General features: G+C 53.0%; 1 protein-coding gene across 2 annotated transcripts; it reads right to left on the reverse strand.

Annotated features, from left to right (window-relative positions):
- Positions 1-2,782: 2,782 nt before the first annotated feature.
- Positions 2,783-85,484, reverse strand: FBLN1 (fibulin 1). Of its 2 annotated transcripts, XM_045872343.3 has the most exons (17): positions 85,297-85,483; positions 67,631-67,736; positions 62,518-62,653; positions 60,357-60,528; positions 56,192-56,251; positions 54,690-54,791; positions 53,962-54,099; positions 52,684-52,821; positions 48,438-48,581; positions 47,497-47,625; positions 46,647-46,772; positions 43,923-44,042; positions 43,000-43,131; positions 41,168-41,291; positions 25,479-25,621; positions 23,387-23,518; positions 2,783-3,586 (listed from the first exon to the last, which is right to left on the reverse strand). In XM_045872343.3, the coding sequence occupies exons 1-17, from the start codon at positions 85,370-85,372 to the stop codon at positions 3,447-3,449; spliced, it is 2,118 nt and encodes a 705-aa protein (XP_045728299.1). In that variant the 5' UTR covers positions 85,373-85,483; the 3' UTR covers positions 2,783-3,446. The 2 variants fall into 2 exon arrangements, with proteins under 2 accessions (XP_045728299.1, XP_045728300.1); XM_045872344.3 differs by lacking the exons at positions 2,783-3,586; positions 23,387-23,518; positions 25,479-25,621 and adding an exon at positions 33,431-33,878 and having other exon boundaries at positions 85,297-85,484.
- Between the last annotated feature and the right edge of the window lie 42,277 nt (positions 85,485-127,761).

Here is a 127,761-nt window from a genome sequence, read left to right on the forward strand (position 1 = left end):
GCCTGCAAAACCCACAGAGCTTTTTTTTTTAATGTGAAATTTAATATCATCAAATCATATTTCTTTGAAATGCAAACTGATCTTGTAAAATGTTAATGGTAGGATCTAGGTGGTGGGTACCCTGGCCTTCACTGTTGAATTCTTTCACCTCTGCTGTATGTTTGGAAATTTTCATGATAAAATATTGGTAACGAGAAAATGTAGCATGATTTCCAGGTGTTTTTTTTCACCTGAACGAACTTGAGGACCTTGATGGGACTTAGGAAAGCTAACCTCCTTGGGCTCTAGGTGACCGGGTGGTCACCACCTTAACACTGGTCCCTCCAGGACGCCAGGTGCCCTAGGCCCTCCTGCCACCATGCTGCATTGCTCCTCTGAACATTAGTGTAGGTTCCCTTCATTCAAAACAGACACAGCTTTCCGGCAGAACATGACAACAAAGACCTTCTGGAACCTTCCCTCCAACTTTCTTCTGCTACCAAATCAGCAAAGAGAGTTTGGTCTAATGTCTGTGTGCCTTTGCCTTCTCATCCTGCTTATAAACTTGCTTTCCCTTTAGTGACTCCCCTCGATTATTTTGTCCTAAGGCTGCAATTAAAAAGAGATCACTGTGGTCTGGGGCCCAGAGGCCCTGCTGGTTCCCATTAGCTGGGCCCCTAATGTAGCCGAAGCTGGGCCCTGGTAGTAATTACTTGGCAAGAATAATGGGACACTTATTGCTCCATCCGGTGCCCAACCCAGGGCATGATATCAAATATGCAAAGTTGGGCTCTTGTGTAATCTACACAACTGTCTCCCCAGTCTCTCACGGGTGGCTAAGAAAAGGAAATGCAGAGCGCACTGGTGTGGCCTGATTGACAGAGGCCACCACTATCATCCTCCTCCTCCTCCTCCTCCTCCTCCTCCCCCTCCCCCTCCCCCTCCCCCTCCCCCTCCCCCTCCCCCTCCCCCTCCCCCTCCCCCTCCCCCTCCCCCTCCCCCTCCCCCTCCCCCTCCCCCTCCTCCTCCTCCTCCTCCTCCTCCTCCACTTTGAACTATGAGTGCATTAAGATCGGGCACAGGTACGCAGCACTTGAAGATGCAGAGCCCTTCTGTGCTCCTCGTCTCCGGCGCGGCGGGCTGCCATCGAGGGCGGGGCGGCCGGGCAGGGATCACCGCCTCCACTTTGCAGGTGCAGAAACCGAGGCTGGGTGGGTGGCGGTGGCCCGCGCTGCTGGCCCCTGCCGAGGTGAGGTCTGACTCGGCCTCTCTGGCTCTCTGAGTCACGCGGGGCAAGGGCCCGGCTCACTCTCTTCCCCTCTGCTTTTCCTCCTGGCAGCTCCCTGCCCTCTGCGCTTTCCCTCTGCCCGCTCCCACGCCCCCCGCCCACCCTCAGGAAGGTTGATTGGCCAACGTGGGTCACATGTTCTCCCGAGAGCCAATCAAAGACAGGAGGCGTGGCTCTGCCCGCCAATGGCAGCTCCCACCCTAACCCCTATAAAGAGAGTGGGAAGGCCTTTTCCAGGGGTCCTTGCTTCTGTCCTCCCACTCTGCCCCACCCAGGAATCCCGGAGCAGGAGAAACCTCCCTCTCAAGGCGTGGGCCCCAACTGTCTGGCTCTTGCCGACTTGTCCCCCAAATTGCAGGCAGGAAACCAGAACCCCAAGTGGCCTTCTCACTTCCTGCCCATCACCCTGAGGCTTCCATTCCTGTGATCGGACCCCAGGTCCCCCCTTCCCTGCCAAGACCCCAATTCACTGGCGTTCAGAGCTTCTCGGATGGCTCCTTGGATTGTTCCCGTTCTTCCCCTTCCCACTACTTCAAGATGCCCAGGCCCCGCAGGTCTTGTGCCTGGCTGGCCCTGGCCTGGCTTTGACAGACCAATGCCCAGAATGAGTGACCTCAAAAACACAGGGAGTTCCCAAAGGCGGCTAGAGACTACATTCTGCAGTTGGAGTAGTGCTCATTTCAAAGACCAGAACACCAGCCACGTTGAAATCCCAAGGGTGACATCCCATGTGGGGTTGAGCTCTCAGCCAGTGCCAGGGTCCAGTCTGCTGAGGTGAGCTGGAACATGGGAGAAGAGAGGCTCTGAGCCACAAGTGGGGTCCCTGCCCAAGAAGATGGGATAAACCCGGGGAGGATCCAGAGAAGAGGCATGTGTGGAAGCGAGGGGCCCTGGTGCTGAATCCCTGTGGGTCCCAGGGTGCTGCGGAGCTTAGGCTGGGGGTGTTGGGACACCCTATAAACCCAGTCTATCCACCTCTCTTCTGACCCAGGGCTTCACAGAGGGATGGAGTTTGGCACCTGATAAACTGAATTTGAATCCCGTGTCCCTGAAAAGCTGTGTGACTTGGGCCGTGGAGTTCCTCTCTCTGAGTCCTCTTTGCTCATCTTGAAATTGTGTCTGATCATGCACACCTTGCCGGGTTCTGGGAGCAATGAATGAAGCACCACAGGCCAAGTGCATGGGAACTCACTGCACCCCGGTGGTCTCTCCTTCCTGCTGAAGGGAATCGTTATTTCTCCCCGGTGATTTCTAGAAGGGACCAGGATCCCATAGGGAATACTATCTTGCCTAGCAGGGCTGGACGTGGGGCACGGAGTGGGCTTGAACTACACTTGTCAGAGGGCAGCGTGGTATCAGAAACGACATGGGTGGAAAGCTATTCCTATACACGGGCCGGGTCCCACCCCAGAGCCTCCCAGGGGGCAGAGGGTCTCTAAGAAGGCGTGAAGGGGCATTCCCAGGTGCTTTGCTAGAGGAAAGCCCCCTTCTTGAAAGACTCTCATGCACAGGCCATCAGGAGGATCACAAAACTGTTTATTTCCCCCCTCTGATAAGAAAAGATGGATGCAGGGTGCAGAGAAAACCCAGCCACTCCCTTGCTGACCACACAGGGTCCACACACAAACCTAACAGGCTCTGTCTTTCTTTCCCGAAGAATTTTTCCTGCTTTAGCAGAACCATAATGCACCTTCTAAGTGCTCCCCGAGGCATCACGTCATGCTGCTTCTGGGCAGAACGGGTCGTACCTGCTACTCGACAGCAACCGTGTCATTGGACATACAGCATCCAATTGGCAAAAAATGTACCAAATGTCAAATTTCATATGATCAGTGCAAGAACTGGTTTTCTCTTGGCATCTAGACTGGCTGCCCCCTGAAAAATGTCTTTCTTTCCTTGGTCCTTAGCAATGCTTAGCCCCCGGGCAGAGAAAGGGAGCAAACTTTAACCTTTGCGTTCAAAAATAAGCAAGGTTTTCAACAAACAGTTGAGTAATTGGACTCATTATTTAAATACCGAAATACATCAGATGAACTTATTCATCTGGCCCAGCTTAATACATGTTGGCCTAACACTAAAACAAATACATCAGTTTAAGAAATGTCACGAGGGATAGGCATGGTTGGTGTGGCAATGACTTGGCCTGGAGGCACAGACATGCTGCGCCATGGACAGGCCCTCAGAACCAGTACTCAGAGACAAAGATGTGCACGTTGACCACGTTTCGGTGGGACACCACACCCCCGACCACGTAGTTCATCTCCAGCTTCAGGACGGCATGGAATGGGCCCACAATGGGCCGCACCTGGCGCACGACACCTGGAGAGAAACAGAAGGCGTCTTAGACCCCCTCAAGTCCCATGCTGAGCCAGATAAAGTTTGAGTCCCCTGTCTAGCATCCACCTCCCAGTGGTCACCCCTGGGCTCTGCTTCCACCTCCAGGGGACAAATGACAGTGAGCTCACTCTGGCCATCTACCCGACAGAGGATTTGAAAGAGCCTAGAAGCAGGCCTGGTGTGGAGTGGATGCCCAATAGACGCTTGTCCCCCTCCTTCCTACCCACCGTGCCCAGTTCTGACCCTGGGGAAGAAGCAAAGCAGATGTGATCCTGTCTCCTGTGATACTGAAGATCACAGCGGGGTCCCGGAAACCCTTTATCCAAGCAGAGCTGTCTCCACGGGACATGCCCCTGGACCCCTCGCTGTCCATGCCTCTGTGGAGGGTGATACCTGAGCTCACCAATGTTGCTGGTAACCGATGAGCAAGAGGCAGCTCTGCCAACAGAGCCTCAGAGCAGGTCCAGCCTGAGCAGCGGATCTTGGCCAGGGCCATCAGCAGGAGGACAGGTGGTGGAGGGACCACACAAAGGCCATGACTGGCGGCCTCCTCCGCCGGGGCTCAGAGTACAGGGCACAGACAAAGCTCAGCTCGGAAGAGGGAACAACTCGAGGCAGATTTGCAGGGGAGCAGGACTGGGGGGAAAGAGTGGATTCCATAACTCTCTCCAAACCCGTGCCTGGCCATCTCCCTGTCTCCAGGCCAGGCTTTGCTAGCCCAACCTTGCCTCCGCAGGACACCCAGAGGCTCAGAGCGAACTCTCCTGCCCTCTCGGATGAGATGGATGGGGCTAGGGTGGGCGTTACCCTGGCCGGACTGTGGAGACGCTGCTGCCCTTTCTGGGCCTCGGCTTTTTCAGTGAACAAATGATACCATGTGACCCTGTGTTTCTGCAGCGCACGATCCAGATGACCCAGCACAGCAACTGCCCAAAGGATGAGCTGCGGGTGTGCAGGGCCGCCTCCCCGCCAGACTGAGGGCTCAACCTTCACCTCCACCTGCATCCATACCTTCCTCCATAGGCCCCCGGAGCCGTTCTCAGTGACACATAGAAAATAACAGAATCCTGGTTTCAAAGCCCATGAAGGATCTAAGTTAAGTGCCGTGTTCTAATAGAAGTCCAGCAGAGGAGAATGGAGGAGACGGAGTCTGACGGAGTCAGGGAAGGCTTCTTGGAGGAGGGGCTCCCCCCTGCGGAGGAAGCAACACAAGCAAAGTCTGCAGGTTGATGGATTCCCGGTGCTTGCGGCCGACCAGGTGCCACCAGAGCTGTTGACATTTAGGGATGAATGACGTCCGAAGTCCTTTCTCCGTCCCGCCTGCTCTGATATTAGGACCTGCCCCGAGGGGTGGCTCTCCCGCTGGACTGTACAATCTCCGTGGCTGATTTTAAGCCGCGGAGGCGAGGTCACTGAGGGCGGGGGTGGGAAGCGTGGACGGGCGCCCCTCAGCCGGCCGTCGAGGTGCACCAGAGCAGCGGGCGGGCAGGGGGCAAGCTCGGCCCGGCGGCTCCACAACCACGTGCTGAGCAATCGCCGCTGATTCTTTGCTGCTCCGCACTGCTGACTCCCTGCCACAGACCCGGGACCCAAGCACGGGGCAGCGTCGTCAGGCCCCGGGGCCGCCCCTGCCCGCGTCAAAGGCTTGGGGGGCACTGAAGGCTGGCGAAGGCCTTCTGCGGTGGCGCCAAGTTCATGCTCAGAAGGGGAATTTTGGCGTGCCATCCCCCCTTTCAGTCTCTGGGCTTATGTCTCAAAAGTGAAATGCCCAGCAGCCGGGGTGGAATTCCAGGCTATTCTAAGTAAACAAGGGCTTTCGCTCTGATGGAGAGAGATTCTGCAGGCTGTCAGCACCCTTTCTCTGGCCCTGCCCGACGGTGACATTGTAGCTTTGTCCCGGGTGAATGCCCGTGAACATCTTCAGCTCGCTGCTAAAGACGCGGGCTTGTCAGCAGCCCTCCGTTTGCCAGTGGCCCCTGACGACCCGGCCGCTCCCACCCACGAACCCCCCCCACAGAATCTGGGCCGGGTCGGTGGGGGCTCCCCAGTGGGCCCCCGTCCATGTCAGCTTCTCCTCTCCCCAGGCCTGAGGCCCACGGTGCTGCCCACCAGACTCAGTGGTCCGGGTTACCTCCTGACTTCACCCACCCTCGGGGCAGAAGTTACTACTCTGCTTCCAGTGCTCAGAGAAGTTTCCGGGTCTTCAAGGAAGAGGTGAGAGGCTGGGGGAGCCTGAGAACTATTTTGGGACAGAGGAGCAGTGGAGTGGAGAGTACATTTCTTTTTTTTTTTTTTAAGAGTTTATTTATTTGACAGAGAGCAGGAGAGACAGCGAGAGAGAGAGCACAAGCAGGGGGAGCAGCAGAAGCAGAGGGAGAAGCAGACTCCCCGCTGAGCAGGGAGCCCGATGTGGGACTCGATCCCAGGACCCCGGGATCATGACCTGAGCTGAAGGCAGACGCTCAACGACTGAGCCACCCAGGCACCCCTGGAGAGTACATTTCTGCAAACTACGATCGGATATGTATTTATTTCTATTTATCATTATTCTCTTTATATAGCATATAATTAATGTGATATAGATTATAAATAATTTAAATTATGTTATTATTATAATGCCAATGTATAACTAGATACTATGAAATATGTAAATATACTTATTTAAATATATATTAAAATCTTATATATAAATATGAATATAAAAATGTATAATTATATATTTTAAATGTATGTAAACTTTTATATATATATTTTAAATGTATGTAAACTTTTATATATATTTATATATATAAATGTGTTTATATAATTTATGAATATTGTATAAAAATATAAAATGTGCTTATACATTTATATGTAAAATATAAATATTATAAAATTATTATACACACACATTTGAATAGCATGAACGGTTTAGAGCCACAGAAGTTTCTGGGCATTGTGTATGTGTGCCAAGCACTGTACTAAGTAAGTACATAAAGGCAATGTTGGGCTGTCCTCGCGGCTCAGCATGGGGACAGGGAAGAGCAGTATGACCCCAGAAGAGTTTGTTAACCTTCCTGCATTTTAATTTGCTCTTCTGTGAAACGGGGATTAAAAATAGCAACCTTCAAAATCAGAAACAAAACAAGCACGAGGACATCCTCCTCCTTCACCCTCAGAAATGACTACTGGACAGCAAAAAAAGCATTTTGCAATTCCAAATTAAATGTGATCTGATTTTCAAAGTATGGCTGAATTCTTGGATGATGGAAAAACAGAGCAAGTGTTGAGTATTTTTACGGGATTGATTTTAAAATTGTACTAAAAGGAAAGCCCCGAATGTGTAGAAAGCGTTTGCATCTAAATCCATCATGTTGGGCACTTTTCGAGGTTTGGTCTCTGCCATGCGATGGCTTATTGTTTGGCTGCAGCTGAGTGTTGAGACAAAAGAGGCGTGGAAGGAAGCCAGGGGCTGCATTAGTGAAAGGGGAACTGGGAAGGGCCAGGGGGGAGGTGGGCCTGACTTCTGATGCAGGTCACACTCAGAGCTGAGATTTCTGCAGGGTATTTGCATTTAACAAGAAAAATGACTAAGGCAGGACAAATATGCGTGCTGCAATTGTGAAACAAGAAATCATGAGTGCACATAGCAAAGCTCAGAAGTGTGTCCCCTGCCTGCCCCCCTGCTCCCCCCCCAACCTCACCAGAAGGAGCTTCTCTACCCCTTCCCTCTGACCTGAAGTCAGCACTGAATCCCCACCTCTAACCATAATCCCAGCTAACCCAGGGCTCCCTTTCCAGGCCACACCCATTCTGTGGACCTGACCACTACTTCTTCTGCTTAGTCACACTTCCCCTGGAGCTCTGGTTTGGGTGAACATGTTCCCTCCTTTCCCAGGATAGTCTGAGCTTGAGTTCCACCTCCTAGTCCTCCCTTTGACCAAGCCCAGGCTTTCTCCTGATATCACTTCTTTCTTTACAGCTTTTCTACCCATCCATCCACCAATCCATCCATCCACCCAATCATCTATCCACTCATCAATCCATCTACCCACCCATCCATCCATTTATCCATCCACCCACCCACCTATCCATCCATCCATCCATCCACCTACCTACCTATCCATCCATCCATCCATCCATCCATCCATCCATCCACCTACCGAGCTATCCATCCATCCATCCACCCACCCATCTATACATCTACTACCCACCTATCTATCCATCCAGCCAGCCATCCACCCATCCATCCATCCATCCACCTGCCGAGATATCCATCCATCCATCCATCCATCCACCCATCCATCCATTAGAGGACATTCTACACAGGGGCAGGTTTAATGAAGATTCTACAGACATTTAAATTGGATTTTGAAGAATAATTATGAACCTAGGAAGCAGGAAGGACTTGGGCAAATCCCCAAAGTATGATGGTTCAGGCCAGTTCTCAGAATAGTGTCAATCCTGGGAAGAGAAAGGCAGATGAGGCTGAGGAGGTGGTCACAGCCTGCTCCCAGGACCTCACACCTCGTCAGTCTCACAGAACCAGGAGTCTAGGTCTGCAGTCTCCTGGCTTCTTCCCCACCATGGATTCTAGACCAGTGTTCATTCAGAACCACTACCAACCTTCCTACAGCAGGGAAACAGGGGAGGGAGGAAGAGAGACACGTGCTGCCCATCTGTGGCACCACAGAGATCGAAAAGTCTCCCCCGGCGGCCCAACTCTCCCCTCAACTTGATTCTACAGATATGATATTGGCATTTGTTGTGTGCTAGGCATTGGGGACCAGCTGGACCGCTTAGGTCCTCTTTCGTGAAGCCTCCCCAGCCCTGGGGTACCTGATACCTCATCCCCCTCAGCTCTAACGCTGCACCTGCCCATGGCTGGGAAGTGACAGTTGGCTCCCCCTTCGAGGGGCACCATCTGCAACTCATGCATCCCACTGTCCCCAGCACAGAGCACCATCATGATGACTGAGTGGGATAAGGCGGAGGAAGAAAGAAGGCAAGAGGAAAGAAGGGACAGGAGTCCTTGAGGCCCCCCACAATCTAGGAAGGAAGACAAAACTCTGTCCTGTAGGAAAGAGGAGCCACGGAAGACTCTGAAGGACACTAGTTAATGACCAGTCTAGCAGCAAAATACAGGCCCAAGGGAGAGGTGCATTTCCATCAAGCCTGGCGTGTCCATCTGACCTGCTGGGGTGTTTACCTCCTCAGCTTTCCAGAGCCCCAGAAATTAAAAAAAAAAAACCACCATGGTGCCGAGTTCAACTGTGTTAATCTTCCAAATCCTCGTCCTTGGCATTTCTGCTTCGGGTCTCAGACGCTGCTAGTATTCCTTGGCGTGTCGACGTGTCTGTGCCTCTTAAAGATATAATTAAGCCTTTTTTTTCCCTTTGAAAAATGTAGGCCCCTCGGGCACTTCACCTTCACATCTCGTCTCTGCTCTGTAAATTGCAGCTGATGTGCTGGGATCCAGGAGCCCGACATGAAGCACAGAGGTCCAACGGGGATCTTGGTCATCCCGTGGGGTCTGTGGTCGGTCCTCCTGGCCCTTGAATCCACCCCCCAGCATCTGCTGCTTGGCGTGGCACCCAAGTGTCCGTCTGTTGTTTGGAAGGATGGAAAGCAGCCGTGGCACTCTCTGCACGGGTCTTGTCTCTGACACGAGACGCTGATCTATAAAGAGACCCGTGATCACAGACTTGGGTTCCGGCCCTGGCTCCACAGGGACCAGAGGTGTGACCTTGTGCAAGTCACCATGCGTTCTCAAGGTCAGCCTTCAACCCAGAAGTCCTGTGATTCTAAATGACAAAGTATAATGCGTGAACGGGGTTGTCAGAGAGGATTTTAACAAGCCAGGTGATGCATCAAGAGACTTCGTGTTGATCTCATGTCAGTGGAAATTAACCGTGCTTTTAAGAGAGATCCGGCTTAGGAAAGACAGAGGTAAGAAAGTCACGTGCCGGCATAATAAAAAGAGGGAGAAGCTATCCCTCCGTGAAACCCGGTTATAGAACCACTTGCTCTCTTGGGAGTCATCAGTCTCCCCGTGGCTGTGTAATTCCGGGGGCCAACGGCACCGTCTTTCCGGCCACTCTTGTGTCTCTGGCATGCGTCACAGAGCAGGTTCTTCGTCCTGCTTTGCACTTGACACACAGGAGGTCCTCAGCCCACATTTGCTGAATGAATGAGTGAACGAACTGAACATCAAACATTAAGCACAGTTTACAAAGCGGAAAATTATCACCCGGAAAGGAGAGCATGGGGAGAGGGAGAATGCACAGTTGTCGAAGGTCGTTGAGTTTCCTGGCTTAGGTGGAAAGGGGACGAGGAAGAGCAAGTCCTCACTATCTGGCCTCAGTGGCCACCACGCAGGGCCACAGGCAAGGAGGAAGGCGGAGTGCCGGCCGAGGTGCTGGGACCCAGGTGCTGGGACCGAGAACCGGGAGGTCAGAGGAGACCCGCGTGGTCACGACAAACACAGACATGACGGGCAATCGGGAAGGGGCACATCATCACCCACATCTCAGTGAAGTCTCCTTGGTACAAATAATGAACCCTGCAGACGAGGATTAAGAGCACAGATCAACGGCAAAGAGGAAAACCCAAGAAAATGAAGATACACTGTGGGTACATATAAAGAGATGGGGCGCCCAGCTCAGTCAGGAGCATGCGACTCTTGCTCTTGGGGTCGTGAGTTTGAGCCCCACATCGGGCTTAGATATTACTTAAAACAAAACAAAACAAAACAAAACTAGAGCATGGATGGGCTCAGGGAGGGACACACAGCAGGCGAAGGGGAAGGGAAACAGGTGGACCTCACGGGCCGGTGGCTTCTTCGGTCCTCACCACAGTGCTATCGGGAACAGACCGTCCCCTCCCTTCCCTGGGGGAGTAGAGTGGCCTTGGAGGGCCGGATGCCCCGGGTCCCACAGCGCACAGCTCCGGATGCCATCCAGCTGGGACTGACCCCAAAGCCCAGCTCTTCCCAACCCCCTGCGTCTCCTCCCTCTTCACAGTGCCACGTGACATGGAGGAAACTTCCAGAATGTGCTGCCCTTGGCTGAGTCATACATATAGGGCAAGCATGGCAGAAAGGAACCAGGAAGCAATCACATCTGTAATTGGCAGTGGAGGAACTGAGCTCCCGAAACCCCGTCTTCTCTTCTCCCCCTGAGAAACACCCAGGCAGGAGCTTGGAAGGAAGGGGGACAGGAGTCTGGCTGCATATTTAAAATACCAAATGGCACTCAACATGTCTTCACAGAACTCGCCATCCACACTTCTCGATTGTTCTAAGTGTGCTCCCCCCGCCAGCCTCCCGGGAGCTAAAGCAACCTGGACGGGACAGCTGCAGGCGCGAGAGGCAGCCCCCGGAGACCACCCTTCCCCTCTGGGAGAAATGTGGAAAGCTAGACCTTTCAGCCTTCCTCCCTGATGTGGAAGCTGAGTTTCTACCGTGCTTTGTCCTTGGGAAGCCCACTCCCGTCTACTGTCTGGTCCTCCTCCTGTCAACAGCATTGTCTGTGCTCCTGGAAGAGGAACCGGCTCAGTGCGGGGAAGTGAGCATCAGGGAGCCCACCCTGGGCCACGCCCCTTCCACCGAGCAGTGTGGCTCACCAGAGGAAGAGGAGGCCGGGCACTTTTCTGGAAGGGATTCACCATCTAAGGCACCGACTTCAACGGAGTTAGTTAGCCAAAAATGTGCCCATGAGGAGGAGGATAAGAAATCATTTGCTGCCCCCACCCCTGCCTGCTGGGGTCCTTCCGCTCAGATCTCCCCAGATGCTCCCTTCCCCCAAACCCACTGCTCTTCTGCAGTCTCCAGAGAACTTGGACCCATCCTCCCATCCTCAGCAGGCCGCCTGGCTTCCATCCCTCCCACTCCGTCACCACGGACGCAGAGGAATTCCATCGGCAAGAGTGTCCACACCCTCCTGTCTGCTCTGGCCCCAACCCCGCCTCAGGTCAGGCCTGACCTTACAACACCTTCCTCCTCACCCCCAACGCGCTGCCCCCACTGCGGCCACAGCCAGCCTTCTAGAACACAGGTCGGATCCTGGGGATGAGGTGTGGCTCAGCCAAAAATCGCATCTCCCCCACCCCAGCCCCCAGCTCACAGCAGATGGAGCTCACCTTGCTCAGGTCCCCCGCGTTCTCAGCACTCTGTCCCCGCCGCACTGAACCCCTCACAGTCCCCCCAGGATGTGCAAAGACCACAGAAAGGCAGGTGTGCACAGTCTTGCCAACTGGACTTAGAATTAGAGACTTGGGAGTACCAGAGTGAGCCAAGTCCTGACCTCTGCGACATTACCTCCTTCTTCAGAGGCAACCAAGGCCCTGAGGAATTAAGACGCCGGCCCGGTGTGCAGCTGCTGAGTGCAGAGTAGGGACCCCGAGCCCCCACTTCTGGTTGCAACACAGCGCCCTCTCTTCTCTTTCCTTTGGCAAGCACGGAGCCCGTGTTCTGGGCACGCACTGTGCTGGATGCCATGGGTATAAACACTGCCCAGCGCTGGTGAGGGTCCTCATGGAGCTCTCGGCCCCCTGGGGGAGTCAGACGTAGATGGCGGGGCCGCAGAGCCTGGGAAAGTGAGGAAAGAGGCTTCGGGGGAGCTCAGGAGAAGTGCTCACCCCAGACCGGGCCCTGGCAGCCCATGGAAGCTTCGCCAAGGAATTAGTCTCAGCTGAACTTTGAAGGACAAGTCGGCCTGGCAAGAACAGTCTGGGGGCGGGGGGGGTATGCTCGGAAATGCAGATGCAGAGGAATTTCAGGACTGGGCTGGACCCCGAAGAGTCAGACTTCACCCTGCCCAAGGTCGCCCTGGAAGGTCATGGCCCAGGAACCCCACATGGAGTCCCGACACCCCGTGTGCTCTCCTGACTCACGCTCCCTGAGCCCGAACATGCTGTGTGCCTCAGTTTCCCCGTCTGCAGATGGGGAGGAAAGTGAGTAGCATCTCCACCATGCTGGAAGAGTGGCTGGCACACAGCAAGGTCCCCAGGGGGTTAGCTATTAGTCTGATGACAGTGATAACTAGGACGCTACTTGGGGTCCCCAGTCTCAGCCACGGAGCAGATGTTCCTCGCAGAGTCCGTCCAGAAACGCCCTGCCCCTCGTAGGTCCTTGCCTCCAGGAATTCATAATTGTTGGAAGAGCAAGACCAGCAAGAACTCATGGGGCCGTGAGCACCGCGCCCCTGCCGCGGGCGCGGGCATTTCTGTGCTCCCATTCCAGAAGGATTCTCCAGTGATCCTGCCCCGAGCGTCTCCCCTCCACCCTGTGCACCGGGAGGGCCTCGCCAAGGTCACCAGTGGCCTGGGCGTCACCTAATCCAATGGGTGTGCCCTCCGGGAAATGCCTTCCCCTCTTCCAGGACATCTCGGCTCTACGCTCGCTGGCTCACCCCGACCTTGAGCACGAGGGCTGCGGCGCCCCATCTTGGCCTCTTCTCTGTGTCTACACTCGCTCCCTCGGGGAGCTCATGGGGTCACGGGCTCTGATCACCATCCCCACGCTAACATCTCCCAAGCTCATCTGTTTCAGTGCTCACCACCATGGGGCCATGGCGTCTTGATCCTAATGTCCAAACTGAACTTCCGGCCTCCCCAAAGCTGCAGTGTCTCGGCCTTCTCGTCTCAGCAGACGGCAATGCCAGTCTTCCCGTTTTCGGGCCAAAATCTGTGGGGTTATCCAGCCTACATCCAACTCATAGCAAAATGTGGCACTCCCTTCTAAGGACACCCTGAATCTGTCTCCCTCTCATGCCTTCTGCTGGACCCGCATGGGGGGGTCCCACCATCGCCTCAGCCCAGCCGGCTGTGGGAGCCTCGGCCCCGCACCCAGAGTCAGCCTTTAAAGCCTTAGGTCATCTCACTCCCCGCCTCAAGACCCTCACATGGCTCCTACCTCACTCAGTGGAAAAGCCAGTGGCCTCACAACAGCCTCAAGACCCCGCCTCACCAGCCACCAGCTCATGCCTCTGCTCAGCCACATTGGCCTCCTTGCTGCGGTTCAAAGACACCAGGCTTGCCTCTGTCTGCCTCAGGGACTTTGCACGTGCCATTCCCTCTGCCTCAGGGACTTTGCATGTGCTCTGTTCCTCACATCTCCGTGTGCCTCATTGCCTCAGCTCCTCAGGTTAGACAACTGTCTCTGACTACCAGATTTAAAGTTGTTCCTCTGCCCCACCCACACCTTCCCCCTCCTCCTCTCCAGCCCTCTGCATCGCACTCACCACCCCCTGACCGTGAACATATTCTACTTGTTTCTTGTCTGCTCCCACCCTCTGGAATAAAATGAATATGTGGCAGGGATGCATGTCTGTCTGTCTTGGTTGCTGCTGTGTCCCCTGGACCAGGACCTGCCTCTGCAGGGCATAGACAGTGTTTGCTGGAAGAAGGGATATGGGAAGAGTCCCAAAAGAGGCCCATCCAGGCTGCTGTGGAACACAGGGGAGCAGCCGAATACTCCAGCCTGTGGGGGTGCAGAGGGTGGGCAAGAGGAGAATTTGACACTGACCTGGGCTTTGAGGGATGGATAGGAGTTTACCCAGAGGAGGAAGAGGGGCATGTCCTAGCTAATGTCCAGAAGAGGGGAGAGGCCACGGATGTCTGGGGTCTGAGGCATGGGCTGGGGGGCTGGAGAACAGTGGACAGAGAGAAGGGACAAGAGTGCTGAGTGCCGAGGAGGACAAGGACAGGCCTAGGCGGAGGATGTCTCTCTGGCTGGGCAGCAGGGGTTTAAAAGCTGGCAGTCCCGGCAGCAGCTGGTTGTGGTGGTGTAAGGGGAGCCACTGAGGGGGTGTAGAGGGTCCCTGGCTCCTGGCTTTAGGAACCGAGGGGCTAGGGCACATTTTGCCGTGACACGGATGCACATTGCTGAGACAGGAGGCATGCGTTGGCCAGGCTCAGCGGGTCCAGCTCGGGCCACTGGGGCAGTCTGGGCAGGAGCAGGGTTCCCTGCATGCCTCACTCGGGGGGACTCCAAAGCCCTGAGCCCCACCGAGCCCTCGGAGGGTCCAGCACAAGCCTGGGGGGGCTGCCTGGGGGCATCGTCAGCTGTGTGAGGGGTGACCTCTGAGAGTCTGTGTCGGTGAAACTGGCGGCCGAGAGCCCTCCTTTGAGGGTTTTGGGGGCATAAAACTGACATTTGAGCACGGTTATGAGGTCAGGTGCAGCACTGGGCCCCATGCCCTCCACCCCATCTCTGCTCCACGGGATCCCAGCACAGGGGGCACAAGAAGTGTTTGTCCCTCTCATCTCCATCCCATCCCCTTCAAGAGACCCTCCCACATACACTCCACCTCCCACCACCCTCAGTGACGCTGCCAGCCTCAGGGTGAAGACGGGCCACGGCCCATCCTGGGCCCCGAGGCTGCTGGGCCATCACCCCAGGAAACACGCTGGCTGCTGGCCAGGGTGTGGCCCGGGGTGACGGGCAGGCTGCGTCTCCGGGAGCAGAGAGAGCGCCTAATCCCTGGGATTTGCCGTGAAAGCCGGGACAGGGCCAATCACTCGTCACCCGGCAGGGACAGCCGCACTGTTGTTTTTAGGTGGAATTTCTGAATGTCATCTGTAATGTGTACTGATCCCGGGCCAAGCTTTCTGAATCAGGCTGCAGGACAGGGTCAGCAGCACACGTTTAACCCCTTGGGGTAATGATTTTAAAGAGGTGATCTGCGCCCCGCTGGCTGGGACAGCCGAAGGTGCCCTGAAGCCAGATAGTTGGGCAAGCAAGCGCTTTGCTCTGAAAGAGGCTTCCCTCGGCGGGGGGCGGAGGTGCCGTGAGCTTGGGATCTTCGCTCACGAGCTCTTGTAACAGGTTTGCTGTGTACTAGCCCGTATGTTGTGCACTGCACACGGAAGAGGCTGAAAACCCTGGGGTTTTGCAGTACACAACATATTCAGCTGGACGGGGCAGCCCTGCCACACCCCACTTCTCTTTCCCTCTGAGACATTAACAGGTACGGGGCCTACAGGAGCTCAGATGGCAGGATACTAGGGAAGCGAGGAGGCAGCTTCATGAAAGAAAGCTCTGTGGCTTGGGTGTAAGTTTGCTGCCCAGCACCCAGCCCGGGGCTTGGCCTAGAGTAGGAACCCGGGATGTTCTTGTTGAGTGAGCAAGATAATTCAAGGATGCCAGAACTTGGACGGCACGGCCTCCACCATCTTGCTTCTGGCTGGGCCTGCCTCGCCCACCCAGGCCACAAGGATGGCTCCCGGGCAGCTGGAGCTGCTTTGGGGTGAACACTCTCAGCCCTGTCGTCCCCTCAAGGGCACCAAGCTCTCACCCACTACAGCTCCAAACGGCTCCTCACCTCAGCTCATTTATCCCCTAACAACCCACCCAGCTGTGTTCGAATGCGCACATCCAGTCCTCCCAGCAGGCGGTTATCAACCCAGCAAGGCAAGTATTATGGCAATTTGGCTGAGATGAAAACTGAGACTCAGAGAGGTTATGCAAACTGCCTGAGGTCACACACCTAGAAACAGGGAAGCAAGAATCAAGCCCGGAATGTCTTACCCCGAGTCCAGTGCTCAGACTGTGGCCACAGAGACTCAATCACGTTTTGCCCCAGAAGGGCCACCCCAACTACGATCATTTTCAGACAGTCAACTTGCAATAGGGTAATAACCCCTAGACTCACAGATGAAATTCAGAATGCTATTTCAAAGTGAAGATGTTTTTAGTTTGCTTCAAGAGGAATACTGTCCGAGGGTGCCCGCGCCCCGGTCGGCACACATCACGCTTCGGCAGACAGCGGGGCAAGTGGGGACTGTCGACCCCTTTCCATGGAGAAGGCTCAGGTCCCACTAGGACTGACTTTCTGCACACTCATTGCGTGCCAGGCACTGCTAGGAGCTTTCACATAATCATTTCATCTAATTGCATTAATGGGCGTCTATAATTAGGGCATATCCCTTCTACACCTAACATTGGGAACCATCTCTGAGGTGAGTGGGACAATCACATGATCCTCCATTCATTCTGACTTTATCGAGCACAGGACTAGCTGCCACGGTGCCAGGGGCAAGAACAGGAGCCCATCAGTTTCTCGGGGGGACCCAGGGGCCCTCAGAGCCGCCCAGGAGGCTAGGGAGCTCGGGGCAGACCGAGCACGGAGCGGGCACGCGGCAGACAAGCTTTCCAGCTGCAGCTCTGCCTCACCTGCTGCAGGACCCAGGGCCGGCCCTTCAGTCTTTTCTTATAGAAACAGCGACGCCAGCCCACAAGGCAGCACGAGGAGTGTTTTGCTCGCAAGTGCTGAGCGTGTAAAGGGTTCTGCGCACGGGAATGAGTGAACGTACACAGGGGCACCAGGTGACCTCTCCACTCCCAGGCAAAACCGTGAGCAAAACCTCCAGATCCTGGCCCTGGGCCCAGGGTGGCTTTGCACTGGGGACATGAGGCTGAGCCTTGGTATTATCGGGTCACCCTTCTCCAAGCCCGCAAGTATCACACATCTCAGAAATCAAACCCTGTGTGCATACACACGCTCATCTGCATCCTCCTACAGACCTAGACACTTAGCCACACCCAAGCCTACACACATCCATATACACTCACCCGTAAACTCACACCCACCCACACACGCACCACACACACACACACACACACACACAGTCAGACCAGAGGGCTTTTCCAGAAACAAAGGCACAAATAGAGTGGGATCTGAATTTCTCTCCAGGTTTGTAGGTTATAATTAAAGCATGTTTCCAGCCAGAGTCCTGCCCAGCCTACAAACAATCCCCCTAAGTTGCAAGTACCCATAGGGGGTGTGGCTTGGCCCAGGCTGAGCAGCTCCCCACTGCAGCCCTGGAACCCCCTACCAGCCTCCTGCGGGCAGATGGGGAAGAGGCAGGCCCGAGGGTCCCAAGCAGCAGCCCCCCCACACACACACACCACCATGGCCACCTGTGGGAACAAGAATGAGTTCGCACTGGTCAGGTGAAGAATCAGAGAAGGCTGTTCCAGGACCCTGCTCCCTCCCCAGCATGGTGGTGTTTAAACCTCATCTCTTGACCATGTGGGCTTGGAGGGGCTCTTTATTCACAAAGGGGTAGCCTGAGACCCAAGACCCCATGGCTGGGAGCACTGTGGCTACTCGAAAGGAAATGCTTCACTACCTATCCCCTCTGACTGCTGCTGACAGATAGATGCCAGTGGTATAGATGTCAGCCGGTGTAGATCAGAAGAAAACAGGGTGCACCACGAGGGCCATGGGGGTGGGAGGCTCTGGAGACAGGTGGCCCAGGTCCAACTTCCATCCTCAAATGCTCCCCAGCTGAGAGGCCCTGGCAAGCAGCTTAGTTCCCCTGGCCTCAGTCTTTTGATCTGCGAAGTGGGGACGACCACCACCTCAGGCTGCAGGAGGCTGCAGGAGGCTGCAGAAGGATCTAGAAGCACCCTGGGCAGTGCAGGCCTCCCAAGGAGCGTCACGGACCTCCAGTGGCTCCCTGTGGGCCGCGGAAGTCTACAGAGGCCCGGCCCTGTGACCCCTCCCAGCCTCTCTTCTCGCCCTTGCTCTGGTAGTACCAAACTGCGTGGGGTGCCTTCCCACCCACTGCCTCTCGTCATGCCGCCCCTGGGCCAGGAATAGTGCCTCCTTCAAATTGATATGGTCAAGATGTTCAAAACACCACCACGCTGAGGGCGGGGGGGAACGAGGTCCGGGAACAGCCTTGTCTGATTCTTCACCTGGCCAGGGCGGAGCCATCCAGGCACCGCCTCCTCCTGGCAGCACGCGACGACAGTTTGCCCAGGCAGGGGCGACCGGACTCTGCACCCACAGCACCGCGGTGCTCTCCTGTCCCACTCCGGCGACTGTCAGCCTCCCTACAGGCAGAGACTGCATGCTCCTCACCCAGCACAGGAAGCTCTGTGGCATGCGCAAGCCGGTTAACCGATCAGTCCTGGTGGCCCCGACGCCCACTGCCAACTGCCCACGGGGGACCAGGGAGCTGCGTTAGCGCGGCCACCATTGGATCCTTGCAGACCGCCACGATTTAATCAGAACGCGAAGGGGGAGCGGCTGCTCGGAGGGACATGGGGGCAGCTCAGGGGAGCAGCCTGCCCCGGAAGCTACGATTCATACCCGCGTGAAACCTCTACGCAATAGTTTATTTCCAGGATCTCTGCAGCCGGAACGCGGGGACGGTCACATCAGAGTTCAAGTGGAAAGACTAGTGCAGATCTCACGAGGCCCAAGGCTAACAGCGCAGGTGATGCTGACACTGATCTGTTCTTTTGTGTTCCTGCTCGTTTTAGTAAAATTAGAGCCCTCCCAGTAATTATGCAAAGACTGAAAAAACAGAACTCCCCACTCCACCAGGCAAGAACAATTAGCAAGTCCATCTCTTTTATTTCAGCCCATTTTGGGGCTGGGAGAGCTCACTAACTAGTAGTTTTAGGGCTGTTCTTACCTTAATTATTGTCATTATTTATAAGGGACGTCCGCGAATACAGTCAAATTTTATGAACCTCACCTCACACACCAGGGGCCAGGCGTGAAGGATTCCACTAAAAACAGGAAACGTGAGCTGTAGTCACGGCTCCATCCCAGTCCGGTGGCCCTTTCTTGCCAGGGTGGGGGGAGTGCCTCGGGAGGCTGTGACCCTTGGAGGCTGTGTGAGCCGGGGCGCTCCTGTCCCTCCAGCGTGGCCTTGGGTAAATATTCGATCGCCTACTGTATGTCCATGCCTGATGGGGAACCAGGGTCCCGACCTGCATAGAGCTCACGCCCCACGTGGCTGACGTACTGTCCCGAGGCTCCCCGAGCACCCTCCAGCTCACGAAACGGGTATGTGGCAGGAGGGGCTGACTGGCAAAAAGCCACTAAATCTCCCATCCACGTGCCCACTGGCCAAGGATCGGGGCGGGCCTATACAAAATCGAAAGGTGGGTCTAAAAAGCCACTCAAGCTACGAACTGTCTAGCTCCTCTTGGCTTTGGGGAGGTTTTCACAGAAATGTTGGCAAAGCTGACCCTCAGGATAGACCGATTTTATTCTCCTGTCCTTGGAAAGAGAGTTGAAAAGAAGCAGGGAGGAGGGAGGGTGGCGGGGAGGGCTGAGGCTAGCTGGGGCCCAGCGGCCCGGGGAGGGGGCGGCCCCCCGCGGCAGGGGGGCTGACAGGACTCAGCCCCCGCAAGTCCCCCATCCCGAGCTAGTACCAGAAGGACCCCCTTCTTGGTACAGCCCTTGACCGCAGCCGATAGCCCGAAGAGCTGGGTGAGGAAGGCTTTGTCGTGGCCCGAGAATACCTCAGGCATTAAGAGGGCATTTTTGCAGAGGCTAAAAATGCTTTCTTCATTTTTCACTGACAGCTGGTTAAGGAGGAATGCAACAGAATGTCTGCTCAGGCTTTGGGCCGACAGCAGGCTCAGCCCTGCTGCAGAGCCGCCTTTATCCCCGCTAAGAACGGGCTTTTAAAGGATACATTAGGGGAAGGCCTGGCCCTTTCAGGTTCTGAGTGGACTTGGGGCACTTTCTTCTTCTGTTATTTGGGGGAAGAAGGAGCTCCGTGGCCTCAGGGTCCTGGCAGCTTATACAAGCGTATTTCTCTGGGACCCAAACCCTCAGTCACTTTGCCCCAGTCGGCCCCAGCCATCAGTGGGCTCCAGCCCCGGGTGTTTGGGGAGCACCGGGCTCTTGCTCTCTCTGGCCCTTGCTGCCTCACCTGGGAATAACGATAGTCCCACCATGTCACAGGGGTGTGGCGAGGAGGAAACGCCTGCTCCTGGTACTCACTAGGTGTCAGTCACTCCTTCACATGTGTGGAGACTCAGCTCAGACCTCACCTCCTCCAGGAAGCCTTCCAGACCCCGGTGTCCAGTGTCCGAACAGGGCATGGCCTAAAGCGGGCAGGTGTTCAGCCAACACCTGTGAGCAGGTCAGTGTCTCTTCCAGGAGCTACAGGCGGCTGGGGCTGCACACTGGTTCTCATTGGGCCCAGCTAGGAGCCCCCCCACATCCCGCTGGATCCTGCAGACAGGAGGCATGAGTGGCCCCAGAAAACAATTTCTTCCTTTCCACTGACATACAGGGTTTCTAAGACATTGCTTGAAATGAGAACTGCGCCCCTAAAAACAAGTTTGCAAACACCAAGGCCCCATAGGGTTTCAGATGCCCTGTCCCAGGTGGTTATTTAACTCAGTTCCCTCCTTTGCCCGAGGGAGACGATCACACCCGTCCCTGAAGGTGTTTGTGAGAACCGAGCTGGGTGCGGGGTAGACAAGCTTGGCTGCGACTTGCGGGCGGCTCAGGCTTGGGCTCAGGTCCAGCAGCAAACCATCCACCGCAGGTGGACAGGCCTGGAGCTGCAGCGTTGTGCCCGTGTCCAGGGCCAGCACGCACCAGCATGGCCACCCCCGGAGGCCCAGAGCTCCCGGGGTGCACAGGAGTTATTTGGGATAGAGGGGGAGAGGGGAAGAGGTGGGGTTAAGGAAGTCCAGGGAAGAGACCCAAGCAGAGAAATAAGGCAGCGACGGATGGGCATAGAGATGAGGGTCCAACCCGACATACAGTCCAGGTCCTACCCCAGTGGGACCTTGCCATCTGGACTCCCCTGGCCTCAGTCCTCTACCCAGGAGATGACACTGGCATGAGGACCCCGGCACGGGGTCCTGGCCAGATGGATGCCCTGCAATCAGAGCGAGGAGCAGAGGAGGCCGGGCCCACCGGAAGCAGGACGAATTTTCCGAGGCCAGCCTGGGCCCTCCTCCACGCAGCCCCAGCCCGGATTCCAAAGACCAGGGCACGCGTGACCGAGCGCAGTGAGGGACAGCCGCTCTTTCTTTGTGACCTGATCCACATTCCATTCCCAGGGGCTCCGTTCTGTTCCCCACTCTGCCCTGAGGCACTGTGAGAAGGCTGGCACACCCTCACGCCTCTCTGGGCCTCGGTTTCCCCCTCTACAAAGGAGTTGGAAAGAGATGGTCTCCAGGAGCCTCCAGGCTTCGACACGCCAAGATTTTCTGCCCCAGTGGATGGGAAGCCGAGAAACAGAGGCTCCCAGGTCGATTTTGTCTGGCGTACAGATGCGGCTAGAAAAATGCGCTGGTGGGCACTGGATCCGGGCCCAGCCGCTGCCCAACCCCCGGGCGCAGGTCACCCAGGAGGGATTTAGCTGGGAACGCAAGGCGAAAACGCAGCAAGGAGCCACCCCCAAGAGGTTTCTCTTGGGGCCATGGAGGCTTGTCAGTCTCTGGAGTGTCAGATTTTGATGATCTGCTTGTGGGGCCATCTCTCTTCCCCACTGGATGGCAAAGGCCCCGACGGCAGGGTCTGCATGGTGTTTATTCACCTGTCCCTGCAGTGTCCAGCCCAGGGCCCGGTACAGATGAGGGCTCGGGAAAGGAGCAGAAGGGCAAGAGTAACTGAGTGAAGCTGAAGGCTCTCAGTCCAGTTCCTATGGTTCCGAAGCTGTGACTTCCCCCGCGAGGCCGAGATTTACCCCCGCGAGGCCGAGATTTACCCCCACGAGGCCATGTTGCGTGGCGCCCGCCGGCCTAGCATCAAGCACGGGGCTGCTAGGAGGGGGGCTTCTGGACGCCAGTGTCTCGAAGAGCTCACCACCACCCCACCCAAGCGGGACGAAGCCTGACCCTCCCTCCTCCCGTCTGCCCTCATCCCTGGGGCCCTGCAGGGCTTCGTCATCTAACATGGGGGAAACTGAGGCCCAGGGTGGGCAGTGACTCAAGGGCAAGCAGCAAGTTTTATGACTGCTGACAGCCAAACTGCATGCCCTCCCCTTGGGATCCCAGCTAGGACTAATGTACCATTAATTGTAATTAACTAATTATTCCTGCTGCCAACTAGCGGAGGAGGCGGCTGGGAGTGGGGAGCCCCTAAATGACTCAGTCATGTTTACAACATGCAAACCCATTTAAGAGCTTGTAAAGTCGCTATAAATGGCTCTTTGGCAACAGGGGAATAACGATCCCCTGTCTCCAGCTGCCAGTTTAACAACGGTTGGGGTTGGCAGCGGGTGTCCGGGCGCAGGGACCAGGGTTCTGAGATCCAACAGCGCCACCTAGAGACCTTGTTCCAAAACTCGGCTGAAGGGCCACCCGCTCGGACGCTCCTTCTGGTCAACACCTCACAGAATCCACGACCCAGGACACCACAAAGCCCGTGCCCCCCCCCCCATTCGCAATGGAGAAACTGAGGCCGACGCGAGGACAGGGCCTGGCCTTCGGCTACTCATCTGCTTTGAATATACTCAGAGTCTAAATCTAAGTCCAAAATGGTAGCTGGGATGGTTTCCATTCCCCACAAACTTGAGGTCTCTAAAACTCAACAGTGCAGGAGAGGTTTACGAGCCAGTTCCCCAGACTCACCTGCTTCCCGCCTCCGCTGGCATCCCTCCCCTCCCTGTCCACCCCCCAGCCCTCCTCCGTGCTCCCGAGGCGCTGAACCTCGGTGGAAGGCGCCAGCAGGCTCCTCGATCAAGGGCTGTGCGCGTGACCTGCCGGGCGGGACACCGCCTGGACGCACGGCAAGGCAAGTGGTCTGGGGCCGAGGCCAGAGCACGGGCTCAGACCCCCCGTTTGCTATTCCTTCTGTCGTCGCCCCCGGAGACCTGGAGCCCAGCCAGGAGCAGAGCCCACTCCTTGCCTGTGACTGCCTTGGGAGGGGGCAGGAGGGGGTTCCAGCTGGCCCTGAAGAATAGGAGGGATTTAGGAGGGGGACTCAGATGGGACATCGGCTGGTCCAGAGAGGTTTTCCCAGCAGCCTGGCACCACGGGCCTCCACGAGGCCGCTGGCTGGGAGAACCTGAACGTCTCCAGCCACTCACCCACAGTCATGCCATCCATGTAGCGCTTGATGATATCAAAGGAGTCCCGCAGGTTCCCTTCGGTGATGTCGAAGATGATGTCGGCGTGGTTGGCAGGATACACGGGCATGATGGCCCGGAGAAAGATGATCTCTGCGGGAGGGAAGCACATCATGGAGCCCCCGGAGATGCACCCTCGGGTCCCAAGAACCCAGGGCCGGCGAGCCCTGCACCGAGAAGGCGGAGGAGGGGTCCTGAGGGCTCACAGGTCATCGCCTCTCCCCCTTGTGATCAGCGGGGAAACTGAGGCCTGGAGAAGCTTTGGATCTTCCCTGAGGTCCTGCGGCTAATGGGCAGCAGTGGCAGGGCTGAGGGGCACTTGGTAATTAGTTGTAAATCTTCATGAAGTTGGGAAGAAGGGGAAGGGCGGTGGACGCGGGGACAAATGGAGAGAGGTCAGCAAGGGCAAGAGAGCAGGCTGGTCTCCTGCCCTGTGGTGACGTGGGCCAAAAAAGCCACTTCTCAGGGTGGGCTGGGCATTTTGGTGGTTGTGTCCATCTCCTCGGCCGCCCCGTGTAACGCGGGGCCAACCACCCTGGGTTGGGGGCACAAGGCCCCAATTCTACCCTGGCTCTGGGTGATCTAGAGGCGTCTTCCCTCTGGGCCTCCGTTTCGTCATCTGTAGAGTGAAGGAGGCAGACCGCCAGTGCCCACTGAGGGTCCTTTCAGCACTAAAGGTCACGGTCAGGATTTCCTGGGCCCCAGATGTTAATAGGCATCTCCAGCCACGCTCAACTCCCTATAGAATCAACTTCCAGACCAGCGCTGCTCAAGAGGCCACAAAACCAGCCGTTAGGGGTTTGGGAAGGATTTGTATGTGGTTTGGTGGAACCGGTCATTTGGCACAAGGCAAACACCAGTCAGTGGATTTTCTCCAATCCAAGTCCATGCCATCCTGCAGAGATTCTGTGCCTCTCCTTTTCTAGAATAACGAGTCAGTGGGGAGGGGAGCAGGGGGCCACCCGCTCTTTCAGGTGACCATGTCCTTGGGGAGCATCTCCTGCCCTCGTCACCCCCACGCCCCCCACAACCAGGTGTTATGTTCTGGCATGTGCCCCTGTGTCACCCCGTGGGATGCTATCACAGTGTGTAAACGTGGGCTTTAGTCCCACTGGCTCAACTCCAGGCACATCTCCCCTCGGAGGTTCAGGGAGCTGTTCCTTACCGTTGCGCCCCAGAGCCTGGCCCTGGGCCTGACACCTAGGAGGCTCCATAAATGTTTGCTGCGTGAATCAATCACGCGGCAAGGCCAGGGATGAAGACCCCACAGAGGAAGGGGTGGCCTCAGCATGGGGGCTGCACACCCAGAAGCAAGGTGTACAGCTGCCAGGAGGGTGGGGTGCCCCAGGTCCCACCCCAGCGGAAGGGGTGCTATGACGGCAGGTCTATACAGCAGGCCAGGAGCCGCCTGGGCCCCTACTTCACTCCTGGGCCCCCTGGATCCAGTCTAGGCCCTCGGTCTCCAGGGTGACATTTCTGTACGCAAATAGTACCAGGCACAGCCCTGTGATGGCTCCCAAAAGCCTTGCAGTGGAAGCCCCAACCCCAAGTCAAGGCTTATCTTCCCAGCCTGTCTCTTGCCAAGCCTCTCCCACTCCAGCCAGAAAAGCTTGGCTTCATTCCTCAAATACCCACCGCCCCCTAAACTTACCTCCAGACCTTCCAGATGAGTTCTGCTCCACTTGGCACCCTCCTCTCTCCCTGTTCCCCACTTTTACTACTTACCTCCTACTGACCATCTGGGCCCCAGCGTGGCAGTCACTTCCTCCCAGAAGCCCTCCCTGACGCCCCAGCGCTTGGCCCAGAGCCAACGCTCACCACCCAGAAGAAGCATCCTCCTGAGCTGAGAGCCAGGAACGGGCCGGCATGGTGCTGTGCGCTCTGGGCACACTGGGAGACGCAGAGGCAAATCCACGTCTTTCCCAGGGAGTAGCTCCTTGGGGCCAAGCTCTCGGCTCAAGCGCTGGGAAGCCCCAGAGGAGGCCGCCTCGCAGGGGCGTTTCTCTAGCCCCGGGGCCCCGCGCCCATTCCAGCCGTGGGAGTCGCCACTCACCTTCAGGGCGGGTGAACTCTCGGAAGGTGGGCAGTGACACGACAGTGTGGGAGATGGTGTGCACTGGGTCCAACATGCAGGTGACGTCGTTGGGGCGGCAGGACCTGATGCAGCGGACGGTGTCCGTCTTCTCCTGGCGGAGCCTGAGGGGAACCACAGCACAAGAGGAGGATGGGAAGGTCGGAACTGCCACTCCCACAGAGACCCAGGTTCCAGGAGGAGCCGCAGGTGGCCCGGCGGGGAGCGCCTGTCCCAGGGACGCCCCGCCAGAGAAGCGCAGCGGCCTCCACAGCCGAGCTGCTCGCCTGGGACGCCGCGTAGCCCTTCCTGCCAACCGGACCAGGACCCACACTCCGGTCCCCATCTGCCCTGGCTGTGGATAAGCGAAGCTTTGCTATTTGCCAAACTGTATGGACTGAGCTCCGGCTTCCACAACTGCAGGCGGATTCACCCGCTTGACAAGTGTGTTTTGAAGGCCTGCTGGGTTCGAGGCACCAGGGACGCCGAAGCAAACATGGGAGACATGGTCCCGCCTCCCCGGAGCCCCCCGGGCAGGTGGGTCGCAGGGGTAGTGAGAGACCGCATAGGTAGCGCCCAGCTCGGTGCCCAGCACAAAGAGGTCAAACCCACAGTGTCATGCGACAGACCGGGAGGGGAGAGACGAGGGGGGAGCTTGTTTGCTAGCCATATTTTAAATCCTCTTTATTGTAAAATAAAACACAGATGCAAAACCTACCCGGAACAAAGATGTAGTTTAATGAGTAGTATAATCACCGCTGAGGTCAAGAAAGAGATCCTTCATCTGCCATCTGAGGCCCCTTCGTGTGCCCACACCAATCTCAGTGCCTGCCTGCCCGCCCTACCCCTCCCAGGACCCCTGTCCTGATGGCCCCAGCATCGCCTACCTGGGTTTCTTTATAGTTCCTATCACACGGTGCATGCCTCAAGACAGTCATGAGAAAAACGTGCTGTGTCTCAAGTCCTTTCTAATCTACAGGTTTCCTCTCTATCCCTTCATTTCCCAGACAGTTGATCTGTTAAGGAACTGGAAGCCTCTGAACCATAGAGCTTCCTACATGTGGGCTCGCTGATTGCATCCTCGTGGTGCGATGCCGGCTGTCGATCTGTCCTCTGCATTTCTGGCACACTGGCCGCTGGATCCAGATCTGATCAGATGCAGGCCCAGTGCCTTTGGCAAGATGACAGTTGGTGGTGTCTCTTCCATTGGGGGGCACTTGGTGTCTGGTTGTCTCTCTCTCTGTGATGTCAGCAGCTGTTGATGCTCAGGGCCTAGATCCACTGATCCATCGGGGATTGCAACATGCTGGTAGTCCGATTCTATCATTTCTTTTTAGTGTGTTAGTTGGAATACTTCTGTAAAGAGCGCTGCCCCTCATACGCTATCTGGTTACCAGGAGGTATTATTCATAGAAGAAAAGCAAGATCAATGCCTGATTCTTGCCTTATTTTCATAGGTTTTCAGGATCATGAACTTGCTCTCTCTCCATCATCACCAGACGTTACCAGTTGATTTTTTAAAATATTAGTATGAACTCATGGATTTAAACCATTTGATGGATTTCAATCCATTGCAATTATTATCCTTTGTTGGAACTCAAGCTTTCCCATCTTTGGTCAGAGGGAAGATCAGAGTGGCTCCAGGAATCTTCAGTAGGTCTCTTACTCTGTGGTCCAACAGGGTGGTCCAGCCTCATCTTGTACTTTTCCTGCCCCAGCTACTTCTCCAAGAAGTCTTGGTTTTTTGTGTTTGTTTGTTTTGGTTTTTAGTGGAAAATGGTATTTCAAGACCACACCCTAGATACCAGGTATGATGGGTGCTTCTAGGTTGGCCATTGCTTCCAGGCCTCTTCAGTGGATTTTTAAAGGGAAAATATATCATGAGTTCCTACTGATATTTCTGATTCAAAGCAAGAATGACACAGACTTTTAATCTCTTCTATATTACAAAGGAATCTCTTTTCTTCCATAACAGAATCCTGGTTCTTAGGAACACAGGAGATGTTAGAATATCCCATAATTATTGATGTAGTTATTCTATATTCTGACACGGTAGTCTCAGAAGAGCAATACCTAAAATTACCACCACTGACACAAGGACTTAAAATAATGTTTATTTGGATATGTTCTCCCTATTCCACCTATTTTAATGGATGTGCTATATCTACATTGTTTGAACATATAGCAATTCATAGTATACCATTTCCTTATAACACTCACTTAGTTGTAGCTGGAAGAGTAACTATGCCTAATGCCAGCACATTGATACTTTTTCGTGTTGGTAATACTTTGTGTCCTTTGTCCACACAGGTCTGTTTTGTTGGGTATATAATCCTTGGCCTATGTTTTCTTGAGGATCCTAAGTATTCACCTTCTTCTAGCATAAGTGTTGCTGTGAACAAGTCTGATGACAATATAATTTTTCCCCTTCAAAGTCGTTGCTGGTTTTGCCTAGATGCCCTCTAGATGTTTGTCTTTTCTTCAAAGTCTGATAATTTTACGAGGCTATGTCTTCATATTTGCTGCTCTGAATAGGTATGTTCAGGTATGCTGTGTGTTCTCTCAATGTGGATTTTCAAATCCTTTTTTTTAATTTCTGGAAACTTCTTTGAGTTACCATTTTTAATACTTCTTTCTTTCCTTTGTTGTGGGTTCGTTCCTCAGAGATTTCTATTATCTGTATGTTGGGTCTTCTTTGCGTGTCTTCAATGTCTGTTACTTTCTCTTCAAGCTTTTTCATCTCTTCTATTTCTTTTTTGATTTATAAAATTTGTCTTCTTCTTGGTCCCTCCTTCTCTCAAATATTTATTTCTGCAGTTGCTTTTTGCTTTAATTTTATATTATTTCCTGGGTTCTGTCACTGTATTTCTCAATTTTTCCTAATTCTGACTTACAGTTTTCATCCATTTTTTAGCATTTTCTTAATGCTTTTACTTTGTTTTGATACAGGTTACAGTTTTGATCTGGATTCTGAGTATATCTTTCTGGTGTGTTTTCATTGTGCAGAGGGATGTCATTCTGTTCCTTATTATCCTTTCTCTTACATAATTTTGTATGAGATTCAATGTTGATTCTTTTTGGTTGGTCATTTTCAAGTGTTATTAATTTTCCTGAAATTTTAGAAAAGGGCATATTCACAGCAGTTTTCCTGACTTCACAGAGCTCCCTTACCTGTCATTTGGGGCAGTGTGCTTTCTGAGATTCCTCTACATTTACCTGGACTTTCTTTATCCAGAGTCTATTGTCTCTTTCCTACTTAACTCTGCATTTCTCTTCCAGCAGCTTCTTCATAGTGTGAGATCCTGATCTTAAGGCAAGCCCTGCTGGCTCAGTTCCAAGAGTTCCTAGGGGCTAGATGGCTCCATTCCCTCAACGCTTCCGTGAGCTCCTTGCACACACTGGAATGGAATGAGTAAAATGTCTCCCAGTCTCAGCTGCTGCTCCAAACTTTTTCTACTGTATCTTCCAGGGAATACCTGTTGACTATTCTGGAGTCTCCCACTGCTTTCTTCTGCACAGGTGCCAAGACCATGCAGGTGGACATAAACTGTTATCTTGGGGCTTGTAGGGATATCATGTCATCTTGTTTAGTTGGGCATATTTTTCTGTGGATTTTCAAATTTTTTGCCCAGCCATCTTGGGTTGGGTTGGGATCTTGGCTTTGGATCCAGAGAGCTTCAAACACTATGCTGCTGCATCTTCCCAGATTCTCTGTGCTTAGAGAGTTTGCACAAATTATCTCATTTAATCTCCACAGCTCTTCCCTCTATACCACATTGCCTCCCTCTTTAGCTAATAAAACGTCCAATTCTATACCTGGGAATTATAGAATAGGGCTCATATCCATTATTTAGGAAAAGGGGCCAGAATAACAATCCGACCAGCACTGACTAATCCCAGCAATCCTGCCCTCTTCACAACATTCAAGGCAGCAGGGGGCAGGGTTTCAGGGAAGACTCCAGAGCCAGGCTGCCTGGGTTTGAATCTCAGCCCCACCTGATACCAGCTGTGAGACTTTGGGCAGGTTACTTATCTGCTCTATGTCTCCAAGGCTTCCATGTGAAATGGGGATCTTAACAGTATTTTCCTCACAAGGCTGTTGGGAGGGTTAATTGAGTTAAATGCTTGGAGCAGTGCCTGGGCCTCAGTAAACAGTACACGTGTTAGCTATCATAGCTATGATTATTATCATTATAATAATGACAATCATGATTATTATCATTTGCCCTTGGGAGCTAAGGTTAGTACAGTGATCGAGTCAGAAGAGCAGAGGCCTAGGAGTTAGTCAGAAGTGATGGCAGTGACCTTGGACACATCCAAACCCTCTGAACCTTCATTCCCCATTTAACTCAAGATCCAAATGAACACTACTGTTCCTTCCAATGAATGAAGAAACCAACACTTATTGACTGCCTACTATATATACCAGATAATGCCTCATCTGCAATTGCATGTAATCTTCAAAATAATCCATGAGGGGGCCATGAAAGCTCTGAAAGGCAAATGACTTATCTATGACTTTGGATAAGTCATAAAACTAGTAAATGTCAAGGAGGACCTTCAAACTCTTGTAACTTTTGTTATGTTTCTGCCCTGCATGATCTCCACAGCATGATGTAGGACTATCACCATGTAGCCCCAAGGAACTGCCAGGCAGAGATGAGCCTTCAGGTAATGCAGATATGGCCTCACATGTGCACTCAGGCACACACAGAGACAGCAGAGATGTCCTGAAATGGAATGGGCCACCTTACGAGTTAAGGAGTTCCACAAACAAAGGAGAGTGCAAGCAAAGCTGGATGGTCAGTTGGTGGGAATGTTGTACAGGAGACTCTGGCAAACCCTGTAACATCACTGCATGGCCTCTAAAGCCCCTGAGAGTTCTCCCCCACTTGATACTCCTATGGACATGAAGGAAAAGTGCTTCTTCCAATCTGAATGATCTGGAGCATGATGAAAGAATAATTGAATACAATAACTAGATCCCTGCTGTAACTTGCTGACTTCACAGAAGAGATGATATTTGAACTAGCCTCGAAAATACCATCCATCCATCCATCATCCATCCATCCATCCATCCATCCATCCAACCATCCATCCATCATCCACCCACCCACCATCCATCCAACCATCCATCCATCCATCATCCACCCACCATCCATCCATTCATCCATCCATCCAACCATCATCCATCTATCATCCATCCAATCATCCATCCATCCATCCATCATCCACACACCATCCATCCATCCATCCATCATCCATCTATCATCCATCCATCTATCCATCCATCCATCCATCCATCCATATATTTATTCAGATGTTTACTGAACTCCTTCTACAGGCCAAACACTCTGAAATGATAGAGAATACAGACATAATCCCTGTCCTTAAAAAGGCCCCAGTGCAGGGGCTCCTGGGTGGCTCAGATGGTTAAGCATCTGCCCTCGGCTCAGGTCATGATCCCGGAGTCCTAGGATCGAGCCCTGTATCAGGCTCCCTGCTTGGCGGGGAGCCTGCTTCTCCCTCACCGTCCTACTGTTCCCCCAGCTTGTGCTCTCTTGCTCTCTCTGTCAAATAAATAAATAAAATCTTAAAAAAAAAAAAAAAGGCCCCAGTGCAGTACGGATAATAAAAAGTAACAACCGGGCGCCTGGGTGGCTCAATTGGTTAAGCGACTGCCTTTGGCTCAGGTCATGATCCTGGAGTCCCGGGATCGAGTCCTGCATCGGGCTCCCTGCTCAGCAGGGAGTCTGCTTCTCCCTCCGACCACCCCCCTCATGTGCTCTCTCTCTCTCAAATAAATAAATAAAATCTTAAAAAAAAAAAAAAAAGTAACAACCACAAGATAACAGGAAAAATGTTCGGATGGAGTATGTCCAGGGCTATGCGAGCTCAGAATAAGGAAAGGCTTCATGGAGGAGGTGACCTCTGAGCTCACGCTTCAAGGAGAATAGCAGTTTGCAGAAGGATAGCATGGCACATGCTAAAGCCAAGGGCAGGCACATTCAGGGAAGGGCAAGCAACTCTGTGTGGCTAGAACAAAGAGGATGAGCTAGGATGGAGCTGGAAAGGTGGGCAGAGCCTTGAATACCATTCAAGAGAGTTGGACTTCATCTGCTCGTAATAGAGAACCACAGAAGGTCTTAACGAGGGAGAAACATAACCAGACCGGCCCTTCAGAGGGGTCCTCTAGCTGCAGCTTGGAGAATGCATTAGAAGATAGGAGACTGGGTGCTGGTCCAGACCAGACATCATCAGATAGAGGTATGGGAGACCGATTGGAGGCTTGAGGTGACTGGCTAGAAGTGTGCATGGTTCCATGGCAACTTAACTGCTGCTTCTGTCAAAAGTGCAAAGCGTAGAGTTTATTTCCCTACCAGACAGCAAGGCCAGGACACCCTCCCCACCAACTTACATGTCATTGTAGAAAGGATCTTAGGATCCTGCAATATCCTTTACTTGATTCCTCTGTGGCATTCTGCCTTCCCCTCTTGTTTCTGCTCGGAAACAGCATCGGCAGTCACAGAAAATGCTACAGACATAAGCCAATGTTGACAGAGAGTCATCCACTCCCTCAACAGACATGGACAGAGCACTTAGTGTGTGTTACGCACCTCACCAGGAGCTAGGGACACGTCACTGAATGAGATGGAGCTGGTCTCTGCCATCACAGAGGCTTCTGGGTGGTGGAGAAGACAGATGTGAAACACAGACAAATGGGAAATGCAAACTGTGAGAAGCATAATGTTGAAGTGTTATGAGAAAGACTGACAGAGGAGACAACGCAATGGTGTTGAGGAAGGCCTCACTGAGAAAGGAACACTTAAGCTGAGCTTTAACCAACTTTCAAGCCAAGGGTACAAAGCATGTGCAAAGGGCCTGAGGCAGCAAAGAACTCAGCAGTGTGGCTCAAGGGAAGTGATCAAGGGGAGAATAATTCGAAGTCAGGCTGGAGATGCATGCAAGGACTAAATTATACAGGGCCTGAAAGGCACCCTAGGGACTTGTGATGATGGTTTGGCTGGAATCATGGTGGGGAAGATGAAGAGAGGTGGGTGGGTCAAGGCCAATGTTGAAGGTATTGTGATAGAAAGGAATAGTCAGAGTTGTGGAGGCAGCAAGCCAGGGTTCAAATACCAGCTGTGTGATCTTGGGCAAATCACTCGCCCTCTCTGAGTCTCTATGGGGATGAGACACCTGCCTTGCACCCCCTGGAGGTAAGGATCACAAAGGACCTGAAGCACCCTCAGTGGTTCCCATGAGCGGCACATTTATTGTGTCGTCCTTAACCGCCTCCCGGCATGGGGGCAAAATCCCCAGTAGAGGCAACCGCCCTCATTTAGGCAAGAGCTGCATCCAAGATTCTGCAGCTGTGTTCGGGGCTTTTCCCCACAAGTTCAGGCCTCTCATCAAGACAAACAGAACGAGAGGCTTGAATCTCAGGATAGAGTTTTTCTGACTCCATTAAATGCTCAGCTCCGTGCGACAGAGCAAGGAAACCAAGGAGAGCCAGAAGACCTGGTCCCATGGCCTGGCTTTGCCACACACGGGCCACAAAACTTTGGCCGAGCCCCTTCCCTTCTCCGGGCCTCGGTTTCCACATTTGTAAAATAAGAGAGGAAGGAGCTCAATAATCTTCCAATGATCGCCTCATCCTTTGGGCTCAACACAAAACGAAGAGATCCTTCATCTGAAATGATACACGCGAGCTTCCTTCTCCCCACCCCTGGGCTCCCTGGTGGGGTGTATGGTGACCTCCATCAACAGGGACCCCCAGATGCACGCTACTGTATGAAAAACACTTTGTCACCGCACGGGGGCGCCAGGCAGTGGCAGGTGCCTGCCCCCCTCCCCGCCCCCCCACCCCAAGGTGAGAGACAGCACAGAATCCCCACCATGCGAAATAAAACCAAGGCACGCGAGGCATGCTGTGTAGGGATCGCCTGCTAAAACTTTATTAAAATCCCGGAGGGGAGGGTTAGGAAAGCGACAAGGGGGAGCCCCCGGCGCCCCAAAGCAAGTGCTCAGAGCTCTGCGGACACAAAAATGAAAAGCTTGGCCACAAAGGAGCTGACGGTGCCGTGGCGGTAGAGGTCCATCTTGACGGTCAGGAGCAAGTCCCTGGGCTCAGGGATGGGCTTGGTGAGGGCCACCACCCCACTGTGGTGGCTCACCTTCCGGGTGGTGAAAAAGCCCTCCTCATTGCCGCCAGTGATGGCCAGCTGCATGCTGTACCCAGGGACGGCACTGGAGGGGCCCATGCGGAAAACCACCGCGGGCACTTGGATGTTGGTGGGGAAAGAGAGGTGGTAGTAGGTTATTCTCAGAGGCAGCTTGGGGCACTCCTGATTCTCATGGCAAGGCAAGCGCTCGCAGCGACTGCAAGAAAAGTGGACAGAGACACAAGAAGAGGGTTAGAGCCAATTCAGCAAGCGGAGGAACAACAGAGCACGAGGGAAAGCGGGGGGCTCGCTGTGCGGGGCCTCCCGCCCCCCCCCCCCCGGCCAGGTCAGCCGACAGGAAGAGCCCCCCTCACTCACCTGCGGGAGGTGCCGTGGACCTCCGGGCCGCCGACTCAGCCACTAGCCTCTTCCAACACCCTCAGGGGGCGCTGGGTGGCTGGGGCCTAGGGCTGTGCCGGGAGCGAGGCGTGTGCCCTCTCACTGGCAGAGCCCCACCCCGGGCCACACTCACCAGGCACACCCTGCCCGCTGAGGGTCGTCCAGGCGCCTGGCCCCTCACCCAGACAGCGGTCAGGGCCATACAGGGCTCTTGGTGGGTCACGGAGATGCCCCTGGGAGTGATCATCTCCGCCACGAGCAGTCATGGCTGCTGCCATCTATCAAGTGCTTGGCCATTCGTCATCAAGCTTTCTCTAGTGATCACTGTAACCGCACTGTGACAGTGGGCTGAGTGCCATTCTTCAGGCGAGGAAACTGAGCCTGAAAGAGTCGGGGGCCTTCCCAAGGTCACAGTGAGTGAGGAAGCCAGATTTGTGTTCAGGCAGTGAGGTCTGTTCCTCAACCCCCTCGCTGAGCCTTGTGCTCCAGGCCCAGGTTCCTGTGTGTCCACAGGGACAGCCAGGGCTTGGAATGGAGAAGGAGACAGGTTCTAACTTCCTGTGACAGGATGGGGAGAGGTTCTGACTTGCTGTTATAGTTCTAACTTCCTGTGACAGAATGAGGACAGCTCCTAACTTCCTGTGACAGGATGGAAAGAAGTTCTAACTTCCTGTGACAGGTTCTACCTTCCTGTGACAGGATGAGGAGAGGTTCTGACTTCTTGTTACAGGTTCTAACTTCCTGTGACAGAATGATGATAGCTCCTAACTTCCTGTGACAGGATGGAAAGAGCTTCTAACTTCCTGTGGCAGGTTCTAACTTCCTGTGACAGCATGATGATAGCTTCTAACTTCCTGTGATAGAATGGAAAGAAGTTCTCACTTCCTGTTATAGCTTCTAAACTTCCTGTGACAAGATGGAAAGAGGTTCTAAGTTCCTGTGGCAGGTTTTACCTTCCTGTGACAGGATGGGGAGAGTTTCTAACTTCCTGTTATAGGTTCTACCTTCCTGTGACAGGATAGGGAGAGGTTCTAACTTCCTGTGACAGAATGATGATAGCTCCTAACTTCCTGTGACAGAATGGAAAGAAGTTCTAACTTCCTGTTATAGTTCTAACTTCCTGTGACAGGATGGAAAGAGGTTCTAACTTCCTGTGACAGGTTCTAACTTCCTGTGACAGAATGATGACAGCTCCTAACTTCCTGTGACAGGATGGAAAGAGGTTCTAACTTCCTGTGACAGGTTCTACCCTCCTGTGACAGGATGGGGAAAGGCTCTGACTTCCTATTAAAGGTTCTAACTTCCTATGACAGGTTCTACCTTCCTGTGACAGGATGGGGAGAGGTTCTGACTTCTCGTTACAGGTTCTAACTTCCTGTGACAGGTAGATGATAGCTCCTAACTTCCTGTGACAGGATGGAAAGAGGTTCTGACTTCCTGCTATAGGTTCTAACTTCCTGTGACAGAATGATGATAGCTTCTAACTTCCCATGGTAGGATGGAAAGAGCTTTTAGCTTCCTGTTACAGGTTCTACCTTCCGTGACAGGGTGGGAAGAGGTTCTGACTTCCTATTATAGGTTCTAACTTCCTGTGACAGGATGGAAAGAAGTTCTAACTTCCTGTTATAGTTCTAACTTCCTGTGACAGGATGATGATAGCTCCTAACTCCCTGTGATGGAGATAGAGACAGGTTCTAACTTCCTGTGAGAGGATGGGGACATGAACTATCTTCTGCTTCCTGAATGCTACGCCTTCACACTCTGATGGGAGCTACTTTAGGAAGTGGAGCCAAAGTGCCGAGCCCTATGGGACTTGGCAGAGCATGTCCCAGTAAGTTCTGCCATCTTGACTGTGTTGGGATTCTCCAGCCAGGAACATGTACTGTCCTAGTCTTTCATCACGTCTCCCTTTCAGCTCTTTTAAGTTTCCATGCCTCATGTTGGGTCACTTGGACTTATTTTACACTTGGCATTTACTGTCAGTGTGGTCTCTTTTTACATCCTATTTCCAGCTCTTTATCAGGGCTGGTAGGAATCATTTCATTTACTTGGCCATTTACCATTCTGAGCACTTAAAAAGGACATCCCTGGGCGTGAGCGCCATGGCCCTCCCTGGGCGATGATCCTCCATGGTAGGTGAGGAGTCACGCATGGGAGGGACCCTGGACCCAGAGGGGAGAGATGGGAAAGAAGGTAAGCAGAAGAAGGGTGCTGCTGAGGGGCTGCCTACGCCCAGAGACACCTAGGTCCAAGCCAAATGGGAGTGTTCCTGGGGATTTGGGAGCCACTGAGGGATGGTGCCCTAGCATTATGCCGGGTGCATGAGGGCTTCTCCTTCCATTAGCTCACTTCATTGTCCCACTCTGTTCTCCTGTTCTACCAGCGGGAAGATCAAAGCTCAGTGAGGACACGTCCATGACTCCATAGCGTAGTAAGTGGCGAAAACAAAATTGGCCTCATTGAAAGCCGTGGTGCACGCATACACACACGTACCAGCTGCTTCAGGAAGGGCCTGGTGGGTCTGTCCAGCAGGTGGCACTAGAGTCTCCTTCATGTGACTTAAGCTTGCCCACTCCTGTGTGGCCTGTACCCTGTCCAAGGACAGGGTTTTGATTTGTCCGATGGAAGCATTAGCCGAGTGTGTGCGGAGAGAGGGAAACGTGAAGTGTGCGTGATGCTCTGGGAGAGCTCCCGTGGGCATCGCACACCAAAGAACTGGACACCCCCTCTTCAATGGGCTCCACACCGCTCCCCTGACCCGAAAGCCAGAGCACCCCAAGCTCTTTCTCACACTAGGCATTTCTGAGCTCTCACCTCCCAAGAGCTCTTCGGTTTTATCTCCAGGACGTGACACCTACTATGTGCTTCGTAAATGGACACAAATAAATATGGCCCTGATTTTCCCGGTCAGTTCCAACCTCAGTGATCCTATGCTGCTCTACCCTACACTTACTGAAACATCGCAGAAATCATAGCTACTGCATCTGGCAAACTGCCTGACACAAAAGTCTTCGTTAGCCAGGATGTCTGGACTGAGGAGGGGCCGCCGTCACGCAGAGAACGGCCAGGTCCCTGGGACCGCACGTCTTGGGTTTCCATCTCACCGTGTACAAGAGAACAACGTGCCCTAATTTTTCAGTTCAACAAGCTGGATCAGAACACCCTATTTTCTGTGAAAATGCAGTTACTGGAAGTCGGCACACACCAGAGAAAGAAGGTCCTCCAGGCCCAATCCCTTCTTCTGGAAGGCATGGCCACTCGGGCCACCCCCCAGGCTGTCTCATGCTCACAGCCTTCCCTGCTAGCACTTCCCTGACTTCCATTCTCTTGTCATTCTGGAGAGAAGCCCCAGGAACAGGCTGAGGCAGGACTCCACCCCCTCTTGTCCACCCGCGGTACACCCTCAGGTCCAGAGCCCTGCCAACCGGGGCTGCCAAGACCATGAGCCTCAGGGGTCGGCCCTGCTGAGGGGATAAAGAGGATGTTTTCAGTCCCATCCCAGGCTCTGGAACACTTTGACATTCCTCTTGTGGGTCGGAAGGAATCGTGTGGTCAGGATCTTAACAGCCTGGATGATCCACGAGGCCCAGCCCTGTGGTTTGTGGCCCAGCCTGCTGGGTCATGCTCCAGTTACTGCCCCTTGGCTGCCAGGGACACTGCCCAGAAGGAGACTGTGTGAAGAGAAAGAGAAGGCTGAGGCCCAGAGAGAGAAAGAGAGAGAGAGTATGCACGCCTTAAATCTTCCCTCTCAAGGCACCCTAAATGTTAACCTCAGAAATGCTGGCTACTGGGTCTTTCCTAATACAGCTCTTTTAAGTTTTACAAATTGCTTTCTGAAGGTCAGATTATAAATTCTTTAAGAGGATTTTTGAGGAGGAGGAAAAGAAGCCATGAAAATGGCAAACTCCAGCCTGAGCTGTTAGCAGGGCTGAGAAGATCGGCCCCTCCTTGCTTGGAGCTCTGGCCTGCATCCTGCCCGTGTTGCTTTCAACTTGTCAGAGGCTTGTCTCTAGGTTCACACTAAGCTATGAGCTTCCATGGTCCCAGAGTAACTCCCCTCACTAGGAGGGGGCAACCTGGATAAGACCCCTCCTGTGGCCACTCAACTTGGGATTCCAGCCCCAGCCCCCACTTCCTACTCTGGGTTCCTGGCCGGCCCGTGATTCTCCACAGGGATCAGCAAAGGAGAAAATTGTAACCAGATGGATTCCAGTGTGTAGCCGTGACGGCCCCAACCACCCAGCCCTTCCAGAATCCCCGTCTCGTCTCCCATCTGAGGGCCGGGCAACTCCCGTCAGCCACACGGTCAGCAAGCAACACAGCAAGAACGGCAAAGTTACCCCGAGGAACCTCCGCGTCGGATTTGCCGTGCCCCAAGGAAGAGAAACGGGGATGTCTAGTGATCGTTCTCCTCACCACGACTTTTTCTAAGCATGGATTATGTGCTGGCACTGGGCTGGACGCCTGGAGCTCATTACTGCTAATCCTCGCTAATCCTCAAGGCCTTGCCAAGCAGGTGTTGCAGACGCAGAAAGGGTCCCTGGGTGGCCAAGACACTGACCTGAGGCCACAGCCCCGAGGAACAGGAGAACGAGTCTGGAAGCCTAGAATCCTGGCCCTGGTTCTTCCGCTTTCCACGCAGCCCCTCGGGCCATACCCGGACCTGGACACCAGGGGCACCACCCACCTTCCCTTCATCCATATTACACAGGCAGTGAAATACGCCTTTGGGGTGCCTACCCACACCCCACTAGGGCTGAACCCAGTGTGAGATTCATGATGGGGCTCTGCCCCACAATCACTGCTCACCCCACGGGAACCTGGCAGGGTGACATCACCACCCCCTTCACAGCTGGAGTATGGAGGCTCTAAGAAGCTCAAGGGACCTGGAATGGACTGAGTGGGGAGGCAAACCCAAGTGAACCTGACTTCCAGCTGGCATCTTTCCAGAATGCCACAGCATCCCCACGAGGCTTGAGAACAGTCACCGGGGGCTGGTGCACCGGGTGTCAGGTCCAGACTCCGCCCCCTGCGCCTTTCTCCTCCCCGCCCACCCCCCTGCTCCCACCGCTAGGTGGCGCTGGAGAGCAGGACCATGCGTTAATCTTGGGCATCTTCTTGGAGGGGCAGCTTGGAGGCTCATCCTCCCCTTCTTGCCTGTACTGTGGGTGGGGGCCCACTTCCTGTCCTTACTCACAGAAAATGACGGGCCCCCTCGTTATCTGCCCCAGGTACCGGCTGATGGATCAATCCATGGGATGGGGACAGACTGAGCCTTGAGCATCAACACCCCAGTGAATGGAGTGCGGGTCCAGGTTCCCTGCTGAACACCCCATTTCACGGCTGGAACCCCTTCGCTCCCCTGTCCACAGCTCTACTCCAGTCCTGCCCACCACCCCTTCCCTCCCTGCCTAACTCAGCTCTTCCTCCCCATTCTCTCTAGCATCGCCTACTCCAGGCAGCCCTCCGGCCCCCACCCCAGCCAGGTGGGAACCCTGCTATATATATACTCTGTGGCCACGGCTGTTCTGGCATGTGCCCCTAGCAGGCACGGTGCAGGGGGTGGGGGCCTTTGCGGGCCTCCTGTCTGCCCAGGCACCTGCACACGGTCTGCCCACTGTCCCCAAACAAGTAAAAGACTTTCTCCAGCATGTGCCAACATGCAGCAAGGAGCCGGGTCTGCTGATTTCAGCCACGACCTCGACACACAGCGCCCACCTGTCAGCCCCGCGGGCTTGGGGGGCGTGCAGACCCCCACAGGGCAGCCGCCCCCTCTGGGTTTCATGGCTGGGTGTGAGAAGTCCATGCCCAGTGCCAGCCAGTCTTCCAGAGTCCTCAAACCCAGACACAGACAAAGGCCTGGGAGAACAGGCACAACACACAATGGCATCCCAGCCTCAGACTGAGGACACGGAACTTTCTTAGCGGTCAGAGGAACGTCCTCACTGCCCTCTGGACCTCCGAGTAACCCAGGATGTCTCTGGAGTGCCGCACACTCAAAAACCCAGCTCTGGAGGGGATCTTCCTTCACAGGGGCGCAAGGAGGACATGAGCTGTTGGGTTTCCAGGCGGATGAACATACCCGCGCTGGGGGAACAGAGCGGGCCCACGGAGGTGGGGGGGCCAGAGGATGAACGCAGACACTGGGAAGAGCCCAAAGGGCTGCGGGGGAGACGGGTTATCTGAGCATCTCTCGTTCTGGCGTTCGGCAAACCGGAGGCCGGGCCAGAACCACAAGCCAGGGCAGCCGCCCCTGAGGCTGAGCAAGTGGAGACCGAGGCCCTGACCCTCCAGCGGGAGCAGCAGACTCAAGGTCAAAAGGCCGAGTCACAGTCCGCCTAGCTGTGCGCTGGCTTTGAGCATTTCCAGGGGTTGGAGGGAGGGGTCACGCACCTGTGCTCCCAGATCTGGCCCCACTGGAGAGCTCTTCCTGAGACTACTGACGGGGGCACCAAATGAAACTCGCTGAATAAAATCAGGGGCAGGGTGGCGGGTGGGGAGATCAGAGGGTCCTCACGACGCCCTGAGGAAGGGGGTTTCTGGATGCTCCAGCACATATCCCGGTGGCCTGGGAGGGAAGGAGCTTCCAATGACATGGGAACACATAGCTTCAAGTCTGGGACACAGACCTTTTGTGCTGGCCCCACACTGTCACCGGGCTGAAGGGAATCTGGCTTTTAAGAAGGGGGGTGTCGCTGACTGACGACGCCCCAGCAATCACATCAGCTCACCCAGAACCAGCACTACCTTCATCTGGGTCAGAGCACGTCCTGACACCTGCATCGTGCAGATGAGAAAGCTGAGGCCCAGCAAGCTGCCCCGCGCCCTGGTCTTGCCCTCGGAAACCAGAGGCCTGGGATCTCTGCCTGGCTCCACACACAGGCTCCCCCGGGGGAGGGGGGGTAGGCCCGCCCGTCTTGAAGTCACTACCTTGGCTCTCTGCGCTCTCCCGGCGTTTGGGGACTAGAGACTCAGGGATCCTCCAGTTTCCCGGGTCACCCCCCCCTCCGTGGGAGGGCACAGTCGGTTAACTGGCCATCCAGGCCGGGAGGCACGCCCCGCAGGAAGGCCGACGCAGACAGACCGCGGGAGGCCCAAGGGACTTACGTGTCTGCGGAGCGCCGGTAGTTCTTGGGGCACTCGAAGGCCAGGCAGCGGAATCCCCCCTGGATGTTGAAGCAGGTCTCGTTGATGGAGCAGTTGTGGATGCCGGTCACACACTCATCGATGTCTGTGAGAGACCCCGAGGCAGCCCGGTGAAGGCGGAGGCCGCCCCCATCCCCAGCCGGGGAGCCCAGGCCTCCCACCGCGCAGCTCCCTTACTTACGGGATATCGGTATTTTAGAGTTTGTACTTATTATTCACAGTTCCTGGGATGAGGGTGACAATACAGCTCTGGAAGTGCTTTGGGGAGTTCTGTCCCTTCTAACACTTCCATGGGCAATACCATTATTATCCTCATTTTAGGGAGGAGCTCACAGAGCTTCCATGACTCGCCTAAGGTCACACGTTTTGCAAGCGGCCGAGTCGAGCTTTGAACCCACGCGGGCTGGTGCCTGGGTCAGCACACCCTTACCTCACACCTTTACCTCGTGTGGGGCTTGTGACATCCCGGCAGGGACATGGCAGAAGCTACTGGCCCCATACGGTATAGGGGAGGAGACCCAGGCTTACAGGAATTCTAGGTTGCGCCAGGGGCCCGGGGTCGGTGATGCCGGGGGCACGGTCCTGAGAGGACCCTGGACGCGGGGAACTGTCCCCCTTCCCACAGCTCTCTGGAGCAGCCACACTGTGGGGTCCGGGGGACGCCACCAAGCCTGGGAGGCATCTGTGAAGAGGGGCCAGGTGCCTGATCTTGGTGGCAAAAACAACACTCTCAATCTCAAAGACCGAGGTTCAGGAATGTGTTTCTGCTGGTCCTGGCAGAGCACCCAGGCTGCGGTAGTCATCTCTTGCGCCAGAAAGGAGAAAACAAAGTGACTTCCATCCAGAGCTGCAGGCGAGCTGAGTGGGTGCCTCCCAGGAAAGGCCATATAGCTCCTGCCTGCCTTTAATCAAAGCCACCTTCTTCCCGACCAGAACTGACAAGTGCAGAACCCGGGGCCTCTGGAGCCTCTGGGTCGACAGTCCTGTGGGGGGCACTCATGAGCAAGGGGCCGAGAGACCCGACCTCTGGGATTCAGCTTCTGGGGCCGTCCCTGGATCCATTCCAGGGTCCTTCATTCACAAATATCTACTCAGCACCCCCTCTCAGTTGCCAAATGGCTCAGTTCCAGAGCTCACAATGACCCCTCGAGTGTTCTTAGACATGGGAGCTGAATACAGATGGGTGTCGCTGGCCCCCTCATTTAGCCCATGCTGGAGCCGACCCCCGGCCCCAGAAGGACCCTCGCAGCCATAGTGCTCATAACTACGGGGACTATGCTCATAACTATGTAGGCTGTCACGCACCAGAACACACCCATCCCCTCGACCGGGCAGTCATCATCAGCACCCGGGGACAGAGGCCTCCACCATCCGCTCAGTGTTCTGCCCTTAACTCTTGGCAGGCTCGCATCAAGGGTTCGTCGAATGGGCGAATGCAAGATGGAGCGAGTGGCCCTGTGCTGTGGAACGGGGTCTTCTGGGCACTGAGCTCCCATTTCCTCCCTGGCTAGCATCTTTCTAAAGGCTGTCATCCCCTGTTCTGGTCCCCTTGGGGCTGTTGAGGGCCTGGCAGGAGGGTCAGAACCCCCTGAAGACAGGTGTGCCGCGTGCGGGAGACCAGGGCGCGTGTGCAGAGGCCTCCCCTCGCCCTCCCAGATGCACCCCATCTATGGTGTGGCCCCTGGGTCAGGGGAGCGCATCCCCACAGCTGCGGGCTGTCTGGCCTCAGCTCCCCAGCACCGCAGAGCCCCGTGCACAACCTGAGCGACCCCCGGGGGTTCCACAATGCTCACCTTGGCAGTTGCGGCCATTGGGGGCCAGCCTGTATCCAGACGACGGGCAGCTGCACTGGAAGCTTCCAGGGATGTTGATGCAGCGATAGGAGCAGATGTGGCCGCCAGTGGGCAGGGCGCACTCGTCAATGTCTGTGACGGCAAAGCGCCCCCCTCAGCATCCCGTGTGGACCCCGGCCGGGCTGCATTCCCAACAGTGGGCCAGGATGGGGTAATTTGGACACAGGAAGCCTCCGGTGCTGGGGCGGCCTCAGAAACTATTATGCCAGAAGGGGAAACTGAGGCCCAGAAAGGGGAAGGGCCTCGCCTAAGGTCACACAGCGAGTTCGTGGTGTGGAGCGTGCATATGTGGGGGAGGAGGCAGACTGGGGGCTCAGGGAGGGGACTAGCACATTATACAGGCGACCTGCAGGCCCCAGGTACATCCTGATGCTAATGAGTACAAATGTGCTGATAAAAAACACGCCTGCCGGGAAAGGAGCAGGAATCCTAACAGCAGCTGTCCTCGGAGAACCCGCGGTGCGCCGGGCACCGGACCAAGCGCTTCCGAGTCGTCGTCCGGTTTAGTCCTCTGACAGCCTGGCAGGTCTGGGCTCAGCCCTCAGGCGGCAGGGGATGCACGGCCCCGGCCAAGGAGAGGCAGAGCTTCGGGTCAGGCCTGTGCGCGGCCCCTGGGCCCCCGCCTCGCCCCTGGGTCGCCACCACCAAGCCCGGCCACGTGCGCGGTTCAAGGTCCCGGCACACGTGATGCTCGCGGTCACATGTTTGCTGCTTTCTAAACCTCACTCGCAGTGGCTTCTTTGTATCCAAATAAATCTCAGTTGGAGGGGGAAGAAAAAACCCACACCCCCGCCAGCCTGAAAGGGCGTTAAGCAGAAGCGGGGAGGAGGGGCTCTCCCCTCAGCCGAGCGGGGCGCCCCCACCTTCGCAGGTGACGCCGTCCACGTCGCTGAGCTGGTAGCCTCGCCGGCAGTAACACTGGTAGGAGCCGTACACGTTGGCGCACTCCTGGCTGCAAGGGCTGTTGCTGCACTCGTTCACGTCTGAAAGGGACAGGGTCCCCGGAGGTCAGCGCTCGGAGCCAGCCACCCGCCCGGGCTCCCTGGCCGGGCTGCAGACACAGCGCCTCCCTCAAGGGAGCACAGAGGAAGGGCCAGCGCTCCCGCGGTGGTGGGGGCTGGGCACCCGCCTGGGCTCGCCCCGAGGGACAGCGGCTCCCACTCCATCCCCCACGGCCGAGGGGCCGGGGACCTCTCATCAGGACGACAGTAAAGCCTCCGGCCTCGGCTCCTCCCAGTGGGTCCCCATCAGACTACCGCCAGGTCCGTTCTAGTCCTCAAACGGAGATCTGATCACGGCCCTCCCCGTTTCACCTCCAAGACGATGCCCTCTGCAGACAGGGAGGCCTGGGTGAACAGCCGAGAGGCCAATATTCCTAACACGCCAATGCTTGGCGCTCACCAGCCCACTCGGCAACCCTGGGCTCCTGCTTCTCGGTTCCCTTCACTGAGAGCAGGGATCAGCACACATCCGGCCCACCTCTTGGTTTTGTAAAGAAAGTTTTATTGGCACACAGCTATGCTCGCTCACTCATTTACCCCGATCTGTCGCTGCTTTTGCAACACAGAAGCAGAGGGGAGTAGCTACAACACAGACTGTATTTACTATGTGGCTTTTAGGGATAAAAAACAACTTTGCCAACCTCTGGCCCAGAAGCCTCTTCTCACGTTTATTTACTGCTAACTCCTAGCAGGGCAGGAGGGGCGAGCAGCTGAGAATGTCCATTCGCCTCTCAGCCCGTGTTTCGTCCTGCAGTAGCCCCGTGCCCAGCCTGGCCGCCACCTGCCCACCTGCTCACCTGCTCACCTCTGCTCTCGTCACATCCTGGAGACACTCCTTGAAGGCGGGAACCATGTTCCCGCCACACACCTTGTCAGGGGGCCTTCATAAAAGCTTAGTGGAACGACACGGCAAAGCTGGCCAGGCCCTGTTTTTCTGTCCCCAGTGTTGCTGCTAATGTAGACGTGAATATCTCCTTTCTGGTCACTTAGCAGTGATGAGGAACAGCATAAGCCATGAATGATAGGAGCAAGAACACCGGCGGTCTCCATAGATGGCACTTTGTCGCACGCAGGACACTGGGATGAGCTCTTCACGTGCTTCACCCTCATGACTCCCGATAAGGTGGGTCCTGCTACCCCCCACTTTTGCAGGTGAGGACACTGGGGCCCAGAAATGCTGAGTTACTTCTTCAAGACCATAAAATGGCAGAGCTAGGATTTGAACCCAAGCTCAAGGGACAACCCCCCCACCGCCAATGTGTGAATGCTTTCCTTGCCAGTATACATGCGTTGGGTCTGGTTCTTGGGGGCAGATCCTAACTCTTGGGGGGACCCTAGGGCCCAGGATTTTGTCACACTGTCCAGCCTCCAGTTTGAGAACTGTGCATACTGGGTGCATCTGGGCATAGCTGACTTCTGTGATCGTTCTGCTGAGGGTCCAAAGGCTGTGCTGGGCAATGGGAGGGCATCACTGAGGGCCGTCAAAGCTCTTTCCTTTGCTGACCTCAGGACCTAATCCCCATACAAGATGCGATACCCGTTGAGCACCTACTATGTGCCAAGCCCTGTGCTGAATGCCCTTCACGCCATCTCGGTCCATCACCAGAAGAGGCTGGTGCTGCGTGCTAACCGAAAGACGCAGCATGAACAACTCCATCCAACCCCCACGTGGTGGACGGAGAGACCGGCCACACTTTAGCATGGCTTCTACTGGCCCAAGACGGGGTGCTTAGGATGACGGCCTCAGACCCTTAAAATGCCTGCCTGAGAAAGCTCAGCGCTGCCCAAAGAAGATACTCAGTATTCCAGCCAGCACCTGATGACATGCCCTGGCCTCCTTCTTCTTAGAAGTATTTACTTTAGAAAACTTGTAAATGTAAACCCTCTCTCTTGTCCCTTTGAGATGTATCCTCTGCCACCCAAGAGTCTTTCTCCAGGATGCAGGAACCACACCTTTGAGATGTGGTCATCAAAAGGGGAGGCGCCCCCCTCCCAGTCTCTGCGGGAGGGGAGGAGCCAGTTAGCAGGTCCAGGCTGACCCCCACCTAACATCCTGTGGTGCCTCTCCTTAGCATGCCCCAGCATCTCAAAAGCCTCTCGCCTTTTGTTTCTGCAGAGCTGAGATGGATTTACACTGACATGTGTCTCTCTCCGCTACTGCAAAATCTGAGTAAAACCTGTCGTTCCAATTTACTTGAAAATCTGACCTATCAACCCCATTCCTCCCGTTAGGACACGGAGGCAGGTGACATCGGCCACTCCCCACGGTCACGGGAACACAGGGTGGGTCGGATGCCTCCAAATCCCGCACTCTGAGCCGCGTCCCACACACCTGCTTCAGCTCATTAATCCCCACGTGCGGGGCCCTGGACAGACGCCGCCAGGTGTTCCAAGGCCCGGGAGGGACTGGGGGAGCAGTCATCCCTGACAAGCCACCTTTTGCAGGCGATTCCCCGACCAGCGCGTCACCTAATACGTGCTGGGGAAACAAACTCGAGTCCGTCCCCGGGGGCCTGCAGGTGGAGCGCTGGCTCTCCCCAGCAGCAGGGGGTCCTGGAGCGCCCCGCCCTGCCCGCCCCGCCTCACCTTCGCACGACCGGCCGTCGGCAGAGAGCCGGAAGCCCACGGTGCAGCTGCAGAAGTAGGAGCCCGGCGTGTTCTCGCACTTGTGGCCGCACAGGCGCCCGGGGTAGCGCCGACACTCGTTGATGTCTGCAACAGAGCGGACGGGGCCGGCTCAGGGCAGCGTCCGTCCCCCAGCGGGCAACGCCCCACGCCGCCTCTGCTCGCCACCTCCATCCCCCACCGCCTGCACCCCATCTCTCGGATGAGAGAGGCAAAGCGACTTGTCCCCAAGCCACAGCGAGTCAGCGGGGGAGCCGGGACCACACCCGGCCTCTGCCTGTCCGCTGGGCAAGTCTCAGGCTCCTTCCCTGACGGCCGCCCTCCTGGGGACGTGCCCACCCGCCAGTTCTCCACCCTGGAGTCCTGAAGGAGGGTCCGCTGGGGTCTGACACGGGGCTCTGGGGCTGAACGGGGCAGTTGTCAGCCTCCCCTAAGCAGCCTGGTTTGGGGGTGGCAGGTGGCAGTCAGCGGGGGTCTGTCCCCGTTCCTGGCGGAGAGGTGGCCATGCCACCGCGGGTTCTTCTGCCGTGATCCGTGCACACCGCCCCAAAGCCCTGCGGGTGCGCACGGACTCTGGGAAATCACTCATGCTTCTGGACATTTGTGGAGCGGGCCGTAGTCTCCCAAACCCTTGCCGGCCTTGGGTCAAACAGAGCACCTGCTGTACAGGCAGGGGGCCTGGCTCACACCCGGGAGGGCAGTGGCAGGTGGAACCGGGGTGGGGGTCACCTGACTCAGGGTCTGCTCTCTGGGGCTGCTGTACCGGGACTTTCTCAGGGGACCACCGAGGCCTGTGGGGACACCCACGTACCCACACACGTCCTGCTGATGCCGTCGAAATAGTATCCAGCCTTGCACTCGCAACGGAAACTTCCGGGGGAGTTCACACAAAGGTGCCCCGGCCCACAGGGCTCAGAGGGTGCCGCACACTCGTCCACATCTTGTAAAAAAGAATGACGCATTGAAAAACGTTTAGTGTGGGTTTTTTTTTTTTCCCCTAAGATATCAGAGAGGAAGACAAGAAAGCAGCAAACTAAAATGTATGTTGACAAAGCAACATTATTTATTCTTCAACACGATGTCACAGAGTGCCTGCTCGTGCTGCGCCCCATACTGGGGAGACAGCGGACCCAGGTTGCAGACCCTGCCCTCAGGGGCCTCCTGCTCCAGCTGGCTAGCAAGGGCCCTAGGGAAGGCAGGAAGTGCCCAGTGACCCAGGGGAGACGCTAGGGAAGTGCTCTGGGAGTCACAGGGAGAAAGACTCCTTCCTGCTAGCAGGGATCTGGAGCCAAAGGAATGTAGCAGCAGGTGGGCAGAGGAAATGATGTAAAAGCAGAAAACCACACAGAGAGGAAAGGGTAGGGCTTGTTTAGGGAGCAGCAAGACCTATTTCATCTGAATTATAAGGTTTTCGAAGTTGGGTCAACCTCAGGAGGACTGAATTGTAAGCGGGGTCACTGCCTGAACTCTGTGTCCCACCAGTGGGAATTGTGAGCAGGGAGGCACAAGGGAGCTTTCAGCTCAGGACACCCCAGACAGACTGAAAGGGACAAAGCTGGGTGCAGTGGTAGGCTGGCATCCTATTGCAATAGTCCAAGCAATCGATGGCAAAGGTCTATGCTTGGAGATGAGCAATGAGATGGATGGACAGGTGGAAACGGCTTCACTTTGGGGATCTCCTCTCCCCTTTCAGAGAAAGGAGGGGTGTGCTGGGAGCAGACAGAAAAGTTGGTTTTCTTTTTTAATACCAACCAACACAGCGGGTTCCCTCCTCGTTGAGATGGTAGCCACGGCCACAGTTGGGCACGTTCTTCTGGCATGTGTAGGAGCCCTCCGTGTTGATGCACGTCTGCCCAACAGGGCATGGGGCACTGATACTTAAACACTCATTGATATCTGCAGCAGGGAAGACAGAGACAATGTGGTGAAACACGGAGGGCCTGCAGAAACCCAACAACCCGGTCTCCAGAAAACCCCTACTTCCCCCCTCACTACAAAACCCCACACAGAGGTACCATGGTGCCCCCTCACCCTGGACCACACAGCAGCCTCCCAAGTGGCTCCCAGATCTTGCCAGCACATGCCACCTCAAACACCACCTGCCTGGGCCATCTCCCTGTCCCTGAACCTTCAACCCACCCGTCTCTCCCTGTACGGCATCTGAGGCTGCCTGCCTGGCTCTCAGGTCTGCCCATGGTCACATGGCCATGTCTCTTCTGAATTTCACACGCCTAGTGAGTGCGAACCGGTAAATGCACAAGGATAACCTTTCGCTCCTCTAGCTCCAATTCGGTGCAAAATCACAGAGGCTGGGGCGCGGGGGTGGCTCAGTTGGTTAAGTGTCGGACTCTTGATTTCTGCTTAGGTCATAATCTCAGGGTCATGCGATCGAGCCCCGTGTCGGGCTCTGTGCTGAGCGTGGAATCTGCTTAAGATTCTCTCTCTCCCTCTCCCTCTGCCCTGCACCCCACTCGCGTTCTCTCTCTCAAACAACAACAACAATAAACCGCACAGGCTGAACTTCTTACTAGGGGAGACTTCTAAAGGGACCGAGGGTTTTAAGAATTCCCTTTTTCAGATACTTACAAAGTATCTAGGGGACAAAGAGAAGGGAGTGATGGTAGAAGACCCCTGAGCTGAAGTCAAAAAGAGGGATTGGCTGTACTTCTCCCCTCCCGGCCACACCCCACCCTCCTTGGACAGTCAGTGACCAGCCGCATCCTCCCCCTTGAGTCGGCCTTAAGCACAGATGCAGTACTTAACAGTTGACAAAAGCGTTTAGGTCCACACTGCCCTCACCCGCCACAGCTAGCCTCCAAGTTAGGCCGGGATTAGTCTCTGCATTTTATAAACAAGGAAACTCCCAAGCACACAGCTGGGCCTAGGGCCCACTCAGCTCTAGAACCAGGGAGTCCTGCCTCCCAGCCCTCAAATCGGGGGTGGGCAAACTATAGCCTGCCAGCCTGCCAACCAAATCCAGCCCACTGCCTACTTTTGTCAATAAAGCTTTATTGGAACACAGCCATGCCCATTCTTTTACTTGTTGTCTACAGCAACAGAGACCCTAGAGTTCATGAAGCTGGTACTTAGTATTTCGCCCTTTACAGAAAAAAATTCTGCATCAAGAATAAATGCAGTGTTTAGCAACAACATGGCTTCCCTCCAAGCCTTGTGCTCGCCAATCAGATCTACAGTTCCCAAACTCTGTCCCCGGACCTGTGAGCGTCCCAAGACAGAGTGGGCCAGCGTGTGGGAAGCCCTGCTCTGGTCCTCTCTGTTGTCCTCACTAAAGCAGAAGGGAAGACGGCGCACACCAATTGGGAATCAGAAGAAACAGGGAAAAGAAAACCAACAAAAAGATGGGATCTCTCAAGGCCCTCAGCAACCAAACCTCAAGGTTCTAGAACATTCTATGTCTTATAATAAGGAAAAAGGCCTCTGCTTTCTTAGAGCATGGCCATTCTTGTGCATCCTCCCTTTCCCCCCTCACCCCGGGGTAGAGCTCTACAGCTGCTGGGCTGTCTGCTGGTGGCCGGAGGGGGACAGGCAGGCTTGTGGGGCACCAGGAATGCTTCCAGGGATCCTGGGAAGATGCATTTGGCTGCCCATGAGGTCACGCTGTTCTGGAGGGGGTGAGGGGGTGAGGGTGCCGTCGGTGGAGGTGTGCAAGCCGAGGACCAGGACACACACAGGGGAGGGGAAGACGGCCTTGAAACTTGCATTGGATCCCGATACACTTTCTCCTTGTAGAGAAGTATTTGGGATGACGAGGTCATTTTTAAAAAGATGACATAAAGGTACTGACGTAAAATGATGTCGAAATACACTGTGAAGGGGTCGGCGGTGGGGTGGGGGGGAGCACGTTGCAGCTCAGTCTGGCTCCATTTATATCAGAAACAAAGAGTCTCCAGACAGCAGGAGCCCAGAAGGGCACACAGACACTGCTGAGCAAGAGAGAAGCGTTTCCTTTCTGCACTTCAGGATTGGCTTGCATTTTTGTAAATAAAGATATATATATATATGTATAAAACTTCTGAAATTAAAAAAAAATTTTAAAGAAAGAATCCTGAGTCTGGTTGCAAGGAGTGTGGGCACATGAAAAGGGGGGGCCGCCCCAGGGCTGAGATGAGGGGCATCTCATGGTTGGTTTGCAAACCCTCCACATAACCAGGTGCTGGCGGGTGGGGCTCCTTTGGGGCTCAGCTCCACTCACCCGGGCTCTCCCTGCGTCTAGGGGAAGACACTGAGGGGACTGTCCCCTCCCGCTACTCTCACACCTTGTCCCTGCACAGTCTGCACCCCATAGAGGGGGAGGAGGGGGCCACGCTGAGACTTGCCAATGTTCCTTTGTGGAAATCGGGGCTGGTTTTGCCATGAGTCAGGGTTTCCATCCCAAACAGATGCCAGCCTCCTCGGCAGAGCCCCCTCCAAGTGCATGGCAAGTCCGGGCAGGCCCCTCCTCCCTGCTGGCCCTGGGAGGGCCGTCAGCAGCATGGTCCCCTGCACTGGCTGGAAGCTGGTGAGGGGCCAAGCCCAGCCAAGCTGAGCCCCTCCCCCGCCCCCCAGCTCCGAAGCCTCCCCACATGGCCCGCACGGGATGACAGGGGAGCTTTAAAGAAGGAGGCTGGGGCACGGCTCAAGGAGGCCCCTGTCCAAAGTGAGGGTCACTGTTCGATTTGTCTTTAAATATCCCAGGGTGGTAAAAAAAAAAAAAAAGGCTAGGAGACCTTTCAGTCCAAACTACCACTTCAAATCAAAGATCAATACAGATTTCTCTGAGAGCGGGTGAGCCAGACAGACACCCGCCATCCCTCACTCCCGGAGGTGTCAACCTTTCAAAGAGGGTAACGGGGCAGTCCCCCGGGAGGGTGGGCTCTAACAGATGGCATCTGCAGCTCTCATCGGGAGAGAAGTCTTCCTACCCTCAAAGGCAGGACCCAGAAGCTTCTGCTGAGCAGAGGCCAAGGCCAGGCCGGCGGATCTGGACGCAAAGGCCAACAGCACACAGTGACCGAGCCAGGTGGTTAGCCGGGGTGAGCCCAGGAGAAAGGGGAGTCACCCCCCGTGTACAGAGCAGGTAACTGGTCCGCTCGGCTCCCTGCCCCTCCCGCACGCTGCTTCCCCGACCTGAGCCTCTCGCCAGGCCTCCTGCATTTACTAGTTTACTACGTTCCCACGGGATTTTCTTTCTCTGATAGCAACAGAGTAGTTTTGTGGGGTTTTGTGGTGCGATATATGTGACAGAAAATGTGCCGTTTTCCCTATTTTTAAGTCTACAGACAGGTGGCATCAACTACGTTCGTGCTGTTGTGAAACCATCACCACCATCCAACCACGCAACTTTTTAATTTTCCCCAACTGAAACTCCCTGTGCCCGGTAAACACTAGCTCCCCACTCCCCTGCCCCAGGCCCTTTGCACCTCCCGTGCTCCTCTCCTCTCTCTACGAAACTGACTACTAACACAGAGTATCTCTTAAAACAAATCTTTAGTACACCAGACTCTTCACAATCCTCTTCTTCGATCCTTGCCTCAAGCCTCTAAGGCAGATATTACGATTCTTCCCATTTTATAGAGGAAGAAATTGAGGGTCAGAGGAAGGAAGTCAATTACCCTAAGTCATTGAGTTCTAAACCAGGTGTCTCTGACTCCAAAATTGAAGCCAAACCGGGGGTTTCGTCTAAACCCGGGGGTTGCTCAACTCTGGCCCCGGGGCCAACCCCTGCCTGTACCCGTTTTTGTAAATAAAGTTTTATGGGGACACAACACCGCCCATTCATCCACGTTGTTGTGGCTGCCTTCCAGCTTCAACGACAGAGCTAAGTAGCCACAACAGAGACCGCACGGCCCACGAGGCCTCAGCGTTTGCTCCCCGTCCCTTTATAGGATGTGCCTGCCGACCTCTGCTCGGCGGCTCCTCACGTCGCAGAGACGTGGCCCGGCACTGGGGCATCGGCCCCACCCGGGGGACCCTGCCAGCCCTGGCGACAGTGTCTTACCAATACAGTTGCCTAGAGCATCTTGTATAAAACCGCTCTTGCACTGTAGCTTGGGTCTGCAGCGGAAGGATCCCAGAGTATTCTGACAGATAAAATCGGGGAGGCAGTTATGAATACCACTCTCACACTCGTCAATATCTGGTACGTCATAAAAAAAGGAAATTGTTAGCAAGAGTCCTGCCAGAAGCATCATACAACATTTAAAAATCACAAGAAAGTTTTTTTTTTTTTAATGCTCATTACTCAGACTACAACCCAAAACATTCCAATAGAGAGGTCACATAAAAAGGCGCCTTAGCTAGCCCAATAATGCTCATATTGCTAAAGATTGAAAACTCTTTCTCTTCCCCCAAGGCTCTTATGAGGCAAACTTTCTGTTATATAATAAATATCCCAGGCATTTTCCTGGCAGTATGTGGGATTTTTTTTTTTCTTCACTTTAGGCTAAGTGCATGTTTAGTTTAGATAATAAGCAATGATCTTAGTGGTAATAAACACTGTCCCTATAAAGTTATTCATTCTGAAATCGTCATAATCTTCCAAACATGAACAATGGTGATTGTCATGATCAGACATGTTGGCTGCCCTTCCCCTGAAGTTCATGGCTGTCAAGTGTTCAAAAGTGTATACTCAGCTGGCTGGGCCCCTGGGTTCTCAGGGTCCAAACCGCCCAGCGAGGGTGGAGTGGAGTGAGCTTGCCCAAAGGCCGTCAGACGTCACGAGGGTGTGCCTGGCTTTTGAGTTACCCTCGTAACTCAACCAAAATTTTCACACAAGTGGTTTTGTCATTCTGGAGGGCTGGAAACCCTCAGAAGAAAACTATGTTCTAATAGATCCTCATCAAAGCCTTATCTGCCAAATCATATCTATGGCTTGGCAGGGAAAGGCCAGCAGCCAAAAATGTCATGTTTTTATGCAGCGGAAGAGAATATGCTTTGAACTTCAAGGAAGCCTGGAGTCAGATGGAAGGCAGCTGTTGTACAGAAAAAATTTGGGGCGGGGGGGGTTGCGGGGAGAAAGCACATGTGAGCACCTGAAATTCACCTCTGGTCTCGTTTTGAAATGATCCTGCTCTGAGCCTTTCCAGAAATGCAAACTCACCACTGTCATTAACTCAACGTTACGGTCCAGAAGGTAAATCTTTACCAAAGACACAACCGGCCAGTGTCCCTTGGGCAGTCACGGGGAGCCCAGACCCCCGGGAGCCCAGTGCTGCTTTACCAGCAATCCTATCTAGTCCCGGGGAGCTGAGGTGTGTAGACTCGAAGCATGTTATACCTTTGCAGTCATTGTCCTCCGTGAGCTCATAGCCAGTCCCACAGCTACTGTCTCTCTGGCAGCGGAAAGAGCCCACTGTATTGACACAGGACTCTCCAAGCCGGCAGTTGTGGTTGCCCATGACGCATTCATTGATATCTAGGAGAGATGGAGGCGAAGCAGGAGTAACCAGCAGGAACCACGGACCCCCTTTATCAAAAGGAATGTCCCGGAAGGCGTGGTGCAATTGGTCCCCAGCCATCTGTCCAGTCCCCCACGCACGTGCCTAGTCGGGGTCCTGGGCACCCACCACCAAATCAAAAGCAATGGTTTCTTTCCCCTGCTCGGTTTCAGATCTACTGCTCTCCTTGAGCACCCACGGAGCAAGTGTCAGGCCCTGAACCCGAGCCACGTGATCCGTAAGGCCCCTGCGAGAGGCGATCACCTTGCTCCGTCTCCCCCGCCTCGGACAGGAGGGGCCGAGAGAGGCTGAGGGACGTGCCCGGGGCCACTGAGCAGATCCTGGATTCAGAGCCCGGTCAGACCCCAAAGCCAGCCCTCTTCCCCAACGCGGTATTTGGGCGTTCCTGCAGGAGAGCCGTGCGCTGTAGACTCCAGGGAACGCTGTTCTTCACCTCCGAGGGGGCCCGGGGTGTGCAGGGTGGGCCCTGCCCGGTGCCAAGGCGAGGCCGAGGCCCCCGGGGCGGCTGCGTGCCATCCTGCTGCGGCTGGAGCACGGCAGCGGTTACCTTCACAGGAGACGCTGTCGGCCAGCAGCTGGTAGCCCACGAAGCACGAGCAGACCACCTCCTCCCCCGTGTCTCGGCACTGCTGCTTGCAGGGTCCGCCGCCTGGAACCAGAGCAGATCAGAGCGAAGGTGAGCCAGGAGCCCAACACACACGAGAGGCCCTTTGGGGGGCCAGTTCTCTTTGGACTAGGCCGGAGCGAGCGCCCTCGGGGCGGACAATACACGAGGGCAGGCTCCCCGGTTTAGAGCCCACCCTCTCCGGCCTAGCACCACTCCCTTCCCGCGCGAGACCCCCCCACCCCAGGATCTGGCCCCGGACAACCTTGGGGCGGCTGCCTCAGGTCCCAGCCCTGGTCCGACAAAATGGCGGCAGGCTGGGCCATCCCTGCAGGTCGTAGTGGTGCCGGGAGAGGCCGGGCAGAGAAGCCAGGGATGCTGCCGCCCAGCACAGACACGGAGGGGGCCATCCCGTGAGGGAGGCCAGGCCCCGCAGAGGCCCCACGGGCCCCCTCAGCTCACCTGGCTCCCTGACTGTCCCTGGTACTGCCCCCCCCCCCCCCCCCGCCCACTCCAACCACACTTCCTGCAGGCCGCTGAGTGATGCTCAAAGAGGGACTCTCACCGGGACAAACCTCTCCCGGCTAAAGATGCTACCAAAGCTCCGACTGCTGCCCAGGGCCTGTGGGCCTCTGCCTGCTTCCCCAGCCTCTTCCTCTAACCCCCACCACCCCCCTCCCCCATGCCACGGCCACCAGACTCACCCACGCCGAGTCTGGGTCCACATGTCTCCACTCCTGCTGCCCAAATCTCTGTCCAGTGGTACTTTCCTGGCTAACCCACACTCACCCCCTCGCAAACCAGCTACATCCTCCCCAGGAAGGCCCTCCCACCCCCCCCAGGGAGTTTTCTGGGCTCTCTGCCCTCCCCCAGCATCCCCACCCCCGCCCCTGTGCGGACTGGCACTGTGCACTGACCACGTCATTTTGTGATTACACTGGCCCCCCATCAATGCTCCAGCCACAGGGCAAGCCTCCGAATGGAGCTTTGGAGCAGACTTGCCAGTCTAGACATGTGGGAATGTTCCATGAAGGAGAAATAACGTTTTATCACATGAAAAACAAACCTGTCAGGCCCCACTCACTTTTAATTTGCAAACGTCTCCCTTGCCAGACAAATGGATACAGTCCACGGCACCTTCTGGGGCTCCAGGACCCAAAGCTGAGTAACGCTCCCCCCTCCCCGGGTGTTCACCCTTCGCAGAGCCCCTGTTTAGGTGGGTGCTGTGTCTGGGGGGTGCACTTCTGATGCCTGCTTCCCACATGGCCCCCTCCCTATCAGCCCACCAGGCCCCAGCTCGAAGGGAAAGAGAAGGTGGGAGCCCAGGAGTGCGGGGAAGGCAGACAGACTTGAGCTGACCCGCAGCCAGAGGGCTCTTCCCACGTGAACCTGAGCGAAACCTGAGGTCGAACTCCCAGTGGGATTGGGAGGTAGCAGGGCCTCACCTCTGCAGCGGTCGTTCAGGTATGGGTCCTCCTGCTCCTCCTCGATCTCTGAAATCTTGGCTGAGGGGAAAGAGAGGCAAAAAGGACATGTATACAAATGCAGCATCCCATCGTGTCTCAGCAGAAACCCTGAATACTTTTTCTCCTTTTTTAAAAAATATTCTTTTTTTTTTTTCAAGATTTTATTTGTTTATTTGACAGACAGAGAGAGAGAGAGAGCACTAGCAGGGGGAGCGTCAGGCAGAGGCAGAGGCAGAGGGAGAGGGAGAAGCAGGCTTCCCGCTGAGCAGGGAGCCCGATGCGGGGCTTGATCCCAGGACTCCAGGATCAGGACCTGAGCCGAAGGCAGACGTTTAACAGACTGAGGCACCCGGGCACCCCACTTCATCTCCTTATAAATACCAGGCAATTATGCCCATTTGGGGAGCTCAGGGATTGCCAAGGGACGTTAGGCACTCCACATTACTTGCCTATTTCAGCAAATGTAGTCACAGTCCTGCTCTAAACCGGGCCATGGCCCCCAAACCTTAAACAATGCACCCGGTAAAAACTTGTTGTTGGTTGAACGGTGTCACCCCCCTCAGAAGATGTTGGAGCCCTAACCCCTAGTACTGGCAAATGTAACCTTCCTTTGGAGAAGAGTCTTTGCAGATGATCGAGTTAAGGCGAGTGAAGGCATGCCCCCAGACAGTATGTCTGCGTCGTTATAGAAAGAGAAAAGAGGACACAGAGGCAATTGATGTGAAGACACAGGGAGGGGACAGCCATCCATGTACCCAAGGCCACCAGAAGCCAGGAGAGCGGCCTGGAGCCAATTCTGCCCCACAGCCTCAGAGGGACTCAGACAGACAGCCAACACCTTGATCAGGGGCGTCTGGCCTCCAGACTGGGAGACAGAACATTCCTGTTGTTTAAGCTCCCCCCCAACTCCAGTCCGTGGTGCTTTGTTAGGGCAGCCCCAGGAAATAAATAACTATATACAGTCTGCCTGCAAAACTCAATTTAGTGCGGGTCATCAATAGTCACTCACTGGGTTCGTTCAGACGAGGTGTCTGAGCATCTGCTCTGTGGGCCGAGCACTCGGCAGAGACAAGGCCCCTACTCTCAACAGAGACTTCAACAGGGCAAAGGGGACCAGTGGGGTCCCCTAATTTAACCTAGTAGGGTGGTTTTCCACTGGTAGTTCTAGGTGAAGAAAAGAAATGGATTCGTCCCTCCAGGTTGCATAAGACAGCCAAGGAAAGGAAGGATCCCGAAAAATACCCGGAAACCATGCTCTGGGAAGTCGAGGCCCCTTCCACAAGAGAGGATAGCAGCCATCACAATTTAGGCATGAGTCGCAGCCTGGCATGACTGCGATGGGCGGGAAATAAATCCAAGCGCATCCACTGCACACTCGCGCCCGTGTGCGAGAAGCCAAAAGAGACAGAGAGAAAACAAGGAAAGGAAATGTGACCTAATGGAAACAATATTTCTCTGTGTCAATTTCCTCTTCCCTCTGCTTTCTGTATCTTCTAAAACGCCCACAGTGAGTGTGTAACAATACACCAGAAAAATAAGCATCATCAAGAAGAAACATATTAATAATGACTCTAAAAATTCAATACAACATAACTCATATACACTAGGCACAAGGCAGTCTCTTTTCGGGGCTGTTAAAATATGGTCAGGGTCCCTAAGTAAACCTTTCACTTGGCCAGAAACTAAGCAAAAAGATCTTTAGGGTGTGAATCATCTCTTCTAGTTTAGGGGGCTGGGAGCGCCTTTGCCACGGTCATTCAACCTGGGGACTCTTGGCTCACTTGGGGCATTCAGTCGAGGCAGGGCACAGGCCGGGGTGTCAGCCAGGAGAACCCGTGAGGGGCTACCTCTTGCCCGGGTAAGGAGGCCATCGAGGTTTGCGGGAGCCAGCGAGCCTGGCACAGAGATACCACCATTTCTGCCAGAAAGCGAATCCCAAACCTGGGCTTCTCCAGCCTCTACCTCCCAATCTGTAGAATGGGGATAGCCAATATATGGCCCAGCACAGTTCCTCCCAAACTCTCTGCGGTAAAGGGACAGGGCTCTTTCCCCCATTGTAGGCCAATACCTTGATAACATGTAATATAAAGTAATTACCAGAAAAATTAAGTTATGAGAACAAATAGGCCCCCATTTAGATGAAACAGACATAAGTCATGCTATCAAAGGCTTATAAAAGTTTCTAAAAGCTTCCTCTCAGTTCATGTACTTAGTTTGTTAGAGGCCAGCAGTGGTCTGTGGACCCTCTGTGTGGCCCCATGGCAGCACACAGTAGGCCTGTGACAAACACCCTTGGAAGAAGGAAGGCACGCCTGTATCTGTGAGGAGGAAGGGCAGGGGGTCCTCACATAGACTCTGGGGGAAAAGTCAGGGGCAAGAACTGAAGCAGATAAAAGACAGAAGAGAAATAAGACATCTGGAGTGGCAGCAAAGCTCAGAGATTGTTATGGAAACAAGACATAAATCAACAAAAACCTCCCCAGAGACACAGGAGAAATTCTCCACCAGGACGAATAGTTTGGGTTTGTTGAAAGTGAAAATGTTATCTCTGGGTTTCAAAAGTCAAGGAGGGAGCCAGAATGTGGTTCCAGACCTTCTTTAGGACTGAGATATCTGAAATCAGCCCCACGGCATCCATGAGAAATTAAAAACAGAGAGACTGGTCTGTTTGACCCAGGACCACAAAGCCACTGGGGTCATGAAGCCAGGATGATGGGCAGCCTGACTTAAGGAGCACGGGTCTGTGAGCTCCTCCTTCCTAAGGCCTTCCTGCCCTTAACCCTCCCAAGCTCCCTGGAAGCTATCCTTGGGGTTACTCACCCCCCCCTTTTTTTTTGCCGGGGACCAGAATGCATTTTATTGACCTGATAGAGCGGAGATACTCCCCCGACCCTGCCATAGAATAAAGATCTATTAGTTAAAAGAGCACAGCCAGCTAGGAATGAGTGGTAACCCTGCCCGCCTCTTGTCGACATGTCATTGGCACCAGATGGAGAGAGAAAGGGCACTGGCCAAGGGGCGGAAGGCCAGCATGCTCCCTCCCCTGTGTGTTGGTCATCTGACCTTGAGCATCAGGCCCTCCATCCGTGAAATGAGAGCAGGGTCGGCCACCATGCTGACCAGCCCAGGGCTGTTGGAGGGACAGGGAAGAGTCTTGATGACAAACATTTATGGAGTCACCCCAAACACTCTGTACTCATTCTCCCAAATAATCTTCCCAGAAACTTTATGAAGCAGGATTATAATTATCCCCATTTCACAGATGAGGGGACTGAGGTCTGGATACATCAGTTTACTTAAAATACATGTTAGGACAGAAACATGAACCCAGATTTGTCAGATCCGGGATCCCAAGTCTTTGGTCCCACTCTAGGGCAGTGGCTCTCTCAGATGAGGTAATGAACACGAAACTGCTCTGACACCTAGAATCAGTCTGTGCTGAGTTAAAACAACAGCAAACAGGTGTGCCCCCCCCCCCCCCGTGACTGTTAATTTTACGTGTTAACTTGCTTGGGTCACAGTACCCAGAGATACGGCCAAACACCAGTCTGTATTTGCTGTGACTGCATTTTATTTTATTTTTTTTAAGATTTTATTTATTTGTTTGAGAGAGAGAGAATGAGAGAGAGAGAGAGCATGAGAGCGGTGAGGGGCAGAGGGAGAAGCAGACCCCATGCTGAGCAGGGGTCCTGATGCGGGACTTGATCCTGGGACTTCAGGATCATGACATGAGCTAAAGGCAGGCGCCCCACCAACCAAGCCACCCAGGCGCCCATGACTTTATTTTAGATGAGATTAACATTTAAATCAACAGACTTTGAGTAAAGCCGATTGCCCTCCATAATGTGGGTGGGCCTCGTCTAATCAGGCGAAGGCCTCCAGAGAAACATCGACCTCCTCCAAGCAAGAAGGAACTCTGCTAGTAGATGGCCTTTGGACTTGAGCTGCAACATCGGCTCTCTCTTGGGCCTCTGGCCTGCTGGCCAAACCTGCAGACTTCAGACTTGCCAGCCCCCACAATTGAGTGAGTCAATTCCTTAAAATAAATCTCTTTCTCATATACACACACATCCATTGGGGGTTTGTTTCTTCGGATAACACTGACTAATGCACTGGCCAAAAGGGAAAAAAGGGGGGGGATTACCTGCTTCTTGGATGTCCCCAATGTCCCCGGGGGCGAAGTCGGCCGTCTCCTGGCCCCTGATGCAGCAGGCCCGGAACACCAAGCCACACTGGTAGCCGACCATGAGGGTGTACTCGCAGCTCTGGCCCTGGGCCTGGGCCGCCCTCCCCAGCAGGCAGCAGTGGCAGCACCTCTGCAAACAAGGTGGACCCTCGGGATGGAGAAGCCGCCCAGCACGGCAGAGCCCCCGTGCCGCCCTGGGCCCCGTACCCACTCAGCCTGCACAGCACTGGCACTGTGGGACTTAGCTCTCTCTCCTGAACCCTGGCAGTAAGCAGCTCAGCAAGCCAAGCCTGAGGCGTTCCGCCCCCCAAATCTCCCAGGTTCCTCCGGGTTTTGAAAGGAACCTCAAAGGGGCTTGCACCCAACACGTACCCCACCACACCTGACGGTCCCCCCCAACATCCCCGCGCCGCCCCACTCACATACCTCCAGGAGGAATTGGCTATAACAGGGACCCTCTGAGGGTCACACAAGCGCTCCCCGAGGGTCCCCTCCTGGTGTGTGGTCTAAGATTTCTCTACCATGCCCGGAAAAATGAATACGCACTTGTCTCTTCCCTCCCGAATGCAGGTGATTTGGGCAGCAGGAAGTGCATCGTGCATTTGAAAAGCACGAGAACCTCCAGACAAGTCATCAAGCGAGGGACAGAATCACTGCCTGTCACCTGGACCCCGGCGTTCCTGAAAGTGACACCTGAATCCCGGGGACGGCATTCAGCCTGATATACGAAGAGCCCCATTTCAGTCCTTACTATCCTAAGAGAGGCACAGAACTTTCCAAAAGGCCCCCAGCAGGAGCCAGGAGGTGTGGCTTTGCTTGAGTTTCTGTGGGGGTTGATGGGTCTTCCATCCCACTGGTTCTACAACCTCCGCGCCAGAAAGAGCAGGGCACCAGTTACCGCCTCCACCTTCCAGGGCATGAGTAAGCCTTCCCGGAAACACAAATCACCCATCTGCCAAAGTGGCCTGTTCCTACGCCCGTTAGAATGTTCCATGCCTTTTCCACACCTCCCTTTCTCTCTAGTCTGGGGACAAGGGCAGAGCTGTCTGCTGGGCAGACGGCGTCTGCAGGGCCCCAGCCCTGCCTGGGGAGACGGTCGCTGAACGCCCAGGCTCCTGGCTCTGGGGGCCCCCTTGACCAGACCTCCCTACTCTGGCCCCACCCAGCTCCCTCATGCCAGAAGCCTCCTCCCAATGTAGGCCCACAAAGGCTGAGGGTGGGTGGAGGACCTCCCTCCCAGAATTCAGACTCCATTCCAATTCATGCTCCTTGAGATCGCTTCCTGGCCCTCCTAACGGGGAATGGGAAATCTTTCTTCCTGGAAATGCAGCTCCAATGGGAACCCAGCTGCCCAGGTTAACTGTCCAGAGCTCCTTCTGGTCGGGCTTGTTTTTTTCTCGCAGTGGGTGGTGAGGGAGGGACAACCTAGTTAATTTGCAATTTTCAGGCCCAGAAAGTGGTCAGGAACTCCTCCACCCCCACGGGAAAATGCAAACCTTCCACAGGGACAGAGGCCCCGGAGGGACCCAGCGCAGACCCACGACGGATGATGTCACTCGCTCAGCGCTCACCTCCCCCCAGGCCCGATGGACCTAGGGCTGCCTCTCCAGACCCCTCCCCTGCTGGTCCTGAAAGTGCCCCTGGCCAGGCCACTTTGGAGTGGGGGCCTCTCTGAACCTCCCTCTTCTCTTCTAGGGCAGTTTGGGAGGTCGTGTGTTCTCAGAGGCCCCGGTGGGGGCCCCTTCTGAGGTCCAGGCTCCACCTCGCCCTGGTGGGCAGGAAAGCTTCAGGGCCGCCTGCTCCTGGCAGACGCGGGTGGGAGGGTCTGCCTTGAACCGTGAAGAGGGTTCTGATGGCCCCGGAGCTCAGGTAGCCTCTGCTCTGATCTCTGCATTCCGCTGGAAGCCCTGGGACTGGACATCCGCAGGGCCAGCCTGGGTCCCTTCGTCCCTGTCTCCTCCGGGTCGTCCAGGGTTTACTGACTAAACTGCAGGGGGTGGGGGACCCGAGGTCCCCCCCGCTGCTCAGAAGGACAGGCCTGGGCAGGTGCTGCAGGCAGGAGAGCACCCAGGCCTCCCGCGGGGGGCAGGGCGGCTGCGGGTGGAGGACAGGTCCTCACCTTCACGAACGTAGCCTCGAGGCTGGTGTTGTCACCGTGTGGCGTGGCGCAGCTGTCCTGCTCGTTGGCCAGGTTGATGCCCGTGGTACAGTGGAGTTCCTCCAGCTGGCTGTGGCAACACTGCTCCCGGACCATCCTGTGGGCGCAGGGGCCGCGGGGCTGAGGGCAGGGCCCTGGGAGGGCGGGGGTCCCGGCTGGGGGCCCAGGGGGCCTGGGAGCGGTAGCCCCTCGGGGAGGGGGGCTCTGTCCTCGTTGGGCGCCTCCCCTTCTCAACCCACTCCCACTCTCACTCACACACACGCTCACACACTCACACGTGTGCACACTCACGCGCGCATTCGCTTGCACACACTCCACCCACTCGCTTGCACACACGTACACACGCCAGCTCACACTCACGCACACACGCGCACGTACCCCACCCACACTCGCACACACACGCGTGCACACGCCAACTCACTCACGCACACACGCGCACACACTCACATGTGCACACACTCACACACGCACTCGCTTGCACAGTTACCCACACATGCTCACTCGCATGCACACACTCCACCCACTCGCTTGCACACACGTGCACACGCCAACTCACACTCGCGCACTCACATGCCCACGGACCCCACCCACACTCGCTTGCACACACTCATCTGCACACGCTCATTCGCATGCACACTCACCCCACCCGCACAGCCGCACGCACACTCGCACGCACACAATAGCTGGCAGAAGGAAGGGGCTCCAGAACTGGAGAGCCTGAAAGCAGAGCAGCGTCTGGGGCTGGGGTCAAGAGACCCCGTTGTGCCGCCCGAGCCCGATTCAGCTCTCTGAGCTCTGAGCGTCGTCCTACAGAATGTTCCCGCCGAGTTGAAAAACCAGGCCGGCTGACTGCTGACTCTGGACCAGGCACCCTCATCCTTCACCGCTCAGCTCTCTCTTCCAGACTCAGGAAATCACTCCAGAGAGGTGGAGGAGCTTGCCCACGGCCACAGGGCGTGGGACGGTGGCAATGGTGACGCCGGGCTGGGGCGTCCCATCTCCTGGCCCTGCTGGGGGCTCCGGGAAGAAGGTCCTCGGAAACCAGAGGACACCCGTGCGTAAAGGCCTGTGTCGGCAGAAGGGCCAGCGGCAGCCGGAAGCGGTGCCTCAGCTCAGAGCAGGGAGGGCTGGCCTGAGGCGGTGAGCGAGCAGGGGCTGTGCGTGAGTCACAGGTGTGGCTTCCCCCAAAATAACTTCCCCTGTGGCTTCAGCCAACCCCAGCAAGGGCCGGAGGAGCCGCCCGACCTGCGCCGGTCCGGAGAGAATGGGGCCTGGCGGGCCTCCTCTGCCTGCGGAGCAGCACCCCCCAGCCCGTCCTTCCCCCACCTCCACCCCGCGGGGCTGGAGCTCTCCGCACCTGGCTCCCCATGTGCTTCCTGAACCATCTGGAAGGATTTATCTATGCTTGTGATACTACACGTTTCACTCACACTTTCGGTGAATTTACAAATAATAGGGATTCCACTAGATTGTCAAGAACAGCAGCCAGATAGGCATCCATCTGTCCATGCATTCGAGGATGTCGGCTGCGCGGAAGACAGTGTTGGTGAGGAGGTCGATGGGAAGGTTTAGGCACCGCTGGTGGACTCGCAAATGCTGCAGCAGCCGTAGGTTAGCTCCTCGAAAATTAAATGTGCAACTACCGTATGATCCAGTGATCCCACTCGTGGGTATACACCCAAAAGAACTGAAGGCAGGGACTCAAGAAGATAATTGCACACACACGTTCACGGCAGCATCATTCACAGCGGCCAAAGACGGAAGCAACCCCATGTCCACTGAGGAACGGCTGAGCAGAATGCGGTCCATCCGTACTGTGGCACGTGATTCAGCCTCAACAAGGAAGGAAGGAGATCCCACACCCGCTATGGGCACGGATGGACCTTTCCTTTCCCATGACACAGAGCACCTTCTCACAAACCATATAGTTACCTTATTGTTTGATCATCTGTATCCTTTACAGAAGATATTTTGCCTGTTCTGTTCACTGATTTATCCCCGTCTCATCGAGAACGGTGCCTGGCACCTCGCAGGCCCTCGGGGATGTTTGTGAGATTAGGAGATGAAGGTGTCTGGGTGTGACAGGTGTGATGAAAAACGTCAGTCTTAGGTCTGGGTCCAGTGCGTATTCAAACTCCTCTGAGCGGTCCATGGGCTTGATTCAGTCCAAGGTTTTAGTAAATTTAGATAATAAGGAACGTTGGTCCTTGGTTCGGGCTGGGGTGTGAGGTGATATGCGCCTGGGGGAAGCATCAGAGCTGCCATCCCCTGACTGCCCCCAAATGTGTCTCGTTTAGAGGCTCTGGCGGAAGCTGAATGCACTTGGCTGCCCATGTGTGCAGAGAGGGCTCAGCTCCTCCCACGGTCCTCTGGGGTCGCCCCCTCCCCGCCCAGGGGAGCTGACCGCACCCAAGTCTGCCCAGGAGGCTCACCTGCTGTGTTATTCCATCCCACCTTGAGTGACACCTCTCTTTGAGCCAACAGTCCAGGCTCGGCCTCTGATCTCTGCAGACTAGGTGGGGTTCAAACCCCAATGTTAACTGAGCAAAGGGGAAAATATGCAGGGGAGGTCTGGAGGGGGTGGCAGACCGTGACACAGTTAAAGCCAGTGAGCTCGATGGCTGGCTATTCACCAAGAGGCCCCGGACACACACGCAGCCCGGCCCGTGAGTTCCCCAGGACGAGCCAACTAGCCTCCTGGGGTCTCCGTGAAACAGAAGTCTGGTCACTGCCAATCCGTGGCCCGTAGGTGGTGTCCCGGGAGTTCAATGACATGTTTTGAGGACACCGTAATGTGGAAATGCGCACCCCCCAACCAGAATTTCCGCAGGTCCCTGCGATGAAGTGAGCTCCACCAGCAATACGTGGGGGGCGGTCAGGGGGAGCCCGGACTCCTGGCTCCCACATTTCCCACGGAGAGAAGAAATTCCCGCTCAGGCGTTCAGATGATATTCCTGACATTTCAGGATATCTCTTGAGGTCTGTTCGAGACTTACCCTTGAGCAAAATGCAGGTCATAAACAAAAGCCTCTTGCATAGCTAAGAAGGTATATTTTCTACGTAATCTGGGGCCCAACTGGGGATTACAGATAACTCCAGAACTTATTAGAGACTTTGGTGGGTAGAAGTCACTAACAAATTTAGTAATGACTGAAATCCAAATTCACAAGTAGGGCCCAGCGACCTCTAGGTCTCTCTGACCCGAGTCCCTCCATCTGCACGTTGAGAGGTTTGGCTGGCTGATGCCTCACTTTGAAAGTCTTTGATTTCAGCGGCTCCCTGTTATGGGTTGAACTGTGTCTCCCCCGCCCCAAAATTCTATGTTGACATCCTCAGCCCTTGTACCTCAAATGTGACTATATTTGGAGAGAGGGTCTTTAAAGGGGTAACTAAAGTTAAATGGTCATTGGGGTGGGCGCTAATCCATTACAACTGGGGTCTTTATAAGAAGAGGAGGTCAGGATAAGACGCACAGAGGGACGACCACGTGAGGACACGGGTTGAGGACAGCCGTCTGCACGCCCAGGACAGAGTCCTCGGGAGGAGCCAGCCCAGCCCACACCGTGATGCTGGACTTCTGGCCTCTGGAGCCGGGAGACCATAAACCTCTGTTCTTCAAGCCCCGGACTGTGGTGTTTGTGATGGCAGCCCGGGCAGACTCTGACATTCACACTGTCTGGCTTCGTGGTGCTGGTTTTTTCCCTCCCCTCTGTCATTTTCCCAACCCTGAAGGGATGTCATCATAATCCTCCTTTTCCACTTGGGGAAACTGAGGCTCTGAGCTGGCTCAGGTCACACAGCCAGAAATCCAGCCCCGGTCCATCCAGCTTCCCCCAGCCAGGCTACTTGTCGTGGACACAGTCTGCAAACAGAACGTTCGGTGCTGACCACCCAGCTTGGCTCCGGCCCCTCTGACGTTTCTAGCCCTGAGCCACACTCGGGAGCCAAACTCTCAGCTCTCACTCCTCAGATGCCCCGCAAATCCTGACTGCAGGGCCTCCCAGTCAATTCCAACAGCCAAGCATCCTGTTTTCTCTTCCTTTGTTTGGTCTATAATGCTCTTGACTTTTCAAGAATTTCCTAAATTGAGATTTACATCGCCCGGCCGCGTTGGCAGACTGCACATGATGCTTGCTGCCAACATAAACGCAAAAGTCCAGAACGAGGCGAGCGAGCCTTCCCTGCACATTCTTTCCGCGGCCGCTCTCCGCCCAGCTGCCCACAGCCCAAGTGTGGCTCAGCTCAGACCCAGACGGGAGGCAGAGCAGACTAAGGGAGGGAAAGTCGCCTCGGCGACATTTGCTCTCTTAGGCAAGCAGATCTGGGTTCACATCCGAACGCCGTCCCCTACCAGCTGTGTGTACGGGGGAAAGCTCAGGTTCCTCATCTGTGAACCGGGATTAGTAACAGTTAAATGGGGTCACGTGCTACAATGCAAAGGCACAGAGGACGTGCTTCCCACAGACTTGCTACTATTTTTACTATTACTTTTACGGTGACGATCAACATTACAGATCTTTGTCATTTTCTCTAAGCGTGTATCCTCCCAGAAGTTGGAAGGACCTGGGGTTGGTTTAAGGGAAGAAGAACAGCGGATCCAGGTGTCGGCTACCGCATAAGGGGGAACAGCCATCTGGGGGAGCTCTGCTCCGGACTGGCCCGTCTGCATTCTCGGGGTCTGAAGGCAGCCCACACGGCGCCTCGCCGGTCACGTGACCACATCCGACCCCACAACAGACCCCTTTTTGTTAGGAGGAGCCTGACGTGGCCACAGTGCCCAGCGGCGGCAGAGAGAGCAGCAAACCTGTGTCTCCCTGCTCTGCAGCCCGGGGAAGGGGAGAGATGCCCCGGGCATCCCAGGGCGGCCTAGGAATGGTGAGCTCAGTCCCGTACGGGGACGTGGGAGCGCAAAGGAAGGAGGCCGGGGTGAGCCACCACACCTCCCGCAGCCTGCGTAGACGTGGGCCTGTGCGCCAGGCTCTGCCAGGGGTCCTGGCTCATGCTGTTCCTTCCTCCCCGGCGTTCTGCTAAAGGAACACCATTCTGGGAGAGCGGTGGCCATTGGCACACATACCTGCATTCCTTGGATTCCGAGGCATAAGGCAGCGAGCAGTCCTTGTGTTGTGTGGCCATGCTGTGTCCGTCCGCACAGCAAGCCTCCATGAGGGTGTCCGCGGCCACTGTGCAGGGAGAGAGCAGGGTGCCTGGTCAGGGAGCGACTCCCCGCTAGCCCACGGAAGCTGCCCTCTGACATGCAGCCCCCCTCCCAGTTCCTCGGGCCCCCACTACAAGTCAGGCCGGTCTGAACGGGCATGCACACATCCGTGAGTCACTCCACAAACGTGAACGGAAAACCCGCCGGGTCCTGGGCTGCAACGCACACCCACGCCTTTCTAGAAAGGCCTGATGTCTGAACTATCACCTTCCCAATCCAGTTCTTATGGGGCTGCAGCTCAGCCCCCGGGATCCATGCTCACGCAGGCTGATTCCCTGCTCCAGCCACGCGCCAGAAACTCAGATGGGGACCCTGCCCAGACAGGTTGGGAGGGCAGCTACGGCAGGAACGGGGCACGAGCCAGCTGCCGTCCAGCCCAACGGCGAGGGGGTTCAGGCACTGCCAACCTGACTCTCAGAGGGTCAGAAATGGGGGCGGCCCGGAGGTTCCCAGCAGGGCTGACACCAGACGCTGGGACAATCCGGGAAGGCTCCCCGCCGAGGAGAGATCCCCCTGGCCAGCAGGGAGCGTGCACCAAGGGGGAGGTGCAGCAGAAGCAAGACTCGGGGGACAGATGGAAATGGAGTCCGCATCGCCACAAGCCCCCTCGGTGACAAAAGCCCACGTCTCTAGACCAACTTCTGGGAGCTACAGCTATGTTCTCTGCTGTAATTTCTCTAAGCTCCTTGTTAGCGAGGCGTCAGTCCTCATCATACAGTGGCCAACAGTTCCTGCCCTCGATCTGCACAAGACCGCGTCCTCGCCCACAAGGAGGACAGCAGAAGGGCTCATGTGGGTCAAGCAGCCGGCCGCACACACCCTCACAGCTGGACAATGGCCCTCCAGTCCCCAGCCTGGCTCTCTCAGCCTCACCCCAAACTGCTGCCCGGATGAGCCCCACACCTGGCGGGCAGGAGAGGGCCCCAGTGTGCCCAAGGGAGGAGCAGCTGGGTACGGAGGTGCCCCCAGCACAAGGGGACTTGAGTGGCCAGAGCATTAGCCCTGATGGCCTCCGCAGTCTGGGTGGAAGGCCACACTGTGGCAGGATGTGGCAAGATTGGGTTTTAAGAAACACCACGTTTTCTTACTGATGGCTTTCCAGCACCCAATGGGGTAAATCCTGCTGGGCTCGGCAGAATTTCTTGGCACCATCAGCCATGGGTGTTTGGTCTGGGCTCATTATTCTTCCAAGCCTGGGCCCTCGAGGTGGCCCCAGAAGGGAGGCTCACTCTCGGGCTTAGCACGAGGCCACGACTTCCTAAAACGCCAGCCCTGACAACCTGCAGTCAACCGTCACAAGCATCTCTGCAGTCCGACCGGGTGTGGGACACGCAGCCCTTGAACACCCAGTGGGCAGAAGCTACCACTGCCCACCAAGAGTAATTGCTTCCAGAAGGACGCTGGGACAGTTCGTGCTTGGCCGGCCTTTCCACATGGCCAGGAGGAAGAGGGGTGTCACCTGGAGCCAAGTGAGCACCACCCCTTCCCCGGGGCTCCCGGGGATCTCTGAGCCACTCCCCCCAGTGAGAGATGTGCCCTGGCCTGTTCTCACCCTCACAGGGCGAAGAGTGACAGACACCCAGTCTGCTCCCACCTAGCCACTCGGCCCCTCCCCAGCTCAGCTGTCGCCCCTCCTCATTCCCTGACAATGCCATCTGGTGAACATGGGAGATTCACCGTGGGGCTGGGGCTCGGATAAAACTGCCTGGCGTCACAGGCCTCCCAGCACCAAACAGGACCACTTCCCGAGGGGAAGCCACAGAGTTACGGGGACAACGTCGAACATTCCCATTCACACAGCCCCTCGCTCATTCATTCTTATTCTTACCCTGAATTTAGGAAAAGCATTCGCGAAACAGAGGACCTTATCTGTTGGAGATAAAATATGGCCTGCGGTTCACCCCGGGATGAGCGTGACCCAGCCAGGAGGCTGATCTCCCCCACGCCGCCAAGCCCAACTCCCCATCCGCCCCGGCTCCAGCTGCGCCCACCCAGCCCTCCTGCCCACAGTCTCACCCCTCGGGCTTCTCACAGCCTCTCGGGTCTCCAGTGGCGGCCTGCCCCCCACCCAACAGGGCCCCCCACTCATGCAGCCTGCGTGGCCCGGGGGCCCCTCTGCTCGCACACCACAGCCTGCACGTGGAGCGCAGCTCCCTGCTTCCTAATATTCTGACGGCCTCACCCTCCCACCCACAGTTATCTTGTGAGCTGGCCTATCTCTTGTCCTTACACTCCTCCGCACAAGGCAGCTACAGAGCTGATCAGAGCCTGAGCTCTGGGCTCACAGCTCCAGTCCCGGCTCCAGCTCTTTCTTGCTCTGTGACCCTGGGCAGGCTGCTTCACCTCTCTGAGCCACAGCTTCCTCGACGGTAAAATGGGGCTCGAAGTACCTTCGCAGAGTTGCTGAGCAGATGGATATAGCTTCTAAAGTTCTGAGCAACACAAGGGAGCTCGCAGTGAACAGCGCTTGATTATGTGTTAAAGGAACAAAGGAGATTGCTTGCTGCGCGTGGCCCATGAGAAATGGGGAACCATGGCCCCGGGTTGGTGTGCGGAAGCCCCCCGGGGATGAGCAGCAGCCCCAAAGCCTCCCTTCACCCCTGAGAAAGGCAAGCACGAGGGAAACTCGGACTCCCACGACCAGCTCAGTGGCGTGAGCACTTTGTGCCCTGAGCCGTGGAAACATTTGGAAATGATTCTCTCTGGGGAACCTGAGCACTTTGAACCTTGCTCTCAGCAGGACAATAACACGTTAAGTTCTTTCCTCAATCCAGAAATTCTGGAATGTCCCTGGAATGCTCCAAGCAGCCACAGAGCTGGAACTCACGCAAAACAGAGCCGTCTGAGGGCCAGGGCTGGGTGGGATCAGCATGCAGCCCCCTGGGAGCCACAGGGACGTTCCCACATAGCCCCATCAGATGGGCGATGGAGAGCCCCCCAGGGACCATGGCCGGGCCGGACGGTGACAAGGCCGAGGTGTGGGGAACAGACCCGGGCATTACTGTCCTCATTGTAACAAGCATCCTTGACACATGATGAGCTTCTTTCATTCACCATCTTTTTTTTTTTTTTTAAAGATTTTATTTATTTATTTGAGAGAGAGAATGAGATAGAGCATGAGAGTGGGGAGGGTCAGAGGGAGAGGCAGACTCCCTGCTGAGCAGGGAGCCCGATGCGGGACTCGATCCCAGGACTCCAGGATCATGACCTGAGCCGAAGGCAGTCGCTTAACCAACTGAGCCACCCAGGCGCCCCTCATTCACCATCTTTTGCCCCCTCAACCCCATGCCTTCCTGGTTATGCCCAGGGTGCATGGCGTCACACTGTCGAGTAGAAGAGGCATTTTTTCCAACCATTCCCCCTCTCTTGGCCCCTCGGTCACTTCCTATATTTTATTCTCAAGGGATGAACAGCTCTGGATTGAACATCTCTATTCATACACCGTCATTCCGAAAGTCCTGAGCATTTGCTTGGGCAGCCGAAGGAGAGGAGCTGGATCAAAGGGAAGACATTCTCGAGACTCTCCAAACGAACAGCGGACTGCTATCCCGAGAGGTGTCCCTGCTCACACAGCCCTGCCAACCCTGCAGCTGGGGCAAGGTGACCAGGGACGTGTGTCGAGCCAGCACCTGTGGCCGACGGGCCGCTGGAGGTGGGCTGACTGGCCGTAGCTCATGGGCTTCTGGTCAAGGCGGAGGCATGGACCTGGGGATGAGCTGAGAGCCCCAGCTGCAAGTCAGAGGGACCTGAGGAAGAACGCCAGCCCCTGTGTTTATCACGCTTCTCCGGAGAGCAGCAGGGCAGAGGGGAGGATGGGGTCAGCTTCGGGCAGACCTGGGTTTGAGCCCCTGGCCCATGCTCTGCGGCTCACCATCCCGGGGCAAATTCCTGAAGCTGTCTGCACCTCGGATCCGTGTCCCAATCTGTGAAATGGGGCTTGGCCCACCGAATCACAGGATTCCTGCGGGCGCCCGGCACACGGAAGGCAGCCAGGGATCTTCCTACTCCCGTTCCTACTCCATCCCCATTCGCCACTCTCTTTAAACCATATGCCATAAGTAATAGGCAACCAAACTGTCACAATTAGTGGCTGTAGGTCTGGAACCTGGACTTCAAACGTAATTACAAACGGAAGAAGCCAAATGGAGTTAAGTCCCCAAATAGTGATGTGAACATAAACGCTAAGGTGTCCTCGTCCCCACCGGGACCATGCCTTGCCCTCCCGAAACCCCTGGCTGGCCAGCTCTGCACAGGTATCACTCAAAATCCCTGATGCTTTCCTGCCAACCTCTCATCCCACTGCTCCTTGGCCTGGGCTCTGGCCCCTCCAGGCTCTGGTCCTTCTTGGCCAGCACTGTCACCTGCTCACCTCCGGTCACTACCCAGTTCCGTCGAGATACTCCTTAGCACCAGCCTCCCGAGCATCACTGCCATGGCTCAGTGAATGCTCCTCACTGAGTGCTCCTCACTGAGAGCTCCTCACTGAGTGCTCACCACGTGCCAGGCACTGCACCAGCACTTACTTGGTTCTCACAAGAACCCAGAGAGGCCAGTTCATGATGCTCCCCATTTTGCACATAAGAAAATTCCAGCTCCGAGAGGTTAAGGGACTAGCTCAAGGTCACACAGCCTGAAAGGTCGGCCAGTGAGCGGCAGAGCCAGGCGTCGGGCTTGGTTCTGACAGCCTCCAAAGCTGGTCTAGTCTGCCTCCTGGTGAATTAGAAACTCCTTTGGGGCAGGGATGGTATCTTTCTCCTCTCAGTGACTCTGAAGCACCTGCCCATGCCCAGCACAAACAGTGAGGCTCAGTGTTAGTTCAACAGGACAGACTGGCGACAGGCATCTTAACCAGGGGCCTGAACTGCAAGGCTGTCCTTGGAGTGTAGGGTTTGCTGCAAACACGCCTCATCACGGGGAGGGAATGACCCCCAAGGAACAATATGTGATTGGAGCCGACTACCCCGAAGAGCAGGGCTGCTTAGAATTTCCGCAAGAGCCCGGACCATGCTGGGGCACGGGTCTGAGACTCCAGAAACTGCCACTTGCTTGGCCTTAGAGACAGTTGCCCCCAACCCATCAGAGCTGTGGAGAAAGGAGGAGTCTCATGGAGAGAGGGGAACGCCCTGCAGAATTCTCTGGAGTCCTGGTGCAAGATGTCAACAGAGATAACCGTCGGCAGTAGGTCGGTCTTTAACAGACTCGTGCATCCCGTCCGAGAAAAGGTCTGTTATTAACTTATGTTCTGAAACAACCACAGCAAAAAAAAAAGCTGCCCAGCCCTTCCCAAGCGTTTCCTTTCCACAGGGCGGGACCAGGCTTTCAATGCTACTCCCACCCCTGGACACACCTCTTCCAAGACACATGCCAACTCGATAGGGGCACAGAGCTGTCTTTGCTGTTTTCATACTTGTCCCCTTTGGAGTGAGCAAGCTTTACTCTGGTGATGAAAATCACATTAGGCCAGAAAGGAGGTACAGTGACCCAGGGAAAGAGTGCGACATAGGGAGCCTGGGCTGGCGTCCCCACCTTGTCTCCCTGGTGTTTACCAAGGGAGGTGCGGTCACTATCAATGTTTGCTGTAACCTGGACAGAGAGTATGAAAACCACTACCTACCGTGTTCAGAGGCTAGAGACCCCAACCTGCTGTTCTACTAAAACCATTACTCGCGCTCTCCCGTTCCTATAGAATAATGGCTATGCATGCATCCCTTGGGTTAAAATTAACTTAAACTTCCCCACAGTTGTTTAAAAGCTGAGCACCTAATACTGAACTAAATGTTTTGTTTAAAATTTTGTTGTTGGGGGCGCCTGGGTGGCTCAGTTGGTTAAGCGACTGCCTTCGGCTCAGGTCATGATCCTGGAGTCCCGGGATCGAGTCCCGCATCGGGCTCCCTGCTCGGCAGGGAGACTGCTTCTCCCTCTGACCCTCCTCCCTCTCATGCTCTCTGTCTCTCATTCTCTCTCTCGCAAACAAATAAAATCTTTAAAAAAAAAAAAATTTTTTTAATTTTGTTGTTGGGATGCCTGGGTGGCTCAGTAGGTTAAGTGTCTGCCTTGGGCTCAGGTCATGATCCTGGAGTCCTGAGATCCAGCTGCACGTCAGGCTCCCTGCTCAGCGGGGAGTCTGCTTCTCCCTCTGCCCCTCTACCCCCACTCATGCTCTCTTTCTCTCTCCAATAAATAAATAAAATCTTAAAAAAAAATAAAATAAAATTTTGTCGTTGAAGACATCATGCTCAGTGAAATAAGCCAGTCACAAAAGGATCAACCCTGTGTGATTCCAGGTCCCTAGAGAAGCCACAGCCAGAGATGGAAAGTAGATGGTGGGCGCCAGGAGCTGCGGGAGGGGGAGATGGGGAGCTGTTCCCTGGACACAGAGCTTCAGTTTCGGGAGATGAAAACATTCTGGAGACGGACAGGAGTGGTGGTTGTACAACCACAGGAATGTACGAAATGCCACTGAATGGTGCACTTAAAAATGGTTAAAATGGCTAATTTTATGTTATGCATATTTCACCATGATTTAAAAAATACATTTTAAAAAACTAAGTGTTTGCATGCCGTTTTGTACTGCTCTTCGCTCAGAAAAGGCCTAGATGTTCTGCTGATGATCTCACCTGCTGTTCTCAATCGATGTTTTAATGCACGATCACGCATACCGTAGAGAGGATTAATTTGGTAAACTATTTCAGAGCGTCCCCCCCATAGCAGTTTGGTTGTGACTGCAGTGTTTTACATAAGCAAGCTAGGTGACCTCCAAGGCGACAGGTAAAATGTTATGGAACGAAGTAAAGCAGAGGGCAGCACTCACTCCCAAGCCCAAGGAGGAGCCTAGGGCAGGCTCTCAGGAGGTGACAAGGAGGCCAGGCTTCTGGAATCGCTTCCCCAACCACACACAGTAAGAATTCAGTGTTGTCAGTGGAAGGGAAAGAGAGAGGGGACTCCCAGGCAGTGGCTTCACTCCGACACAGGACACACAGCTGGGCTGCGGGGCTGGGAGGGGCGCGGGGGGGAGGGAGCAAGAAAACAAGTGACACCTCCCACTGGACACCACATCTCACTGGTTCCACCAAGGATTTCACTGCAGTCGACAGTGTCGGATCAACCGGGCCAACCGGCAGCCACACTGGCTGGAAGCCCTTCCAGAAGGACATCAGTTCACAGAAATCCCATGCAGAGACCCCAGCACATCTGAACGGCCCTCGGCAACATGGAGCAAATGAGGCCACTACTGTTTCTTCTACCCCTCACTCCTGGGAGCCATGCCAATATCGATGACGTTACTTCAGGTGACCCCACGCTGGACGCCCACCCATGCCCGTTGCAGGGCTGTAGGTGCTCTTAAGAGAGAAGTGGTCTGCAGTCTCTCAGATCACTTCCCTCGCTTCTGAGCAGAAGCTTCGATCGAACACAGTTTTCATCTCTGGTTCCTGTAATCGGACTGTAAATTGGATCCGCAAAGCATTGCACTAAATATAAACGAAGAATAAACTCTCTTGCAAGATCTTGTTAGCCTTGGACGTGGACCTTCCAAGGGAAGGCAACGGACATGTGAGTTAAAACCGCCCAGGCCCCGGACCTGCCTCCACCTCACTGAGCCTCCCTTTCTCCATCTGTCAAATGGGGTGGTAACTGGGTAGGGCGGGGAAGATCGATGTGATCATCCAGGCAAAATGCTTAAATTGGCGGCCAGCCACGGAAAGAATCTTCAAAATGGAATCGTCACAGAAGTTACCGCACTGCTATGGGGAGGGCATTCCTCTTGAAGGGAATCACACGCTCCCCAAGACTCACACATCGCCACGTGGCCAACACCCCCCCACCTCCCTCCGGGAAAGAGGCACACCTTCCAGACGTAACTGGCGAGCATGTGGACAGAGAAGGCCTGGTTCACGGGCATCGGATACCATTTGTCACCTGAGACAGTGGCTAAAACGAAATTTCTTCCAGGTGAGTTATGCGGTCATAAAGACTACAGCACAGATCGAGAGTCGTGGTGGTTTTGATGGACAAAGGCACGCCACGTGTTGGGAGCCACGCCGAGGCTCACGGTCTAAAGCTGCACACATTCTCGTCGAGGGGTAAACATACAGACACATGTTCTTTCTAACACCACAGACCCTGGCAGTTGGAGGGGCTCTACTGCTCTTTGGGTAGAAGCTTCCAGAATGTCAGCCCGCCACCCGTCATCATCACAGGGGCTCTGGGCAATGTCTGACTGGCCTGTGAGCAGGTTAGCAGCAAGCCAAGTTGCTTGGTGCGCCACATTGTGGTGGGACAGGCCCAGGGCTGGAGCTCCAGAGGCCCAGGGTCTGCTTACGGCTCCGCCATCGAGGGTCCTTCCACCTGGAGCAAGGCCAGGCCTCAGTCTCCTCATCTGTAAACTGGGTGGAGAAGTTGGCCTGGAGTCAAGCGAAGGCTTGCCAAGCCCCACCGTGTGTATGGACACTGGTCTGACAAAATTCCCATTGGATTGCAACAAAATGAACGAGAAAGGAAATGGCCAAGGGAGGTTTCCCACAAGTCAGCCTGATCCTGCTTAAAAGGCTTTCTCTTACTCTGAGACCCTGCCCGTCCAAATACCCTGCGTGTACAGGAAATGGTGAGAGAGGAGGTGGTGAGCGGTTGGATCTCTGCTTTATATTTTAATATTCTCATTTGGCAAAATAAAAAATTGACAAGCTCTGTGCATAAATGAGAAGGGGGGGAAGGTGTGTCACCAGAAGCTAGCTAGCAAGTCAATTTTCTTGGTTTCCTCGTACAAGCTCAAAGCCGCAGGGGGCCTCGGGTGTTTCAGAATGGGAATGGGATCCTGGTGTGTCCTGTGGGTCCCCTGAACTTGCCACCCCGCAAAGCTCATGCTTCATCTGCTCCCCAGCAACTGGCTAAAGCTCTAGCCAAAGTTGGAGGGGGCCCCCGTGGTGTCCAGGACCCACATCACCAGGAAGCCTGAAATGCAATGAGACACCAACGGGAAATTGTGACCAAACAGAACCCTGCAACTCAGCCCACCCCTGCCAGGGCCCCTCGCCTCCTGAAGCTGGGGAGCCAGCAGGAGTCCAGCCCAGGCCCCAACCCTTGGCCACGGCTCTCATGCTGTCCTAAGTCCGTCCTCTGTGCATCCAAAAAGCCCCTCTGTGGCTGGCTCGGTGCGTAGAGCACGCGATTCTTGATCTCGGGGTTGTGACTTCAAGCCGCTCGTTGGGTGGAGAAATTACTCAAAAATAAAATCGTAAAAAAAAAAAAAAAAATCCCTCTTACAACACTTCCATGTACAGTCTCTGGCTTGGGGCAAGGGATCCAGAGGTGAAACAGTAGGACCTGGTCCTCAAGGGGATAGCCCAGGGAGACACCAGGCAATTGTCACTGGGGTCTGGTGCGCCGGACCTCTGCACCCCTTGCGGGTCGTAAGGATAAGGGCAGCTGACCTCCCCAGGAGGAAGTGGGGTTTGCCGGAGTTTGCTCTCAGGGCTCACACAAGAGCCGCAGGTGACTCAAACTGCCACACCAGCACCTGCCACGAGAGACAGGGGTCTGGGGCAGAGAACCACCTGGCCGGAGGCAACAAGACACAAGGACCAGAAGGCACATCTCTGGGAAGGAGAGGAGAAGCGTCTCCCAGGAGACTCCCCAGCAATCTGCAGTCTCCTCCCTACAGCATCCCACCCTGCGGGACCCATCTCCCCCCGTTTCCCTCTGAACTCTCTGACCACCTGTCATGTGTCCTCTGCACCTGGCCTTTAGAAGCTGGAGCTGGGTGGTCCTGGGTCCACTCCCTTCCTAGGACTGGCTCATTCACACCCACATCAGTTCAAAGGTCCTTTCCTCCAGAAGTCTTCCCTTACCCCCTCAACACACACACACATACACACACACACACACTCCATGGTCTCTGCACCCTGAACTTCCCGGCACCGAGCACAAATAATTAACTGCGTGTGTACTTAGCACCCGAGGGACTGGGACAAGCTCTGCACCCTGCCCCAGGCCGGCCTCAGAGCAGGCACTCAATAAATTCCTGGGAAAGAACCAATGGACAAATGATCTCATGGGATCCTAGCAACTCTAGGAAACAGGGGCTCAGGGAGAGATTAAGCAAGCTGCCCCAGGCCACAGAGCAAACACAGAGGTGGCCTTGGAGTCTGGCTCGGACTTGAAAGCTCACCACCCGCCCTGTCACATGCCGAAGGAAACTGGCTTCCTCCTGAAGCCGGACTTAACAAAATCAAGACTTTTCAGTCAGAAAGATAAATGAGGCGGGGCAGTGTCCTGCTTAAGAACATAATCTGAGGGGCGCCTGGGTGGCTCCGTCGGTTGGGTCCTGGGATTGAGCCCCACGTCGGGCTCCTGGCTCAGCAGGGGGGCCTGCTTCTCCCTCTCCCTCTGCTTCTGCCCCTGCTCGTGCTCTCTCTCTCACACACACATAAATAAATAAAATCCTAAAAAAATAATAAAATAAAATAAAATAAAATAAAATAAAATACAGTTTGAGAGCCATGCTTCCAGGTTTCAGTCCGGGTGGACCCACTTAGCAGCTGTGTGCCCTCAGTCACACTACTTGGCCTCTCTGAGCCTTGGTGTCTTCACACCCTCCTTCATGGATAATGGGGGATAATAACGGGAGTGGGGTTGCAGAGAAGCCTTATGTCAAAATCAGAAGCATATGTAGGCAGCAAAACTTACAGTACATTTTACTCCAGCAGGTGACATGATCCAAAAGGAAAAACAGGCTCAAGAAAAATACCCCATTAGAAAAAAAACACACAGGTCCCTCCCATCTCAAAACCAGTCCTGGCAATGTCCAGGCTACCACCCAGAGTTCTGGGAAGTCCCCAAGCGGGCCCGATACCTTGGAGCTTCTCCCTCCCCAAAGTGCCTGGGAGGGCTCAGTCTGGTGGCCCCTCGTCCCCCCGCCTCGCCATCTCCCCAGCCCATCTCCTGCAGCCTCATCCTATGGGCTGAGACTCCCGTATTTCTGCCTGCGGCCTGGTCTTGCCTCCAACCCCAGGCTCCACCAGATGCCCAGCAGGAAGCTTACGGGGTCCACTAGGAACCTGGACTCTTCTACTGCCCCTCGGCCCCACTCCATCCAGCCTTCTCCAGCTCAGTCATTAGCAATCACCATCCATCCAGCTGCTTGCACCACAATAACGGGGTCAGCCTGAATTATTCCTTCTCCCTCACCTTCTCTCTCCCATCCCAGGGCAAGTCCTGGCCACTCGAGCTCCCAGACACCCTAGATCTATCCACCTCCCAGTGGCCCCCTGATTACCACTCTGCCCAGGGCACCTTGAGCCCTGGACCCTGCAGAAACCTCCACGCTGGCTTATTCTGCCTCCTCTCGTCTGCCCACAGTCCATTCACCATGCAGCAGTCCAGAGTGGCTTCTAGAAACCTGAGTCAAATAAAGTCACTCCTCTGCTTAAAATCTCCAGCGGCTTCCCAGTGCACTCTGGATAAAACCCACAGTCTGCACCCTAATTTTTAAGGCCCTCCTGGCTCAGCCGCCCTCTGCAGTACCCTGTGTCTCCCCTCTACTCTTCCCCAGAGGTACACACTTCCCTCCGGTCCCTCCAATACACCTGGTCCCCCCTGGGGCCTGGAGCCAGCTGCTTCATTTGTCCAAAAGCTCTTCTCACGTCACAGATGGCTCCTCGCCATTCACACCTCAGCTAGGTGTCACCCCCCCACACACCCACTTGAGAGGCACCCTTGTCTGCTGTCCCCGTCATGGCACGTCATGGTCATTGTGGCATTGATTCCTACCGATACATCCTTGTGAGGGCATCTACTAATATATGTAGTGGCTTGAACAGTGGCCCCTAAAAAGATACATCCACGTCCTGACCCCGGAATGTGGCCTTATTTGGAATAAGGGTCTTTGCAGGTGTAATTAGGGATCTCAAGATGAGATCCTCCTGGATCATCTGGGTGAGCCCTAAATCCCATGACAAGGGTCCTTAGAAGAGACACAGAGAGGAAGAAAAAGCCACATGAAGACAGAGGCAGCCACGAGCCCAGGAGCTGGGAGAGGTGAGGACGGATCCTCCCCCAGAGCCTTCGCAGGGAGCAAAGCCCTGCAAGACACCGTGCCATCGGACTTGCGGCCTCCAGGATGGTGAGAATAGAGACCTGTTGTATTAAGCTGCTCGGTTTGCAGTAATCTGATTCGGAGCCGCGGGAGACCCACGCAGCACAAGCTCCATGAGGCAGGGGCCTCGTCTGTCCCGTGTCCCGGGGGCCCTGCACTTGCCGAGTACAGGGATGACACGCTGACAAATGTTGGCGGCGTGACGATTAGCTCCTCTGAGGCCAGGCCAGGCTCACAGGGGAGGCTCGGGAAACGTTTGCTAACTGGAACTGAGAAACAGCCGATAAATGACACTGCGGATCACTACTTCCTCCTTCTGGGCCTCAGTTTCCCCACCTATACAAAGACTGGATCAGCTGATCTATGGTTTCCATGTCCCGATAGACAAACTATGTCTTCCCAAATTCACCTCAAGTGCGCATCATAAAACCCGTCCGGGGCCCCACCGGACCCCAAGGCTGGCTCTTTGGTTCTTATATCCTTGCTGCGTCTGGGAGGTGTAGGGACCCCGGAGGGTCCAGACCCCCCTCTGTGTGGTGTCCCCTCTGAGTGGCCTGAAGCCAGCAGTGCAGGTAACAACACACATCAGAGACCCCCCACATGGAGAAAAGAAGGTTAGGAAGTCAGCAACAGGGTGGGCGGGAACCCAGTGTCCCCAGTCCCGGTGCTGGTCATGTCAGCACAGCTCTCTGGCAGGATCACTTGGCAAGGCCGGGGGCCGATCAGGCAGGAATATGACCTAAACAATTTCCAGGGCTGTCTTTTCCAGATGCTGGGCCCGCCCTGTTGTGTCTGGAACCCAGGACCCAGGCCAAGAACATTTTCCTTTACAAAGGTGCCAGGAAAGGGGCGATTTTCTACCCTGCGGACAGTTCTAGACCTCGCCATTGTCCTATGGCCAGAGGCAGCCGTCCCTGGGTGCACCACCTCGCCCTGCAGCAGGAGGAGCACTGCCAACGTAGGTTCCTGGGGGGCTCCCGAGCCCCACCCCCAGATGGCAGCAAGGAGGGCCTGGTTTGGGCCACACCCAGGGGAGAGGAAGGTCCGAGGCCAGACCCTGGGCTGGGTACCCGAGCAAACAGCCCTCCACCACCACGGCCACTGCCTCCCAGGACAGGACGGGCTTGTCCGCAGATCTGAAACAAGAGAGGTGCCATCACCTGGGGGATCCTACCAAGCCAGCCACGAGCCCCTCAAGGGTTCTGTGGTCCCCCATGAATGGGAAACACCTGTTCTTCCTCAGGACCCCCTCACATGCGCAGCAGTTGTCTATGGGGTTTAAGTCCTGTCCAACCTGCTTTTATTTCCCCTCATTAGGTTTAAGGCAAGACAGCCAAGCGGTCAGGAGCCTGGCCCTCGACTCACCACTGTGTATCCCAGACAAGTTACTTAACTGCTCTGGGCCTTCGTTTATACATCTATAAAATGAAAATAAGGACAGGGCGCCTGGGTGGCTCAGATGGTTAAGCGTCTGCCTTCGGCTCAGGTCATGATCTCAGGGTCCTGGGATCGAGTCCCGCATCGGGCTTCCTGCTCCTTGGGACCCTGCTTCTCCCTCTGCCTCTCTCTCTCTCTCTCTCTGTCTCTCACGAATAAATAAATAAAATCTTAAAAAAAAAATTTAAAAAAATGAAAATAAGGACAGTCCCTTCTTCATAGAATTGTTGAGAGGATTAAGTTAGGGACTACATATAAAATATGTCAATTATTAAAATTTCCTAGGGCAGAGTGTGTTCTCATTCCATACTTAAGGAAAAGGAGAGAGAGTATGGGATTGGTCACATTCAGAACTGGGACCAGTCTCCTCACCTCCTTTGAGTGCTGGCCCCCACCTGCTGATAACGTGCAGGCAGCTGGAGCAACACACACCTGACTCCCTCCTGACTCAGAGCCTGCTGAGGACCAGCCTGAGGGCTAAGGGAGGCAGCCCCAGGGGAAGAGCACTGGTCTGCAGCACCCAGCCTCTGGTCCTGCCCTGCCCGCTGCGACTTCATCAGCCTCCCTGCCACACCCCCTCCTCGCCAAGCTCCCTCCAGGCTCAAGGGTGTCCGATCCCAGGAAAGTTGACAGAATGGGGGTCCCCGTTTGGTCAGGTGGCCACACGTGAGGTCATTGCCAGGACACTGGAACCACACAGAGCCTGAACAAGCTTTTATGAATCAAATTGTTATAATGCGATGTTTTGCAAAGGAGTCTTTTATTGGATAAAATATACCGGCAAGACGACCATGCATGCTAGCAGACCTGTGTTCGTAAAACTGTCTCTGCAAGGCTGTCCCACTCACTGCCCCCGATGCTCAGAGCCCTGCTTTCAGTGGAACAGGAGGGAAGAGGAGACATGTCCACGTTCTCTCTCGCCTTCTGGGCTCTTGCCTGTGCTGTTCCCTCTGCCTGGAGCACCGTCCTCCCGGCCACCCTCCCCAGAAACCCAGCAGCGCCTGCTGTATTTGCCAGTCTACAGGCTGCATCGTTCGTCCCCGGGGACGTCATCCCTGACTCTCCGCCTGTGGGCTTGGTTTGTAACAGTCTGTCCACTCGTCTGGCTCTCCTGGGGGGTGGGAGCCCCACAGGCAGAAGGGCCCCCCCTCGCCTCTTCCTTGCCGTACCCCCACGATTTAGAGCAGCATCCGGCACAGAGCAGATATCTAGTGTGTAGATGACTGGGGAGGCCAGCGACGCCCCTCTGCATGACCTTTCCCAACACGGCTTTGGCTCTGGACAGCTGCGGGTTCTGAGGCCCTCCTGGGGAAATTAGTAGGACTTTCAGAGCACTCTCGGGGAAAAGGACCCTGTCTTACCCTAAGGGAGGGGGCCACACAAATAATAGGTCATACTAATCCAGCTGCCTTGGCAGGCGTGGCCCCATGTCTTCCCGCCCCAGACCCCAAGGCACGCTAAGAAGTCGGTTTCTGCTATCTTCATTTTACAAATGAGAAAACCACCAACCCATCCTGTGGGCTTTTCCAGCCGGATACAGGCAAAGTTGTTTTCCCGTCCCACAAAAGCTCGTGGCAGCCCGCTGGGACCCCAAGATGAGTGAGCCATGCTGTCCCTTCTCCCCCGCCCCCACACGCCACAGTCCAGCAGGGGTGGCAAATGGAGCCCTGAGCTGGGGGGCCTCAGGCAGAGCCAGGAGAAGGTGTCACCCCAAGCCGGGGGCCCCACAGGAGGCGCCGCGGCACTGCCCCCCACCCCGGGGCACCCCGAGCCTCATCTTCATGCATCCAATTCCCTCCAGCAGCCCCCCCCCACCCCCCTGCCTGGGAAAGTTCCAGCAGCAGTGCAGGCCACGTGCTTCCAAGCCAAGCCCTCTCCCTCTCCCGTCTTTGTTCTCCCTCCCAGAGACTTGCTCTGTAATCAGTCGGCAACGCTGCCCACAGGAGCCAGAGGCCAAGAAAGTTTGGAGAAAGCACAGTTGTCTTTCCCCAGTGCCCTCCTCCTCTCCACTCCCGCCCACCCCGCTCTCAGTAAAGCCCAACAGGACAGACGGTGGCTCGGCTCTGTCCCCTGGCACGGAAGGTCAGCGCCCTCCTGCACTGCTGTGGCCAGGCCAAACTAGTCGCAGCAGATTAGTGAAAGGGCCCACCACTGGATGGCCTTTCCCAGTGTCACTTCTAAATTACATTTCCTGGTGCGCCCCCCCCCCCCCGCCCCCGGCTCTCCAGAGGGTGGTCCTGTGCCCCCTCAGGGAACCTGACAGCCCCCAAGCTTGCAGCCGCAGACACAAACCAGGGAGCTCCAGCTCCCTCCCCCAAAACCACACCAAACTTGCTGAAACTCAAAAGAGGGCCGCCCCAAAAGAAACAGAAGGCCACGCCAACCGGGGTACGCAATGAGCAGGTCTCCTTTATCACACCCGCTTGAAGTCAGGGCCTCCTCGATGAAGACGCTGCGAGCCCCTCCAGCCTGACCCTCACAGTGATGGAGGAGCGGGTACTCAGCCTCGGGAGAGTTCACCCATGCCTTCTGTCTGGGCCTGCCTCAGTTACCCCATTTGTAAAATACACAGGGGGCCCTGGGGCCCTTTCTATTCCAACAAGAGTCTTGTGTGGCCTCCAATCAGAGCCTCCCCCCCCATCCCCGGGTTTTCACTCCAGCCACCAGTCACCTTCTGATGAATGCCCGTCTTCCCTCTGCCTGCCTGAGCCGCTCCAGCCCCAGCACCATCTCTTCCAACAAGCCTCTGGTGAGCCCCTGGGGGGACCAGGATGGCTCTCGCTGCCAACCCCAAGCCCTGTGCCTCGCATGACATCTCCCCCCACGAGATGCCCCCCAGCACACGCCCGAGACAGAGCCAGAGGCCCAGGATCTGCTGCAGCCAGTGAGCAAGCCAAGAAACCTCCGCAGAGATCTGCCTTCTGCCCCCAACCTCTCCCAGGTGACCTTTTGACCAAAGAGGAGGGTGGTCATCTGAAAGTTGAAAAGAAACTAAACTAAGCCAGAGATAAAGCATCTAGGATTCTGAGGGTGGTCAGGGCTCTTGTCTGGGCCTGGTCCCAGGAAGAACAAAGCCTCCAGGCAGGCAGGCCTGACTAATGACTCATGAGTCATGGGTCAGCAGAGAGGTCAGAGGCCAGGGCTCTGCTCACCCGCAACTGCTCTAATCCACAGGGTCTAATGCTTCCCCGCGCACCCCCCCACCCCAACCCAGGAGTTAGGCCTTGAGAATTAAGGGAGAAAGAAGGGCCATCCCCGTGCTGTCAGTCCTGGGCCGAGTGCTCTGGCCCAGGGGTCTGCCAGGAGAGACACATCCCCCTTGCCACAGGGTGGGTGGGTGTGGAAGTGGCCTGTCCCCAGCCCAGGCTGAGTATGTAGCCTCTGTCTTGGGACCCTCTGTATCCCAGGAGGGCAGACAGAGGTTTCCCCATACACGGCTATCTCCTTAAAAAATCTATCTCCAGACCGCTCCCTTCCTTTCTGATTTTTCAAATCCACCCCCTAACCCATGAGTGGCTTTGTCTCCTGGACAAAGTACTGTCCCCAGTCTCAGTCTTCTCACCAACAACCTGGGTACAACAACCCCTACCAAGAGGTGGAGGTGGGGGCAGTGGGAACAGATGGGTGCTCTGGATGCAGAGCAGGGCACCCAGGGGCTCAGCAACCATCAGCTAGGGCTTCCTCGCTAACCTCCCAACCTTGGCCCCCGCGGGAAGATGGGTGGGCACCAGGGTGGGCAGCAGGAGGGTGCGGGCGACGGTGGGGGCGGGGAGGAGGAAAAATCTTTAAAACAAGTGCCCCAGGTCTCCGAGGTGATTAGGACCAGGGCCAGGGGTGGGGTGAGGGGAGGGCACGGCCACGGCGCACAGGACCCCAGGGCCGCCGCGGGGGCGCAGCACCCAGACTCCCGCTACGCCTACAGCTCCAGGACTTCCGAGGAGTGCGGGGCTGGGGGCGAGCCACCAGAGCGCGGGCCGTGGACGTGGGGCGCCCCTACCTTGGGCCGCCAGCAGCGCGAGGCCGCCGAGCAGCAGCAGCGACAGCGGGACCCTCCTGGGCGCGGCGCGCTCCATGGGGCCGGCGGGCGGCGGGCGGCGGGCGGCGGGCGGACAAAGGCGCGGGGCGCGGGGCGCGGCTCCTGGGTTCCACGCTCCGGCCGAGCCTCCGCAGCCAACGCTGGGCCCGGGCTGCGCCGTTCAATTATCCCGCCCCGGAGGGGGGCGCGGCGGAGGCGGGGCCGCGGGGCGCGCGGTGCCCTCCCTCCGGGCCCGCCCCCCGCCGGAGGCCCGCGCACCCTGGCCTCAAGGGGCCGCGGGCCCAGGGCCCCGGGCGGGAGCGGGGGCCCCAAACCTCTCCCAGGTGGGGGCCGAGAAGGGGGGCGCATTCGGGCGGGGGGCAGCCCCACCCGCTGCCGCCCTCCCCCTCCCCCCAGGCGCCCGTGAAACCCGATCCCTTCCCCACCCGCCGGCCCGAGGGGCGGGCCGGGTAGCAAAGGTTAGCTCCGCCCGACTCCGCGGAAAGGGCTGGGGACCGGGACCAAGGTAGAGAGGGGTCCCGAAGGGGCGTAGGCACCTTCGGGGGAGAGGGGCGGAGACAGGGCGGTGCCCTCCCGAGGCGGGGGGGCTCCCTGCAGGACTTGGCCCGCGAGCAGAGCCCCGCACCCACTGTCAGATCGTTTCCCGCCTTCGGCCGCCCTGCACCCACGCACCATCCTGGGGCCTGCAAGTCCCTGGCCGCCCCAGCTGTGTCCTGGCACCTGGCGCTGCCCTCAGGAGACTGCCAGTCGGGCGAGACAAACCCCAACCAACATCCCAACTCCCCGGGAATCTGTTGAACCCAGGACCCCGAAGCGCAGAGGAGGAGATTCGTTTTGCCGAGAGGGAGCAGCCCCTGAGCTGGGCCTGCAGGAATTAACCTCTTTGTGCGGGAATTCATGGCTGCGACCAGACAGTGGTTACTGAAGGTGAATTAGTCTGTTGGAACCATAAATACATTTGTTTTAAACAGGGGGGGGGGGAAACCCTAAACTAGTGCAGGCGAAGGTGCGGAGGATGAGAGGAAACCCGAAAGAACACCATTCAGTATGGACCCCCTGATGCGCCATGCCACTCCTACGTTCACACCCAGCAAAAACGCACACACGTGTAAGCGTGCACCGCAAGCCAGGTACTAGGGTGTTGATAACAGCGCTCTTCCTAGTAGCTTCTATTTAGGAACTGCCAGACATCACCAGCATAGAATGAAAACATCCTCCGGCAGAAGCCACACCTCTCTGAAAAGTGGATGCTGCAGGATTCCGAAGGACAAGAACAGCTTAGAAGTCAGGAGAGTGATAGTCCTTGGGGAGCACAAGGGAGTTTTTTCTGGGGGGCTGGTTGGGATCTGGTTTTTAAATCTGGATATTGGTTACAAGGTTGGGTTCCCTATGTGAAAATGTATCCAACTGTTCAATTATGCTATGTGCCCTTTTCTAAACAAACGTTAGATTCGAAAATAAAAAACAAAAAGACAAAAAACTCATGTCTTCACAGGATGCCTCCTAAGGTGGAGGTTTGCAGAGAGTCTAGGAATGCTCATGAAAGGGGGTCACTTGCTAATTCCTAGGCTAAGGACGCCTCCCGAAAGAGGTGGTTTGGGATTGGCCCTTGACAGATGACCAGAGGGTACAAAGGGTTCCCTGCCCTGGACAGCTCGGGAAGATTATCTGGTCCACTTCACTGGATGGTGGGGGGTGTCCGCAAGAGGCAGAGACCTGTTGGCACTTGGATGGGCGTGGGTGGGGAGCTCTGAGCTGGAGACAGATTGAAGACTTGTGTTTAGGTATTGTTTTTGTTTTTTAAGCCATGGGAGAATAAGGGGGCCCTGCAGAGAGTTTATGGCCCAGAGTAGGTGTGGTATGTGCGGTGCATATTACACGCCTGCACATTATTTTGTTACTTCAACAGCCACGGAAGGTCTTAGTGCTCCCATTCTGCAAATGAAGAAACCGAGGCTCAGAGAGGCAAGGTCACTGGCCAACTGCTCACAACTAGGTGATTGACAGTGCTAGGGTTTGAAACCAGGCCGGCTGAGTCCCAGTCCTGGGCTCATCTGAGAGTGAATACTATGAATGCTGTATACACGTTTGCTTCACCACTCCCCGGGGACTGGACATTTAGGGCATTTAAATTGGGGGGCCGGGGGAGGGGTGTTTAATAAATCATGCTGCAGTGAAACCTGCATGTTCTAGGCTCAGCATCTAGCGTAGAAGAGGATACCTTAGAAGAGCAATTCTGCACCCAGAAATGGACTGATTCCCTCATGTGTCTGGAGAGGGACACGGCCAAGCCCGGAGTCTCTCCAGTACTGCCCCGCACTGAGTAACATCTTTGTTTAATTTGGGCCAGGTCCACAGGCAAAAGCAACGGGCGTCTCACTGTTTCAGTGCATCATCAATCATCGTTTGATGTATCACCACAGAACTTGAACAAGTTTCAGGGGCTTATTAGCCATTTGTATTTCTTTTCTTTGCGACTTCTTTCATAACCTTTACTCATTTATTTTTATAATAACAAAATTGTTTATTATAGTGAATGATCGAGAAAAAATGCAGTGTCTAATAGCCTATCTATGGTGTATATGATTAGGTTCAACTATACCAATATTCTGTGGTTCAAGGGAATATTGTACCATTGCGGAAAAGGCTGAATAGGATGCCTAAGTAGAAATAGGATCTTTGTGAACTAATATTATGTAAAAACAACAAGAAACAAAACAAAACAAAAACAACAAAAAACAAAATTGAGTATGAGTGTATAGGTCCACCCTGCAATTACAACCCTAGAAAGCTATTTTTATGTAGCTAGAGATCAAAAGGGAACTAAAAGAAATAGGATATTGTGTTTACTAGTGAAAATTTTGTTGTTGTTGTTATTATTATTATTTTTAAGAAACAGTTGCGACAGAAAGGAGTAATTGTACCAGAAATCTGGAGTGGTATAATCCCTATACCTAAACTTGACTGAGTTTCTGGGCAACCAAAGTAAAAATAATTTTTTTTGAGCACTTAAATAATCCCTGTTTTCTGACCAAAGAGCATGCATCCTTTCATCAGGAGAGACCAGCTTCTTCTGGCACTAAGTTCTAACCATTTTCCCTCTGGGTCCTTATGTAAGAGTCAAGAAACTTGAGGAGTGGCACATTGCATGTTGCATGTCATTTGCAGAAGATGGGACTGGTCTTCAGAGAGGTTCCACCAGAGGATTAGGGACCAGGGAGGCCCCCCCACCATCTGACCCCCGGGTCCAGGGAAAGACGACACCCCACCCCCCCGCCCCGATTCTGCTCCAAGCAGGAAGCCATCTGTCATGTCCCACTGTGACAGTCCAGCTTTCTCCCATCTCAGAGGAGCCGAGCCACTCACTGCTCCCCACCCCCCATAACAAATAGCTCTCCGTTTGTTTGAAAGATCATTGTTGGCACACGTGGACTGTTTTTCTCCAAGTCAGAAAACAAATGGCTTTGGCCCTGCCCAAACTCTGGAGGACAAGCCTCCTGTGGTTCTTGTATGTGCTCCCCACCCTAAAGGCAGTGGCTGCCCTGACCCCCCCACCCTTCCAGGCGCCACCCGGCCCTGCATCCCTAGCTCACGGCTCCCAGAGCACCCAAGCACCCCCCTCCCTTCCTGCCTCTTTGCTCCGCCGGCTCCTTCTGTCCTTCAGGCATCTGCTAAGATGTCACTTGGCAGAGGTCTTTCGCTGCCCCTGGTGCTAACCCGAGTGCCCGGGGCCCCATGCTGCACAGTTCCATCCCCTTCACGACAATTTCCCTCTTCATACTCCTTTACTTCTTTGTTAATGTCTTGGTTTTCTCTCTGGCCACTAGCCTGTGAGCTCCCTGAGGGCAGGGATGGGGTCGGCACATCAGTGCACAAGAAGTCCTTGCTGAGCGCATCAGCAGAGAAAGCCGCCTTCCTAGCAGCTGGCCGTGCCATGTGGTAAGAAAAGCAGTGTTCTGCATCAGAGACACACAGAGCATCACAATGTTCACTGGGCTGGACATCATCCTTCCATACGACGGCCGAGGAGACTGAGCCGGGGAGGTGACAGAGTCCCTGACGCCCAGTGTGGCTCAGCTCAGGAGCTGGCCCCGGGCTGCGATCCGACCACCTCCACTCCCGGTTCCCCCCCCCTGGCCCCTCCGGGTCCCTTCTCCATGCTATCCCAGGGTCTTTTCCTTACTAGGAAGGTCCTAGGGACAATGGCATGACTAGAGTGACAAAGAGAAAAGAATCCTGTCCCCTCCAGGTGGCTGCAGAAAAGGAGAGATTCCAAATTATGCCAAATATCCATAAAATACACAAAATAGGGAGGCCCACTGGGCTCCCCAGATCCCCCAGCACACGTCTCTCTCCCAAACTCCCACACAGCAGAGCACTGAATCAAGGCCCACCCTGGGTGCCTCCACGTCTAGTGACAACTGTCATCAGGGAATGCCATGACTAGGGAAGCCCCTGACCGGGGCCTTCTAATACTTCTATCTCCCCCCGTGACACCATGTGAATTTCCACACTTCCAGTGTCTTAGCATGCCTTGGGCCTTCGATCGAATTTCACTCACATGGCCAGCCGTGAGTGAGTCTCTGTGTGACCCCTATTTCGCAGCGAGTGAGGCAGGATCATGGAGGAAGCTGCTGGCCTCACATGGACCAACTGCAGGGCCAGGATGCACCCCAGGTGTGTCTTACCACCCCACCGTGCCCACCCAGCACAGTGCCAGGTGGTCGGCTAAGGTGGGCGCTGAAGTAGGCTCCCCCCAAAATCCACCTGTTGAAGTTCTAACTCCCAGGACCTCAGATCGTGACTGTATTTGGAGATGGGCCTTTGAAAAGGTAAGTCAGGTAAGACGAGGTCCTGAGGGCAGTCCTCAATCCGATATGACTGGGGTCTTTATAAGACGAGACTAGTACACATACACACACAGAGGGATGACCATTATAGACACAAGAGGACAGCCATCTACAAGCCAGAGAGAGAGGCCTCAGGAGAAGCCAACCCTGTCGACGTCGTGATCCCGGGCTCCCAGCCTCCGGAACCACGAGAGAATATAGCTCTGTTGTTCAAATCACACAGTCTGTGGAAGGAAGGAGGAGGGGGAGCGTACAACATTCCAGAGCATTCTAGAAGCTCAGCTGTCCCAGGACTCTATGGATCAGAACTATCAGGGCAAATTCAAATAAAACCACCATCATTCATTTTTGTGTTACACATAAGTCTTGAGGGGCCTCAGGAGCTCCAGGGCCATCCAAGCAGAAGCCCAGACAACAGAAAAGCCAACGAGATTCTGTCTTTGGGGGACCAGGCATGATGTTTGGGCTGACCTAAGAGTAGTTAAGTAGAAGTGGGAAAAATGAAAGTCAACAAGATTAAAAGCACGGAGCTCATGTGGTTAAGTTGTGTGTGTTGTGGGGGAGAAGCTATTACATGCTGAAGCAAATGTAATTTTGTTTTGACAAAAATGAGAGGATCTAACTGATCAGGTTCTGGAAAAACCGCCCCCTAATGCCTTGGGGACAGTGGTGGAAACTCAGACTGCCTTTTGTTTGGTTTTCGTTTGTCTCGACAGATCTGCATGTCTTGTGTTCTTTGCCAGAGATATTGCTTTGGAAGGGGAATCTCGAAGCTTCCTGTTAGTCTGGGTTGCGGAGTCACGAGTGGGATTATAAGCACATCTACCATTTTCTCCCCTTCGTTTGAGGAAGTCCCCGCTGAAAAGCCTCATGAGGCAGCTCTGCTTTCTTCCCACGACAGAGCCTAAACCCACACTTCTCCCACGCCCGCCTCCCTTGAAAGCGGGGTGCGGGCCCTTGCCCGAGGGGAGCGAACCGCCCCAGACTTTGTAGTGGGAGCTGGTAATGGGAAGAGGCAGGGCTGGTGGCACACCCCTTCTGTTGGCAGTGAGAAGCAACGGCAGCGAGAACATGGAGTTTCTGGGGTCCGTTCTGGCAACAGAGAAGCCAGGGCACCAAGGGGCACAGTGGTGGGTGGCAGGGACATCACCTGACTGGCTGGCTATGTGGCCAGAATTTGTCTGAGGCCCTGGCTTCACTCCAGATGCCCCTGGTCTAGCCCAGCTTCTAGGCTTGGTCTGCGATATTGCTGATAATTCTACAGGCTGCCCAATACCATGCCAGTCAACTGCTTTCCATTTACATCGACCCCAGTCGGTGGCAACTAAGAGTCCTGACTGACACTTGGGCCTTGTTACAGGAGGAGGAACGGGCCTTTTCCCCTACGCATGGTGAGCCCTGGGAAGAGGGGCTCTAATGTCATCTCGCGTCTGAATACAATCTCTGAACATGACTTCGGTTGCCTCTGGTGGGAGGAAGTTCACAGCTTTGTAGTTGTATGCAAGAGAGTTGGCTTGAGTTCAGCAAAGACAAGCTTGTATGTAGAGAGAGAGAGAGAGAGAGAGAGAGAGAGAGAAAGGAAGGTATATTAGGGTGCTGAGAGCACCAACGGGCAAAATGTTGTGGGCACCGTTGGGGAACCACACTGCCATGACTCCCTCTTCTTGGAGAGCTGCATCCCTTATTAAAACTTTGTATTTTCCAGAAGGACAAATTTTACAATTTACCTCTTTAGTTCTAAGTGCTTTGCGTGGGTGATTGACATTCCATTGGAATATGTTTTCCATCGTGGTTTCTACGTTGTTGCCGCCGATATAAAGGAGAGCTGTAAGATTTTACATATCCAATTCGTACAACTCTATGGGCATCCCATGCAATTATACTTATTGCCATGAGATTTATAATAGAAACATGAGCATAAATGGAAACATGGCAACGAGTGTGTAGGAGAATGAAATAGTTAAGTAAATCTATGGCAGACCCCCGCTCTGGAATATCATGTAACTTTGTAAATTTACAAATGCGAAGACAGAGATGCTTGTTTTTTAATCAAATAAAAATGAAAGCAGAACTTAAAATTGTAATATACATATTGCACACACACTAAGCTTTGTTAAAACATATCTAAATATGGAGAGATATTGGAAGAAAAACGCCGTTTCATGAGGGTGGGGGCACTTCTAGATCTTTCTGCACTGAATATTTTTTTACCCTCTACGTGTGTTACTTTTTCGACGAAGAAAAATAAAATCTAAAATAAGCCATGCCAGTGGTTCTGCAGAATTTGTTTTTACAAAGTCAGGAGATCTATCTCCACCCCGGGAAAACCAGCCATTGTTTCTTTGTTTTGACTTCTTAGTTTATAATATACTTTTAACTATAACCACATTGCAGAAAATCAGGAAGACGGAGAGAAAAATTATCCACGATCCCACCCTCTGACAGAAGCAGAACTGTGGTGCATTCGTTTCCCGTATTTTGTATGCATAGTTTACATAGCTCATCTCAGGGTACATAGTTTTGTAACCCGATTTCTTTAATTAACATTCTATCATAAACATGCTCTGTATGGCTGCAAGTCCCCCGTGGCCACGCCGTCTCGGTGGGCAATAAAACGCCATCCAGTTGGGGAAACATCAACTCATTCCCCTATTGGATATTTGAGTTCGTTCCAGTTTCTCTGCTGATATAAGGAATACTGCAAAGACCGTTTATTTGCTCGTGCGGCTTTTCATATTCGGGATTATTTCTTTAGGACAGATTCCCAGAAGTCAGATGAATGGGTCAAAGGGCACATGCTGCCCCAATGAGCATCTCTCTCGAAGCTGGCCGAGTCACCTGCCGTTTGCTGGAAGGACAAATGGTTCTAATTAAAGGCCCAAAGTTTTCCCGTAGGTTCCAGCTGCGTGGAGGGGGAGAAGCGGCTGGGGTCTCTGCAACCAGAGCAAACTTGCTAAACTAAGTGGTGAGTGCCAGAAGTCTCCGTAGTTAGTGTTTTTCTAAAAGGAACTCTGCAATCTTTTGTACTGACTCATGCTAGAGGAAAATCCATATAGCTGTGAGCCTTACAGAGCGTCTGCTTGGCTTAGCAAGGAGCAGGCCTTCCCCAGAGCTGGCTTGGGAACTGCCATCGTCCCTCCGTACCACCACGCCCCAATTTGGTTTATCAAGTGTTTTCATCTCTCTTTACCTCAAATTGTCCCCATTCTACAGATGAGAAAACCGAGGCTCAAGTGGGTGAAGGGACATGCCCGAGAGTCCACAGGGATTCAGTAGCAAAACCAATGCTCCATCTAGTCCCTCCAATCCCAGGGACGCTTCAGAATCAGTCCACGTTGGATTGGATTCATTCACTCTGCAAACGCTGAGCACAGACCTGTGCTGGGAGCTCGTGGTCTGGGGGGAGACCTACACCAGCCATTTCAGTACCGGGGAGAGCCGTGGGAGCCCCGGCAAGGGGCAGGCTGCAGGGAGCCGGGGGACTCAGGCTGCCTGCAGAAGCGTGTCAGGTGTGCAAGGAAGAGGGGAAACCCGGGAGGAGAGTGTGTGGTGAATGTGGGCAAGTGGGCCGTGGGCCTGGCTCTCAAGAATCTCAGCTCCTGTGGTGTCCTGGATGGAGACAAGCATGTGAAGCTAACCCTAGAGGAAAATAATCAGGACTCCCTCTGTGCACATACAGAGCACCAATGGACAACGTCAGAGACTACAGTCACCTGTCGCACGCCTGGCAATGTCTCCTGATGGCTAACAGCAGGCTTTGTCCTCGTCTACCTCTGTTTAAATGCTGCTTCCACCAATCACTGGCAAGTCCCTTACCTGCTCTGAGCTGCAGTGGCTTCTTTATAATAAAGGATATTGACGTCACCCTCATACCGGTGTTGGGAGGATTAAATAGGGTCACATACGTGAGGCTTCTCGACCTGAGCACGGCACAGGGAACCTGTCTGGTGAGTGTCAGCCGTGACAGAGAAGAAGAAAGGGGAGGACGAGGATGTGTGGGGAGAGCTGATCTTGAAAGACCTCAAGGAGGTGCTGAAACCCGACCTGGGAAGAGGATGAAAAGTTGGGGGTGGGGCACCTGGGGCAGAAAGCACAGCAAAGGCTGGGAGAGAGGCCTTGGCCTCCCCAGGTGGACCTGGTGTTTCTGTCGTTTTTAGAAATATCCCGGTGTGTCTATAGGGAGCCCCGACCAAGGGCCAGTGCTTGGCTCGTTAGCTTAGATGGTGTTCCTAGAAGCCGTGGGCTGGGAAGCTGCCATTTTACAGAGGTAGGCCCTGGGGGCGCAATGCCCCTCTGCACCCAGGGGCACTCTCTTCCCCCAGGCACAAGGCAGCCTCCTCTTGGGGTTTTGCTCCGGTCTGCTGAGCCCGGCTTGCCCCTCGCCTTCCTTCCAGCTGCTTGGCTTTGCAGCTGTTTGTTTCTCGCTTCTTCTGGCCACGTGGCCCCATGGCCCCGTGGCGGTGTGGCCAGGAGAAGCCTTGCACGCACACAGACTTCACAGCAAGACGTCAGCCAAGCGCCTGGGCGGTCCTGGAGGGCTTCCAGGTTGGTGGCTGTGGCCGTGGCCCTGCCCAGGGTCCAGCGGCCCCACGCCTGCTCCCACCCCAGGCGCCGGGGGCAGTTGGGCAATACCGAGGGGATCTTGATGCGTCCCTGCTGGCTCCCTGCCATCTGCAGGACCCCGTCCAGGACCTCAGGCTGCCACACGAAGTCCCTGGGACGCTGGCCTGCCTGTTGCCTTCGGTTTATCAAGTGTTTTCATCTCTCTTTACCCCTCATCTTCAGCCCCTCCCCTCCTGGCAAATCCATCCTCATCCTTCAAAGGTGCCCCAAGTGTTTCCAACTCCCCAAGGGCAGTCTAATGATGGTGGGGGGTGGGATCTCAGCACTGCCCCTGCTGACCTTCCCTGAACACACACAGAAACTTCACGATCATCTGAAATAGAGTGTTGTATCTCACCAGGGCATGGGCTCTGACCTTATCTTTGGTTTTAGCTTCAGTCTTAATATAAAATGTGCAGTGTTTACTCTGACATGGAAAGAGTCAGTCTGTGTTTTGGATTTCACAATTTATGAGGCTGGCTTCATTTATGACCACACTTTACGTGCTCTCACATTTCAGACCACCAAACACCTTTAACTCCTCTGGGATTTCGGGGTTGACCTTGGGCACAGCTGGGTGTTCAGTGGGGACAGGCTGGGATGCACGTCTCCTCTCCCTTCGGCCCTCTTCTGGGTCTCCGTGGTCCTGCTCCCCCGAGCCTCACACTCGCCAGCCCGTGATGGTGTGGACCGTTTGCCCAGCTCTCTCACCACAGGGAGGGCGGCCTTCTCTTCATCTCAGACTCCAGCTCAGGGCTCGCCTGGACAAAGTGCGCATTTGTCCTGCATTCACCCACATTGAGCGTCCTGTGGAACCGTGGGGAATGAATGAGTGGGCGTAGCTGGTGAGTGTGTTGACCCAGACCAGTGCCCTGAGCCTCCACACTTGCCATCTGCTCATGCCTGTTGACCCCACGGCTCTAAGGCAGGCTTAGCCAAGCTCTGGCAAGCCACAGACAGCACGGCCCTGAGTCCTCAAAGCACACTGTGAGGTAGGAGTATTGTGCCCACTTCACAGGTGGAGAAACAGGGGCTCAGGAAGGCCAGGGCCTTACTGGCCATTGTGCAGCCAGCAAGAGGCCAAGCCTGGTGTTCCCCTTGCCCCAGCTCTCCTGGCTCCATGTCCACAGCTCCATCCATCGAAGTACCAGAAAATGAACAGGAGACTCAAATGGGCCAATGTGGTTAATTCTCCCCAGCTTTTTAAAGCATCTCAATGAGGAGGAAGCCAGGGGCCAGATGAAGTGTGGGGGCTCTCTGGAAAAGCAGGGATCACCTCGGGTGACAGCATGGGTAGAGCCGAGGGGCGGTGGCCCATTTACAAGAACCTGGGACACTGTCGGGCAAGCAGACCTCAGGGAGAGCCACATTGCCAAGACTGGTTTCCAAAAATGATATTTTTAAAAATTCTATAAGCCACATTTTAATCACATTAAAGGAAATCAAAAGAACAGAGAAAAATGGACACTCCCACCACCCCAACCCATGAGGCTCATTTTTCATGTTTCTTTCCAGTTCTTGTTCATTTGCATGGAGGATTTTTACAGTTGGAATCATAGCATAGATATAATTGTATATTTAGGTTTTTTTCACTTAGGCGTGACTTTGGGGCAGGAGGAGACAGACAGACAGAGAGAGAATTTTGGTTTTTTTTTAAGATGTATTTATTTATCTTAGAGAGAGAGGGAACACCAGCAGGGGGAAGGGGCAGAGGGAGAGGGAGAGAGAGAATCCTCAAGCAGACTCTCTGCTGAGTGCAGAGCCCCATGTAGAGCCTGTCGAGGGGCTGGATCCCAGGACCATGAGATTATGATCTGAGCCTAAATCAAGAGTCAGATGCTTAACGAACTGAGCCACTCAGCAGAGTGCATGGCAAGGAAGCTTGAGAGGGTTCAGATGCATGGATCATTTTTCCTGGTGGAGCATTTGCTGAGTTCTGGTGCTATGCAGGGATCTGGGGAGCCAGGGGTCAACCTGGAAGGCAGAGTGGAGCTTTGGGCACAAAAGACCAGCTAGGGAGAGACCTGCCTCAAACACGCTGCCTGTCCCCCTGCTCCACATATTTGCCAGATGTGGAAGCCACTTGGCAGGGAGTGGGAGAACTGGGCAGGATCCCCTGCAGGGCAGAGCTGGCCCTCCTGGAGTGTGCCAGGGCTGAGGAGACAAGGTCTCATCAGGTTCTCGATTCAGAGCTCAGGAGGACATGCTCTGGGGACAGGGACACCCAGAGACACACAGACCATGACTAAAACTACAACCCAGACCCTTCCCTGCTCAATTTCTGGTTGGATTGGAGTGAAAAGCCCCTCATACTATTTATCAAATAGGGACAGTTTTTGTATTTAGCTTTTTTTTAGTTTAGCAGGAATATTTTTAGGAGGTGAGGAGAGACCACTCCCAGAGGAGAATAAAGTCACCTGGAGCCCCTTTGCTTTCCACACACAATGTCCAGCATTCAGTTAAAAATCGTAAGACATGAAAAAAGTGAAGAAAGTAGGACAAATAATGAAGAGAAAACACTGGCAAAGAACACGTAACCACACTTGATGCAGATACTGAAGTTAGCCAACTATTAAAAATAATAATGTCAAAGGAAATAAAGAAAAATGTAGGCAAAATAATGAAAGGTGATTTTCAACAACAATGACAACAGAATGAAATCTTTAGAAAGGAAGAACCAAATAACCAGATGGACATTCTTGAACTGAGAAATTAAGTGCCCGATGGAAAGGTTTAACAACCAATTAGGCACAGCACAACACACACAAAAATGAACAGAAAGACAAGTCAGTAAAAAGTATGTAAACTGAAACAGAAAGAAAGAGGAAGAAGAATCGATTTTTAAAAATACAAAGAATAAAAGACCTATGGGACGTAATCAAAAGGTCTAACGTACATGTAATTATAGCTCCAGAAAAAAAGGGAGGGGCAAGGCAGTACTCAGATTATGGTCAAGAATTTCCTGAAAACAAGGAAAGATGTCAACACACAGGCTCAAAAAGCTGACTCAGTTTACCCCAAACAGGATAAGCACAAAGAAAACCACATTCTAAAGCACAGAATAGTCCAACTGTTGAAAAACCTTAAAGTTGAAAAATCTTAAAGGCAGCTGGGAGTAGGAGTAGGGGGAGAGAAAATATATTATCTTCAAAACACCCTTGATAAATTAAGGTGGGCAGAGGAAAGAGCATTAGGGAAGAGTAGAACACCCTGTGCCGATCACAGAGACACGAACACATGGTCCCTCCCAGAGAGGCACACAGGCTGGGAATGACACAGAGGACTGCAATTCCTCGTGATTTGTTCATGGCAGACAGAGGCTCGGAGGGGACGAGACAGGTGACCCAGGCTGGGGCGGTGCGGTCTTCCCACAGAGGGAACGTCTGACTGGAGTCCTAAGCAACAGGTGGGAATCACTGATCCAAGAGAGAGGACATTCCAGACAGAAGCCACCAGCCAGGCCTCTCTGCCCCGACTTCCGGATGGCCTCCAGCCCACAGCCCAGGGCCTCCAAGAGTGCAAGGTCCCTGTTCTTCTGGATTCCCCAGAACTTCTCCTGGGAGTCAATCACCCCCATCAAGTTCTAAGAGAGGCACAGGGAGCAGGCACAGGCCTTACCCAGGGACTTGGCAGCATTAAAACTCTCTTCCTCCCCTCTCTGGAATCCCTCCCTCCAAGCAAAGCAGCTCCTTAGATTTTAAGGCCCCGTCTGCTCAGAGTTCCAAAAGTTCATGTTGAACATGAAAGGCAGTATGGCATCCTTTGCCCTGAGCCATGGATCATACTCCTTGGGGACCCATCCATTTAACACACCTCTCGGTGTCAAAACATTCTCCAAGAATCCAGTTAGCTGCTATCTACTGAGCACCTAACACTGTCGGAAGTGGAGCTAGGGGCTGAAAATTAAGGAATAAATGAGTCCCAGGCCTGCCCTTGGGGAAGATCCTTAATGAGAAACATTTGGGGGCCAACCATGGGGTAAACTGCTTTCGAGCCAATGTGCTGTAATGCTATTTCTTTTTTTTCCCCTCTGGGGTTAGCTTTAGAAGTGCATTTGGCAAGCACTTTTAACAACCTGCACTGCTCCCAGTGCAATGTTCGTTATTGGCGTGCAAGAACGTTGGAGCTGAAGCTATCCAAAATGCATGAGAAAATTGGGAGGTATGCAATCTCATAATTTCACGCCTAATCTCAAATGCCAGTTTCCCAGGTTTGAGTTTTGGCCTTTTAGAGTCACACTGGGGACATAGGCCAAACAAACAAAAAGCAAGCCCAAGCTGAAAAGGGAAAAAATACATGCATATATTAGAGGCCATCATTATCTATCTATGCACGACTGAACCCCTGAAATCGAATCTGAGACATTCCCCAGAGAATGCACGTATTTTTTATGGCAGGTTTTATATAAGCCTAATCTTTTTCTGTACACGAAAATCACTTTAATAAAACTTCCCCACACGCTCATGTTCTAGAAAGAGAGCATCTGTTGGCAATCCTGAGATCTTATGACTTCATTCTGAGCCAGGGAAAATTCAAAATATACTTTTTAAACTTTAATAGAAAAATGAAACAGCCCGTAAAGTCGTGACCTCTATTTTAGAGACACAAGTAAGAATTTGGTCATAGTGATCCAGAATTCGTAAGACTCTAATTTAGAATTGATCAAAAAAATCATTTCCAACAGTGAAGTCGCCACCGAGACCCCAAGCGAGGGTCCGGACTGCCGGTGTGACCCCCTCTGCTGTCACAGAACATTCCATCTTCCCTTTAAAAACACCACACAGTAACCACTCAGTGATCAAGCGTGTTTGGAAAAGAACCAGTCCCACATGAGCAAATCCCCCCCTCCCCCGGTTTTGATGCTTCTCCCTTCAAGCGACAAGCCTGTTTTTTATTTTGAAAGGAGAGATTTTAAAAACACACAATACATTTCCTTGCCTTTAGAAATGGAGTGCGAGCTTATATGGTTATGATTTCCTTTGATGATTTCTAGCCGTAATGATGATGGGACACAGTCCTGCGTCTTCAAGAGCAGGGCTTGTGTGTAGCTTATCCCCACCCAGGACAGACACGCACTACCGGTTTGCTGATTGACCCTTTCTAGGAGTGAAAGTCAGAAGCTGGAGAGACAGGGAGAGGGGCTCCAGCAGTCTAGGACGAATGACTCTAAGTTCTGTGAACTTCCCTCGGTGAATCTGCTCCCCAGACACTTGGGTTATGGAACCAAGGCATCAGGACAACCCAGAGAGAGAATTCCAACTCCTGCACCCTTCTGGCCTGCTAGCCACGAAATGCTGCCCCCAAACCATGCGTTGCCAGCAAGACCCCTACCTGGGCCTGGACTGAAAAGAACAAGAGCAGGCTTCTTCCACCTGCCCTTAATTTTGGAGAAGTAATTACACTTCGCTGGGCAATGGCCACATATTGCCAGAATGCCCCCTCCCTTCTGTTTTAAAACATGCTTTATTGGAAGCTTTTGATCTCAGTGTTGTAAGAATGAGAGAGAAGGAGGAGAAGTGAGGCAGAGAAACGGGGTAAACCCGTGCAAAGAAGGCAACAAACAGAGCCACATATACACATTTTAAATTTCTGGGTATAGTAGGGCTCACAAAGTGCTCTATCTTCTTCTTGGTGTCTTAGCAAAACTGGAATTAGAATTACTTATAGGGGTTGCAAACCAGAGGTCTGCAGCTAAGATCCACAAAGAAGTTTTTTTAAAGAAGTTTGAATTTGAGTGCTTTGCTCTCTAGCCACAGACCCCACCACTCCCTATTACAGATTCAGCTGCTTCACCTGTTGATCTTACTGGTTCAGCCCTGAAGCCATTCCAATTTGTAACCGTTGATCCAGAAGCACAGATTCGTTCATTCCACATGTGCTAAGTACCTACTGTATCTGTAGAGGGACGGACGGTTGGAGGGCAGAATCAAAGATTAGTAAGTGGATTACATCAAACATTTGAGATAAAAATGACACCAATTGTACACAAACTCAGGAAACAGAGAAGGGAATATTTCTCAACCCATTTTATAATTACTCTCATGCCAAAACCAGCAAGAACACTAGAAGAAAAGGAAATTGCAGCTTAACATCTCTCATGAATACAGACACAAAAGATCCTTAACAAGACACTGTCAAATCACATCCAGCAATGTATCAAAACGATAATACATTGGGGTGCCTGGCTGGCTTAGTGTGTAGAGCATGTCACTCTTGATCTCAGGATCGTGAGTTCAAGCCCCACATTGGGTGTAGAGATTACTTAAATGAATAAAACTTAAAAAGGGGGGGTTGGGGCACCTGGATGGCTCAGTTGGTTAGGTATCTGATTCTTGATTTTGGCTCAGGTCATGATCTTGGAGTTGTGAGATCAAGCCCCGCCTCTGGCTCTCCACTGGGGGTCTGGAGCCTGCTTAGGATTCTCTCTCTCCCCCTCTCCCTCGGCCCCTCTCCTCCTCTAAAAAAAGAAAAAGATAATATATCATGACCAAGTTGGAGTTATGGAAATGCAATGCATGGTAAACATTTAAAAATTAATCAATGTAATTTACCAGATGACCTAAATTATATAATCATTTCCTCTGTGTGTTGTGTATATATATATATCTATCTCATCATTTGATATATATACCATCATTTCTGTGTGTGTGTGTGTGTGTGTGTGTATATATATACGATATACACATATAGGAACAGCATTTGACAAATTCAATGTCTATTCATGATAAAATGTTTCAGCAAACTAGGAATGGAAAGGAGCCCCTCAACCTGATAAATGTCCTCCACACAGACTGACAGTGAACATGCTCAGGAAATGTTCAAGGACATCTGGGTTATTCCAGTTTGGGCCACTAAGAATAAAGGTGATATAAACATTGGTGTACAGGCTTTTGTGTGAACATAAATCTTTATTTCTTTGGGATAAATACCCAGGAAGACAAGTGCTTGGGGGGGGGGAGTGGTGCATATGGTAGTTGAATATTTAATTTTTAAAGAAACTGCCAAATTATTTTCCAGACTGGTGGTATCATTTCACATTCCCATTAGCAATGTGCGAGTGATCCAGTTTCTACACATCCTCACCAGCATTTAGTGTTGTCACTATTTTTTGTTCTAGCCATTTTGATAGGTGTGTACTGAACCATACCAGTATGGTTTTAATTTGCATTTCCTAACGACTAAGGATGTTGACCATCTTTTCATGTGCCTATTTGTTTTCTGTATATTTTCCCTTTTTTAAGATTTTATTTATTTATTTGAGAGAGAGTGAATGAGAGAGAGAGCATGAGTGGTGTGGAGGTGCAGAGGGAGAGGCAGACTCCCTGCTGAGCCAGGAGCCTGACACGAGGCTCAATCCCAGGACCCCAGGATCATGATCTGAGCCAAAGGCAGACATTCAACTGACTGAGCTGCCCAGATTCAAAGAAATGTCTCTTCATGTCCTTTTTCCATTTTCTAATTGGATTGTTTGGGTTTTTTTCACTCGTGAGGGTTTTTTTTCGTTTTGTTTTTTTGAGAGTTCTTGCGAGAGCAGGAACACAAGCAGGGGGAGTGGGAGAGGGAGAAGCAGGAGAAGCAGGCTTCCTGGCGAGCAGGGAGCCTGATGCGGAGCCCAATCCCAGGACCCTGAGATCATGACCCGAGCCGAAAGCAGACGCTTAACGACTGAGCCACCCAGGCGCCCCAAATTCTTGATATAGTCTACATATTAATCCTTTGATGGATATGTGGTTTGCAAATATTTCTTCCCAGTCTGTAGCTTGTCTTTTCAACTTTTTAATAGGAGCAAAATTTTTAAATTTTAATGAGTCAAACTTATGAGTGTCCCCTTTTCTGAATAATGCTGTGAACGTCACCTCTGAGAACTCTTTGCCTAGTCCCAGATTCCAAAGATTTTCTCCCATGCTTTTTTCTAAAAGTTTTACATTTTAATTCCAGTCCTGAAACAAATATTACACTATGTGTTACCTAACTAGAATTTAAAGAAAAATTTGGGGGAAAAAATTAAAAGTTTTACATCTTACATGTAAGTTTGTGATCCATTTCGAGTTAATTTTTTTTTAAAGATCTATTTATTTATTTGAGAGAGCGAGAATGAGAGAGAGAGACACATGAGAGGGGGGAGGGTTAGAAGGAGAAGCAGGCTCCTCGCCGAGCAGGGAGCCCGATGCGGGACTCGATCCAGGGACTCCAGGATCATGACCTGAGCCGAAGGCAGTCGCTTAACCAACTGAGCCACCCAGGCGCCCCTCGAGTTAATTTTTTAATGGATGGGAAACTTCAGTTGACGTTTATTAATTTATTGTTTATTTATTTATTATCTGAGGGATGTCCAATTGCTTTAGCACCACTTGTAGAAAAGGCTATCTCTCCTCTGTGTAATTACTTTTGCACGTTTATCAAAAGTCAGTTGGGCATATTTGAGTGGGTCTATTTCTAGGCTCTTTATTCTATTCCATTGATCTGTGTGTCTTTTCCTCTGTCAGTAGAACAGTTTTGATTACTATAACCAGTTTGTAAAATAAGTCTTCAAACTGGGTACGTTGATTCTCCCCACTTTATTCTTCCCTTTCAAAACAGTTTTAGCTATTGTAGTTCCTTTGCCTCTCCATATAGATTATGGGACAATCTTGTCTATATCTATATATTGTCTATATCTTGCATTAAACATGTATGTATGTTTGGAGAGAACTGACAACAATGCTGTGTTGTGTCTTCCAATCCATGAACAAGGTATGTCTCTCCATTTACTTAGCTCTTCTGTAATTTGTTTCATCAGCATTGTATAAATTTCATCCTGTACATGTTCTATTAGGTTTATTCCTAAGTATTCCATTTTTTGAGTGATTATAAATGATATTGTATTTTTAATTTTGGTGTTCACATGTTCATTGTTAGTACCTAGGAAAAATAGATTTCTTTTTTTTTAAGATTTTATTTATTTATTTGACAGAGAGAGACACAGCAAGAGAGGGAACACAAGCAGGGGGAGTGGAAGAGGGAGAAGCAGGCTTCCCACGGAGCAGGGAGCCTGATGCGGGGCTCGATCCCAGGACCCTGGGATCATGACCTGAGCCGAAGGCAGACGCTTAACAACTGAGCCACCCAGGCACCCCGGAAAAATAGATTTCTGTATATTTATCTTGTATCCAGAGATACTGCTGAACTCACTTATTAGTGCTAGGAGTTTTTTGTAGAATCCTTGGAATTTTCTATGTAGAAAATTAGGTCATCTGTGAATAGGGATGGTATTATTTCTTCCTTTCCAGTCTGTAATGCTCTTTATTTCCTTTTCTTGCTTTAATATACTGGCTAGATCTTCCAGTACAATGCTGAGTAAGAATGGTGAGAGCAGACCTTGCCTTGTTTCCGATCTTAGGGGGAACGCATTCAGTCTTGTACCATTAAGTCTAAGGCTAGCTGTAGGGTTTTTGTAGATGCTCTTCATCAAGTTGAGGAAATCCCTTTCTATTCCTCTCTTCTTAGAGTTCTTTATCATGAATGGGGTTGAATTTTGTTGAATGCTTTTTCTGCATCAGTTGATACGATCGTATTATTTTTCTTCTTTAGCTCGTTAATAAGTGCATCAATTGATTTTGAAATATTGAACTGGATTTCATTTCTGGAATAAACCCCATGTGTATAAATCCCATGTGTCATGGTGTATAATTCTTTTTATACATTGCTAAATTCTACTTGCTAGCATTTTGTTAAGGATGTTTGTATCTAAATTCATGAAGGATATTTGGTCTGTAATTTTTTTGTTTCTTTTCTTAATTGTCCTTTCTTTATCTTATTTCGGTATCAGTATAATACTAACTTCATAAAAGTGAATTTGGGAAGTGTTCCTCCTATTTTCTGAAAGAGACTGTATAGAAGTAATGTTAATTCTTCTTTAAACATTTGGTAGTATTTTTCAGTAAAACCATCTGGGCCTGGAGATTTCTTCTTTCTTTTTTTTTTAGGAATTTTTAAATAATGAATTCGATTTTCTTAATAGTTGTAGGGCTGTTCAAATGATCTCTTTCATATTGAGTGATTTGTGATTAGTATGTGTTTTTGGAGAAGATGGCCCATTTCATCTAATGTGCCAAATTTATGTGTGTACAGTTGCTCATAGATTTCCCTTATCAGCCCTTAAAAGCAGGATCTGGAGTGGTGGTCTCTATTATATTCCAGGTGTTGGCAACTTGTATATTCTTTCTGTAATTCGTCAGTCTTGCTGGGTTTGTCGGTTTTATCTTCTCAAAGAACCAACTCTTTGTTTTGTAGATTTTCTCCACTTCTATTTTTTTTCTTCTTTCTTCTGTCTTCTGATTTCTGCTCTTTATTATTTCCTTACTTCTGCTTTCTTTGAGTTTTTCACTTCCTCTTATAGAATCTTGAGGTGGAATCCTAAATTATTGACTTGAGGATTTTCCTCTTTGCTAACATATGCATTTAGTGCTATAAATTTCCCTCTTGCACTGCTTTAGCTGTGTCCCACACATTTTGATATGTTGTATTTTTATTTTAATTCAGCTCAATGTATTTTTTTCACTTTTCTTGAGACATCCTCTTTGACCCATGGAATATTTAGAAGCATGTTGTTTCCTTTCCAAGTGTCAGGAGATTTTCCTGTTAGCTTTTTGTCATTGATTTCTAGTTGGCTTCCATTGTGATTAGAGAACACACTGTATGGTTTCAGTTCTTTTCATTTTTTTGAGATCTGTGTTATGACCCAGGATATGGTCTGTCTTAGTGTATGTTTCCTGGCAGTTAAAAGGATATGTGTCCTGCTATTTGTTGGGTAGGGTGTTCTATAAATGTTGTTTAGATCCTGTTGGTCAATGGTGTTGTTGAGTTCTGTATCTTTGTTGATATTCTTTTTTTTTTTAAGATTTTATTTATTTATTTGACAGAGCGAGACAGCGAGAGAGGGAACACAAGCAGGGGGAGTGGGAGAGGGAGAAGCAGGCTTCCTGCTGAGCAGAGAGCCCGATGAGGGGGATCCCAGCCTGATCCTGGGATCATGACCTGAGCCAAAGGCAGATGCTTAATGACTGAGCCACCCAGGTGCCCATCTTTGTTGATATTCTGTCTGGATGTTCTATCAATCATCAAGAGAGGCATGTTGAAGTCCCCAAGTATAAATGTAGAGTTATCTATTTCTTCTCTCAATCCTACCCATTTTTCTTTCACATATTTTGCAGCTCTGTTATTTGATGCACATTCAGAACTGGTGTGCCTTGTTGATGAATCTATCCTTTTATCATCATATAGTCTCTCTCTATCTCCAGTAATTTGCTTTGCTCTGAAATCCACTTCATCTGATACAGCCACCTGCTTTCCTTTGATTAATATTTATATGATCTTTCTTTACCCTTTTGATTCTAACCTGCCTATGTCAGTGTAAGTGAGTTTCTTGTGGATAGTATATAGTTGGGTCATTTAAAAAATCCACTCTGCTGGGGCACCTGGATGGCTCACTCAGTTGGGCTTCTGACTCTTGGTTTCAGCTGGGGTCGTGGTCTTGGGATGGTGAGATTGAGCCCTGCTTTGGGCTCTATGCTTAGCATGGAGTCTGCTTGGGATTCTTTCCCCCTCCTGTCCTTGCCTCTGTTCCTCCCCCCACTTCCTCTCTCTTTCTCTCTCTCAAATAAATAAATAAAATCTTTGAAAAAATCCGCTCTGCTAACTCCTGTCTTTTAATTGCCAATTTCTGTCTGTTAGTTGTCTTCACATGGGAAATGACCATTTACATTTAATTTAATGATTTACATGTTAGGGCTTAAGTCTCCCTTTTGTTTTTTGTTTTATGTTTGTTTTATTTTTTTTATTTCTCTGTGTTTTTCCCCTGTCGTCCTGTGAGTTATTTGAATATTTTTTAGAGTTACATTTTCATTTGTCTATCATGTTTTTAAATATATTGTTTTGTATAACTGTTTTAGCTGTTGCTTTAGGTAATGCATTATATATACAAAGCTTATGACAGTCTATTGGTGTCATTTCACCAATCAGAGTGAAGTGTAGAAATTGTACCTCCCTTCAGATTCCTTTACTCTCCCCCATTTATAGTTGCCCAAAATATTTCCTCTACATGTATTTGGAACCACAACAACTAGTTTTTGTATTAATGTCAAACATAATTTAGAAAACTCAAGAGGAGAAGGACAACTCATTGTATTTTCCCATCCTATCGCTTGCATTTCTGATGTACCAAGGTTTCCTCATTGTATTGTTTCCTTTCTGTTTAGAAAGCTTCCTTTAGCAATTATTTTAGGACAGGTCGACTGACAAAAATTCCTTAGTTTCCTTTTTGTTTCAAGGATTACTTTCCCTGTGTATAGAATTCTGAATTTTTCCTTTTGGCCCTTGTTAAATATGGTGCCACATTCTTCTGGCCTTTGTGACTTCTGATGAGGAGTCTACTGTGATTGGAATGGTTTCCCCTACAGGTAGAGTGTCCTTTTCCTCCTGCTGCTTTCAAGAATTTTTTCTTTGTCGTTGGCTTCCAGAATTCTGACTATGATGTGTCTTGGTGTGCGTTTCTTTAAATTTATCATATTTGGAATTTGCTCACCTTCTTGAAGTCATAGTTTATGTTTCTTGCCAAATTTGGGAAGTTTTCAGTTATCATTTCAGGCCCACCCCCTTTCTCTACCCGTTCTAGGACTCTGACGTAACAATATTTGATCCTTTGATATAATCCCACGGGTCACTGGGGCTCTGTTCATTGCCCCCCACCAAGTCTCTTCTCCCTCAGTTGTTCAAATCAGATGATTTCTATTTTGTTTTCCAGTTCACAGATTCTTTCCTTTGTCTATCTCCTATTTCTTTGCTGAGACTTTCTATTTTTTCATTTGCTTTGAGCATATTCATAATTGTTTGCTGAAGTATTTTTATCATGGGTGCTTTGTAATCTTCACCATCTTTGCCATCACCTCTGCTTTTCACTCTGTTTGGGACCTTTCTGGTTCTTGGCATGATGAGTGATTTTCAACTGAAACCTGGACATTCTCATATTACCTATGCAATTCTGGATCTTATTTAAACCTTCTGTTTCAGGTGGCTTTCTCACACCATTCTGGCAGGGGAAGTGGGGGCCCTGCCTCATTATTGCCAGGTGGAGACAGAAGTCCTGGTTTCCACTCAGCCTTCATTGACACCCAAGGTGGATGCTTCCCATTCCCTCTGGGGGGTAGGTAGGAGTTCTGGCTCCCTACTGAGCCTCCACTGAAATCTCCCTGCCTGGGAGGGATAGAGATGTTTTGTTACCTCTTTCCACCTGGAGCCCGGGGTTGAAGGAGGGAGGAGGGTTACCACTGGGCCATGGTGAAGGTCCTGACTCTACTTGGCCTCCTCTGACAAAACCCCCATGGGGAAGAGGGGAAATGCCTTTGCCACTGCTGAGTTGGGGGAGAAGTCAAGACTCCCCATGCGTCTGTACTGACACCACAGGAGAGGGGCCTCATTACCAGCTGGCAGGGGTGAAAGTCCTGGCCCCCCACTCAGGCATCTCTGACACCAGCCTAGTTGGGGTGTTTACATTACAGCCTGATGTGGGTGTGTGAGCAAGGCCATGTTTTTTTCTGTGTGTTTAGCTAAAGTAGGGCAGTTTTTGTCTAAAAGTTTTCTGTCTTGCTGGGCTGCCCTTTCTCGGTCCTTTGGCTAGAGAGAACAGGCTTTTGTTGGGCTTTTGGTCGTCTGTGCCTGCTGACTTTTCCAGAGGGCAGCTGCCTCAGCTCCAAGTCCGGGATACGTACGGCAAAAGAGAACCCAGGGAACTCACCACCTTGTTGTTTCTTGGGTCTTGATGCCCTTTGTTGGCCTTCCTGCTTCTCTCCATCTTTCAGAATCTTCTTGTATTTATAGAAATTGTTCAGTTTTTAGTTGTACTTAGTGGGAGGAATAAGGAAAAGTGCATCTACTCCATCCTCCCAGAAGCAGAAAAGTCTCCGTGCTATTTTTGCGACTTCTTGTGAATTTATGATTATTTCAAAACAAAAGGTTAAAAAGAAATTTTAACATGGGCGCAACTTCTTGTGAATTTATGATTATTTCAAAACAAAAGGTTAAAAAGAAATTTTAACATGGGCGTCTCACCAATTTTTTTCAAGTATCAGAATCTAAGAAAGCTTTTTTACTCTAAAAGAAGAAAACTATCCATCAATTGAAGTCTGTGTGTGACAAATTCCAAAGGACAGCAGCTCAGAGGCAGGAGCAAACGTGGGGCTGACTTTGGCAGGAGTGGTTTTACCAAGGCAACGGGACGGTGAACAGCACCGGCAGTGCCCAAGGAGATGGGGCTGGGCAGGCAGCTCAGGACAGACCTGTGGGGTGGCGTCTCTGAAGATTATGAAACACTTTTCAGGGCACCTGGGTGGCTCAGTCGGTTGGGCATCTGCCTTCGGCTCAGGTCACGATCCCAGGCTCCTGGGATTAAGCCCAGCATCAGGTTCCCTGCTCAGTGAAGAGTCTGCTTCTCCCTCCCTCTGCTCTTGTGCTCTCGTTCTCTCTCTCTCAAATAAATAATAAAACAAAAATCTTTAAAAAGGTAAAGATTATGAAGCACTTTTCAAATAAAAGGCATCACTACTGCTAACCCTGTGGGGTCCTTGAATGCCTGACTTTGGTTCTGTGGTAGGCACCAGCCCAGGAAGCACACAACTGTAGAATGAGAGCTGGAAGGGCCCATGGGTGCCACCTGCCCGACCTTCCTTTACAGCGGGAAGTGAAGTCACAGCCACAGCGAGGTGGATGGAAGCTGGGCCCTAGGGAGGAGGTCTGGCTGCCCAGGAGAGGGGACTGAAGGAGAGGCCCACAGCGGGGGCCCAGCTGGCCAGCCGGACTACAGGCTGGAGGAGATGGGAGCATCTGGAAAACATCATTTGCTTTGACCAATCAGTGTTGAAAAGCCAAACAAAGCCACAGCGAACACAGCCGGGTTTTTTTCCCCCATCCAAGGAGAACAGCACATCTGGGTGTTTCATTTGACTTCACAGTTGTTTGCTGCCACGGATTCCCTGGGGACAGCATGAGCCTCTTGCCATCAAAGGACACATTTACACATCTTTAACTCCCAGAAAGTGGCCCGATTTCCCCGAAAACAAATTCACACCTGCTTAAGGAAAACTGAAAATTGTGTATTTCCATGTTTCCATTGTTATTCCATTCCTGCATCAATCCCCGGGGTGAGTGCTGGGAACGTGGATAAAAGCAAAACTAAGCCCTAGCCCCAAGCTGTCCACCATCTTGTGGAAGACATGGAAGGGCATGAGTGCGGGTAGGAAAAAAAGCACCCACCTCTACACGGAGGCCATTTGGCCCTTCCGCATGGCAACCACACCCTCTTCCTAGAAGCAGCCCCTTCCTGGGGGTCCCTTCTGTGACTCCACCCTCCCCTAGGTCTTCTCCTGTCCCACCGGCCACAGCTCCCACCCGTTCTTTCCATGTTGGGTCCTGGATCTCCTCTCTTCTCTCCCCACTCTCTCTCTCCTGAGCCCATTCTTCCTCTCCTGCAGATCCTGTTACCATCTCTTTATCACTCACTCACAAATTCACAGCTCCAGCCAAGCCTTTCCCTCTGAAGCTAAACACACACACCCAACACCACTTCTGGGATGCCTCCGGGATCTCAGGACCCACCACTGACTGCAGGGGGTGGACGGTGAACATGGAGAAGCTGCAAAATGTCCCCTGACAGCTGTGTGTGCCTGGAGGAAGCAGGGAAGGAGTTGTTCTTGGAAAGAGATCAAAACCACTGCTGCTCACATAGGTATTGAAAGATGAAGAAGAGGTATTTGCCAGGCAGAGCAGGTGGGGAGGGGCAGTCTGGGGGACGGACGGCCTGTGCAAAGGTCCAGAGGTATGACGGGGTTTTCCGAGTGCCACTGGAGCAGAGTGAGTGTGGGGGCCCCAGGAGCCTTGGCTGGGCTGATGCCCAGAAGGGTGGAGCAGAGTGATGGGGTCAGATTTGCGTTTTTAATAGAAGCTTGGCCCCATGGACCCTGTACTCTCAAACGACAGCCTCAGTGTCCCCATCTGTTAAATGGGGATAATAATAGAACCTACCTCATAGGGAGATGGTACAGATTAAACAAGATAATGTGCCTGGCACAGTGTAAGTGCAGAACAATATGGCCTGTTTCTTTGTGTCTCTGCCGTTGTCACTTGTCAAGCCCTGAAGCTAAAGGGCACGTTCTGGAAAATGTGGTTGAGCTCTTGTGACTGATAGCCTCCTTGCTGAGGGAAGTCAGTGCTGCACAGTGTCAAGCTGCTTACTCCACAAAGATGCCAGGCCAAGGGGTGCATGGTGGTCCAGATGCCACCCACTGCAAGCTGGCAAGAGACTCCACCCGTCCAGGGAGAGGAGCTTCTCCCCAGCTTACCAAGCTCTGCTCTGGGAGAGGGACCTGGGGGCTTCTTCTAATTCAGACCTGCTGTCCCAGGGCCCCTGGGAACAGTGAAGGGGACTTCATTGTTCCTTCCATTTGGGGTGAGGGCTGGAAGCCAGGCAGACTTCTCACTGTGGTGTTGGGGGGGGTATGGGAGCTTTGGGAGAGAGGTCTGCCCCCTTGAGCCCCAGGTCAGGGCCCCTTCCCTGGAGGACACTTCCAGGAGTGGTTAGATGCCCTGGGGAATTCCACGTTAAAATAAAGTCCACAGAATTTAGGAAGCGTCTATCTCTTGTAGCTGTACCTGAGCGTGTGTTCAACACAGAACCTAGAGTCAAATCAACCTGGATTCAGATCTCAGTGTCCCCACACCCCTGTGGCCGTGGCTTGGCCCCCTGGGGCTTGGTTTTGTCATCCCCCCTGGGGATGACAGCTCCCACAACACACAGCAGAGGAGAGCCCCAGGTGACCGAAAGTGCAGATGAGAACTAGCAGAGTGCCTGGCACACAGCAGACGCCCCAGAAACTCGAGCGACACCTCTCCACCCCAGGCGGGGAAAACATGCACCAATTCTTTCCACTGACACCATTAGAAGGTTGTGATTTGGCCAGAGGTTTATTTTAATTAGCGAACAGCAGGAAAAGTTGATGCAGGAATGTGAGCCTTTGACGATTTCCCCAGGTGGTAGGAGAAAATATCAAATGACAAAAACAAACTGACAAACATTCTTGAGGGAAAAAAAGAGAGAGAGAGAGAGTCCTGTTAATGGCATTGCCTAAATATAGCAAAGTGTATTTTTGTAGAAGGCAAAAATGGTGGCCAAGCCATGGAAGAAAGTACTGCTCCTTCCCAAATTTTCCATCCAACTTCTTTCTTGAATGGAGGTGGCAGCCACTTCTGGAAGCATCCAGCTGAGCAGCGTCAGCCCCATGAACCTGGGTGCTAAGCGCCAGCCGGCAGAGGGACAGGGCTCGGCAAGTTGCCGTCCCTTCTCGTAAAATCCAACATAGCAGCCCAACTGCAAGATCCGTGCCTTCTCACCTCCATGGAGCTTTTCTCAGTCTGCATTTTAAAAAAGGAACCAGTGAACCCAGCTCCACCAAGGGCCTCAGAGGCAGAATTTGGTCAAAGAGCTGCACAAACAACAGGGAGGCCCTGATCCCCCCGCCCCATCCCTGCCCCACTGCCCCCCCCCAGCCCCTAATTGGGAACAGGTGAGTGGAGGCGTCCACGGGGAGTCAGCCATGCTTTCTCTGACAGCAGCATTCCCACCGAATTCCTTCGTTCTGATTTCGACATACGCCCTAACAACCCCATGCAGAACCAATTACGCCGGGCTCCACAGAGGAGGCCACGGCTCCAGTTGAGGTGGCTGGAAATGGGCGCCTTAGGAGGCCACCCCCCTGTCAGCTCTGTGATCCGCCTGTGGCCAGAACCCACACCCGCCTTCCCGGAGGAAAACCACACATCGTTGATCACGAGTTTGCTGAAACAGGGGAACGTTTTGCGGATGTTCAACAAATTGCTGACCACAGAGCTGACCGCTCCTGGGAGCTGCTGTGGTGTCAGCCCTTGGAAAAGGGTGGGTGGGTCTGTGAGAGTCAATGAACGGAGAGTGAGGGCTTCCTCTCCCAGATAGCAGTTTACAGCCGTCCCAGGGCCTTTAGGACTGAATTCAAAAAGAGGTGCTGGGTGGAGAGGGCAGGCTTTGGGGTAGTGGGAGCAGTAGATGGAGGAGGCTGTTTGGTGTGGGATCAAAGGATGCATCCATATGCTCTTTTCAGCAAACCTCCTTTGAGTGTCAACATTGACTCGACTGTGTTCCAGGCTCTGCACGCACGGCCCCCTCAGTCCCTGGGCTATGCATGCTCACAGGCGCAGTGGGGGTGGCCAGCCCAGGACTTTGCCAAGGCAGGGAGAGGGGAGAGAGAGAGAGAGAGAGAAGCTTCCACGCACTGTGCTATGCTAGACCATCCTCACATTCTTCATGGCGCTCTGTGGGGTGACACCACCTGGCTGCAGGTCCTGACTCCACCGCTGAGAGCTGAGAGTGCACCTTGGGCCAGTGACTTAGCCCACCGGAGCCTCAGTTTCTCCTCCGCAAATGGGCACGGTCATAGTATATAGCACACCGGTTGTCATCAGGATTATATGGAATAATCCAGGCTTAGGACGAAGTAGGGACTCGGCAAGCATTAACTATCACTACGATCTTGACGAAATCCGCACTGAACTCTTATCGGTTTTGCCTTTTGGGTATCTCAGGGCAGACTGGTGGGGGAGCTATTTTAGGGAAATGGGGTCCATGCATTCACCCAGCAAATATCTGTTCCCTGGCTGCCTTCTAGGAACAAAGCAAAACAAAGCAAATTATACAAATCTGCTATTCATCAGAGCTCCCTGACGGCGCAACATGCAGACGTTGTGGCACCGTGGACGTGCCGGCCCAGGCCCAAGCCGCCAATCCCAGGTGAGAGGTAACGGGGCCCAGGGTGGTCTCTGTCCCCCCTTGTGATCCACAAGCGCAAGTCCAAGGGAAAGGCCACTAATGTTTGGAAAGGGGGCGTGGGGGAGCTTGTGGTTTGCCTTATCTGTCTACCGCCCAGCTCTGCCCATCCACTGTCTGGCTAATGTTCTGCCAGCTTCCCCAGGTCATGGGCACTGGTCCAATCTTTTGACCTTCTCAAGACTCAAGGTTCTTCTCAAGCTGGCTCTGCCTGTCTCTGGCCTCTCCTTCTAGAAACTTTCCTTTCAGTCATTCCTAACTACACATCCTTCAAGCCCCACCCAGCAGAGACTGCGTCTGAGTCGCCTCCATGTCCTGGGTCCTGTTCGGCGTAGGTGCCAGAATCCCGCCACCAGACCATCAGTTCCATTATGTAGGACATAGTGAACAGGAAGAAGGGCATAGTCTCACCCGGGGTGTCCTGGTCTCGGGGCTGTTCCTGGAAGCTCCCTCCTTATACTAAATCCTACGTAAGAGTTTATGTTGTTGTTATTTACATTTTTCTCAGAAGATGGAATTCAAGTGGAGACACCAAAGGATTCAGATTCCAATTCAGGTCTCGAAAAGAGCCACAGCCAATGGGATCTGGATTTTTCAAGAGATTTCTTTGGCTGGAGGGGTGGGGAGCAGGCTGTCAGTTAGAAGTGGGCAAGAGGAGGCTGCTGCAATGGTCCAGACTCTGGAGGAGGATCCCAAACCAGGACAGGAACCAGGGGGATGAGGAAGAGGGGACCCGCGCTTGATTGACATGGGTGTGGCATGGGTGGTGGAGGGGCAGTCCCAGATTTCCTGCCAGGGACCAGGACCTGTGGTGCTTTTTGTTCACGTGGAATTTGCAGATAGAAGAGCAGGTCTGGGGGAAATGATGAATCCAGTTTGGACACGCTGGGTCGGAGATGCCCATGGGACAGCCAGGTAGAGATGTCTAGTAGCAGAAAAAGAAGCTCAGAGAAGAGGTGGGGGCTAGAGGTTTCATTTGCCCTCTGGGACATTTCCTACCGGCTGGGGGACACCTTCACCCAAGACACTTCAGCCCAGTCTTCCTGATGCCCGGAGACAGCAGGAGGCAGGAGACTCGAGTGTTGCAACAACCCGAGGTGATTTATAGGGGAAACGTCTTGTGTGTTTGTTTCTCAGCACCGCCTTCCAAGAGGGAATCTAAAACCCCACATTCTGATCCTCAGTGTAATTTCCAGTCATTCCCACCGACAACATTTGGTTCTTATTACCAAAAGATACTCACACAAATGTAGCATTAGAATCTTGGCTCTGATGGGTAAAGAAAACAAGATAATCGAGAGTATTGCAGCAACCCTCAGATTTTACGATTCCAAGAAATGGCTGTTGGATCACGCCTCCAGAATGGCCATTTTCCGTGAGGTTCTCTGTGGAAGACAGCCAGCCACTCGGTAAATTTCAGCCGGTCCGTCTGAACTTGCACCCGGGGGCCCCTAGACGGTGAGCCCCTTAGGGACAAAGGCCTGGGCATTGTCTCTTGGTGTCTGTAGCCGGGCACACGGACAGTGCTCCTTAAGGGTTTGTTGACCGAGAAATGGAACAGCTGAATACCACAGGTCCGGACAAGCTAGTTTTTCTCATTTGACATTTCCTTCCAAAGGTTTCAAGGGCTTATTACAGGGAGAGGTAGCTTCTCTGAGACGGTAATTGAAAAGTATTTATAGAGAACTAATGTTTTGAAATGGGATGGAGAACTTTATCCTTGCCTCCGTCAAAGTCTATAGTCATGGTTTGGGTCTTTTCAGGGACTTTACTGGTATAGTGCTCACTTACGAACCCTGGGTATCCCCAAGCATATGTTTATAGATTCATTTATTTTTCTTTGAGAGAGAGAGAGAGAGAGACCAAGAGTGAGCGCCCGAGCTGGGGGAGGGGCAGCAGGAGAGAATCTTTAAGCAGACTCCCTCCTGAGCGCGGAGCCCAGTGTGGGGCTGGATCTCAAGACCCTGAGATCATAACCTGAGCCAGAACCAAGAGTCTGATGCTTAACCAACTGAGCCACCCAGGCGCCACTCCTCCTTCTTCTAAAGACTTATTTATTTTTATTTGAGAGAGAGAGAGATCACGCCCGCTTGAGTCAAGTGTATTTTTACATAATAATAGCTAACATTTATGACATTTATCCTATATGCCAAGCACTTTAGTGAGCCATTTCCTTTAATCCCCATAATTCTGGGATGATGAGATGCTTATTATCTCTATTTTATAGATGTGGGAATGGGCCTTGGAAGGTCATTTCTCCAAGGGCACACGACTTGTGAGAGGCAGAGCTGTTATTTGAGCCTAGGGAATGTGACTCCACGGCCCACTTACCCACCGTTTCCGACTGCTTCTGAACACCAACGGGAGGCCACGGTGGCAGGATGCCTTTATGTACTTTCATCTACTTACTCCTCTGGGTAACGCTGAGAGGTACATCAGTGCTATGATCCCATTTTACAGCTGGGGAAACTGAACCTCACAGAGGGAAAGCTCCTTTGTCTTCCCACAGGCTCCAGGACTCCACTCTTCCCTCTGCAGCTGCTGGACCCCATCACTGCGTGGGAACTACACGGGTCCCATCAGACAACAGGTCTCCATCCGGCTCCCCCAGGGCATGCAGGCTGAAAGGGGCGGTCCTCAGCCCTGGGAACCCCCAGGACCCTCTGGGGCCTCAGTGCAATTGTGGACAAGCCAGGCATGGCTCGGGGAGCCCTGGGGAGGAAGCAAAAGAAAACGGACTATGTGCAGCTAATTCTGCACGGAGAAAGCCCATATCCAAACACCGACGCCTTCCTGCAGACACCTCCCCACCCCCCATCTTGTGCACGCCGCCATATGGAAGGAATCAGGAGATGGGTGGAATTCTGTCCCTCTTCTGGGGCTTGCTTGCCTGGCGGGTTTGAGTTAAGGTCAGGAAAGCCTCTCTCCTCCTCCCTGCATGGTGCTTCGGTGACCAGACAGCTCCCTGCCCCACCTGCCAGGACCTACTATTCAGGTTTGCCACCTTGCAGACCAGGAGAGAGAACTGGGCTCCCCCCAAACAGCCTCGAGTCATCCAGGATGCTGCCAGCTGTGAGGCGAGCCCCGGGAGCCCATTCTTGCCTGGTGCTCAATGGATCCAGGAGTGGCACGTTATGGAGACCCTGCCTGGACCAGGCCTCTGTACATAGAGTGTGCTGAGTCTTCCCGTTGGCCCAGCCAAGCAAGCAGGCTTAGCTCCAATTCAGGATGGAGAACAGACCCAAAGTGGGCTTTGGGGCCACACAGCATAGTTCCCCACCGGGCTCGGGGCTCTGTGGTTTTGAGCAAATCCCTTTACCTCTCTGAGCCTCAGCTTATGCATCCCAATAGCAAAATGGGCGCTATACGGGGCTTCTTCACCTGGGCCCATTGAATCCTGAGAGATCCATGGAGAAGATTGAGGGAGTCTTGAATTAGGTTGGGGAAAAATTGCCTCCTTATTTCAAACAACATAACTGAAATGCAGCATTTCCTTCATTGTGAAGGTGCAGAGCATTCCAGGGGAGTATCAATTAATGGCCCTCACCACCTCAAAGTTACAATAGTTCCTATATCTGTTGCCCAGCCTTGCTACTCAGTGTATTAATTTCTCAGTGCCCTTCCTACAGGTGTCCCAGAAGAGGAGAGGAGACTCAGCTGGATGGTGGGGTCTGTCTGAACTCCTCAACTGTGTGAGGACCCTCTGTGCGCACAGCTCTCTCACCTCACTGGTTAAACCACCTGTCCCTCAGCATCTCCCACTCAGAGGAGATGAACCAGAGAGTTTGGAGAAAGGCTGACTCTCTCTCTCTCGATTTCTTTTTTTTTTTTTTTTTAAGAGAGGGAGAGGTCGGGGGAGGGACAGAGGGAGAGAGAGAGAAAGAGAGAATCTTAAGCAGGCGCCATACCCAGTGCTGAGCCTGACTCAGGGCTCGATCTCACAACCCCGAGATCATGACCTGAACTGAAATCAAGAGTCAGATGCTTAACCGACTGAGCCACCCAGGCGCCCCCTGGAGAAAGGCTGACTCTTGAATGCCCAGGGCAGGCCCCGTGTGGCAGGCTCGGCCCAATACATCGTTCTGGGAGAAGGCATCAATTTTTGTCACAGAAATTCCTTCCAAACAGTTGCTCGATCTCCAAACCTTGGGTCATCCTTATGCCCCTTCACATTGCACACCCCTCTGTCGGCATGCCTGTTTGTTCCATCTTAACATTTATCTGCTCCTGCAGCTTTATCTGGCTCTGAGCCACCATCCCCCCTACCTGGATAACTCCTGTGGGCTCCCCTCCGGTCCCCTGCTTCATCTCTGTTTCCTTCCCACACACCAGTCTTACCACAGCAGCCAAAGTAGATGTCTCCACATGTAAGTCAAATTACCCCTTGCTCAAAACCCTCCAAAGGCACCAAGGGAACATTAAAATCCTTGCAAAGGCCAGTATGGTCCTCCTTGTTCCCCTTCCCCCACTCCCACACTCACTCAGCTCCAGCCACACCAGCCTCCTTGAACACCCACTCATTGTCTCTCCCCAGGGCCTTTGCACTTGTTATTCCCTCTATCTGGAAAGGCTTTTGCCCTCAAGCCTTCAGGTTCTTATTTCCACATCTCCTCCTTGCTGAAGCTTTCCCTGGTGTGGTGGACACTGGGAAGTGTGGCCCAGACTCCTCTTCAGGAATGAAAGACCTGCTCCCCAGCTGCTCTTGCCTTCTTTGAGAATTGCCTCAGCTGAGGAAGGCCACACGTCCTTCCAGGGGCAGGCTTATCCAATGGCCGATCAGCACAGTGTATAAAGGCCTTAGATGTTTCTGAAGGCTCATCCACCTCCAGAGCTCCATGTGGGGCTGGCTCATGTCTTTGTCGGGCCTTGTCACAGCTCAACTTCTCCTTCTGCCCAGTCCTGCCTTTTTCCCCTCCCCACACATGCTGATCCCAGCTGCCCTCCCTAATAAACGCCCTGTGCACTAATCTCCTAACCAGTCTGCTTCCCAGGGAACTCAGTGACATCAGGCACCCTACTTAAAAGTGCAGAACGCCTGCTCAAACCCATGCTCACTAACCCCTTTTCTGCTCATTAGTGTCCATCCCTATCTTTACTCACAGATTTACTTGCTTATCTTTTTCGTTGTCCTCCCGCCAGAATGTGAGCCCCATAAGGACAGGAGTATGTTTTGTTTTGTTTTAACTTCATTGTCCAGAACAATGTCTAGCACTATCATCACCCACTCAAAGTTTGTTGAATGAATGAGTGGCAGAACAGGCATGCTGTCCTTGACATGTGGTCCAAATCCTTTTTAGATGCTCTGTGCACTCTGACATCGTGAGTTAGTGTAATTGGTTTGGGGAACCTGATTCCAGATCTTGATGACTTGCCACCAGTAAATCCCATTTTGCTGTGCTCCAGATTGTGTGGGTCCTGATTCTGGCCCTACTCACCTGACCACCTGAGGAATTTTTTAGAACTTCATCCACATCACCATTAAAAATGTTGGATAGAACAAAGTGGCTCTCATAGTCATTTTCTTGGTGGTGTTCAAGTTCACTTGAGTTGATCTTGTCCATGTATCTGTTTGCCTGAGTACTTCTGCCGCTCTTCGCCTGCATGTCTTGTTAATGGCTGCAGCCCAGGGTCTACCACTGTGCCTGGCACATTATGGGCCTCTCATGGTTGATCTCATCACCCCTAGCAGGTGGGTGTCATGTGCCCCCCACCAAGGCTAGCTGGTCGTGCTGACACCTTGCAACACCTCTCCGGTACCACTCAGGGTCATGCTGCCTGGTGTTCCCCACGCCCACAGGAACACTGGTCCTTGGACTCCTGGCACCCTCCCCTGTATCTCTAACAGGAGTCCCATGGAGCTGAGCCATAACTCTCTGTTGTTAGCCAAGCCCTCATAATTAGGACACACTGTGTGCCAGGATTGTCCTCTCCCCCTGGGTGAGTGTTTCCCTGGAAGCTCCTTGATCATCAGACATGTGGGTCCCTAGTGGATTCATCCCACTTGCTCTCGGGGCATGCCCTGAGCCTGCCTGAATGCTGAGTGGACCAGCTCAGGCTGTGAAACTCACGCCACAAAATTCATTAATCCATGCAACAAATAAAGTCAGGTAGTGTTCAAGGCTCTGGGCGTAGCAGTGATGAAAGCAAAGTCTCATGGAACTTACCTTCTAGGGGCAGGTGAGGGCCAATGATAAGCATACATAACAGGTGATGGATGCCATGGAGAAAAATAGAGCAGGGTGGAAAGAGTGCTCTGGAGGAGGGGTGTTGTCATTGTACACAGGAGTCAGGAAAGAGCCTCACCAAGAAGGTAACTTTTGAGCTGAGTCTGTAAGGAGAGGATAGAGTTGGCCACACGGATATCCAGCGAAAGAACATTTTAAGCTGGGAGAACACCCAGCGCCAAGCACCTGCAGCAGGAATGAGGTTGGCATGCTCGGTGACTAGCAAGGAAGCAAGTATGGTCGGAGCAGGGCGAGCAAGGAGGAGGCAGTGGGAGAGGCGGTCAGAGAGACGCATGGCCAGGAATGAGGTCATGTGGCCCTGAAGGCAGCCGGCTCTGCTCTGAGTTGGGAGCCACTAGAGGGTTTGAGCAAAAAGACCACCTGACTTGCATTTTAACTTTGTCTCTGTGGCTTCTTTGTTGAGAAAGAATGTGTGTGGACAAAGGGAGAAGCAGGGACAGCAGTGAGGAGACTAACGCAGTCTGCGAGCCAGGAGAGAATAGGTTGGACAAAGAGCCGAGAAGGCAGTAAGAAGTGGTCAGATTTTTTAAATACTTTGCAATCTAGTCAATAGAATTTGCTGATGGAGGGGATGTGGGATGTGAGAGAGAGAAAACCCAGGAATGAGTCCAAACTTTTTGGGACTGCCATTGACGGAGATGGTGAAGGCTTGGAGAAACGGGTTTGGGGCAGAGTTCTGTTTGGAAGCATTAACGCTGACTGGTGGACGTCCAAGTGGCCAGCAAGTGGGCGTTTGATACTGAACCTGGAATCCAGGGCAAAGGTCAAGCTAGAGACACACACACTGGAGAGCTGTCACCCATCCTCATGACCTGGGGCTCTGCCAACCATTCCTTCTGGGCTCTGGGGAGTCGGAGTCCGACTCCATCTTGGAAAAGTGAAGTCTATTCTTTAAATCTCTGTTCCTCGTCTGGGAAATAAAATTGGCCATAACGAGTTACAGATCAATGAAGGTTCGAGTCACATAATGCATCTGTGTTATGTCAGTGTTGTGCTAGGTGCACTGAGCTACAGGTATGATTTGGTTTTGCTGGGAGCCTTAATGTTCCTGCAAGCCCACCACCACCCCTTCGGCCTCTGCTTACGCTCTGAGGCACATCTCCCTGGCCACAGAGATGGGAGCAGGGATGGAACCTTAACCTACGGACTGCCCGGTTTAGAGGATGACCAGGTCTCATCAGACTCTGCAGTCATGAGTTTGAGTTGGGAATGAGGGGACCGGCCCCATCTGTGGTGGCCCTGGAGCTGAAAGGCCAATCTGGGCCACTTACCACATGAGCAAGCCAAGGACAGAGTGACCCTGATGAGAGGCTTCATGGTGGCTGGCTGGCACCGGTGCTTATCCTGGGGAGGTGTCAGTCCTGTCCTCAGGCTCTGTGAGTTCCCACTGGATACCCAGTCAACAAAGGCACATTTGTTGAGCCCAATGGGAACCTTATGGGGTGATGAGTTCATAGCTCAGCCTGGTGTGGAGGAAATGGCCTGAGCCTCGTCTTTCTCCAATGGATTTTAGACTGCTCCCTCCCCACCAATTGTAGACAATAGGGTTGAAATCTCTTCTGGCACTGTCAAAACAAGTGTGTTTGGAAAGCTTTCTAGAATATCTGGTAAGAAGAAAAGACCCACTAAATCACAGGCATTCCATCTCCCCACATTCCCACCCAGGTCCACAGTGGGGCCGTAACCAGCACTAGCTAGGGATTGGCCCTTGGGGCTTTGGATCCATCACTCATTTGGCAAAAGAAAAGAAGGAAGGTGGACTTACCAGATACAGTATGGGCAAAACCGACTTTGCCAGGGCGTGGCAGGGTGTGGCTGGGTTCCTAGATGGGGCAGCATGAACCTGGGGGTGGTTGGGCAAGGATGTAGGGCAACACCTGGGTGTTCGCTGATTAGGAGGTAAGCACAGAGGAAGGCCACGTAGGTCCACATTCCTCATGGTCTTGCCCTCACTTGGCCTCCTCTAGCTTCTTTTCATCATTGTTTTAGCATCATGTGGACACATCATAGGTCAAGAAGATGCCTCTTTTGGAAAATGTACTCAGAAGGCCCTCTCACCAGACTCCACCCACCATGCTCTGGTCTGTGACCAGGGAAGAGGCGTGGGGACCAGTTGCACCTGCAGCCCCACTCCAAGGTGGCTGTCACAGTGGGTTGTACCCATAGCCTCCCCACCAGCCTTGTCTATCTGCCTAGAGAGCCCAGAGGCATGCATGGAAACAAGATGGCCCTGCAAGGGGCGGATGCATGCAAGACACAATGCCACCTGCTGGTGGACATAGGCACGACAGACAGCCACCAAGCTCATTCCATGGGAATCTGGTAGTAGGTGTGTTAGGGTCACTGCTTTGCTTACTTGATGGGGGTGGGGGATAGAGTCTTGTTTCTTTTTTTTTTTTCCGTACATTTCTTTCACTCCAAAAAAACTGCCTCGTGTGCTTTTACGGTCATCTCCATCGCCCTGTCCCAGGCAAACACCGATAGAATAATTTTGCTGATTCTAGAACTTCACACATATAGAATTGGATTTATGTACTCTTTTGGGTCTGGTACAATGTTCCTGGTTATGGTTTCTGATTCAACCATTTTTGGGGTATGCTAGTAGTTTGTTCTTTTAATTGGTGAGTGGTACAGGTAGAATATTTGTTTACCAGATCACTTTTTGATAGGCATCCGGTGGTTGATTCCGGTTTGGGGCTACTATGAATAAAGATGCTATGAACATTTCTGTAAAAGTCTTTTCGTGGATATATGCTTTCTTTTCTCTAGGAATAACTAGGTCACAGGGTAAATGTGTGGTCAATTTTGTTTAATGTTAAGTGCATGGTTAAATGTATAGCAAGTATAAGGTTAGCTTTATAAAAAACTGCTTGTTTCCCACCAATGATGGATGAAGGTTCCAGTTGCTCTGCATCTCGGTTATTACTGGGTACGGTCAGTCTTTTTAATGTTAGCCATTCCAGTGGCCGTGTTGTGTGGTATCTTGTGGGCTTTTGAAAAATTGAGATATAAGTCATATATTATAATATTCACTCTTAAAGCATATAGTGGTTTTTATTATATTCACAGAGCTGTGCAACCATCACTACTATATAAATTTAGAAAATGTCCATCACTCCAGAAAGAAACCCTGAATCTTTTAGTCCCTGGAAAAAAACTAATCTACTTTCTGTTTCTATGGATTTGCCTGTTCTGGACATTTCATATAGATGGAATCATGATATGTGGCCTTTTGTATCTGGCTTCTTTCACTTAGCATAATTTTTTCAAGGTTCATCCGTGTTGTAGCATTTATCAGTACTTCATTCCTTTTTATGGACAAATACTAGTCCATTGTGGGTATATACATACACATTTTGGTTATCCATTCATCCATTGAGGGACGTTTGTGTCATTTGCATCTTTTGCTCATTGTGAATAATGCTGCTCTGTACATGAATTCATGTACAAAGTTTTGTGTGGACATACGTTTTTAATTCTCTTGGGCATATAACCAAGAATTGAATTGCCGGGTCACATGATAAGTCTGCTCCAGAGATTCCTGCTACCTCAGCTTCTCTGACTCTGAGCTCTTCCTCAGCTCAGTGAGATTAGTGGACTCTGCTTGGGGTCTCCCTTCCTGCAAGTATAGTGATGCCCTCAGGAAGAAGCGCTGGGCTATTGCACAGCTCACCTCGTTCCCCTTCTCTCAGAGATCACAGTCCTGCACCATCTGTCGCCCAATGTCTGAAAACAGTCATTTTATTTTGCCCAGTTTTCTGTTGTTTATAGCAGGATAGCCCAGTACTAGTTACTCCATCGAGGCTAGATGCAGAAGACCAACACACTTTTTAAAAAAACCTATATTCCATAACTTCATTATCTAAAGTTCTAGGGAGATCCAAATCTGAATGGTGGTTCCTACTGATGTTTACTCATGGCATCTTGTTTGCTTGCATGTTTTGTATGTTTGTGTGAGCTTGTCTTTGGTTGAATTTAATCTGGGAGAATCCTGAGGAGTCTAAATTAGGACTGCTTTTGTCCAGAGATTATTTATGTTAGGCTCTAGTAGGTTCTGTGGAGGCAAAATTAATCTGAGAACACAGATTTAATTTTCCTGCTGGGGATTTCTCTGCCCTCTTTGAAAAACATGGCAACTCTGGGGCTATATAAAAGTGAGCATCTGCGTGTGAATTCTCAAGGACCACCATCATCAGCACCACCACCATCATCATCATCCCCATCATCATCATCACCATCATCAACGTCACCATCATCCATCTCCAACACCATCACCATCATCATCCCCATCATCAGCACCATCACCATCATCAGCATCACCACCATCATCATCATCATCATCACCACCATCACCATCACCATCATCACCATCATCATCACCACATCACCATCATGACCATCACCATCATCACCATCACCATCATCACCATCACCATCACCATCATCATCACCACATCACCATCATCACCATCATCACCACCAAAATCACCATCATCACCACCAACACCACCATCACCATCATCACCATCATCACCACCATCATCATCACCACCAAAATCACCATCACCACCACCATCACCATCATCATCATCACCATCATCATCACCACCATCACCATCATCACCATCATCATCACCACCGAAATCACCATCACCACCACCATCACCATCATCATCATCACCATCATCATCACCACCATCACCATCATCACCATCACCACCATCACCACCACCACCACCACCACCACCACCATCATCATCATCACCATCATCACCATCACCATCATCATCACCACCAAAATCACCACCACCACCACCATCACCATCACCATCATCACCTCATCATCACCACATCACCATCATCACCATCATCACCACCAAAATCACCATCATCACCACCAACACCACCATCACCATCATCACCATCATCATCACCACCATCATCATCACCATCAAAATCACCATCACCACCACCATCACCATCATCATCATCACCATCATCATCACCACCATCACCATCATCACCATCACCACCATCACCACCACCACCACCATCACCATCATCACCATCATCACCATCACCACCACCATCATCACCATCATCATCATCACCATCATCACCATCACCATCATCATCACCACCAAAATCACCACCACCACCACCATCACCATCACCATCATCACCTCATCATCACCACATCACCATCATCACCATCATCACCACCAAAATCACCATCACCACCACCAACACCACCATCACCATCATCACCATCATCATCACCACCATCATCACCACCAAAATCACCATCACCACCACCATCACCACCATCATCATCACCATCATCATCATCACCACCAAAATCACCATCACCACCACCATCACCATCATCATCATCACCATCATCATCACCATCATCACCATCATCACCATCATCATCACCACCAAAATCACCATCATCACCACCAACACCACCATCACCACCATCATCACCACATCACCATCATCACCATCATCACCACCAAAATCACCATCACCACCACCATCACCATCATCATCATCATCACTATCCCACAGCCACAGTGAAGGAAGACTCATCGCTTTCCAGCAGTCTCTGCCCATCCCTCCCTTTCACTAAGGGTATAGTCACCTTCCAAGGTCCCAGATAAATACAGAGGTCTCAATTTTTGATACCCTCCCTTTATAAGGGCCTCTTATTTTTCTCCTAATTATTAATCCCCCAAATTCTGGATTCCTATTATCAACCTTAGCCACCAGGACCACCCCAGCCTCTTTCTCATTAATGTTCACTGTTTTAGTTTCGGTTCACTGTTCTCTTTATGTGTGTGTGTAACTTCCATGGTTTCATTTACTCCCTTGTGAGCTCAGCAATGCATATACATTGCTTGTTGTAATTAATCTGGGATCTGGTTGAGTGGTAGTGGACAAACATTTTAGGATATTCATTCTGCCATATCGATCATTCCCTTGGAAATAGAAATCCTCCACCTCAGTGACTTCATCTGTGGAAAATGGGGACAATAATCCTGGTTTGTGAGGATTCTTGCAAAGAGCTGAGATGTGTGGAAGGAATGCACTTAGCATAGTGCTTGGCACAGGTAAGCATGCGTGCAGCCTCCTTAATGACGCAGGAGGTGAGGCAAAAGCACTAACTGGAACACAGTGCACTGTCTACTGTGACAAACATATATTGCTCATTTAGGCCCTCGTTGTACATTGTATGGGTTTGGACAAATATATGATGACCTGTATCCAGCATTAGAATATGATACCGAGTAGTTTCACTGCCCTAAAAATCCTCCGTGTTCCCCTTGTTCATTCCTCCCTCCCCCCAACGCCCTGGCAACCACTGATCGTTTTATTGTCTCCATAGTTTTGTCTTTTCCCGGAGGTCATAGAGCTAGAATCACTCATTATGCAGCCTTTTTCGGTTGGCTTCTTTCTTCTAGTAATATGCGTTTAAGGTTCCCTCGTGTCTTTTTGAGGCTGATAGTTCATTTCTGTTTATCACTGATAACATTCCATTGTCCAGATTCCATTATGTGGACATCTTGGCTGCGTGCGAGTTTTTGCAAGTATGAAGCAAGCTGTATAAACATTGGTGGACAGGTGTTTGTGTGAACATCACTTTTCACTTATTTGGGTAAGTTCAAATAACCTTGGAATCCTATTATTTTTAACTCTTCTAGGCTATTTTGTTTTAATGGGTCTTTTTTCTTTAAAGATTTATTTATTTATTTTAGAGACAGAGCAGGGGGAGGGGCAGAGGGAGAAGGAGAGAGGGAATCCTCAAGCAGACTCCCCACTCATGCGGCTCGATCTCACAACCCTGAGATCATGATCCGAGTTGAAACCAAGAGTCAGACGCTCAACCAACTGAGCCACCCAGGTGCCCCTTAATGTGTCTTTTGTAAGCAGCATATAAGTGGAATTTTCGAAGCTGGGCTGTGGAGAGAGAGGTAAGGAAGCAAATACAGCAAAATATTAATTGGAAAATCTAGGTGGTAGCGTATGCATCTATACTGTACAATTCTGTCTCTTTTTCTGTGTTTGGAAATTTTTATGGCAAAATGTCGAGACAAAAAGAAACAAAACAAACCCAGGCCCTCTGGAGAGAGTGTGCGTGCGTGTAAGACTGTAAGGGGCCATGACTCTCAGAGGAGAGTCATTGAGAGGCCCCACACCTGGACCCTGGCTCTGCCTTCCAGCCAGCGCTAAGGCATAAGCTCTCTTCTCCTGTTTTCTCTTGGCAGGAGGGTGATCGCGGCATCCAACGGGGTCAGGGCTGTGGAAGGAACCTGCCCAGTGCCTGGCCTGGGCGGGTCCTTCAATGGCTGGGTTCACTTTCCCCGCCTGAGAACCACGGGGAAGGTGTTGTGCTTCTGGTCACCAGCAGAGGGCGCACGGAAAGCAAGCGCGCGCCGAAAGTTTCCAAGCCTGCCCTTCCTCCTGGAACATTTGTTATGATGCCAAATTCAGAGTTAAAGCATGCCTCTCCACACTGGGCCCGTGATTCCGGGCCTATAATGTATTATTGGCGGCTGCAGCGGCCTCTGAGCGCTATCTCCCTTCTGCCCGTGCCTACCAGCCCACGTGTGACCCATCCTGGGCCCCTTTGCAAGACCTACTTCTTTATCTGTGTGTCTCCCACTTTATCACCCTGCCCAAGCGCAGGAGGAGTGACAATATGGATGCGCGGTCTCTCCTCCATCACCAGTACCCTCCTCAAAGTGTGGCTTGTTCAGCCTGGCCACCAATGTTCCTAATGGGATTGTCCTGGGAGGTAATGGGACCAGGTGCCCTCTGCATTCTGCCCGTGATGGGTTGA

The sequence above is a fragment of the Mirounga angustirostris genome, unplaced genomic scaffold (assembly GCF_029215605.1).
Source record: "Mirounga angustirostris isolate CCGP_5_RB_7025 unplaced genomic scaffold, mMirAng1.0.hap1 SCAF_5, whole genome shotgun sequence".
Taxonomy (NCBI): Eukaryota; Metazoa; Chordata; class Mammalia; order Carnivora; family Phocidae; genus Mirounga; species Mirounga angustirostris.

Coding starts and splice junctions, on each gene's coding strand:
- FBLN1 (XM_045872343.3), bottom strand. CDS start 85,372: ATGGAGCGCGCCGCGCCCAGGAGGGTCCCGCTGTCGCTGCTGCTGCTC. Junction 62,654..67,630: donor TCGGAATCCAAGGAATGCAG/GTATGTGTGCCA, acceptor CTGCGCCCACAG/GATGGTCCGGGAGCAGTGTT. Junction 41,292..42,999: donor CAATGGCCGCAACTGCCAAG/GTGAGCATTGTG, acceptor GGTCTCTCACAG/ACATCGATGAGTGTGTGACC.